At 36.4% G+C, this 144,179-nt stretch overlaps 10 protein-coding genes, 1 long non-coding RNA gene and 2 pseudogenes across 15 annotated transcripts in view; 9 read left to right on the top strand and 4 right to left on the bottom strand.

Moving 5' to 3' along the window:
• The window catches only part of LOC133873482 (protein fluG), a 29,948-nt gene extending 6,434 nt beyond the window's left edge, over positions 1 to 23,514 (top strand). Inside the window, exons 1-18 of one of the 2 annotated variants that reach the window (XM_062311182.1) lie at positions 10,263 to 10,441; positions 11,609 to 11,860; positions 12,797 to 12,865; positions 12,965 to 13,079; positions 13,151 to 13,256; positions 13,730 to 13,886; positions 13,984 to 14,079; positions 14,433 to 14,481; positions 14,669 to 14,931; positions 16,887 to 17,059; positions 18,428 to 18,548; positions 18,618 to 18,670; positions 18,749 to 18,878; positions 19,631 to 19,776; positions 20,058 to 20,246; positions 21,307 to 21,539; positions 21,632 to 21,774; positions 23,202 to 23,514. In XM_062311182.1, coding sequence (XP_062167166.1) covers positions 10,280 to 10,441; positions 11,609 to 11,860; positions 12,797 to 12,865; positions 12,965 to 13,079; positions 13,151 to 13,256; positions 13,730 to 13,886; positions 13,984 to 14,079; positions 14,433 to 14,481; positions 14,669 to 14,931; positions 16,887 to 17,059; positions 18,428 to 18,548; positions 18,618 to 18,670; positions 18,749 to 18,878; positions 19,631 to 19,776; positions 20,058 to 20,246; positions 21,307 to 21,539; positions 21,632 to 21,774; positions 23,202 to 23,264 — 2,520 coding nt within the window. In that variant the 5' untranslated portion in view covers positions 10,263 to 10,279 and the 3' untranslated portion in view covers positions 23,265 to 23,514. Of the gene's footprint in view, positions 1 to 10,262; positions 10,442 to 11,608; positions 11,861 to 12,796; positions 12,866 to 12,964; positions 13,080 to 13,150; positions 13,257 to 13,729; positions 13,887 to 13,983; positions 14,080 to 14,432; positions 14,482 to 14,668; positions 14,932 to 16,886; positions 17,060 to 18,427; positions 18,549 to 18,617; positions 18,671 to 18,748; positions 18,879 to 19,630; positions 19,777 to 20,057; positions 20,247 to 21,306; positions 21,540 to 21,631; positions 21,775 to 23,201 lie in introns of those variants that run through there. The other variant, XM_062311183.1, reaches the window with a different exon arrangement.
• LOC133874124 (aluminum-activated malate transporter 8-like) lies at positions 2,393 to 4,145 on the bottom strand. The gene is made up of 3 exons (XM_062311958.1): positions 3,701 to 4,145; positions 3,455 to 3,601; positions 2,393 to 3,357 (listed from the first exon to the last, which is right to left on the bottom strand). Exons 1-3 carry the CDS (start codon positions 3,993 to 3,995, stop codon positions 2,393 to 2,395), a joined length of 1,407 nt encoding a protein of 468 aa, XP_062167942.1. The 5' UTR covers positions 3,996 to 4,145.
• On the bottom strand, positions 5,535 to 7,643 carry LOC133873484 (thaumatin-like protein 1; annotated as a pseudogene).
• Positions 23,515 to 23,797: 283 nt separating the features above from the next.
• On the top strand, positions 23,798 to 27,114 carry LOC133873488 (expansin-A9-like). The gene is made up of 3 exons (XM_062311189.1): positions 23,798 to 24,551; positions 25,296 to 25,614; positions 26,597 to 27,114. The coding sequence occupies exons 1-3, from the start codon at positions 24,317 to 24,319 to the stop codon at positions 26,904 to 26,906; spliced, it is 864 nt and encodes a 287-aa protein (XP_062167173.1). The 5' UTR covers positions 23,798 to 24,316; the 3' UTR covers positions 26,907 to 27,114.
• Positions 27,115 to 35,235: 8,121 nt separating this feature from the next.
• Positions 35,236 to 45,730, bottom strand: LOC133873166 (uncharacterized). Of its 2 annotated transcripts, none has more exons than XM_062310900.1 (12): positions 45,391 to 45,730; positions 44,428 to 44,643; positions 43,161 to 44,282; positions 42,402 to 42,524; positions 40,861 to 41,042; positions 40,534 to 40,765; positions 40,189 to 40,398; positions 39,323 to 39,451; positions 38,239 to 38,307; positions 37,059 to 37,181; positions 35,769 to 35,819; positions 35,236 to 35,641 (listed from the first exon to the last, which is right to left on the bottom strand). In XM_062310900.1, exons 1-12 carry the CDS (start codon positions 45,625 to 45,627, stop codon positions 35,507 to 35,509), a joined length of 2,829 nt encoding a protein of 942 aa, XP_062166884.1. In that variant the 5' UTR covers positions 45,628 to 45,730; the 3' UTR covers positions 35,236 to 35,506. The 2 variants fall into 2 exon arrangements, with proteins under 2 accessions (XP_062166884.1, XP_062166883.1); XM_062310899.1 differs by having other exon boundaries at positions 35,236 to 35,650; positions 45,391 to 45,729.
• A 10,315-nt stretch (positions 45,731 to 56,045) lies between these two features.
• Positions 56,046 to 58,253, top strand: LOC133873893 (uncharacterized). 2 transcript variants are annotated; one of them, XR_009901182.1, is made up of 3 exons: positions 56,046 to 57,170; positions 57,347 to 57,553; positions 57,681 to 58,253. XR_009901182.1 is itself a non-coding variant. In XM_062311687.1 (2 exons), the coding sequence occupies exons 1-2, from the start codon at positions 56,198 to 56,200 to the stop codon at positions 57,756 to 57,758; spliced, it is 1,434 nt and encodes a 477-aa protein (XP_062167671.1). In that variant the 5' UTR covers positions 56,046 to 56,197; the 3' UTR covers positions 57,759 to 58,253. The 2 variants fall into 2 exon arrangements, 1 of the variants encoding a protein (XP_062167671.1); XM_062311687.1 differs by having other exon boundaries at positions 56,046 to 57,553.
• A 9,051-nt stretch (positions 58,254 to 67,304) lies between these two features.
• LOC133872572 (uncharacterized) lies at positions 67,305 to 69,403 on the top strand. The gene has a single exon (XM_062310132.1). The coding sequence runs from the start codon at positions 67,305 to 67,307 to the stop codon at positions 69,150 to 69,152; it is 1,848 nt and encodes a 615-aa protein (XP_062166116.1). The 3' UTR covers positions 69,153 to 69,403.
• Positions 69,404 to 69,479: 76 nt separating this feature from the next.
• Positions 69,480 to 82,851, bottom strand: LOC133872377 (uncharacterized; annotated as a pseudogene).
• Positions 82,852 to 83,991: 1,140 nt separating this feature from the next.
• LOC133872808 (uncharacterized) lies at positions 83,992 to 85,241 on the top strand. Its single transcript, XR_009901076.1, has 3 exons — positions 83,992 to 84,037; positions 84,844 to 84,959; positions 85,074 to 85,241. It is a non-coding gene; the product is annotated as an uncharacterized LOC133872808 (long non-coding RNA).
• A 167-nt stretch (positions 85,242 to 85,408) lies between these two features.
• LOC133872571 (protein FAR1-RELATED SEQUENCE 4-like) lies at positions 85,409 to 86,332 on the top strand. Its single transcript, XM_062310131.1, has 2 exons — positions 85,409 to 85,765; positions 85,988 to 86,332. Exons 1-2 carry the CDS (start codon positions 85,409 to 85,411, stop codon positions 86,330 to 86,332), a joined length of 702 nt encoding a protein of 233 aa, XP_062166115.1.
• A 12-nt stretch (positions 86,333 to 86,344) lies between these two features.
• LOC133872570 (protein FAR1-RELATED SEQUENCE 9-like) lies at positions 86,345 to 87,654 on the top strand. The gene is made up of 3 exons (XM_062310130.1): positions 86,345 to 87,265; positions 87,375 to 87,488; positions 87,595 to 87,654. The coding sequence occupies exons 1-3, from the start codon at positions 86,345 to 86,347 to the stop codon at positions 87,652 to 87,654; spliced, it is 1,095 nt and encodes a 364-aa protein (XP_062166114.1).
• Positions 87,655 to 101,826: 14,172 nt separating this feature from the next.
• On the top strand, positions 101,827 to 103,704 carry LOC133872569 (uncharacterized). The gene has a single exon (XM_062310129.1). The coding sequence runs from the start codon at positions 101,827 to 101,829 to the stop codon at positions 103,702 to 103,704; it is 1,878 nt and encodes a 625-aa protein (XP_062166113.1).
• Positions 103,705 to 143,495: 39,791 nt separating this feature from the next.
• Positions 143,496 to 144,179, top strand: part of LOC133873941 (uncharacterized) — a 1,708-nt gene continuing 1,024 nt past the window's right edge. For both annotated transcript variants that reach the window (XM_062311747.1, XM_062311746.1), the window contains exon 1: positions 143,496 to 144,179. This exon is cut by the window's right edge. In XM_062311747.1, coding sequence (XP_062167731.1) covers positions 143,648 to 144,179 — 532 coding nt within the window. In that variant the 5' untranslated portion in view covers positions 143,496 to 143,647.

Raw genomic sequence — 144,179 nt, 5'->3', positions numbered from 1 at the left:
CGGCCCAAGGCTTTTTAAACCTTTTGAGGCAGTTTTCATGATCAACAATACGTTATTGGACACGTGTCTTTATTTCACATGGCACTCGGTGCATATATATGTACTTAAGAGGAATGCTATAATTCTTTCTAGTGTTCTTATGGTGTCCATTCGGAAGGACATAAATGTAATAAAAAAAATTATATTTATGTCCTTAGCTTCTGGATGACATTAATTGATGCAATTTTTTAATTTTTTTTATTACATTTATATCATTTCAGATGGACACCAAAAGAATACTAGAAGGAGTTCTAACATTCCTCGTGTACTTAATTATGTAGGATTTTCCTTAGCAAGTTAAGGAAAGAAAAATGATAATTAACAAAAAAAGGAAAACAATAATGACGAGGCTATGCCTATAACTAAAAGATTATACGAGTAATCTTATACACACTCCCACCTCTTCATATCCATTTTTCCACATCCTAAGTGACTTTTAAAATCACCATTGACTTTGATATGAATTTTTATTGGATTTTAATCTAATGGAGGTTTTAAAATTTACCTAAGGGTGTGGAAAAATGAGTGTAGAGAAGTAGGAGTGTGCGTAACATTACTCAAAGATTATTATTTTGAATCTGCTAAGCCAATGCATATTACAGAATAAACAAGAAGTGAAACAAATTAAAGGTACTGACCCAAAAAAACAAAAACAAAAAAAATTAAAAAAAATGGGTGGCATTAATTTTTAGAAGAATTACTTCTCTATTGTTTATTGGAATCTAGTGATTAGTTTCTCTAGAAAACATCATCTACCAATTACGTACTCTATGGAACATGAAGCTCCAACTTTTAATTTACATTGATCAATCGATTTATGCAAAGTAAACGCTCGTTGGATTAATTTGAGTATATCATATTTCTGTTTTTGGTTATGCATGGGTTCCTTCTCAACTTCATTGTTTACTTGATCTTTTGGAGCAGAGTTTTGCCCATCAGCTGCATGGCCAATCCAAGCCAAACCATGGAACGAATTGGGCGAAATTTAGAAACAACTATTGTGTGGCATTGAGGCAGTGAAAGAGGATAAAGAATCACCGCTCATCATGTCTCTCAAAACAGCTTGGGTCCACTGTAAGTCACCGTCAACCAACGATTCACAAAGATCGATCCACAGGTTCGTGACGTTGCCCATAAACCAATTAAGATGTTCACAACCCACAACCGTCGTCCTTTCAATCACATTCCACAGACCAAACCAGCCATGGCCCCCTGGCCCATGTAGGTCTGCCCCTGCTAGCAATCTCTCTATATCTACTACAGTACTACGTATAAAGGATGGGCTACCTGGACCCAAAATGTTTTCTTTTGGAAGAACAACGTGTGAATGTTGTAAAATACATAAAAGGCCAAGTTAATTATTCTCAATCAATTAGAAAATAAATAAATAACTTATGCAAAGTTAAGCAAGCTAAAAAAAAAAAAAAAAAAAAAGAGGCCAAAAGCGAAATATATTCTTGGTTTCCCGCGCCAAAAGATTTGAACTCTAGCGCCTCCCCCTCCCTCCAAATCCCATCAATTCCCAAATCTAACCTCTCTCTCTCTCTCTCAACAATTTCTCACTCTCTGTAATCTCTTGACGGAAAATCTCCAGCGCTGCATTTTGGACAGCACCGAAGCCGGTGGACAACGGCGAGTTGGAGGCGGAGATACGGGCACGTGCAAGGAAAATCTCTCTCTGCTCTCTGTCTCAACAATTTTTCAGGTTTGTTTGGAGATTTAGTAACCGGATTAGATCTGTATTTACCGGTTCTTACAGTATTTTAGCGATTACAGTGACTCTCAAATTCTATATCAGTTTGATTTGGATGGCTTCGACGATGCTTTTTGTAGCTTCAGCCTTTTTCTCGGCGTCAGTCTCGGCGCATGAGAATCTCAAGGTACGGCTAGTTTTTGTTTATGTGATTTCACTTTCAATTACGTTTTGTGTTCTTTAAAATCACGGTTTCTGTTTGTCTGCCGAGAAAATGCAGGAAAATATAATGAATAGGAGTTTTTATTTCCAATTCTTCTTTCATTTTTTAGGATCCGGAATGGCCGGTTGTGGTGGGTGGTGAATCTAGTGCCTGAGAATGAGATGAAAATATTTGAGAATCTGCTTTGGAGCATGTTTCATTCTTATTTTATAGCCAAACAAAGAATTACAAAGAATGTAGAGAGGTGTCAAAGTAAAAAGAGAGAACTAAAAATGGAAATCATCTATTTTACACGGCTGTCCCATGAAACAAGGACTGGAATGGCCGTGATTTCTGCCATTGTTGTTTTCGCTGTCAGAGGAAATCTGGAGAGCAGCCAGGAGGCTAGGCCAGCTGGGCTTGATTTCAGCAGATATGACTTTGAATCCCCGTTTGTTTCATACATGCACTGTGACTGCAACATGGTCAGTACTGTCACCGTCCGAAACAGGTACTATGCTTCCAGAATGAAGTAGTTGTGGTCTCTCTGGTGATATAGTGGGTTCAACACTGTTGAAATGTGCTAGGCGAGAAAGCTCGTGGACCGATTCAGATATTTTCTCCACACATTTAGTGATTTCTTTTAGTTTTGTAGCAAGCGAAACAATCGGAATAATTGCTAGGACGTCTTCACGATTCTCTGTCGTGGCAGCTTGAAGTGCTAATATTTCTAGGTCATTAATGGCGGTTTTAGAATTCTCCACATGGGGATTGGCAGCTGAAGGGTCTGTCATTGTTTCTATTGCCAATGCTAGCTCTTTTAATGCCTTGCTGGATTCTGAGCTCATCTTCGTGCTTGATTCTCGAATTATATTTCGGAATTCCAATGGTGCCTGAATATCATCAGAGTTGATATAGTCATCAAGAGCTTTAATATGGTAAGCACATTGCCGAGCAAGGTCTCCAATCTTCGGGTACTGTTTCCATGGATGACGGAAGTGAAAACCGCCATGCGCTGGTTCCCATCTTGCGAAATTCGCCCAGGAATCTTCATCGCTTTTGGAATCAAGAACACTTTCATAACCTTGAACGAGTGCGGCCATATCACCGGTCGTCACATTCCCTTCATTGAAATATTGACCTCCTAAACCTTGTAGATAGTTTGCAAGCTTTTCTAGATTGGAAACGGTTAGTTTGTGAAGATCTTGGCCAGCCCATACCGGAAAAACAAATATGGATATAACTAGGCACGTTGCTACACCTATTAGTATTGTGAAGAGTCTTTTATCGGCCAGCTGTAAGATGTCGTCGGTCCGATACCCGGAGACTGCTACCAAGGTAAATGTCGATATAAAAATCAACACCCCATAGTCATAGCTTTTCACGATCCGTGGATTGAATCGAATGAATGATGATACTGCACCTGCACCACAACAAAACAATTTGCGTAAGTAATTATACTAGTCCGTTTCTAGAGTCTTTGGAAGAAAGGAAATATGTAAAGAATTGAAGGAATATACCTAGAAAGAAAAGAAGGATCAATATTATTTCGACAATGGGTGGTCCTTTATCGCCAAAGAGATATGCTAAGCTGTTAGCACCAATCCCGAGAGCGCAACCACATAATGTCCCAAAACTTGTGTTAAAACATTTGAGTAAGGTTGCACCTGGAAGGGAAAAGGTATAAATACGTGCATTAGTTCGACGTTTACATACATGCGACAAGTAGTTTGAAATTTGATGGGCGGTTGATTGAAAAAGCTTACCAACAGTGAATTCGAAGACTACTACGACTGTTAACAAAGCCCACATTCCGAAAACCCCAAAATAATTGAACGGAGGGCTCAAATAGTATATTGAGGACGCCAATGTGAGAGCCAGTCCAGCTTTTAGGGAGTGGGTGACTCGTCTTGGGTCGTCTTGTCCGAGCTTCTTTGCGCTCTTTGCAACCTCCACAGCCTTGTTCTTCAACTTCTCAGGCAAGCCCTTAAGCCAGCCCCAAGCACCGGCGAAAACCCCGGCCCTCTCTTCAGTTGCTGCCGCCGCCGCCACAATATCCATTGCTAAATTAGAGTGGGGAAAAAACTACTACTTTCAATTTTTACTGATGCAAAGTTAGAAGAGGCCCCAAGGCTTTTATAAACCTTAAATTTTGAGGCGGTTTTCCTCTTCTTCCCGGTGATCATTAATTAGCGAGGATGTATTTGAGACCCAACTCTTCCCATCAGAATTCGGAAATCCTTCTCCTTCCCCTGCCCGGAATTGTTAAAAGACGCGCGTTAATAAACCTTTTCAGGCCGTTTTCATCAACAAAACATTATTTGACACGTGTCTTTATCTTACAATTATTCGACCTTGTTTATTTAGCAATTCCAATCAATTTCTTTATTTATTTATTTTTTCAAACAAGGATCATCCAAAAATGTGGTTGAAACTACCCTTTTTAGTATTGTGAGATAGTTGTGAGACACAAAAGTGATTTTTAGCGTACATTATTCAAAAATAAAAAATAAAAAAATACTGATACTAAAACAGGCGTTTTTATTTCACAACTATTAATTTCTTAATGCTGACGTGATGGTCCGAACTAACCATTGAATCGGTTCTTCTTAAAAAAAAAAAATTAAAGGTTGGTTGGGTCTGTCATGTACGTAAATGATTTCCGTTTGACAAAAAATACTTAGTAAATTTCGAAAAATGACTTACACTTTAAAAGCCTAAATCATTTTTCCAAGACGGCAAAAGCAGTTGACCATCTTTTAAACGACGCAGTCGACCTTCACGCTCAAGCAGTCGACCATCACTGGATTCCGACAAGCTAGATTCTGACGCTAGTTGGAATTAGCAGGTGCCGGAATCTGAAAATTCCTGCCGGATTCCGACGATAATTTGCTAGATTCTGGCCAAAATGGTCGGATCTTCGCTATCTAGCCAAATCCTTGCCAAAACTGGCAGGGATTTGGCCGGGATCCCGTAAGGAGGCCGGAATCCAGCACAAATGGCCAGATTTTGGCTACTTTAAAAATAATTTTTTAAAATAATCCCAAAATATAATTATTGTTAGTCAATGTGTATATCTTAGTTAAACATAAATTTTTAGTTTTTTTTTAATATTATTTTACATTAATATTTTCTTGTTGTGAATAAAAATTGATTTTTTTAAGTTAATTAATATGATTGAATGAAAATATAACTAATATTTGTAATTTTCCCTATGTGTCAAACACTGAAAAATGACTTCTTAGAATATATTTTACGACGAAAATTATTTTACGCCGAAATAAACGGAGCATAAGATTTTTCAAGTAGGGGGACCAAAATATGCAGGGAAGATCAAATTTAATTTGAGTAGGCCGAGCCTAATTTTTACCGCATGACACATGTTGTTTAGAGCTAGTTATCCAAAGCCTTCATTCATCATGAGCATATGTGTGAATTTTATTTTATTTCTAATGTAATAAATATTTAATATGTGAGGATCCCGTATTGTTACATCATTGATTTGTTTTTTAATATTATGTCAGTTCAATTCTTTCAACGATTTGCCATTGTACAAATTTTGAGAAATGTTAAGAAATTAAAAAAAGAAAATCAAACAGATTTAACTTTAAAACTAAGTATAATTTTATTGTGAATGGGAGGAAGTAGCTTTTCCTATATACAAATAGAAGAAAACTACTTCCAGATCTTATGGACAGAATGTGACAAGATAATTGGCACCAGTGGGGCACGTAAATGTGCTAGTTTTATCGTCGTAGGCATAGCTGTAAGCCTGAGGGCACTGATCCTTGAAAACCTTGGAATACTGTGTAGGCGGACATCTATCTGGGGTACTAAAATCTCCGGTGCAACAGTATTGCGGCTGATTGAAAGCCTCACATGCGCTCTTGCAAGCGATTACGCTGCCATCAGACCCTTTCACAGCCAACTCCGGAGGGCAAACCTAGTTCACATTCCCTGGACAACTTGTGCTTTGACAACTAGCCGACCCGCCTTGTGGGCTTATCGACAAGGGCAAGTTAAAGCCATCGACAAGGCTGACATCGTAGAAATCTTGTCCACCGCTGCCATTTAGAGTGAACTCGACGAGTGAGGCTGGTGGGATTGCACCCGCACCGTTGCATGTGACCTGTCCAGAGCCACAGTCGGCTGTGCCACAGCTGAACTTGCCGTTGGCATCGGAGCATTGGGTTCGTGCCCACATGCGGCCTGACCAGTTAGCAGAAACGTCAAGGGCTGACGAAGCTCCGGAGGCTAGCTCTAACCCAGTTGATGTTAATTGAGGGAGGCCACCGCCAGTCAGTGTTCCTGGCCATATTGTGTAGGGGCAGTTGTTTTTTATTGTGAATGTTACTGAGTGAGCCCCTGCATGCACACAATATCAAGTAGAGTATTACATTCAACCTCTTTCCGGTTAATCTCCCAAAAGGCCAAATTTATTATTATTATTTTTTTTTTTTGAGGCCTCTCCCTAATCCCTATTGCACTCCAATAGGGCAGTCGTGTGAGAGTATGTCCGAGTTCTACCTGTTCGGACGAGTAGGCCGACTACGTACCTGTTCGGACAGTCAAGGCAATTGTCCGAGAAGGTAGGATCCGGGCTCTCATACAAGCTGCCTATTGCATATATAGAATCCGGTCCCAAAAACGACAAGAAAGAAAAAAAAGAATAAGAAAAAAAGAAGGCCTGCATGGCCTCTTAATCATTTATTTATGGTGATGAGTAAGAATGAAATACTATAATGGAACACAAAAATAAGTCACACAGCTAGAAAGAAAAAAGTGAACCCATGCATGTGTTATGTCAAATGAGAACGCTTATAAGATGGAGAGAAAAGAAAGCCGGCCAAAAGCGGAGGAAGGGGAGAGGTGCTTACCAGAGAAGAAGAGAAAAGCCAAGGTAAGGCAGAGGAGTGCTTGGGTTTCCATTTGCTTTGACGATGATTTTTGTCTTTGATGGAAGGTAAAAGATTGAAACAGGGGAAAGTTTATGTAGGCTCCCTGATCACGTACAGGAACAATAATAAATATGGTGAATTGGTGATATGAATCTTTTAGATTTCCTTCTCATTTAATTTTGGTTGAAAACACCCTAATAAATCAATAGATAAGATCAAACATGGGTGGGTAAGCAATTATGGCCATAGATGCGTAAAATATGAAACAAATTTTTGACTTTCTATATACACGAAATCTGGAGATTTCATTAACTAATGCAAATCCTGGTTATTTCTATGAAGAAAAATAAACAGATTATAGCCAATCATAATGGCTGATACACGCATATAGTTAGCGCAATATTAATTGCTCAAACTATTATGACATGTTGAACTTATTTGATTATTATTTATTTATTTTTTATTTTTTTAAATTAAATATTCAACTATTTGTCTTTTCAAAATTTTGCCCCTTATACCACTTGAGTGCCTAATATATAAATTCATGCATATCCCGGCAATTAAAGCAACGGAAATAATATATGCAACAAATAAAAATTATCCTGTTAATTATCAATTAATATGGCTGGGAGGATTTCTATAAAGGACGGTCTAGCTGTTGTGTTTGGAAAGAGAGAAACAATAAATGTATTATATATGGAAAGTTATTTAAAAGTCCAACTTGTATTTTCTAGATTAGGATGAGAGTTAATCCTTTACATAACTTTGATCCTCCTTCCCGGCCCTGAAAGTAGGTTGCTTAAGAGCATGTGGAGCTTTTGTGATGATAAATTCAATGCATTATAAAAATTAGCAAATTATTTTTAAAAAATATTATACATTTGCTATCTAAATTCTTTATCTATTTTATTAAAATAATCTTTTTATTCATTTTGGTTAAAAACGCCTTTCCACCAAAAACACCAAATAGTATCCTTATCCTGAGTATTAGGATCATCTCCGGTTAGTTATAGTATATGGGTATTTTTGAAAAAAAAAATGTCCTTTTTCCCATGTATTAGGATCTTCTCCGGTTCAAATAAATCTTAGAATATCCCATTAGTTATAGGGCAGGGGTATTTTTGTAAAAAATGACAAAAATCCCGGCCTACAACTTTCTTGCCAAAATGCAAACATCTGAAAGAAGGAGCCGGATGCAAGGATGGAGTCTTCTTAGAGAGAAAACATATATATGAACAATTATCCAAGAAAGAAGCAAATTTATCTAATATATATAGGTGGAGATTGAGAGAGTGTGTTCTTTACTAGTGTTAACGAAAAATCTGGTTTTAGCTTTGGTTGAGAGTATTGGCCTGGCAAGTCTATAGAACGCTCACCGGAACTAACACTAAATTAACTAAAAATTTGCAATGTATTGTAAATGAGAAAAATACCCTTAATATAAATAAAAATAAAAATTAGAAAACTCTGCCGTGGATCACTAGATCCATGGCATTTTGTGATGTTCAATACTGCTAGAGAAACATCTCATTTGCATTTGCTGCATAAACGCTGTGTTTGATGGTCATTAAAGCTGTTCCATATCAAGAGATTTCAACATATTCTATCATATTCAGGTCTCATATAACAGAGCACTTTGCGACTAATCCTTACAGTTTGCCCCTCCTACTGGCATAAGCATAACAGAGGGTACGTTGGAGACAGAAAGCCATCGAAACAGATGTTTAAATACCTACGGTAACATTTTCCACTTATCCATTGTCACATTGTAGCCCATATGACATTTTTCATGTTTGTTACTAACTAATTAAATTGATAATTAAGTCACGATGACTTCCATTTTGAGACCTCGCCACCTTGAACCACCCACACCCATAGTACAACCATCAAAACCCACCACCGCGCAGTCATGCCACCATATATCCGTTGCGCCACCTCCAAAGACTTTTGGGTTGATTCGGCCACCCTCTTTTGTTAATTATGGCGGGGTGGCCAAATTACTCCCAAGACTATTAGTGGTAGCTTGGTCATATGATCCAGTCGATTATGAGATGGCCGGATCACTCTTAATTATAGACTGATTCAATCATTCCAATAATTAATTACTATAAAAGTGGTCGAACCACCTTAAAATACACCGTCATATTAGTTTATAAGTTTCCTGGAACGTCAAATTGTAAAAAACAAAATTTCCTAGGAATTAAAGACAACGTCACTGCTTATCTTAATTGCCTTTTAGTATATTTTGCTGGGCGTGAAAGTCGAATTGATCAAAAGCCGTCGCATTCTTTATTTGATTTGGAGTTGATCAAAAGCCATCCCATTATTTATTTATTTACTTTTTAGTATTTTATAATTTCTCTGTGGACTCATCATGAGGTCCGTCCGACGGTTCATTCACATGCAAAGAATTGACCACACAACTGTTGAAGTTCTAGAAATGATAGAAATCCTTCGAAGATGGGATTAGATTCCGAATGGTGCTTTTGAGTAAGATATAATATTGTGTATTTTTCTTTTCTTTTCTTTTCACTACATTACAGTAAAAAAAAAAAAATGCAATTTATTTCTGTATAATTTATGAAAAATGTTATACTTTTATCTATTTTGTAACTTCTAACATATGTCGATGCAGTGTATGATTAGAAGATGTTAAAAATATGATTAACTTCACTTAAGGGTATTAAACTATCGATAACTTTACTTTAAAACGTCTCAAATTAAAGTATCAAATTTTTCAAAGTCTTAATTACAGGTACTCTGTTAAGATTTATTGTTAAATTCTCCCAAAATTCTTAAAATACTCCTATTTTTTTTAGGAAAAAAAAATTGTTAAGATTTATTTATTGGTTAGAATTTAACGGAATTTGCAAAAATATTTATGCCTTAATTTTTGAAATTTTTTATAAATTTCTTTTAAAAAATAAACACATGGGTATTTTGAGAATTTTGGCAGGATTTAACGGCAAATTCTAATGGAGTACCTGTAATTGAGACGTTTTAAAAATTAGATTTATAATTTGAAACGTTCTGAAATTCAATATCCTTAAATCAAATAGGCCGATAATTCGGTACTTTTAAGTGAAATTATCCCGTAAATATATTTTTTAGATATTGTTCGATTTGTCCAACCACATGCTAATACATATTAAAAATTGTAAAAAAAAAGTTATAAAATAATTGTACGTGAGCACTACTTATAATTTATAGGCTTAATGATGTTCTGTTGGATCAAAATTTATTTAAGAAATGTTAGATCTACACTCTTTTTAAAAAATAATTTTTATACGATTTACTAATAAATTAGCATATTTAGTATTTATTTATTATAAATATAAAAAATGCTACACACTTTCGCGAGTAACTTTTAAAATTATTAAAATTCGATGTTCGGACACACCTATAAAATAGCCGTGGCCACAACGGACAACACCCAGCGAGAGAGAGATGGATTTCACAGAACTGAGAGAAGCAATAGAGGAGATGGAGGTAGTGGACGCCCACGCCCACAACATCGTCGCTCTTGACTCCACCGTCCCTTTCATCAGTGGCTTCTCCGAAGCCAACGGCGACGCGTTGACCTTCGCGCCCCATTCCCTCTCCTTCAAGGTACTCACTCTACGACGACTATTTTCTTCAGGCTTTTTACAAAGTGAGAACTGGGTTTGGTTGACTTTTGCGACCCAATTGTTTATAAACCAGTCAAACTCAATTTGTATGGAATTCATTTCAGTCTTGCAAATCAATCCCATGTGTCATATTTGTGTGGAATTCATTTTTACACACTTTAATATGTCTTTGTTTCAAGGGATTGTTTTAAGCTAACATGAAAATTGCCACATATCGATCAACAAGTTTAACAGAAAGAAAGGAAGAAAGAAAACATGTAAATGATGTGGTCCGTAGAGGACAGCGTCATAATGACTTCTCTGGCAACTAAATTTAATAACTTGTACTGGGTCAATGCAACAATTTCGATGGTTTAATAATGCTGCTGCACGTTGGTAATCTAGCGGCCACTGCAGGGACGCTAAATGGCCCTTACGGGGCTGTCGGACGGCCTTGGCGACCACCGCTTGACTCTTAGACGGTTGGATAGCCTTGGCAACCACCCCGGACGGCTAAGGAACGTCCACACATGAAAATATAAGCATGAAAAATGGGCTTGTATATATTTAACTATTTTTGAGAAATGTCTTGTGTTTTATTTATCGAATAGTGATTTGTGAGAAGTGTTTTGGGTTTTTAGAAGAATTTTGTGTTTAGTGGTAGGGGCTACATCTAAAATTCCGTTTGGATAACTAACATTTGAGAAGCGTTTCCAAGATTTGAGAAGAGAAAACTGTTTACGAGAATTTTGTCAAACAAACCCAGGGTATAATTGTAAACCTTATGAGATGCATTCATTCATTTCATTCATATATCAGGTATCACCGTACATCTAAACCCTCAGAGATTTGCAGCCAAAAACTCATAACAAGTGCTTTGAATGTCCCTGGGCCCTTCCAGAAAAACAAAATAAAAATTTTTTAGGGGTAAATAACAGTTCTCTATTTTCTCAACTTGTCGGTTTTATGTGACATGTTCTAGGCCTCGTTCGTTAGGTTCAGAGACACTTTTAATGTCTGTGGTGCCATGCTCAGTATGCTGCATTATCTTTCTTTGCCACTATGCAATAACACGTGTTGCTATGACTTGTAACTTCATGGTACTTGAGGACTTAAAAGAAATCAGTTCCGGGTTTCCATTCTGACTGCATTGCTTTGTATGTGGCAGAGAAATCTAAGGCATGTTGCTGAATTGTATGGATCTCAGTTATCCTTGCATGAGGTTGAAGAATACCGTAAGCTCTCTGGATTACAGTCCATTAGCTCAACATGCTTCGAAGCTGCAAGAATCTCTACCATACTCATTGATGATGGGATAGAGATTGACAAAAAGCATGACATAGAGTGGCATAAAAGTTTTGCTCAGGTCGTTGGTAGAATATTGAGAATTGAACGTCTGGCTGAGAAGATTCTTGATGAAGTAATATACTTTTTGATTTTCACTTATCTGACTTGCATTAAAGTAATCAATTTGAAGCATTTCATATTGTTGTAAATGCATGTACATGATGTTCTTTATATTGTCCTATTTATTTCTTTGGTCTTGGTATTTCTCTCATAGTTCAGCTAGTCATGCTTTTTATCTTGATGTCCAACTCCATCCCAAAAGGAAGGAGAGAGTATTATGCTTACTATTTTTTTGACATTTAAGGACAGTTTGTTGTTAAGTTGATCTGTTTTGGTGAAGATCTGAAATAATGTATTTGCATGCAAGGAGGCCAAGACAGTATCTAATTGTCATTGTTATTAGTAACTTTCATACCAACTATAGTCTTGATGCTCCTATAGTTTTGAGGAGATATTGTTATATGCTTTCTGTCCTGTATGTGTACTTGTTCCATATGTATGGTTGCTGGAACGAGAGATCTTGCTGTTTGTTATTTCTGCAACTTCTTCTCTAGGATTGATTTAAAATGATGAGCTACAATTCTACTTTTTCGTTATAGTCATTGTGTCGCAATAATTTTATTGTACCTGTTCCTTGGGGTACTCTTTTCTGTTTCTTGTGCATCGTAGATTAAATCTCCATGCCTACATTGATGAGATATTGATGACCTGCATTAGTTTTTTTTATTTTTTTTGACATGATTTTTTATTTTTTATTTTATCTTGGTACAGTATCCAATTATGACCAAGCATTTTTTTTTTTGGATCTATGTAAAGTTGAGTTTTATTTACTTTTATGTGTCTTTCTATCATCATCTGTTACTCTTTTGTTGATTTAGCATCCCTTACTCTCTGTTATTAGGCTCAATGTTTTCCGAGCAGGAGGCTCAAGAAATTTTTTAATTTTTTTTTTTGCTTATAGTTTTCAGTTTGTTTTTTGCTTTTTATTATTGTGTTGTGTTCCTTTTAGGAGTTGCCAGAAGGATCTACTTGGACATTGGATACGTTCACTGAAACTTATCAGGGAAAGTTGAAGTCATATCCTTTCAGCTTGTTATGGATTTCTTTCTGTTACTTTGTCCTTACTGGTATTAAATAAGAAGCCTATTTTAGTTGACTTCCTTAAGATTCTATCACAGTTGCTAACCAGATATATGGGTTGAAAAGCATAGCTGCATACCGCAGTGGGTTAGAGATCAATACAAATGTCACTCAAAAAGATGCTGAGGAAGGTCTTTCTAAAATTTTAAGTGGTAAGTATAGCATGTTTATTGGGGTTTCTCAGTATACATTGAAGGTTATACTAACCAATGTATCTTTCCAGCTGGAAAGCCTACCCGCATTACAAATAAAAGCTTTATTGACTATGTCTTTACACGTAGTTTGGAGGTTGCTCTATGCTTTGACTTGCCGATGCAGATACATACAGGGTAACAAAAAGTTTTGAAACTGATAAATGATTTCACATTATGCTCTTGATGATGGCTGAGAAGATATAGAGAATGAAATGAAAACGTGGAATCTGTGTGATTCTATGATGGGGCTGCTTGGGAATTCTACATTATGCAATCAGGTTAGAGCTGAGGATAAGCTGATTGCTTTTATATTTTCTAGAGATTGGGAAGGACTTTCCCATTTAAGGACATTGAAGTCAAATAGAAAACACACCTAAACACACTGAACTCATTTTTATCTTAATCTTTTTTTTTTTAATCAAATCAATTAATGTGAGGGAGATGGACCCAGTCTGGTCCACTTCTAGAATAACCAAGCAGCTTCTAAGATTCTAGGTTGTTATTGCTCATCCTTTTCTCAGCTATCAAAAGGAGCCTAAGCTAGTCTGTATGTTCTTAGAGTGTTACTGACACACATATAAAATGTTGTTCCTTTTTACTACAACTAGTTTCGGAGACAAAGATTTGGATATGCGGCTGTCCAATCCTCTTCATCTCCGGACCCTTCTTGAGGACAAGAGATTTTCAAAATGTCGTATAGTACTTTTACATGCATCCTACCCATTTTCAAAGGAAGCATCATATCTGGCCTCTGTTTATCCCCAGGTCAAATTTCGTCCCCAGTCATAAAATTTTTCGACATGTACTTTTGATGATAAACTTGGAAGTTCTTTTGCAAATAAGGCAATGCTTTCACTTTCAGGTGTACCTCGACTTTGGGTTGGCAGTTCCCAAGCTTAGTGTCCATGGAATGATATCGTCAGTCAAAGAACTTTTGGAGCTAGCTCCAATAAAGAAGGTGAGACTATAAGCAATCTAAAAAATACTAATACAGAAGTTTAGTATAGAAATACCAAGGTTATGTCTGCATTTTCTTGCCAAGTAATCTCCACATGTACTCTGTGTGAACAGCTTCTTTATTCTTCTCCCTTTCCCATTCACCCCTTCCTCCCCTTCCTTTCCCCCTCCCTCTCTAACCAAAATGTTCATCTACTCTCTGACTGTGAATCCATCTTTTAATATTGTTTATGCATTTAATACTTATGTTTCCAGAAGAAGGATCTTTATGCATAGGAAGATGACATTGCTTTTCCTCCTTTTGTTTGGTTTGTGCTGAATAACATTTGGTGCTAAACATAAATGAATTTGCAGGTAATGTTCAGCACTGATGGCTATGCGTTTCCTGAAACTTTCTACTTAGGTATGTTAAAGTGAAAATTTATTACCATTTTACCCAGTCTTGATCAGAATGTTAGTGTTTTTATGGCAGTAGTTCATGACAGTTAAGGCTCTCTCTCTCTCTCTCTCTCTCTCTCTCTCTCTGACTTGTAAAAAGCATATCAGCTTTGGAAGAGGTCACTTACAACAACCAATTTTCTTCTTTACAGGTGCAAAGAAAGCACGCGAAGTTGTCTTTTCTGTTCTACGTGATGCGTGTATTGATGGTGATCTCTCAATTTCTGAAGCTGTTGAGGCTGCTAAAGACATCTTTGCACATAATGCAATTCAGTTTTACAAGATCAATTTATCTCTTGGTTTAAAGAATACATCAACTCCTTACCCTGTGAAGATGAAAACAAGTGCATTGGATAATGATGTCTCCCTTGTTCGCATTATATGGGTTGATGGTTCGGGACAGCACAGATGTCGTGTGAGTACTTTTTTTCCTCTTTAATGTGCTTTGGGCCTGTTATTCATTATTCTTTAAGACAAGTGGAGTAATATATTTAGAAGTTGGAACAGAAGTACAGAACAGGTCTGAACTAGGAGAGAATGTCTGAGGTTACTTTTTTTGTTTTTAATTTTTTTTTTCACATTAAAGACAGGAAAAGGGGAATCGTTCTAGGTTCTTGCAACTAATTAGGGTTGAGGGTGAGGATGCTCATACAAATAATAATATGAAACTCTGTCTTTTCCAAAAATGCAGGAGAGTTGCCTACTCTATATTGTTGGGACAGAACAAAATAAAAACAAAATTTCTTTCTAATAAGGTCAGCTGCATGTGTCATGATATGTGTTTGTTTTTGTAATGAAACATACTAGCAACACAACTGTGCACATACACCTCAACCATACTCATATAGGATTGAGTTTATTTTCCATAATAGAAGCCTTTGGGAACTACTTATCCCACCTAGGTTTGCTGCAGTGATTTCTTGAGAATTGGAGAGCTATTTGTGTTCCATCAAAATCTCACATCTCACATTCTTTTTTCTTTTACAAAGATCTTATGGAAAAATTGTCAGATTCCTATTTATGATTTGGGAAACAAGTTGTTCACTTGCTACAGGTATCTAACATTTGAAAGTAGCCCAATGTGTCATCCTATTGTTTCTCTAAGATCTTTTTGTAGTTGACCGCATTAAAATGCATCACTGCCATACTTGTAAACAATTTAAGGAATAATGGCTTGGTAGACTAGGGATCTGAGTCATCACTCCTTCCTGTCCATTCAGAAATCTGATTGAGAAACTTTTAAAGAAAGCTTTTAAACAGTTCTTGTCTCATACCAGCAATTGATTACCATAAATGGCCTTATCCACTCTTTTGTCAAGTGTACTAACCTTCGGTATGTGACACACATTCAAACATTTGTCTTGAGTGCAAGGTGACTCATAAAGGCTTTCCCCAACAATGTCCTCATGTGGGTCATATTTTCTTACTTGAGATTTATCAGACTGAACTTTCAGAGAATCTGATGATGAGAACGGATAAGTGCTGTTTCTATGACGTAAGAAGTTCATTAAGGAGTTCGCAATATAGGATATGATATAAGATGCTCAGAAGTACAGGTGATAAGGACCTGAACCAATTTAAGAAGTAGCTCGTTGCATGTCTCTGTAACCCTTACTGCAGATGAGTGTAAGCCTGTACAACCATTCGATTCCCTAGGGTTTTACATGGTAATAAGGAATGCCTGCACTTGGCAGAGATTCGTTTTGCCATCTTTCTTGCATTAATATAAGTGTTATAAATATTGAAATTAGAGCTAAGATTATTTTGTCTTACTTATAAAAAAAAAATTAATAATAAAAAAAAAATTAAAAAAAAAATAAAAAAAGAAGAAGAAGAAGAAGAAGATTATTTTGTATAAGATGATTGCCCTGTGTTATCTAATTTCTTGTTAATCAGAATTTTAATATGGAGGTGATTCTATAGAATAACTGTTAGGAATAAATGGAGCTAATTTTTTTACCTTGCAGAAGAAAACTATATGGAGTTTTCTCTTCTATGCTTGTGCCTTGTCTTAATTACCAAGTTCAATTGCGGTGGTCAGATGTAGGAAAACCAGGCATGGATAACTTCACTTTCCATAGACCATTATCTGGGATTAGTCTGAATATCCTACACTTTATTTTAAACCAGAATCTTGGGCTACACCATTCAATTTATTTAGCTTCAGATTATGTTAACGTAAGCAGTTCAGAAGTATAGCACACTTCATGTTTTTTATAGTCAATGAAAATCGGCAATGTATGTTATAACCTTCCATTTGTTTTAGAAGCCTGTGTATAACTGTTTGGATTTGGATATGTCGTTAAAGAATATCTAGTTGGTTTTCAATTCCTTCTTTTTCCCTATATTTTTTATGTATCATTGTCTCAGGTTGTTCCTAGGAAGCGATTTGACAATGTTGTTAGGAAGAATGGTGTTGGTTTGACATTTGCGTGCATGGGAATGACTTCTGGTGCTGATGGTCCAGCCGATGAGACCAATCTGACAGGAGTTGGTGAGATCAGACTTATTCCTGATTTGTCAACCAAGTGCAGGATACCATGGTACTAAATATCTTTGAGAGGCATTCTGATGGTTTATTTCACTTTAGTATATTCCTCTGTCCACTTCGAAATTTCCATTTATAGCAGTATATTGATTAGATTTTCCAATTCGTCCTTTCCATCATATATTCCTTTGTGTGTGTGTGTGTGTGTGTGTGTGTGGTAATGAGGAACCCCAACCACCCAACCTCATCGACTGCAAGGTCGTTAGGTGAATCACAGATGCACAAACATATCGACAAGACTCGTTTATAAGTCCGGGCATTTGGTCTCAGTGGGATTCAAACCTAAGTGTGGGTCTACGCTCATGCAGGTGTCCCTACCACTATTCCAATCCGGGCAGGTTAACCTACATGGTTTGTTCTAAAAGCGATTAGCGTGCACAATAATCTGCATTGCATGATGAACACTTGATGAGTTGTGCGTTAGCAGTATGGACCAGCAAATCGCCATGTTGCTACTGCTTTTGTCCCTCTATTGAAACTTTATAAGCAGTCCCAGAATCCTGGGTAGACATCTTTTCCCAAACTCATGAGGGTTAAACTGATTATCATTTAAAAGCCACAATTTCTGTAGTAAATTAGGGGAACACAGTTATCAATCTCACAACCATTTATAAGTTACTTTCAGTTTATGTTCAGCTTGTTATGCTAGCCTTTGACAGAATCTTCCTATTAATTAGGCTTCAGTCCAATTTTTCTAAATACATGGGAAAATGAGGTAACAAACTAGAAACCGTTGTCAATTATGCTATGTTTTATGCATGGGTTGAGTTTTGGAGTAAACTTGTGTAACTTTCACTCTTTATGGAATTGTGGTTGACTATGTGATTGAAAGGGTGGGGAATGGAGAGAAACTACACAACAGAAACATTAGTTGAAGACCTTTACTCGAGAAAGAAATCCTTGATAACTTAACATATTTGATTCTTTTTTCTTTCTCAATACAGATTCTGGAAAGCATATGTTTCTTTGTTGACCGCTATCTAACATCTGCTTCTCTATTTTTTATTTTATTTTTCTCTTTTGTTTTCTTTGTTTTTTTCTTCAACCATAGTGTCACTGATTTAGTGCGTAAATGTTAATTTGTTTCAGTTTCATTAGTACTTCATGGCCTTCTTTTTTGATTTCTCTATAATTTTGTGTTGCTGTATTTAAAGTCAGGAATTGGGCTATGTGATAGACCTACGACTGCGTGCACAAATTATTACACCATACAATTCTCAAATGGGTTATTTAGGTTCTCAGAACATTGTTTATAGTTTATTTTGTCTAGAGATCATCTCTAAGGCAGGTAACATTATTTACTTGTAACTCTGTGTTTATTTACATCATAACTGACGAAGCAATCCACTCTTTTCTTCAACAGGAAAGAACAAGAGGAAATGGTTTTGGCTGACATGCATCTTAAACCTGGTGAATCATGGGAATATTGCCCTAGAGAGGCCTTGCGAAGAGTTTCAAAAATTCTGAAAGACGAATTTAATTTGGTATGTAGGATAATTCATGTGTTGCTCACAAAATAGTTTGATGTCTAATTCCAAATATTTTGTGTCCAGGAGATGAATGCAGGATTTGAGAATGAATTTTTTCTCTTGAAGAGTGTACTAAGGTGTACTATGATTTTCAGTTTTTGCTCTTTGAAAATCCTGTTAGAACTATTTTAAATGTAATTTACGAACTTATGCAGGGAGGGGAAAGAAGAATGGGTGCCAATAGACTCAACAAATTACTGCTCTACATCGGCATTTGATGCTGTTTCCCCCTTATTTCATGAAGTTATTGCTGCTCTCGAATCCTTGAATATTACAGTCGAACAGGTACAAAAGAAAACCCTCTCTCTCCAACGAGTGAATCTGGAAAGAATTTCCAAAATCCAGTGCGCGAACTTTCATTTCTTATGTCAATTTTATCCATCCTTGGCCCATTTGAAGAATCCCCTTCACATAGCTAAGTTGTTGTGATGATTAGTGAACTAAGATTACTGGATGGACAGTGGATCTGTAAAATCTTTGTCAAGATCTTTTTATTTTCTGTCTGTTGCTGGTCTAGGAATAGCCTAGCCTTCTTCTGTTGAATTTTTGGTTCTATTATACCTGCCTTAATGATGTATTTGATAGATCGAAATTGAAATATAAGTATAAAGAGTATGTTGAATCTTGCAAAATACTGAAAATAGTATAGAAATCCCAACCTAATCCTCCTACTTAAACTAAGAAAACCCAATGAATATTGAAGTTAACATGGAGGTAAAGCTTGAGTAGGCTTGAGTAAGCTGTTCAGCTGCTAGCCTTTAGGCATGCATAGCCCACAGCATGCTTATTTTCTTTTGTTTGATTTATTAGTGAAGTCATGTATGTGTTCCCCTGTAAATCCTGCTTATTTGTTAGCAGAGATGGCCATGATAGTTTTACTGTCTGTTCCTGTGTGTTTTATTGTTTAGTTGTTTTAAGCTCTCTCTCTCTCTCTCTCTCTCTCTCTCTCTCTCTCTCTCTCTCTCTCTCTTGTTGAGGGGTGCTATGATTCAGTACTACGTGATTGCCTTTGTTAACTCTTTTGGCATTTTTTGTAGTTACATGCAGAAGCTGGGAAAGGTCAATTTGAGATGGCTCTGGGGCACACCACTTGTACTCATGCTGCTGACAACTTGGTTTTCACCCGTGAGGTTATTAGGGCTGTTGCAAGGAAACGTGGATTACTGGCAACCTTCATGCCGAAGTAGGTGCCACATGATACTTATTTTCCTTCTTACAAAAGAGAGAGAATTTAAAAATGTTCTTATATTATTAAAAATTTGAGGGAAGCTAGTCAACGATGACTCCATGTGCAACCAAGGGCGTTCTTTTGGGGTACATTATTTAGCCTGCAGCAACGTTTAATCCTCAAAACAAGTGAAGAATCTGTTTTAAGACTTTATGTTCTTAGAATTTTCTTCTTAATGCTCTGTAATATGACATACTTTGCTTGATGCGTAACATAGTTGACTCTTCTTTTGCCAGGTATGCTTTAGATGACATTGGTTCAGGATCCCATGTGCATCTCAGTTTGTATCAGAATGGAGAAAATGTGTTTATGGCAACTGGTGGAACCTCTCAGTATGGAATGTCCACTGTTGGGCAGGAGTTCATGGCAGGGGTTTTATATCATCTTCCTGCAATTTTGGCGTTTACAGCGCCTCTTCCAAATAGGTACCTTCTTGTTCATATGATGTTGTATGGTTTGATGTAGTTCTTATTATTGTTTGTAACATCCTGTTTATGGATATGTATTACTATAGTCTGTACCATGAATATATACCTACCAAACTAAACATTTTCATAAACGCTTCAAAATATCTTGTTTTTTGTAAACTCCAAACATGCAGTTGCAGAATATAAATTTGATGTGAATATTCTCTCCGTCAAAATGCCTTCTCTTTGGTACTTCAAAATTAAACCTTCCATATTTGCTATGACGAGGAGCAAGAATCTTATTATTAGTCTAGTTGATGGCAGGTTACTCGTGTATGATATGAGTTATTCCCAAGAAAAGATTCATCAGAAATCCGGTGGAAGTTTTGATAACTTCGTATCCAGTGTAAAAAGAATAGCGGTTATGAAGTTAGTTTTTACTCTCTGAATCCTCTATATTATTTGTTCCAACGAATGACTTCCACCATTGCAAATACAGCCTGTCAAATTTCCATGTTATTTGTGTCAAATTCATAAGTTTGATTTACACGTGGTTCTTACTTAAGAACCCTTTTTATAGATTACATTTGACTAAAATTCAATGATGAATAGAATACTTCAAAGTGTCGTTAGATTGACAAATTTTGGTTAATAAGTTATGGAAATAATGTTTGAATCTCTCTCTCTCTCTCTCTCTCTCTCTTGTATGCACATGTGCGTGCAAGGGCGCTTGCGTACACTCATGAGGGGTGGGGATGCACCTGTAAGACCACGTGTGTCTGTATGCTTAATTGCATTGCAATTGCCTTTCTTTTACATACCAATGCTTATATTTTCCCTTCCCTTTTACCTTCTTGATTTAATTTCCCAAAGCCTCCTTTAATGTTTAGCAATTTGGGTGGTCAATGTCTTAGCAAGAACTAAATTTTCAAATTTTCTCTTTGTAAAATTTTGCATTACAGTGGAACAAATGTGTAGGAAGATAGCATGTAGGGACTAGTTTCTTTTTATAGTGGATGTATAGTTTAAAAATTGCATTCAATGGACTATTTTCTCCTGTTTAACGGTTATGTGTCAGTTATGATCGATTAGTACCAAATACGTGGAGTGGAGCATACCATTGCTGGGGAAAAGAAAACAGAGAAGCTCCATTGAGAACTGCTTGCCCTCCTGGAATTCCAGATGGTTTGGTCAGCAACTTTGAAATTAAATCATTTGATGGGTGTGCAAATCCACATTTAGGATTGGCTGCTATAGTTACTGCTGGCATTGATGGCCTTCGGAGGCATCTTTCTCTCCCTGAACCTATTGGTAATGTTGTTTAATGTTTGATAATATGATATGGCAAGTTAAACACCTGTCATAATTACTAAATTTCATGATGAAATTTCTTTATGAAACAGATACAAACCCTGATAGCATCAGTGATAAACTTCATAGATTGCCAAAATCACTTTCTGAATCTTTAGAAGCTCTCCAGAAAGATAGTGTCTTCAAGGATCTAATTGGTGAAAAGCTTTTGGTTGCCATAAAAGGAATTCGCAAGGTATGTTTCAAATAAGCTTTCTGATGCAGATACGAGTTTTTTAAGCAAAAATTTATTTTCCTTTTTATGGTTTTTGAGCAAGATTGGTTCGGTTCAATCATCTATTTAGCACGGAAACTTCTATGGATGAGCCATTTCTGTGTTGGACACTTGTTGGACACCGGCGCTTGTCTCATAGTAACTGGACATTTGTCCAACAGTTGCCATGTCTGTCCATATATTACACTTTTTTATCAAGTCACTTGACTCTCAGCTGATGCGGGACAAACAATAATCACAACTGCACACTCTGAAATTAGGGCAAATAGAGGAGAAAGAAGCTAAAAAGAGAGAAGAAGCTAGAAAGAGAGAAGCTGGGAGAGAGAAACAGAAAGAAGAGGGGGAAGAGAAGGAGAGGGAGAATCAATTTCTTATAAGTTTATTCCATCAAAACTTGCCTCGGTTGGAGTACAAATCATGCTTAAATAAACTCACAACTAATCCCTAACCCTAATCTAGGACAAAACCCATTTATTGAATTACCAAAAATAACACATTGACTCTTGACAATTAAGTAAAGTATAAAATTAAATACTAAAAACTCCATTAATTAATACGATTTAAATCAAATTAAATGGACCAATATTTCATGCTTCACCCCTTCATCAGTGGACACCCCTTCAGACAAGGTGGATTTGTTGTTTCCTTCATTATACTATTTTTTTTTTTTTTTTTGGGGGGGGGGGGGGGGGGGGGGGGGGGGGGGGTTAGGGGATGACATGAAACCCTTCATGTACTCATGTCAGGTAAACTTTAGACCCGTACAAAGCGCCTCCTCCACATGGATCGGGTAATACTCCAGCTTCGCCAACAAACTGGCTTTAAAAAATTGTTGGCACCCCAGAAGATTCAAATATTATACTATTTGGCTGTATAATGTTGTATTAGATGAGATGATAAAAATCCAATATTTATCATTTGCTATTGTAGTTATATATGTCTAATTTATAGGCCTCTATCATAATGTCTGCCATGTCATATAATTTCTGGAATTTGTCAGATCAGCCTGTCTTTTTTCGCCTGACCATGTTTCAAGCCCAACATAAAAGATCTCAAAAGCCCACTCAAGCATTGTATCTGGCTAAGACTTGCATGAATTCTGAATTCGTTGACTATTGCTTCCTGTCTTTATTACTGCTTGAACTCCTATATTCCTTCGGTTAAGAGAAGAAAAACCACCTAAGAATAAAAGTAGATTTGTTTTTGTGAAATGGTTTCTACTTTCTACGTACACTGTACGTTCTTGGCTGGAAAATAGCAACAAAAAAAAATTGAACCTGACAAATTGTAGAATGAGTTATAAAGATGGTGCTATAGAATCAATTTTAAAGAATTTTTCCCACTTTCGAATGCAAATTATAATGCTGTGCATGATCTCTTGTTTGCAGGCGGAGATTGATTATTACTCAAAGCATAAGGACGCATACAAGCAACTTATCTACCGATATTAAGCTGATTATTTTCTGATTCTTGTGATCAGGTTGGTCATTAGTTGTAAGGATCTTGGTGATTCCTTCTTGTTGTGGACTCTAATATTCCAACCGCTATAATTACGTTGATACTTCAATATATGTTTTTTATGAGAGGAAACAAATAGAGTTTGTGACCAACAACCTTTGCTTTAGTTGCCCCCTTATCTCGTTGTTGGCGCAGGTTGAAGTATTGATTAAATTATTAAATTCTCATTTCTTATTAGTTTAAGCTTTTGGGGTAAATGATGATTTAAAATAGTATCAGAGCAAATGTCTTAAAGTTCTAATATTGTTTTCATCATTTATTTTTCATTTCAATTAAATGTAATATTTTAATAAAGCAAAAGTAATGCAAGCAAAATGTTAAGTTCACTCATATTACTCTAGTGAATTTGTGGTTTTAATGAATTTGCTAAAAAAAAAAAAAAAAAAAAATTTAGCATTTCATTTTTTTGAAAAATTTCTAGCATTATTTTAGAGTGAAAAGAGTTTTTCTCCCACTCAATCTATAAAATTGGCTTATTTCTTTAACATGGAAGAAGCACGTGCTTTTTAAGAATTATGTCTTTCATGGCATTAAAAGAATTAGAGGAAATTCAATTGAAAAGGTACATGATTTTTACGTGTTATTAAAAAAATATGTGCTTCTTACGAATTAAGGAAAGCATAATACTGTTATAAACTATCAGCTTAGAGGAAAACAATGTCCGGGCCATTGCAGCGGGAGAGAGAAAGATCGAGAGGTATTACAAAAATAGCTAGTTTTTCATTCTGGTTTGGAAGAGTGGCAAAGGGCAAACAACACCAGCTTCTAAATTCTAACTGCCCAATTAAATAGCATCCTTTCAAATTTCTGGTTGACCAAATGGGGAACAACGAACAAGCATAACATAAATCTACCATGCATATATACCTGCCACCTTGTGAGGATCGAAGGTAAAACAGAAAAGAAAAATATAAAAATAATAATAAGAGCAAAAAAAGGAACCAAAGGCCACGGCCAGGCATCCTCTTCTTTGCGTCCGGTCCCCATGGCATTGCCACTGCACGCCCTCTTTGTTTCATTGCTGCTGCTAATTGCATTGTCTGCTGATCATGCCCATGCGGCTGTTGTACGACATGGGCGTCATCGTTGGCACAAGCGCCATGCAGTGCGAGTAACAGGGAAACGCTTTCCTTTGATCAAGCACCATAGGCCCAAGTTCAAGCCTGGCCCCTGGAAGCAGGCTCATGCAACCTTCTACGAAGGCGGCTCAGGATCATTTGGTATATATGAACGTTAATGATTGTTTAATGTTTAATTAGAATTATAATGGGTATGCTAATTTGTTAGTTTTGGGGAGTTTTTTAAAAAAAGAAAAGAAAAAAAAAACGTGTTTTGACGTGACATAAATGTGAAAAATAATTTTTAAAAGCTTTGAGGAGCATTTTGTCTTTTAAGTTGTTTATTAATTTATTTGTCTGGAAAATAGAAAACAAAAAACTGAAAATAAAAGCATTAATTAACAAATATGACCTAAGTTTCCATTTTTCTTGTTGGGTTTACCCAAGAAAGTTTAGCTTTTTTTTTTTTTTTTTTTTTTCTGCCTCGTATCCATCAAATTTATTTTGGCCTCTTTCTATTCTCTCTCCATTTCTTTTTGTAAAATAAAATATAAAAACAATATAGTCTCTGTTCTTTTCTTTCTTTCACTTTATTTCTCTGAAATTTTTTCAAAATTGAGTTGGAAAATTTCATTTAATCAAGTCTATCAAATTTACATGCGTCTTAAATCCATATGATTTTCACATGCATTTTTATTAAAACATGTTATTTTTATATTTGATTAGAACATGTGAATTTTAAATTGACATAATGACATATGTCTTAAAAGCATATAATCTTCTACCAAATCCCAAACATACACTATACTTATATAGGACCAAATATATATGTTGACATGCCCAGCCAATTAAGACGCCAAGTGCCAACGATGTTAGCTTGATTTCACACGTTTTGAGCTCGCACAGGGGGAGCTTGTGGCTACGAAGACGTGGTCAACCAAGGGTACGGCCTCGACACAGCAGCACTAAGCACAGCGTTGTACAACAACGGGCAGAGCTGCGGTGCATGCTACGAAATCAAATGTGCGAATGACCCTCAATGGTGCAAGCCAGGGCAGCCATCTCTGTTTGTTACGGCAACCAACCACTGCCCTCCAAACTACAATCTAGCTGGCGACAATGGGGGATGGTGCAACCCACCCAACGAGCATTTCGATATTGCCCAGCCTGTGTTCATCAAGATTGCCGAATACAAGGCTGGCATTGTTCCAGTCCAATACCGCAGGTTCATATCGATCTTCTGCTTGCAATTCGATCTGTCTTACAAACTGAAATATAAACCCAAAACCATCCTTATGATTTACAAACATATGAATGTCAACTTTTAGCGGCATATATGCATGTGTATTTCATTATGGCAAAGAAATAACAAAATGAAGAGATGTTAAACATGAAATAGATTTGGAATGGATGGTACGTGTAAAGACTCAGAGAAAACGCAAAGTACGTACATATGAGCTATCACTCTAACCTAAAATCACTTATAAATTTAATATAATTTAACACTCATGAGTTCCTTTATAAACTACCTACGATCATCTTTCCAGTGTGAGATTGGGTGTTTTATATATTTAAACTCTCCCACTCTCTTACATCATTGACGTCTTTGTCATGGCTACATCATGTGGTGCATGCTCTAGTACGTACCATATGATATTAATAGGTTACTCTGATACAGTTAGATTATAAATTAAATGATTAAATTCAAATATTTCAATTTGCTTAAGCTTTTAGGATGAGTGATAATTTAACATGATATTAGTCATCAGAGCAAATATTGTCTTAACTTCGAATTTTGTCTCCGTCATTTACCTCGTATTTCAATTAAATATTATACATGTTGGGCCCCACTTATTAAAGTGGAGTTTAAACCCACAAGTTAAGAGGAGTGACAGAATATAAATTAAATGATTATGTACGTGTATTCCAGCTAGCCACATCGGTGTTCAAAATAACTATTCAAAATTGTAATTGTAACTCTCTTGAATCACTTATAAAGTCAAGTCTCTCTTAATTAGTACAGAGCTGATAGGTACCTATGAGCCCTTTTATAATCTACGTATCCACTCTCTGCAGACTATATATATTCATATTTTCCATGTGAGACCGGTGGTGTGTTATAGAGATGGCATCATGGCAAAGAAAGGAACAAATTTCCTAATTTTGAAGATTAATTTCCTGTATATATATATATACATATACTGCAGGGTTCCATGCAACAGGAAAGGAGGAATTCGATTTACCATAACAGGGAATCCGTACTTCAACCTAGTCTCAGTATGGAATGTTGGGGGAGCTGGAGATGTGATAGGGTTGCAAGTGAAGGGTCATCGGAAGCTGAAATGGACAGCAATGAAGCGCAATTGGGGTCAGAAGTGGGAAACCAATGCAATGATGGTAGGGGAGTCACTGACCTTCCGAGTTAGGGCAAGCGATGGGAGATACTCAACCTCATGGCACGTTGCCCCCATTAATTGGCAGTTCGGTCAGACTTTCCAAGGCAAGAACTTCAAGTAGATCAATACCTAAAACCATAATTAATTTCACTTCGATCTCTTTCTTTCTTCTTCAAGTTTGGTGTGTCCACTACTCTTAATATTTTCTGGCCATATAAAAAGGTTGTGCCTAGCTCATAGTATATATACGTACAAGGTGTTGTGCCGAGTTGATTCTAATATATATAATATATTAAATGATTAATTAAACGATTATATTTATTCTTTTCTGTCGTATTTTAAGTAGCTTTTCTTTTTCTTTTTTTCTTTTTTAAAAAATTAGTTGAAATAAAAAGTCACTTAAAACACGTTACACTTAAACCAATCAATGTAAAATAGATGTAAATAATAGCATTACTCTATTTCAAACTAAGGTTCCGATTGGAAATGAGTAAAAAAAAAAATTTGGAAAACGTTTTTCATATTTTTCGGTGTTTGGTACGACCAAAAAAGCTTCTTTAGTTTTGGAAAATAATTTTAATTTTTAAATTTCGTAAATCATTTTCCAAGTTTGAGTTTCTCCTTTTCAAACCGTCGGACCACCATCAAACCAGCACCAAGCCACCGTCGGACCACCACTGATCCACTTCGGACCACCACCGAGCCACCCCGGACCATCGCCAAGCCACCACCAAGCCATCGACGGACCATCACTGAGCCCCCTAGGCCACCCCTAGGAAACACTGGACCACCACTAAGCCACTCCTAAACCACCACCAGGCCAACAGCGAACCATCACCGGACCACTGCGGGCCTCCACCAGACCATTGCCATAACTCAAATTATTAGTTTATTTTTTTAATTATTTTATATTAATATTTTTAATATTGTGAATAAAAATTTATTTTTATAGGTTAATATGATTGAATGAAAATATAAAAAATATTTGTGATTTTTCGTAACCGCCAAATGCATGAAAATATTTTCAGAGAAATATATTTTTCTAAACAATAATTTTCTTAAAACTATTTTACAACACAAAATTTTTTACATCGAAACAAACAGAACTTATGCTCCGTTATAAGTTTCGTTTGTTTCAACGTAAAATAGTTTCAGGGAAGTCATTTTTCAAGAAAATATTTTTTGCCAATAGCATTTTTCAGTGTTTGGCACGTACGGAAAATCGCAAATATTTTTAATATTTTCATTCAATCATATTAATTAACTTATAAAAATCAACTTTTATTCACAATATATAAATATTTATGTAAAATAATATAAAAATCACCGGTGACGAGATTCAGTTCCTGACCGGCAGGATTCCGGCACTTTCACCAGATTTTGGCTACTATTGTTGGAATCCAAGATAAAGGCTAAAATCTGGACAATTTTGTCGCCGGATTCCGGCCAAATTCGCCGGAATCTGGCCTAATATGGCCGGATTTCAACTGTACAGGCAGAATCCGGCCAGATCTGACCGGAATTTTGCCTAATTCAGCTAAACTCCGGCTATACTGGCCGGATCCCAACTAGATCCGGCTAGAATCTGGCTTAATACGTCGAACTCCGACTATATGGCCAGACTCTGGCTGTACTGGCCGGATCTCGGCTAAATCCGGCAGGAATCTAGCCTAATACGGTCGTACTAGATCCGGCCGGTTTGGCCAAATTCCGGCTGAACTCCGGCCAAAACTGACCGGAATTTGGTCCGCCGAAATCTAGCGGCAGCGACCGGACATCGCCGGATTCTGACAGAAATTTCCAGACTCCGACGCTGACCGATACCGGAATCTAGCTTGTCGAAATCCGGCAATGGTTGTCGGATTCCGGCAATGATCGACTGGAGTGTGAAGGTCGACTGCGTCGTTTAAAAGAGGGTTGACTGCGTCTGCCATTTGGGAAAAATAATTTACGCTTTTAAAAAGTGTAAATTATTTTCCGAAATTAACTAAGCATTTTTAGTCAAACAGAAATCATTTTCTGGTTGATTATTATTTTTGCCTCTACCAAACACTTGAAAATGTCAAAAACATTTTTTAAAAATTATTTTACACCAAAACAAATAGAGCGTTAAGGTGGATGGTGAAGCTTAAAAACATTGACATACTAGTATCCAGTTCAGGCGCCCCGAATCATGGTTTGGCCAACTATGTTTTCTGGTAATAAAAGGGCTTAAGATTTCGTTTGTTAATGATACAGGAATCAAGCTTGTAAACTTTTATAAAACTATTTCCATTTCTCAAAATGCTGGAAACTCTTCTTAAAATTGGTTAAATAAATTAACACATTTCTCAAAACAAACTCCAAAAATCTTCTTAAACCCAAAACATTTCTAGCTCAAAAATCAAAAGCCAAAAAACATTTTACAAAAAAAAAACTGGTGTTGTGTGGTGGCCACGGTGTCGTGACCCTGTGGAAGTTGTAGACAGATCTACGTGGTTGTCAATCAATTATGCGGCGATGAAGAGGTTGCCACTCAATTCAAGCAGCCTTGTGGTTGTTACTAGTCAAATCGGATGGCTTAGCGGCCGGCCACCTCCAAGGCTGTTGGATCACCATCACGTTGGCGGCACTATCACTGTGGTGCAACACTTTTTCAATTATTTATTTATTTTTATAAATTAATTACTCAATTTTTAAATTTTTACAAAACACTTCCAAAACCAAATTTTTTTTCTCAAATGTGCCCTCACAAATCAATTCTCAACTTTTATTGTTTTCATTTTTGTTCAAATGGAGAAAGTATATATATTTTATATTGTGAATTTCAACCAAAATTCGAATGTGCTGAGTTGCTTTAATTTAGAAATCGCAAGCCCTCCTCAAAAACAATTTCAAAGTTTGACTTCACAATTCAAATTCTGTCTACCTTTTATTTTATGTACGTATTTAGAGTGAATGAAAGTTTTGTGACAAGCATCGAGTAAATAGTTATCTTCAAACAGGATTAAGACATTATCCTACCATTTGATCATCCAATACACATCGTGACTAAATCCACATACTAAAGATGATACTTACACAAAAGTTAGATATCTGAAAAAGATGCCATCCCCAAGTTGAGATGCATGATCAAATGTGAGTAGTGCCACTGAACATATATAGTTCATATGTATATGGCTTCCATTTTCTTTTTTTTTGTATTCATTCAAATACAAGCACTACTTCAATCTTCTTCTTCTTTTCTTTTCTTTTTTTATTTTTATTTTTTATTTTCTGGGATAATTGCACAACTAGTCCCTGGAATATGCCATAATTACAAGTCACTCCTTATGGTTTAAAAAGTTCATAAGAAGTCTTTGTGGTAAACTATAATTACAAATTGATCCCTAGAGTCAAATTCCATTAAAATTTTTGACAGATTATGTTAAATGTCACGTCAGCTCCACATCAAACCAATAAGATGGCGACTCGTCTCCATCTTAATAAAAAAAAATTATTAAAAATAAATAAATAAACTTATTTTTTTAAAAAAAAAAAAAAAAAAACAAAAACAAAAACAAGAAGAAAAACAAACAAAAAAAAAACAAAAACAAAAACAAAAACAAAACAAAAAAGAGGGGTGGCCCTGGACCTTCTAGGGGTGGACCGATGGCCACCCCTGGCCACCTCTGGGGGTGGCCACGGCCTCCCCTAGAAGGTCTTCCGGCCACCCCCAAGCCACTAGGGGTGGCAGCGCGCCACCCTCGGCGGCCACTGGAGGTGGCCCAACCAACCCTTCCCTTTTTTATTATTTTTTTTAAAAAAAAAAAAAAATTAAAAAAAAATACTTTATTTATTTATTTTTCAATAATTTTTTTTTATTCAGATGGACACATGTCGCCTTCTTATTGGTTTGATATGGCGCTAACGTGGCATTTAACAGAATTGGTCAAATTTTTTAACAGAATTTGACTTCAGGGATCAATTTGTAATTATAGTTTCTCACAATGACCTCCCATGAACTTTTTAAACCATAAGGAGTAATTTGTAATTATGGCATACCCTAGGGACCAGAGGTGCAATTATTCATTTTTTATACCAAGGACTGTACAAGACCTGCCTCTTAATCAAATTAAGGGTGCGTTATTTGGGATTGCGATTTTGTCGACAAAAAATACGATTTTAAACCAAATTGCAAAAAATGATTCGTTTGGGAATTGCGTTTTTAAAAAGTTGAGATTTGAAAACGTAGAAAACTGATTTTTCAAATCGCAGACAATGTGGTATTTTTTTTAAAGCGCGGAATTTTAAAGGCTAACATGTGCTTTTGCGAAACGCTTAATTGTGTTTTTAAAAATCATTTTGTCAAATCGTACATTTTTCAATCGCTATTTTTTAAATTGCATTTTTAAAATCACAAATTCAAACAAACCCTAATTCTGAACCTCGAGACAAGGCCACTTAGGTGAAGGCCTAGAACAGGATGTAGCGGTTGCAGATATAATATCAAAGTCAATTCAACAAACCCACAAAAGGAATGAATACCGTTTCATACATCCCAGGCCATCCGACAAGAAGCTAAATTAATGTCACAACAGAAAAAGAAAAACAATCCATTGATATCTAGACAAAAGAAAGACACTAAATTTAACTTCTTTTTGTCGTTGGATATACATCAAGTGTAAAGCATGGACTATTAATCTGTTAATCCGATATGAAAAGTGATCATCTATGTATGGAAGTCAAAAGGGCTGAATGAGTTTAATTTGTAAACTAAACTAGTCCACTCACATATATATATATATATATATATATATATATATCAACGAGTATCGATCAAAGATGGAAGACAATGGAAAATATATTTGAATTCGAGAAATTTGGCAACAGTAGAATAATGAAAGATAATATAATGCAATTGACAAATAAATATAAAAAAAGATACAAAATTACAGAAACGGGTACTCTTTATTTCAATTAAATAGAGATATTGAAATGGAGAGGAGCCGATTATAGGAAAGTATGAGGGGCAAAATTGTCTCAAATTTAATATAACCGTTTAGTGTCGTTTGAATAGAAACAACTCTAATTAGTGTCGTTTAACGTGAGGGCTAGAATTCTGCAAATGCAAATCTTTTACTTTTTTCCTCATTGAAGTTGCTTGGCACAAAGGGGTGGAATTAATGGGCAAATGCAAATCTTTTACTTTTTACCCCATGAAATTTCTTGGCACAAAGGGGTGGAATTAATCCGCAAATGAAAATCTTTTGCTTTCTTCCCCGTGAAGTTGCTTGGCACAAAGGGGTGGAATTAATGGGCAAATGCAAATCTTTTGCTTTTTTACTCAATTAAGTTGCTTGGCACAAAGGGGTGGAAATGTGGGATTAATCTGCAAATGCAAATCTTTTGCATTTTTTTCCCATGAAGTTTCTTTGCACAATGGGGTGGAATTAATCCACAAATGAAAATCTTTTGCTTGTTTCCCATGAAGTTGCTTGGCACAAATGGTGAAATTCCACAAATGCAAATCTTTTGTTTTTCTTTTTCATGAAGTTGCTTGGCACAAATGGTGAAATTCCACAAATGCAAATCTTTTGTTTTTCTTTTTCATGAAGTTGCTCGGCACAAAGGAAATTCCAAGGAAAGGAATTCCACAAATGCAAATCTTTTGCTTGCAAACATCTTCAGAGCCCATCACACAACCCTCTTATATGTATATTTGATAATTGGTAAGAAATAGAACTAATTAATTCGAGAGTTGTCAATATGGCTCACAAACTTTACAGGTATAATATTTTCCAAATAATAAGTTAACAAACGCCAGCCACAATATCATGTAAAATTAATAAAAATTATAAAATATAAAAAATAATAATAATAAAAAGAAAAAAAAACGGAGAATGAAAGATACAAGTTGAAAAGAAAATTTTGGATCTGGAAAAAGAAAAAAGCAATCAAAATCACAATATACTTGCACCTTCTCACAAGGTAGTGGAATTCTGAAAATGCGAATCTTTTGCTTTTTTTCTCCTTAAATTAAATTGCTTAGCCAGGCACAAAGCAATTGAATTGGAGACAATGCAAAATATATTTGGCGTTTTTCCCTGCTATCACAACTCTCAAAAAGCTGCCAAAAATTTTACCACCTAATTTGACCTCCCTCCTCCACACGACCAAACAGCTGCCACCCACCCACTTACCTCTCCCTTGTTTGCAAGTGTAAAAGCGAGAGATGGAGATGGAACTTTTTCTAAGAGACATCTTGAGACAGCACACGTTCAGACACAGGGTTCAGCATCAATTGAAGATCTTAGAAGAGCTGAAAAATGACGGCAAAGAGGAAGTTGTTTGTGTGTATTGCAACAAACCGGTCGTAATGTATTTAGCATTATCCCGCTTTCAAATGCATGGTCTGCCCATTCCTCTGTCATGTATCATGCTTCGGAGAAACTGAGCGCTACGGGTCAACATTTTTTCTTCATTTCGGTGGTAGGCATGATGAGTTGATGTTCACAGAAGAGCAGAAAAATGATGGCAAGGAGGGAGTTGTTTGTGTGGTGTGCAACGAGAAAGTAGAGGCGGGTCCCAGATATAAATGCTCCGCCTCTAAATGCAACTTCCAGCTTCACAAATCATGCGCTCAGCTGCCCCGGGAGATGCACCACCCCTCGCACACAAACCACATCCTTACTCTTCAGCTGCCAAGGCTATATTTCAGTGACAGTGCTAATTGTAATGCTTGCGGTAAAAGGTACGATAACGGCCTCTTTTACAAGTGCGAGGAGTGCGATTTTATAATTGACATCATATGTGCTACCCGCACGCAAGTTAAGAATATTGATGACTGCCAACACGCATTCATCCCCATCTTTAAGAAGATCCACTTCACTTGTGAAGCCTGTGGTCGGGAAGGCATGGACTTCGCCTCCTCATGTAACATATGTGGACTCTTGATTCACTCCACATGTGCTGGATTTCCACGCACTATGATAATTTCAAACACGATCATGCCCTCTCTCTTATTTATTCCCTTCATCATCAAGTCAAGGACTTTAACAACGTATTTTGTAAATTATGTGGTCGAAAGGTGAAGACACAGTATGCAACCTTCTCTTGTCAGGAATGTGATTTTGTGGCACATTTGTACTGTGCAAAAGAATGTAGGTGTGAGTCGCTGCCTAAGAAATTTGAAGATGTTGCAGAGAAGATCAACCCAAGTGAGATAAAACATTTTGGCCATCCACATAATTTAATTCTTAGCCATGATCAAGAAGTCCTGCATGATAAGTTGTGTGATGGTTGTATGCATGTTATAATCTCAGCCCCGTTCTACAACTGTGCGCAATGCAACTTCTTTCTTCACAATACATGTGCTCAACTACCAAAAGAGATGAAACACATACTTCATCAACACACGCTCGCCCTCCTCCGAGCACCTTATCTTAGTGGAGCATTCTCTTGCGATGCTTGTGGCCAGTTTCGTCATGGCTTCACCTATAATTGTGGCAAGTGCGAATTTGATATGGACGTTCAATGTTGTTCAATTCCGAAAACCCTGGAACATGAAGGTCACCAACACTCACTCTTCCTTTCCGTAAGTTTTGATAAAAAAAAATGCAATGCTTGTGATCACGAATACCATATTCCCAACGTTAGGGGGATATTTGTATGCATTACTTGTGATTTTGCCTTGGATTTTACTTGTGCAACACTTCCACTCGTAGCTAGGCACTGATATGATGAACACCTCCTTGCACTCACCTATGCTGTTAAAGACATTTTCGAAGAATATTATTGTCTGATTTGCGAAAAAAAAAAATGAATCCAAATCACTGGTTTTATTATTGTGCAACATGTGACTTTCCTGCTCATCCCCAATGTATTCTAGGAAAATATCCATACATCAAGTTTGAAAGTACTTTCAAAGTTGAAATTCACCAACACCCTTTTGCCTTCGTTCGAAAGACTGAGTGCTCGCCTCCATGTGATGCCTGTGGCAAGACTTTCGATGGTATGGCCCTAGAATGCTCTCAATGCAAGTTGAAGATTCACCACTTGAAACCTTGTTTGGAAAAATTAATTGATTAAGTGCTACGTCATTAACATTGCTTGGTCGTATGAGTAATTTTGGTTGTAGAGCTGTCTAGTCCATTAAGTTGCGGTTTATTGGGTCCAATAAAGCTAAGCAATTGTGATTGCTTCAGCTATCGTACATTTTGTTTATCCCTTTTAAGTTTGGAGTTCATTTGGGTTGGGAGTTTATCTTGAAGTCTAATTAGAACTATTATGAGTATTTATTGTGTTGAATTAGTCTTTTATTTCTATCGTTATTGTAATCTTTATTTGAAGAGTTAATAAAATCATCAGCCATTATTTTCTACACATATATAGGAATCAATCTATATCACTAATTTTAGGAAGAAGTAATAATTACTAATGGTATAAAAAAAATACACAAAAAAGAAAAAAACTATTTATGCGGATCAATCTAGCTTAAAGCAAATAAATAACTAAATACTATACTTTGGATCAAAATTTAATTGCCCCACCAATACATACGTACTATCCAATGCATGCAGAAATGTGCTGTAAGGCAGCTTATGACCGTTGTACATTTCATTGAGAAACTCAAATTCCTCCAAGAGACAGGAATGAAACTTTGTAGTAAACAGAACCTCCTGCCGATTGTCCACTTCAACTCAGGATACGCTTGATATAGTTTTTCTTGCCCCAAAATCATGTCCAAGCATGCATATCACTTCATTTCTTCTGTTTCTTCTTTTTACCTTTTTCTTCCCTTGTCTCTAACCTTTCATCTAAACGTTTTGAATGTTGTGCACGAATCTCTAGTAACTTCGACTTTGCATCTCGAAAAAGTGCATCAGACCTTGAAGCCTTCAGTTGCTAAAATGTCAAATTGAAAATCAACCCGTCATTTATTTGTTTTTCTTTCATTTATATATTCGGCCAAGCAGCTCATTTTGAATACAATAGGCAAGAGACAATGAACAAATACACGAACCTTTAGATGTTCCATAGCTGCAAGGTTGAAACCAAGTCTATCTTTGCATTCCTGACAGAAATTCCACCATCATCTTGTCAATGATATATCTCAAGTTTCTCTGTTTTTCTTATCATATCATAGATAATAATACCGAATCAACATATATAAACTTAAACAATAACAAGGCATGATCAATATATATATATATATATACACACTTAAACAATAAGAAGGTATGATCCAAGGGCTAGCATCATATATGCGGGACCAATTCAAAATCAACTTGTTTCATCCATACGCCGTTTGATATGCAACGACGAGTCTTGAGGGAGATTAGACACAGATTTGATGAGATCAAGTTTAACACAGATCAGCACAAACATTGCCATGATGCACATAGCACAGGAGTTTATTTCTTTAGTGATGGTAAACCATTCATATATTCACTCTTCTCTTCTGTAATAATATTGGAGTTTTTTTCTTTAGTTGATCCGCAGATTCCATGCTAGTGCTTTCCTCAAAGATGCATTATACAATTTCATGTGCAAGAAATCGTCAGTTCAACAAATGTTGCCATCCTATTCCACCAGACAAATTAACGACATAAAATGCTAGAACTGGCAAAACGCTAGACGGCACAATAGCTTGAAAATGTAACAGTGGCAGTTCTAATGTAGCTAATTTTGCAATTTCAAACATCATCCAATCTCCACACTTATTGCATGTTAGTCATGGAAGTTATAATGTACACCAGTTTTAGTGTTCTCGTAAATGGCTATATAATGTTTTTTTTCCTTGTTTTGGCCAGATGACCAGTTACATATCAAGGCAGGAGTAAGTTTAGTCGGTTAATACAAAGTGATGAGAGGCTTTAATATTTATTGCACAAATGAAAGAAATCAGTCTGGACATTCAGATTTGTAAACTAATGGTGTTAGTAGCGATGCTGGACTAGGGCATGACAAGAAGAAACACTTGTTTACGGTGGATTTCCTGTTTGGCTCAGTCTATGCATCAGACAAAACACACATTTCTGGTTTCATTTTTACTTCCTTGCGCTACTATAGTAATACCCTACAGACTAACGACTACAAATTGGAACTTAATAAATACATATTTTACATTAACACAGATTGGCCAAGACTGTAACATGATTAGCAACCCCAGAGACATGTTTGCTCAAGTCCTTCACCTCACGTGTAATAAAATGCAGATTAAAAATATAATTTCTAATTGTATAAATACTTTACTAAAAACAGCATTCACCTTGTAAAACTCTTTAGTACAAAACCCTATGCCTACGCTTACCTTGACTCTTGCATACAGAATGTCCTTAAGAACTGTCAACACGGGTCTAGCAGCTGGTGTAGTTACCAACTGATTATAATGTGTCTGTAGTAGCACTGTAGAAACCCTGCAAACAAGATCAATCTGCAAAAGACAATGCAATTAATTGGATTACATCAACTAATAAAAGCCTATTCTCTTCTAGCATTCTAGGTCAAGAGACAAAATACAGAAACAGATCTAATCTCTTCCACGAGCTAACATTTAAAAGGACATAGTACAGGCAGATACCATCTCCTACCCAGATGTATCAAGTAATGAACAAATGAATTTGCATTCTCTCGGATGAGTTTTCTCAAGTTTCCAAGTGCCTTCCAATCTTTAAAATTAATTTTTTGTTTCTTATGATTTGTTTATGACTGGGGACTCCCCTTCCCCCAAGGGGCCAATTACTTTTCTTTTAAAAAAAAAATTAAAAAAAAAAAAAAAAGAAAAAAAAAAGTACTTTTTAGGAGAAACTTCACTTACTCCCTGATTTACCACAACTTTTTCATTGTCCTCCTTAAACTTCAAATTTTTGAGATGTGGGGTACTGATTTATCAACCCCTTTCTCTCACCACATCCGTTAGGATTTTTCGTAAAATTCTAACAAAAGACACAAATGACCAAAATACCCCATCAAAAGAAAAAATCAAACAGTAGGAGTGAATGAAAAGGGTTAATAGATCATAACCCAACATTGCAAATTTTTTAAGTTCAGGGGGGACAATGAAAAATGTGTAGTACTGAAGTTTCCTCTACTTACTATTTTTTTTTTTTTTTTGATAAGTAATTTCAAATTCATCAATAAAGCGCAGAGGGGCGCAACCCTAATACACGGAAAGCATATAAGAGCACCCCTAAAAGGGAAGAATAAGTAATAAATTTAGAAAGTCTACAAAAGTAAAACCTCTACTTTCTATTTTACATAACACGGAAGAGAATAGTGGTTACAATGACAAAGAATGATGCTAAAATTGAAAATAGAGGCGCACTAACGCAAACAAACAATGAAAAAATCGATAAGAAGGAGAAAGAGAAAATATATTATAGTTGATAGTCTATTAAAATGCTAATCATATAACAATTACAAGCATATGCAATCTATGTACATCCAAGCATGCCTATGTTTCTGCAACTTGATAACAAAGATAAGCCTACCTTTTCGAGATTTGAAGTCCAATCCTTCAAGTAAGACATAAGCTTCAAAGCATCAGAGAACGGTAAAGCCTGCACAGGAAGACACTTGCAGTTAAACTTCTCATGTTAATGATCTAGATAGAAAAGGGGAATCCTAACCAAACCAAGCATAATTGCACAATAACATCTAGTGGCACAAGGAAAATAAAGATTCAGTTTTCTGTCCACTTAATAGAGTCATCTAACTTTCAAGGGCAAGATCCAAAGTTCTTATTTTTTCAACTTTTACTTTGTTGGATCAGCAAAGAAGGTTTCAAAAACCAATTGATCTTTAACCAACAAAAGGTGCACAGGAATTCTTTTTCGACATCAGTTTAGGAGAAAACTATTGTTCTTTAAAAAAAAATAATAATAATAACATACAAGCTTTCACAAGCCCCAAAAAACAAAACTTATGAGAAAAATACAATATCAGATGGTGGAAGTATCACATGCATTCCGGTGGCAAGGTTTCAATGAGCAATGCCTAATACAATTGAATTCGTCAAGATAAGGTAGAAGAATTACAGCTGATTTTTCCCAACAGGGAGAGACCTTAAATTGGATGTCAAGAATCATGGTTGGACCATTATGTGTCACGTGCTTCATTGTATTAAGATAAGGACAAAAATTTCTTACAAACTAATTTGTAGGAAACTCTTACAAACCAGCCTCTAAAAACGATATATCCTTTAAGCTATTGAAAAAGCATGTGAGAAGCACATACTATTAAAAAAGTATGCCAATGTTTCTCACACACTAAAAGACACGTCACAATTTTTGTGTCCTTAAGATAAAATGACAAAACTCCCGGATGGACCATGATTTAAATATAGGGAATACTGGCTAAAGGGATTAAGTTATCAAATTTTAAGGTTGAAATGAGTGATTTCCACTCGTTTATTTGTTGAGTGCTCATCCAGGGCAATTTCTTTAAAATTGATGTATGATAAACCCATTCCACACAAAATGAGAGATGCTTTAGTACAACTGCTTTACATTGATTACTACTTAGTTCCTGACTTCACTATATAAGAACAACAGGATATTAGTGCTGCTAACTTACCAGCAGCGCAGGCTCCAAATCACTAGTGCGAACATTAGAAAATGCGCGGAGAACATAATCAGATGGTGAGAGCCCGAGCATAATAATATTTGGTTGGAATTCCGCAAGTTTTCCCCTGGCTTTCTCCTCCTGAATGTTAAAAAGGCCAATCAAATCAATGCGAATATTAATGAATCTGAGATCAAGGGGTTGTTTGGCAAAGAACATAACATTACAGGGTAGTGGGTTGTTAGTTTTGAAATTAGTAAAAAGTAATGATGTGATATAAAATAAAAAGAATTTATATAAAAAAGTGAAAAAATTTTGTATTGTAGTGAATTTTTTTATTTGAATAGTAATAAAAAATTATTGATGTGATATAAAAAGTGAAAAAAGTAGGAATGTTTTGATGTGAATTGTTGTTGGAAAAAGTAAAAAAGTGAAAAAAAAAAAAAAAAAAAAGTACAGTGAATAGCACCAAGCACTATCCTGTCCCATGCTTATCAAACAAGGCCCAAATTACAGATATCCCATGAGATTAAGTCACCAAAAAGATATATACATTTCAAATAAATTGTTGGGTGGGAGGGGTTGGGTAGGGGGTTATATGTGCGTTTGTGTGTCTATGTATCCAGTAAAGACGCCACTCATAAAAAAATAAAAATAAATAAATAATAAAATATGCCAAAAAACTGGGTAAAATTTGCAGAAGGTGATTTTTGTAAAATAAATGGATCCAAACATCATTTTTCTCTGTCACCAAATGCTCATTATGGGTAGGCCCCCGCCAAAAAAATCGCTTCACACCCTCCAAGAAATGGAAACAAACAGATATAATGACACATCAGTGAGACCAAATTGGTAACAATAATGGAAACTAAATTTACCTCATGTTCAGCAATACGCTTCATTTCTACCTCCGCTATGTCTAGTGCATCAATAATTATGTCAGTTGCTGTAAGGGTTTCCTGAGTCTTCTTTCCTGCTAAGGCCACAGCCCCCTCCTCAGGGACTTCTTCCTTGGGCACATACCTGTTTTCAAATGCATTGTCAAGGTCAGACTCGAACATCTCTTCCAACCTTTTTTCTTTCTCTTCCTGCAGATTCAAATTGCACATTTTGTTTGGTTAAACATTATTCAAGAAAATCGATTTATCAGAATTAAGGGTTCTATTATTCCTTTTAATTAATGAAACAATTTTAGAATCAAAGTAAAAACAAGAAGTAAATACCTCAATGAAAAATGGTTCTTCAGTACGATCCCAACGACGTATGGATCGGTCATGAGATCCAGTGACAATGAAATCGCCCCGATTGCTGATAGCAAGACACTGAACATTCGCATGATGTCCCTCAAGAGTTAAAAGCAACTCAAATTTATCAGCATCCCAGTATTTGACCAGGCGATCTTTCCCCACACTGAACATGTAATGGGTATTTCGTACAAATTGTACTGCCATAACACTGTCATGTAAATAGCTCATCAGAATTGTTTTATAATACTTATGCAAATTCTAAAGAAACATCTTTTTACATTTAATTTTATCAATGTGCAGCACCTATCAGCATGAGCAAAAATGGACTTATGGCAATCACCAAAATCCAAACCCCAAATCTTCAAATTTTTGTCCATAGAGCCAGTCACCATCAGATCACCATCAGATGAAATATCCATACATAGTACAGGTAGCTTGTGACCATATAAGGAAAGAAAAAATTTGAGTGAATCCATAAAGAAAACCTGCAAAGGGCATAGATAACTCCATCAAAATGATGTAACTGACACCAAAGCAAATAAAGAAGCTCCACATACAAAAACAAGATATTACGTTCCAATAGGAAAAAAAAAATCAAATTATTAGAAGTTTTCATCAAAAGCATATACAAGGAGAATCGACAGTAGTCCATCAACCATTTAGTCCAATATCCCTCCTTATTGTCTTTGTTTAGAAATGGCAATGCTTCACCAATGATTGAACTCTCCAAAGCTACGTCTTCAATTAGAGAACAAGAACCACATATCCCTTTTATAAATTTTGTAATTTACTTGTTTGGACTTACTCGTTCAAGCACCTTGAACATGTACAAGCTTGTATCTTCACACTAACACATTTGCTTCCATTTCTACAAGTTATGATTGGCAAGTGGTACGTACATGTGATACATTTGGTCCAAGTTGTTCGCTTATAAATTTCAAGTAGCAAGTCATGATACACAACTGGCTTCATTTTGTAAGCTTTCAACAATTTTATCTAGTCTTCATGGGTATCCCAGAAATCCAACACAACCATAGAGATTGGAAGGTTTAAAAGCATATTTCACAGAACTAGAAAGACTCTATAGGTCCCTTCTAATGGTTTCCGGTTCAGTTTATCATAAAACTGAGAAGTAGATAACTCTCTTCCTTAGGCTTCTTGGAGACAAATGAGAAGAGACGAAACTAACTAAATTAGCAATTTAACACCATCTGATTCAGAAGAAAACTGATAATGATGCTACCCTAGTGATCTCTCATTTCCTACATGGCATGGATAGAGGTACAACTGTTTGTGTGTCAAGTCCTTTGACAAATCCCCAAACTTTGGGATACAGTGCTTACTTGTACGTTTGAAGCCTCTAACTTTGCAGATATTCGTGCCCTTTTTCCCCCTCTCTCTCTCTCTCTCTCTCTCTCTCACAAAATGGATCATCAGCACCATGATCCCCCTTGGTCAGATAAAAAAACCAGAGATCGAAGTAATCATCTGCCCCGCTGAAAGATCGCGTTTTCTCTTATATACTTCATGTGTACTTTGTTGCACCCCTTGCACTTTGTATAAATTTGCTTTACTTGCCAAACAAAAAAAAAAAAGTGATGACTCCTAAAGGTGTCCAAAAGTTGGTTTTAATACACGTGAAAATGTAGAATTAGAGGACTGATGATTTAAACAAAATGGCATCGGACGAAGAACACAATTCAAAATGTCAAAAATGTTTAGGAATTCAAATTTCAAAACTACAATGATCCCTCAATTACCAACTAGCAAGAATCTTAAACATGGAACCTATCACACCAAACAATGAAACTAAACCAAAATCTATAAGGTTGTGTTGGTCAGACCTTTACTGTACAATCCAAGAGTGCAACAGCAATATATTTAGCATCAGGGCTTACTGCAACCACAAAAACATCATCGTTCATCTTCATAGACTTCACATTTGAAACTGTTAGGCGCTTAGTATCCTGCAAAACAAACAGAGACAGGTTAACCCTTTTTTATAAGTAAATCAACTTCATTAGAAAGCGCATAAGGGCGGAAGCCAATACACGAAAAGTATACAAGAAAGACCCCAATTAGGGAGAAAAAGAAAAACACAAGTCCATAAAACCCGCAAAGCTAGAAAAGCGAGGGCTTTCATCAAATAAATCATCCATCATAAAAATCCAGACGTTAAATCATGAGATCTAAACCTTACAACAACAAAAAATGCAACAGAATGACACTTCCAAGTGTGGCACTATGATTACATCTGATGCTAGAGAAATTTTCCTTACTTTGTTGAAATGACACGACCATTTACAAGCAACCAGAGCAGATCACTCGAGTTCATGTGTTATCAGAGATATCCATGAATTTCAGAAAAATGGAAAAGGCATCAAGGGTTTACTTTTTCAAATGAACAGCACCTTAAGAGAAAGTGGAAGGTCCATCGTCATTATCATTTAATAATATTATGCTGGAAGTAATAGGACCTTTTTTATAAGTACAATGTTGTTCATAAAAAAGAGTTTCAACTTGGACAAATATCCTAAATAACAGATAATGAGGTACAATACAAAACTTAGAAATGTTAAGAGTTGAACGTAAGAAGAACATACTTGACCAGATTTTTGTTTAATCTGGTATTCCCAGAACTTAACATCATGATCCGCACTTCCTGTGACAAAACCATTTTCATTTGGAATCGCCGCAATTGACCTAATAGAACCACCATGAGCTTCTACTGCTTCAAAGCACGTTCCACTCCCGACGTCAATAATTTCTATAGTTCCTTTATCAGTTCCAACAAGTGCATACTTGTTCTGAGGAATAATTAAACCACATAGTCCATGCCCAGACTCAATAGTTCGGAGGCAAGCACCATTACTTGGATTCCAGATCTTTACTGCCTTGTGACTAGTTGACATCAAAAAAGAGTTGTCTGAACTAAGTGTTACACTTTTGACATCAGAACGGTGTCCTTGGAGCTTCACAGCAAGTGCTTTTGACCAGCCACTGCCTTCAATGGAATAAAATTCCAATAGATTGTCGTTCAAAGACACTGCTAAAGTAGCCAGTAAATTCTTTGGAGTAACTGGACAGAAAGAAATGGAGCAAATTTTTTTGCTAGCTCGAACAGTATGAAGAAGCTTAAAAACATCAGCGGCAGTAATCAAGGGAGCATTTCCTTCCTCTCCAGTGCCATGATTTGTATCACCACTTTCCATAACCCCAACTGCCCCTTTTGCAGATTCTTTTACTTTCTTCCGATGAAGCCTACGTTTCGCTTTACGCTTTGCTTTAGCCTCATCCAGTATGTTGAATATCTCTACTGTCTTTCCTGCAACTTGGCAAGCAAGCAAATTTCCTGATTTGTTGAATCTCACAGTAGAGACCCTATCTTTGTTTTGTCGCTGAATTTCTCCAAATGGCTTCAAAATATCCCATTTATTTTGAGTAGATGAATCTCCATTGTTCACAACTTCAGTTCCCTTTGTAGTAGCTAAAGATTGTCCATCCACCAAGTCATGCTTAATTGTGTAAAATCGAAGTTCCACATCTGCAGACCCACTGGCCAGAAATCTTTCCTCTGGGTCAACGTCTATGGACCATATTTCACTGTGATGACCACTTACTATTTGCATACAGTGCTGTATTTCAAGATCCCACACTCTCAAGAACTTGTCTTTGGAGGAACTAACAAGTTTTTTACCAGAATCTAAGAAAACAAGATCAGTTACCTACAATAAGTGAAAGCAAATAAACAATAATCACAATTTATACAGAGTGCAAGATAGATAAATGAAGAAAACAATAGGGATAAGCAAGCTAAGCCCTGCAACCAAATGAATATACAGGTTTAATTGAAAAGCTGTAATGATAAACCTGGTCACGATGCCCGCGAAGCCGATACAGGCCAGTCTCACCAACCACATCCCATAATATTATATCGTTATCCTTGCTTCCAGATGCAAGCAACGATCCAAGCTTATTGTATCGAAGCACAGTGACAGCCCCCTTATGTCCATTCAATGTGGTCTCACAAGTTCCTTTGTCGCTATCCCAAATTCTTATGCTGCCATCTGCATATCCACTTGCAATCTGCAATCAAAAGCTCTTCCTCTTACATCAACAGAGCACAAAAATTCATCAATTCACAATTAGAGAATTGGTGAATAACACCGTATTTAAAAAAAATAAAAAACTAAAATAAAAAATATATATATATAGCAAACAATAAGCTACAAGTACTGAATTCATAGGTTCCAAACTCAATATTCTCAAGTTACCTTCCACCTTTCCATAGCCCATTCGTTATCAACCAAAAAAGAAAACCTTTATCTTTTTTTCTTTTTTCTTTTTTCTTTTTGCTTTTTTCTTTTTTGCAGGAAATGAAATTGAACTTTAGAATATTAAATCCTAAATTCTCAATATTGGAACCCAGTAGAGCTAGAACCAAAACCTCCACATGGAATTGTGAGTGATAAATGTACGTTAGATGTTAAAATCTCAGAATGATTATCTGATTATCAAATAAATATTGGGGAAGAAATCATTCATAATACCAAAAAAACTGCAAGGTTTGTCACTAAAAATACTGGGAAACCTGAAATTCAAACGCGTGGTGAATTTCTTTCTTATTATACAGGAACCAATACACGTAGTGTAAGTATATCATTATTAGAACTTAAACATTAGTATCTCATTTTTCAGACTTCAAAACATTCAAAACTAAGAAAAATATTTAAAGAAATCTCTTTTATTTCTCTTGGGTTTTCGTCGCCTCGCTTTCTCGGCAACCAAACCATACCAAGGGAAAACAAAAAAGAATAAGAAAAAAGCTTCTACCAGAGAAGAAGAAGGCGAAGAGGCAATGGAGGTGACGGCGAGAGAAGGACCACGAGAGGCGGGCGAAGGGGCTAGGGTTTTGGTGCAGAGGCCCTGCCGCACGTGCCACACGCCCACCTTCTCCAGCGCCGGAGCCAGCAGGTGCTTCCCGGAGCTGTCGTACACTATGTTGGCCTCGCCGGATACGATGACTCCGAAGGCCGCCGCCGGCTCGTACCGAAAGTACGCCTTCACCATCGCTGCTAAGCTGCTATGGCGGGTTTTGGTTTTCGCTGCCTCTTTGTGAGGTTTAAGGGTTTAACCGTTTAAGGTCGATCGAACGCGGGCCTTAGGTCAAGTGAGAGACTACAAAGCTAGCCCAAATTAAGTTTGTCGAATGTCAAGGCTTTGGTAGTAAAATGATACTAGTTACAAAGCCTACTGTTTTCCTTATTCTTCTTTCTTTTATTTTTTCTTTTTTGGAGAGAAGTTACGTAGCCTTCTTTTGATAAACGCCATGTCCACCTAAAAAGAAGAGAATGATTTAAACTAGTGATATTCGCTTTATATGGCGTAATTTTCAGCCGATTGAGCTACTCTTTAGAGACAATATAAATACCAGCTATTTATTCAATTCTTGTCCAATTTTCATTCAACCCTTTTTCCAAACTAATTATTGAATCTATCTTCTTACATGTAAGTCCTACGTATCTAATAAATAATTTACAAAATAAATAAATTATTCGAGTTGGACAAGAGTTAGAAAAATAACATTTCTCAAATATGTATATATATATTTATAGAGAGAGAGAGAAAAATGATTGTTGTACAACTCCAACATTTTTTTTTTTCAAACTAACAATTAGAGCATTTTTCTTACATGTAGATCATACACATCTAATAGTTGATTTTAAAAAAAAGTTATTAGAATTGTACAAGAATTATACAATTATTATAAACGTATCATATCTCATATATATTCCTCAAATCCAAAAATCCTTATCATTCTTATTGAAATGACGATTTGGTTGCGAGAGTGAGAGAATACCGAAGATATTGCTCAATTGTTGATCCTATGTAAAATATAAATATAAAAATTAAAAACAGAACGAAACAAAAATTAAACTTAAAATAGAATGGCCAAGCCACCCCCTATTTGGTCAGGCCAGCCACTAATTCTTCTTGTTATTTTTAGTGTTGTTTCTTTCTTTTTAAAGTTTTCTAATTTTATTTTTTATTTTTTTATTTTTGTCACAACACGATTATTTCCGGTAAAAATTTGGAGAGAAGTTGGGTGCATGGATTTATTTGTATTTTTGGCTTACTACATAAAGTTTCCAACTACTTTTTATACCACAGTGAGCTAATTACAATTGAGGGTGTTAGGTCATCTCCAGCAGAATTGCTACTTTAGCTGAAATGGTTAAATTTAACTTTTTTAGCTCTTTTCTCCTCTCCAGCAGAATAGCCAAAGTAAACTTTTTTATCTAACATTGAACAGTGAATAGGCAGAGTTGCCTATTAACTGTTCACACAAGCCAAAAATTTTTATCAATATTTTCTCTCTCCCCCCTCTCCCTCTTCATCCCTCTGTCCCTCTCCATCGATCTCTCTCCGTCATCCCCATCTCCCGGCGATCGGAGATCCAGATGCTAGACTTCTTGCCGAGGTAGGAGCTTCTTGCGGAAGCGGCGCAAAACGGCAGTGTCGAGGACGTCGATGTTGTCAGGGGGAGGTGAGAGACGCATCTGGGCGTTGACCAGGTGGAGCACCAGGTGCTCCCGCTGGTTCGGCACGTTGTCGTTTTGGAAGCCAAAGAAGAGGGCCAGCCAGTCCAGGATGTCCATGTGGGGCGCCCATTGCCCGTATGGCGTCTTTTTTAGGTCCCCCACCACTCGGAGGGCGCTTGTCACTGCGCGGACCTCAGGAAACCGCAGGGACGGGTGGTCCGCCAACAGGTTGTGGATGGGTGTGATGTTGTACGGCTCCGATTCCGCCGGTGCAGGCCGCGGCTAGGCCAGAGAAGGGTCTTGGGTGTGGGTGGGCAAGGGTGGTTTTACTGGTTTGGTTGTGGGTTTGATGGGGTTGGCCAATTGTTGAGGATGGGGACAGAAGAGAGAGAAGAGAAAATAAAACAATAAAAAAATATTGGAAAATAATATTTTAAGGAAATGAAGAGTAGAATAAAGAGTATTGTTGGAGTGTTTTTAACTGTTGGAGTAGCTAAAATAAATATTTGTAGTTTTTTAGTAGCTACTTTAACTTTACCTGCTGGAGATGGCCTTAGAAACACATCAATTACTTTTTGAGTAGCTACTTTAACTTTACCTGCTGGAGATGGCCTTAGAAACACACAAATTACACACTGGTTACCACCCTCCTCTCACATGGAGTGGGGCCACTACACGCCCCACCCCATGTGAGTATGAGAGTATGTAACTGGTGTTTTTTTAGCGTTATCCATTACAATTATGGACAATCGCATTGACTTATTTTATATTTATCCATTTTTTTTATATCGATATTCATCATAGTTGTCCATATATTTTCTAGCCTACCTCACACATCATATTTTACCTCTAAATAGACCATATAATATAACTGTATCATCTAGTCGATTAATAAAAATGTATTTATATCATGCTCTTTCTATCGATAGACATACGCTTCTAAAGTGAACCAACATAAATTCTTGTGTTCTCTTTATTTTTGTTTGCTTCCACTTCTCTCACATTTTTTATTTATTTTATTATTTTAAAATTAACTAAGTTATATTTATTAACCACTCATTTTTTATGATTTATATATGACGTTAGAACAGCACTTACTTGCATACGAATATTCTAATATCTTTTTGTACGTTATAAGCTGCATCTAAGCAAAATATAAAATATAAAATGACGAGGCATAAAAATAAACAAACAAAAAACACTAAACAACTGGTCACTTTGCCTCACATCCGATGGAGTGCCAAAGCCCATCACTCATCTCTCATAAGATTAGCCCATTTGGCATGCGAATAGAGCCACCTAAAACTCAATCAAATACATTTGGCCCGACGATTTTGTAGTCTAAACCTGTATTTTTATACAAAATCGTTCAAACTTGAAAGCGTCATATTTGGCAGAAACAGAGTTAAAACCTCTAATGGGCAAGAGTCAGTAGCCAAAAAAAAATATATATATTGTTAATAGGAATTAGTAGGTAAAATTTTTATTTTTTACTATATAATTTTTATTTTTTTACCTAATTTTTCTTTTTTCTTTTTTGAACTTGAGCGGGGGCATGACCTATATTGGTCACCCCTAAATCCATCCATGATGTTTGGTAGTTTAAAATAGGCAAGAAAGTATATTTAAGTGCGATTTTTAAAAGTGTGTTTACCAATGCAATTTTAAAAAATGTGTTTTGAAGTTGTTATTTTTTTTAACCATAAGTTTTAAAACCATTAAACCAGACACTTAAAAATTAACAAGCTTATCTTTTATTTTTATTTTAGAAATTAAGAGGCTTATCTTGGCTATTAATTATAATTTTAGCGAACTAGGTAGTTTAATTTAATAGCTTGCATGCACATAATTAGTTCCTCCACTTTATGGAGAACCCTGCCTAGAGGCCTATCTCGTTGAGAAATAAACTAGTTGTTATTAGGTCAAATTTGGATCAAATCAATTTCATTCCACTGGTTCAATCCATAGATATTTTTTTTTAATTAATTAATATGATAAAAAACAAGTCAACTTCTCTACCACTTTGCCTAGCTAGTTGAAGTTCCAAAATATTGATACTATATTGCATTGGATTATTGGATTATTATATATTTAATTTTCACCCAGGAAAAGAGTGATATCGAGTGATATGATGTATATAGACAATGGAAACTGACAGAAATAATCTTTTCAGAAGTCAAAATCTAGGTACCCATTAAATTTATACCCCTTAATTTACATAGGATAATACTACATTAATTTGGTGCTATTTTCACAAGCCCTTTCACATTGTTTGTAATGGACGTTCTTTTCGCAAGAAAGAGAAGTAGTCAGCTAATTAATTAATCAACCTATTTAATTACTATCATCACATAATTTAGTTTTCACTTTTAAGTTAAATATTTAATATGAAGATTTAAATATTAGAGTTATCCCCAACCGTTAGTCTCTATTATATTGATTCGGTCATTTCTCTTTTCTTTTCTAGGTGCTTGATCAAATTGATCTGTGTTCAACAAGAATAACTATTTTAACAGAATCTCTTGTTCATATTTTAGCCACCTAATGAAAACTTATGTTCCGTCCATGTTCATGACATATTTTTTCTTTGTAGAATTTTCATAATACATGTGATCACTGTTCTCTGGTCTGAAATGATGAATGTATACGTAACTTTTTTATGACTTGCTATGACGTCCATCATACGTCACTTTTGCTCAAGCATTTTACCTCTCATTTCAAGTTGTACGTGTATGTATGTGAGTAGACAAATTAATGGTTTAAAAACATGTGGGTTCGTGTGGACTTGAAGCCAGACAGATCACATGGCACATGCTTCCTGCAATATGGGCAGATCGAAATTATATCAACCTTGAAGTTAAATTTGCTGGTTTTGGTCTGCGAGTAGTCATGATATATAGTTGGCATTAAGTCCAGTTGCATGGGGCACTTGTTACAATTTATGGTTGCTGACAACTGTAAAGACTTCGTGTATATATGATCTTTATTGATTGTCTCATACATGATAGAACCATGGCTATATTAATATGGGATTGTGATTTTTTCTAGAATTAATAAATACTGTATCAGTGATTTTTCAAAGTACTAATTATCAATTTAATTAATGTAATTGCTGATGATTAAGGTAATGGATAAGAAAACAAAGGCCATCCCTAATATATATATACACATGGGAGGAATTAATAAAGCTAGCCCCCGGAATAATTGAATTAGATGAGTCATTTGATGATTAATATATATTTTATTTTATTATACTTAACCGTGTACATAATGTCGTGCGGTGAATATATTATCACATAATTTAGAAAATTTAAATATCAGAACATGAACCGTCAAATGCCAATAAAATAAAATTTTGAACCTAAAATGGCTCTTCTCCATTTTGTAAAATGAGAGGATCTTTGTCCCCTCCCCCCTACCACCTTGTATAAATTGCTTTGAAGTGTTCTATACATGTTTAAAGTCTTTTCCCAATGATGATGCTATTAATAGATGATAAGAGAGAGATCCTTTAAGAGCACTCCCAATAGACTCTTTATATTAGCTCTCTTCCATAAATATAGGGAAAATTTCACAAAAATTCACAAAAACCACCCCACAACAGGTACCCCAAATTTACATTTTCTTGTTGGGAAGCTACTGTATTGGGTAGCACTGTAGCTTCCCAATGAATTCTTTTTAATGAAAAAAATCCGGCTCTCTCTCTCTCTCTCTCTCCCCCCTTCACGACCAGCTTCCTGCATCACTTCATCTATTTCACTTTGTCTCCTTCACGGCCATGTCTGAACCATGCTCTCTGATCGGTATTTTTGCTGGGAGGAAGAATATGCAATAATATATATATGTAGAACTCGTTGAGGAGAGGGAATGGATTTTCATCACCAAATCTAATGGAAGGAGATGACGAAAAAGTTCATCGGAAAACGCAAGGAGTGTTTCTCGCCACCGTTGTTGCCGAATTAGCCAGTGTCGTTGTCGTTGAAACCCTCTAGAGCCAGAGCTTCTTGTTGGAGAAGTTGGGGACGATCACATCGGGAACCTCGAAGTGCTTCTTGGGTGGGCCCAGAGAAGGATCCTCGTCGATCCTGAGCTGTAGGATTCCGTCGAAGAGGTCGACGAAGACGTGCTGAGGTGAGGTCGCCGTCAGAGATAATGGAGACGTGCTGGTGAGGATTGGGCTGTGGGAAAACAGTAGCCGACCGAGTCTTCTGAAATCAAGATAACAAAAAAAAAATGAATAAAACAATAAAAGTAAGAAAGAGAAAAAAAAAAAAAAAATAAGGTAAAAAAATATTATTTAATTGATATAGAAAAAATTAAAGGAATCTATTGTGAAGTGTTTTTATAGAGAAGTAAAAAGTATTTTTGTTCCTTAAATATAAAAAAAATAATTGAAAAACTGATGGGATTCTCTGAGGCATCCTTCAATGACAACCGACAAGGAAGTAATCATAAAGAAAGAAAACCATCATATATATTAATATTTTTGGACAGAAAAATGTTACAAGATGAGCTCCATCTGTCAGTAACCCAGAGAGAGAGAGAGAGAGAGAGACGGCATGATTAAACTTAGTTGCCCAAAGTGCATGTGCCAATGAGAAAGAAACAAAAGCATTTCCGAGAACTTGTATATATACATGGGATGATGGGTCAATATATGACAGATGGAGCTGTCTTTGAGAATGGTAAAAAAATAGGGATTTGATTCTTGCACAACACCAATACAACAACTGCACAACAACCCCTCACATGAGGGTGGGTCCAGTGTGTGGGATCCACCCTTATGTGAAGGGTTGTTGTACAATTGTTGTATTGGTGTTGTAAATCTAATATTTTCAAAAAAATAATTAACCATCCTCTTCATTTTATATAATTGTAATTATTTTCTCTACTTAGCTGACTATGCATATCACTATCTATACAGAGAGAGAGAGAGAGAGATGATTTTGGAAACAAAACAAAAATAATAAAATGAAGAAGAAAACTGAATCAGCCGGTGGTGGGAATGGTCGATGGTCGGTGGCAATTAGGTGATCAACTTTGAAATATTGGAAATTGGAAAATTCGAAAGTGACAAGATGGTCGCCAACTTAATTAATTAAGGAAAGAAATTTCTTACATACATCCCACATATAAGAGTGACATATGTCCTTTAAATATGTGAGGAACACATGTTTTTCTATTAATACTATTAAAATAGCATGTGAGAAGTACATTCTATTAAAATAATATATGTTTTTCACATGCCAAGGAACACATGTCAATTTTATATGCAGATTGTATAAAATTTTCTACAAACCGATTTGTAAGAAATTTCTATCCATTACTTAATTAGTAATTAACCGACCTCTCTTGCATTATCTTTTGATATTATAGATTTTATTATTATTTTTTTAAAAAAAAATTATGTAGTAGTTTATAATTGGTGGACTAATTAATCAAATGACATAAATTCCCTACAAACCGGTTTGTAGGAAGTTTCGTACAACCCACATAAAAAATTGGCATGTGTTTTTTAAACATGTGAGAAGCACATGTTTTTCTATTAATGCTATTAAAATAGCATGTAAGAAGCATATTCTATTAAAACAATATGTGTTTCTCACATGCCAAGAGACACATGTCAATCTTATATGTGGGTTGTAAAAATTAATTACATACTTAAAAATACTAGTAAAAATTAATTACATACTAAAAAATAGACATCTATTTAATAGAATGAATTTGATAAATTTTTTTTAAACCCAATTTAATTAAGACATGATTACAATTGCTCGTGATAAGCAAATGAGACATGTTATATATCTTCTAATTGGTTCTTCTCTTATCCTCCCACAGTTAGGGTTTATGTGTGAGATTCAAATAGGCTTTAGAAATTTAATGGTAATTTAAAAAAGTGAGATAAGGAAAGAATGACCATAGAAGAAATGAATGGTTTTTATAAGCAAATAGATAAATAGGTAATAAAGTAAAGAGAGCATTTTGACGATGAGAAGGAGAATATATAGTTGTGGCCGACGGAGACATACACTCGCCACCACAAAAAGAAGAGTAAAAAGCTTCAATCATCTTTTGCAGAGTGTGATGGATGGGTGGGCAAAAGCTTCACGGGTGGTCGGCCACGTACTTAAAGGTTTGATAAGCTAAAAATCAATTAATCCTTTCCCTTTACTTTGCTTTTGGAAAGTGTGAATGTTTGGAATTGTAGGCACCTGAAAATTATTTAGAATTGCAAGAAACCTCAATCCGCCTTCTACCATGGACACCTATCGCCTTGGCAAACAACAAATAGAGGTGTTTAAATAGGAGGGGTAAAATAGTTAAACCATTGCTTTGTTAATTATGAACATCTAGTATTGGATTCCACGTGTAAATCACAAAAAGAACACAATTTCTTGCCTTACTTCTACTTCAAATCATTTTTGTTCTTCGGAGTGGACTTCAATAGCCATCCCTTAATGGTGTAGTACCCTTAAAAAGGAGTGGGTGATCCAACCCATGTGTTATAAATACAGCGATATATATATAAAGAAAAGGAGATCATCGATCGGGAAGCATTAAGGGCGAATGAGAAGAGCAAGATCCTGATATTTGATTTTGGGGGAACTGGGTCCAAACATTTTAATGCATTTTTTAAAAATGTGTTTTTTAAAGTTGTTATGATGCTTACTATAATTCCATTAAAATGGATGAAATATGTAGTCCTGCGAAAAAGTATTTTCCTTTAAATTTTTTTGAGCAGTAAAAAATTAATTTGAGATTTTAGTTAAAGCATTTTAAAATTGATGTTCTTAATCATCCAAAATTATAAAATTTGTCTTCTATTACGAAATGATGTTGGAGATTGATAAAGACAAAAAGAATCAAATGTATATCATCTTATTGAATGATTGATTCATCTTGTTTTGACTTTTCCGGTGTCTATAGCAACTATTAAATGAGCATTTTGAAAAACAAAACTTTGTAACAAGACAGAGAATATGTTTCTTGCAAATAATTTAGCCGTCTATTTTGAAAAAGAAATTGCCGAAAACTTCAATTCAGATTTCACACTCTATTTTTGTATTTTTATTTCTTTTTGTTTTCATGCCTAAATGTTACTTTACTAATATATCAATTTTGACACATTTATGTAGATATATATACTTATGCGTACATTCTTGTATTTAGTATAACCCACAACCATCTGAGTTCTAGTTTGAAACGGACAATATTCGTTTGTAAAGGTGATCTATATAGAAGAATTAAGGCTGGAGATTCTGGAACCACAGTGGTGAGAGATGAACCACTGGATTGGACCCATTACAACGCAAAGTCCAACAGTTTTGTTACAAATTTAGGTAATTAAGTGGGATGTTTTTAGAGACCCTATATGTAACCAAATCTTGGTGCTTATTATGAATATGAGAAGGTTTTTTTCTTCTTAGAAAGGCAATTCTAGAAAATGCATTTTCACATGTACCCTGAAGATGAATCACATTTCCAAGATCCTGATGCTACAATTCATTCATTTATAACGTGCTGTGGATGGCAGGACTTTTTAGTTATGTTTTGGGTCGTTCCATATCTGGGATTTATTACATCAATAATGAATATATGTAATGTATAGTCCAAGACATGCCAAAGAACTATATATATATATATAGGGATAATTGCACCGGAGGTCCCTGTGGTATACCATAATTATTTTTCACTCCCTATGGTTTAAAAAGTTCACTGGAGGTCCTCGTGATATGCAATAATTACAAATCGATCCCTGGCGTCAAATTCTGTTAAAATTTTTAACAGATTCCGTCAAATGCCACGTCAGCGCCACGTGTCGTCATCTTATTGGTGACACGTGGCGCTGACATGTCTAATTTTAATAAAATAATATAAATTTATTAAAAAATAAATAAAAAATACTTATTTTTTTTAAAAAAAAAACAAAAAACAAAAAAAAAAAAAGAAAAAAACAAAAATGGGAAAGGGGTGGCCTGGCCACCCCCAAAAGGGGTGGCCAGGCCACCAACAGCCCATGGGGGTGGCCGCGCGCCACCCCCAGAGGCCGCCGGCGGTGGCGCGCGGCCACCCCTAGATCTTCTAAGGGTGGCCCGATGGCCACCCCCGGCCACTGGGGGTGGCCGCGCACCACCCCCAGAGGCCACCTGGGGTGGCGCGCGGCCACCCCCAGTGGCCGGGGGTGGCCATCGGGCCACCCTTAGTAGATCTAGGGGTGGCCCGAAGGCCACCCCCTGGGCCTTGGGGGTGGCCGCGCGCCACCCCCGGCCACTGGGGGTGGCCGCGCGCCACCCCCTGCAGCCACTGGGGGTGGCGCGCGGCCACCCCCAGTGGCTGGGGGCGGCCAGGCCACCCCCAAAGGGGTGGCTGGGCCACCCCTTCAGCTTTTTTTTTTTTGTTTTTTTTTTTGAATTTTTTTTATAAAAAAATAAGTATTTTTATTTATTTTTTAATAAATTTATATTTTTTATTACGATAGACACGTGTCGCCATCTTATTGGCGACACGTGGCGCTGACGTGGCATTTGACGGAATCTGTTAAAAATTTTAACAGAATTTGACGCCAGGGATCGATTTGTAATTATTGCATATCACGAGGACCTCCAGTGAACTTTTTAAACCATAGAGAGTGAAAAATAATTATGGTATACCACAGGGACCTCCGGTGCAATTATCCCATATATATATATATATATATATATATATATATATATATATATATATATATATATATATATATATATATATATCAAGCAATTATTTGGATCTCTCTCTCTCTCTCTCTTAGACATTTTTTTCTTTTGACCGACATGTTTCCTGTTCAGAAGTCCACAACATAGAAAAAAGCAAAAGATTCGCATTTTTAGGTAGTCTTTTGCTTTTCTTTTTTTTTCTCCTTAAATTAAGTAGCTTGGCCTGGCACAAATTAAAGCAGTGAAATTGGAGCAAAGCAAAATATATTTGGCGTTTTTCCTGCTATCACAACTCTCAAAAAGCTGCCATAAATTAAATCCTACCACATAATTTGAACTCCCTCCTCCACCCACCCACTTACCTGATACCTCTCCCTTGCATGTTTGCACGTGTAAAAGTGAGAGATGGAGATGGAACTTTTTCTAAGTGAAATCTTGAGAACAAGAACGTTCTGCCACATGCCTCAGCATCGATTGAAGATCGTAGAAGAGCTGAAAAATGACGGCAAGGAGAAAGTTGTTTGTGTGGAGTGCAACAAACCGGTCATACTGGTTCTCGCTTTCAAATGCACGGCCTGCCCATTCTTCTGTCATGTGTCATGCTTCGGAGAAACTGAGCGATTCAAGTCAACATTTCTTTTTCATTTCGGTAGTAGGCATGATGAGTTGATGTTGACAGAAGAGCAGAAAATTGATGGCGAGGAGGGAGTTGTTTGTGTGGTGTGCAAGGAGAAAGTAGAGGCGGGTCCCAGATACAAATGCTCCGCCTCTGAATGCAACTTCCAGCTTCACAAATTATGCGCCCAGCTGCCCCGGGAGATGCACCACCGCTCGCACCCAAATCACATCCTTATTCTTCAGTGGCCAATGCGAGATTCCAGTAATAGTAATTGTGACGCTTGCGGTAACAGGTGCGGTGAACGCCTCTTTTACAAGTGCGAGGAGTGCGATTTTATAATTGACATCACATGTGCTACCGACACGCACCTCAATAATATTGACGACTACCAACACATATTCGTTCCCATCTTTAAGAAGATCCACTTCACTTGTCAAGCTTGTGGTCAGGAAGGCATGGACTTCGCCTCCTCATGCACCATCTGTGAACTCTTGATTCACTCCAGATGTGTTGGATTTCCACGCACTATGATAATTTCAAGACACGATCACGCCCTCTCTCTTATTTATTCCCTTCATCATCAAGTCAAGGACTTTAACAACGTATTTTGTAAATTATGTGGTCAAAAGGTGAATACACAGTATGCAGCCTTTTCTTGTCAGGAATGTGATTTTGTAGCACATTTGTACTGTGCAAAAGCATGTAGAAGCGAGTCGCTGCCTGAAAATTCTGTAGATGTTGTGGAGAAGATCAACCCAGGTGAGATACAACAGTATTTTATCCATCCACATAATTTAATTCTTAGCCATGATCAAGAACTCCTGCATGATAAGCTGTGTGATGGTTGTATGCATTTTATAATCTCGGTCCCATTCTACAACTGTACGCAATGTAACTTTTTTCTTCACACTACATGCGCTCAACTACCAAAACAGAAGAAACACATACTTCATCAACACACGCTCGCCCTCCTCTCATGTGCACCTTATGCTGGTGGATTATTCTCTTGCAATGCTTGCGGCCGTCTTCGTCATGGCTTCACCTATAGATGTGACATGTGCCATTTTGATATGGATGTTCAATGTTGTTCAGTTCCAAAAACCTTGGGACATGAAGGTCACCAACACTCACTCTTCCTTCCCGTAAGTTCTTATAAAAATTGCAGTGTATGTGATCACGAATACCAGTTTTCCAACATTAGGGGGATATTTGTATGCACTGCTTGTGATTTCGCCTTGGATTTTAAATGTGCAACACTTCCGCTTGTAGCTAGGCACAGATACGACGAACACCTTCTTGTACTCACCTACGCTGCTAAAGACAATTCCGAAGAACATTATTGTCTGATTTGTGAAGAAGAAAGGGATCCAAAGCACTGGTTTTATTATTGTGCAACATGTGACTTTCCTGCTCATCCCCAATGCGTTTTAGAAAAATATTCACACATCAAGTTTGGAAGTACTTTCACATATAAAGGTCATCAACACCCTATCACCTTTGTTCGAAAGACTCGGTGCTCGCCTCCATGTGATGCCTGTGGCAAGACTTTCGATGGTATGGCCCTACAATGCTCCCAATGCAAGTTGAACGTCCACTACTTGAAATCCTGTTTTGATAAATTAATTGATTAAGTGCTACATACGTCCGTAACATTGCTTGGTCGTATGAGTAAGTTTGGTTGTAGAGTTGTCGAGTCCATTAAGTTGCGGTTTATTGGGTCCAATAAAGCTAAGCAATTGTGATTGCATCAGCTATCGTACGTTTTGTTTATAGTTTGGAGTTCATTTCGGTCGGGAGTTTATATTGAAGTCTAATTAGAACTATTATGAGTATTTATTGTGTTGAATTAGTCTTTTATTTCTATTGTTATTGTAATGTCGTTTATTTCAAGAGTTAATAAAATCATCGGCCATTATTTTCCACACATATATAGGAATCAACCTATATCACTAAATTTTAGGAAGAAGTAATAATTACTAATGGGATAAAAAAAAATACACAAAAAAGAAAAAAACTATTTATACGGATCAATCTTAAAGCAAATAAAGAACTAAATACTATACTTTGGATCAAAATTTAATTGCCCCACCAATACATATATACTATCCAATGCATGCAGAAATGTGCTGCATGTAAGGCAGCTGATGGCCGTTGAACATTTCGTTGAGAAACTCAAATTCCTCCAAGAGATATGAATGAAACTTGTAGTAATCAGAACCTCCTGCTGATAATTGTCTGCTTCAAAACAGGATACACTTGATACAGTTTTTCTTGCCCCAAAATCATGTGCAAGCATGCATATCATTTGATTTCTTCTGTTTCTTCTTTTTCCCTGTTTCTAACCTTTCATCTAAACGTTTTGAATGTTGTGCACGAATCTCTAGTAACTTCGATTTTGCATCTCGAAAAAGTGCATCAGACCTTGAAGCCTTCAGTTGCTAAAACATCAAATTGGAAATCAGCCCGTCATTTATTTGTTTTTCTTTCACTTATATTTTCGGCCAAGCAGCTCATTTTGAATTCAATAGGCAAGAGACAATGAACAAATACACGAACCTTTAGATGTTCCATAGCTGCAAGATTGAAACCAAGTCTATCTTTTTCCCGACAGAAATTCAACCATCAGCTTGTCAATGATACATCTCAAGTTGCTCTGTTTTTCTTGTCATATCATAGATAATAATACCAAATCAATATATATATATATACACTTAAACACTAACAAGGCAAGATCCAAGGGCTAGCATCATATATGCGAGACCAATTCAAAATCAACTTGTCTCATCCATATGCCGTTTGATATGCAACAACGAGTCTTGATCGAGGGAGATTCGACACAGATTTGATGAGATCAAATTTAACACAGATCAGCACAAACATTGCATTGTACAGGAGTTTGTTTCTTTAGTGATGGTAAACCATTCATATATTCACTCTTCTCTTCTGTAATAATATTAATTGGAGGAGTTTTCTTTTCTTTAGTTGATCCGCAGATTCCATGCTAGTGCTTTCCTCAAAGATGCATTATACAATTTCATGGGCAAGAAATCATCAGTTCAACAAATGCTGCCGTCCTATTCCACCAGACAGATTAACGACATAAAATGCTAGAACTGGCAAAACGCTAGACGGCACAATAGCTTGAAAATGTAACAGTGGCAGTTCTAATGTAGCTAATTAATTATGCAATTTCAAACATCATCCAATCTCCACACTTATTGCATGTTAGTCATGAAGTTATAATGTACACGAGTTTTAGTGTTCTCATTGCATATATCTTAAATGGCTATATAATTAATTTTTTTTTTATTTTTTCCTTGTTTTGGCCAGGTGACCAGTAACATATATATCAAGGTAGGAGTAAGTTTAGTCGGTAAATACAAAGTGACGAGAGGCTTTAATATTTATTGCACAAATGAAAGAAATCTGTCTGGACATTTAGATTAGGGAAAATGTTAGATTTACAATACCAATACAACAACTGTACAACAATCCCTCACATGAGGGTGGGTCCCACATACTGGGGTCCACCCTCATGTGAGGGGTTGTTGTACCGTTGTTGTATTGGTGTTGTACAAGAATCAAATCCCTTCAGATTAGTAAAGTAATGGTTTTGGTTTTAGTAGCCATGCTGGACTAGGGCATGATAAGAAGAAACACTACTTGTTTACGCGCGGTGGATTTCCTAGGAAATTCACTTCTGGTTTCATTTTTACTTCCTTCCGCTACTATAGTAATGCCCTACGGACTAACGACTACTAATTCGAACTTAATGAATACATTTATTTTAAAAAAAGTTTTTACTATTTTTAATTAGGCAAGGGACATGTCAATTTTTTAAGGCTGGTAACGGGAACTTCCGTCAATTTTTGAATGGAAATATCATCTTCATCTTTAGTCATAAACGATATACCATCTATGATAAGAAATGAAACATAAGGGGAAAAAAAAAATAAAGTTTTAAACCGCATTTAGTCAAAGGTATTTAACCCTATTTTTTATTTTTTATTTAAGCTTCTTTTTTTAAAAAAAAAAAACGAAAAAAAAAAGAAAAAAAAAAAAAAAGAAGAAGCTATTTTCTTTTGTTTTTATACTTTACCGGTCAAAAAAAGTAACTGTCATACACGTACCTGACTTGATTTCCGTTCAAAGTGACAGACAACAAGGACAAATGGTATTTTTTGCCAATATGAAATAGATTGGTGGGGTCTATCGCCGATTTTTGACCAGCAAAATGCAAACGGGTTTATACATTAGAGGATAAAATATAATTTCTCCATTTTTTTTTTTTTAATTTTTACAAAACACTTCCAAAATTTTCACAAACCAATTTTAATTTCTTTTTAAATGTGACTTCCGCCAAATTATTTATCAACTTTCACCTTTTTCAAAACCCATAACACCTCTCAAAATCTTACCAGGGCTTTTCTTTTTCTTTTTTTCTTTTTAATGAAAACTTTTATAAACCAACAACCAAGCATTACACTCCAGATCATCATCGAACCACTACTGAGCTACCCTAGATCAATGTCGAGCCACTCTCGAACCACTGTCGCGCCACCACCAAGCCATCTACAGACCACCATTGATAGGGGCAGAGCTAGCATTTGCGATTTTGGGGGGGAGGGAGCAAAATTCAAAAAAAAAATAATAATAAAATAAAATAAAATTTGGGGGGCAAAACCAAAAAACAAAAAAATTTATGGGTAAAATTTTAATTTTTTTTTTAGGAAAATCATAGGGGCTTTGGGGGGTGGGGGGGGGGGGTGCAAGCCCTTATGTACCTCCGCCGCTGACCACTAAGCCACCCCGAACCACCACCAGGTTACCGTCGAACCATCACCAGACCACCAATGGGCTTCCGCTAGACCAATTCTTAAACTCAAATTATTAACAGACTATTCAAAACAAACTCCAAAAATCTTCTTAAACCCATAACACTTCTCAAAAATAGAAAGCGCAAAAACATTTTAAAAAAATATTCAGAGATTGACAATTCAAATTCTATCTACCTTTTATTTTATGTACGTATTTAGAGTGAATGAAAGTTTGTGACTTAAGCATCGAGTAAATAGTTATCTTGAAACAGGATTAATTAAGAAATTATCCTATCATTTGATCATCCAATACATGTACATGGTGACTAAATACATATATTATAGATGATATATACTTACACAAAAGATGCCATCCCCAAGTTGAGATGCATGATTAAATATGAATAGTGCCAGTGAACATATATATATAGTTCATATATATATGGCTTCCATTTTCTTCAAATACAACCACTACTTCAATCTCCTTTTTTTTTTTTTTTTTTTAATATACCAAGGACTGTACAATACTTACCTCTTAATCAAATTAAGGGTGCGTTTAGGATAATTGTGATTTTGTAGATAAAAAGTACGATTTTAAAGCAAATCGCAGAAAATGATTCGTTTGAAAATTGCGTTTTTAAAAAGCTGCGATTTGAAAATGCAAAAAACTAATTTTTCAAATTGCAAACAAGGGGGTCGATGCTTTTTTGAAAACACGAAATTTTGAAGTCTAATCTACAATTTTGTCAGACACTTAACTGTGTTTTTAAAAATCACTTTTTCAAATCGTACAATTTAAAATCACACTTTTTAAATTCACAAATGCAAATGGACTCCAAGACAAGGCCTCTTAGGAGAATGCCTAGGACAGGATGTAGCGGTTGCAAATATAATATCGAAGTGATCAATTCAACAAACCCACAAAAGGAATGAACACCGTCTCATATATCCCAGGCCATCCGACAAGAAGCTATTAATGTCACAACAGAAAAACAAAAACAATCCATTGATTTCTACACAAAAGAAAGAAACTAAATTGAACTTCTTTTTATCGTTGGATATACATCGAGTATGAAGCATGGACTATTAATCTGTTAATCTGATATGAAAGTGATCATCTATATATATATATATATATATATATGGAAGTCAAAAAGGCTGAATCAGTTTGTAAACTAAACTAGTCCAGTCACATATACATCAACGAGTATCGATCTAAGATGGAAGACAATGGAAAATATATTTGAGTTCGAGAAATTTGGCAACGTACAACAGAATAATGAAAGATAATATAATGCAATTGACAAATAAATATAAAGCGGAATATAAATAAAGATATAGAATTATAGAAACGGATCTTCTTCGTTTCATTTGACACGAAGAGGAGCCGGTTATAGGTAAATACAAGGGGCAAAATTGTCTCAAATTTAATATAATTGTTTAGTGTCGTTTGAATAGAAGCAACTGTAATTAGTGTCATTTAGCGTGTTAAACGGTGCCTCTAATCTAGAGTCTCAAGACTCTCAACCTTATATTTAGTAACGCTTCAAAAGCGACACTATTCAAGAGTTACTAAACAATTTTTTTTTTTTTTTGGGTAGTGGAAGTTGCTTGGCACAAAGGGGTGGAATTCCGCAAATGTAATCTTTTGTTTTTTCCGCAATGAAGTTGCTTGGTACAAATGGGTGGAATTCAGCAAATGCAACTCTTTTGCTTTTTTTCCAATGAAGTTGCTTGGCACAAAGGGGTGGAATTCAACAAATACAACTCTTTTTCTTTTTTCCCAATGAAATTGCTTGGCCCGAATTTCGCAAATGCGAATCTTTTGCTTTTTCCCCAATGAAGCTGCTTGGCACAAAGGGGTGGAATTCGGCAAGTGCAAGTCTTTTGCTTTTTTCACAATGATGTTGCTTGGCACAAAGGGGTGGAATTTCACAAATGCAAATCTTTTGTTTTTTTCCCAATGAAGTTGCTTGCCACAAAGGGTTGGAATTCGGCAAATGCAACTCTTTTTCTTTGTTCCCAATGAAGTCGCTTGGCACAAAGGGGTGGAATTTCGCAAATGCAAATCTTTTGTTTTTTTCCCAATGAAGTTGCTTGGCACAAAGGGGTGGAATTTCATAAATGCAAATCTTTTGCTTTTTTCCCAATGAAGTTGCTTAGCACAAATGGGTGGAATTTCGCAAATGCAAATCTTTTGCTATTTTTCCCAATGAAGTTGCTTGGCACAAAGGGGTGGAATTTCATAAATGCAAATCTTTTTCTTTTTTCCCAATGAAGTTGCTTGGCACAAAGGGGTGGAATTTCGCAAATGCAAATCTTTTGCTATTTTTCCCAATGAAGTTGCTTGGCACAAAGGGGTGGAATTTCATAAATGCAAATCTTTTGCTTTTTTCCCAATGAAGTTGCTTGGCACAAAGGGGTGGAATTTCGCAAATGAAAATCTTTTTTCTTTTTTCTTTTTTCTTTTTTTTTTTATGAAGAAAACTTTTATAAACCAACAACCAAGCATTACACTCCAAACCATCATCGGACTACTACCGAACCACCCCTGAACCATTGTCGTGCCACCACCAAGCCATCCACAGACCACAATTGATAGGGGCGGAGCTAGCATTTGCGATTTGGGTGGGCAAATTGAAAAAATAAATAAATAAACAAAACAAAACAAAACAAAAATTTAGGGGCAAAACCAAAAAAAAAAAAAAAAAAAAAAATTATAGGTAAAATTTTTATTTTTATTTTTTATTTTTTTTAGGAAAAACATGGGGCTTGGAGGAGGGGGAGAGGGGAAGCCCTTATGTACCTCCATCGCTGACCACTGAGCCACCCCTAGGCAACACCGGACCACCACTGAGTCATCCTTGAACAACCACCAAGCTACCGTCGAACCACCAATGGGCCTCCGCCAGATCAATGCCGGAACTCAAATTATCAGCGGAAAACATTTTTCTGAAAAATAATTTCTTTGAAAATATTTTTTAACGAAAATCATTTTACGTCGAAACAAACAAGTTTTAAGGTGGATTGTGAAGCTTAAAAACATTGACGACTAGTATCCACTTCAGGCCCAAATCATGGTTTCGCCAATTGTTTTGCTGGTATAATCAAAGGGCTTAAGATTTCATTTTTTTCATGATACAGGAATCAAGCTAGTAAACTTTTATAAAACTATTTTCATTTCATTTCTTTTCTTTTGTAAGTAACTAATTTCATTTCTCAAATTCTGGAAACTCTTCTTAAAATTAGTTAAATAAATTAACAGACTATTCAAAACAAACTCCAAAAATCTTCTTAAACCCATAACATTTCTCAAAAATAGAAAGCGCAAAAACATTTAAAAAAAAAAAATTCAAAGATTGACTTCACAATTCAAATTCAATCTACCTTTTATTTTATGTACTACGTATTTAGAGTGAATGAAAGTTTGTGACTTAAGCATCGAGTAAATAGTTATCTTGAAACAGGATTAATTAAGAAATTATCCTATCATTTGATCATCCAATACATGTACTTGGTGACTAAATACATATATTATAGATGATATATACTTACACAAAAGATGCCATCCCCAAGTTGAGATGCATGATTAAATATGAATAGTGCCAGTTAACATATATAGTTCATATATATATGGCTTCCATTTTCTTCAAATACAACCGCTACTTCAATCTCCTTTTTTTTTTTTTTTTTTTTTTTTAATATACCAAGGACTGTACAATACTTACCTCTTAATCAAATTAAGGGTGCGTTTGAGATAATTGCGATTTTGTAAACGAAAAATACGATTTTAAAGCAAATTGCAGAAAAAGTCACTGATTTTTCAAATCGCAAACAATGGGATGCTTTTTTGAAAACGTAGAATTTTAAAGGGTAACCTGCAATTTTGTCAAATACTTAACTACGTTTTTAAAAATCACTATTTTTAAATCGTACTTTTTGAAATCTCAAACGTAAACGACCCCAAGACAAGGCCGCTTAGGAGAAGGCCTGGAACAGGCTGTAGCGGTTGCAGATATAATATCAGAGTGAGTAATTCAACAAACCCACAAAAGGGATGAACACCGTCACATATATGCCAGGCCATCCGATAAGAAGCTATTAATGTCACAACAGAAAAAGAAAAACAATCCATTGATGTCTAAACAAAAGAAAGACACTAAATTGAACATCTTTTTATCTTTGGATATACATCGAGTATGAAGCATGGACTATTAATCTGTTAATCTGATATGAAAGTGATCATCTATATATATATATATATATGGAAGTCAAAAAGGCTGAATGAGTTTGTAAACTAAACTAGTCCAATCACATATATATCAACGAGTATCGATCTAAGATGGAAGACAATGGAAAATATATTTGAGTTCGAGAAATTTGGCAACAGCAGAATAATGAAAGATAATACAATATAATTGACAAATAAATATAAAGCGGAATATAAATAAAGATACAGAATTATAGAAATGGATCTTGTCTATTTCATTTGAAACGGAGAGAAGCCAGTTATAGGCAAATATGAAGGGCAAAATTGTCTCAAATTTAATATAACTGTCTAGTGTCGTTTGAATAGAAGCAACTCTAATTCGTGTCGTTTAGCGTGTTAAACGGTGTCTCTAATCTAGAATCTCAACCCTATGTTTAGTAACGCTTCAAAAACGACACTATTCAAGCAATACTAAACATCCGCAAATGCAAATCTTTTGTTTTCTTCCTTATTGAAGTTGCTTGGCACAAAGGGGTGGAATTAATCGCAAATGCAAATATTTTGTTTTTTTCCCCATGAATTTGCTTGGCACAAAGAGGTGGAATTAATTCACAAATGAAAATCTTTTGCTTTCTTCCCCATGAAGTTGCTTGGCACAAAGGGGTGGAATTCCGCAAATGCAAATCTTTTACTTTTTTTCCCATGAAGTTGCTTGGCACAAAGGGAATTCCAATGGGAGGAATTCCGCAAATGCAAATTTTTTGCTCACAAACATCCTCAGAGCCCATCTCACAACCTAGAGCATTCCTAGTAGTCTCACCAAAATAGTTTTTTTAGCTATTTTGGTGAGCTAATTTGATGAAAATCCTGAAAAACCACTCCCAGCAGCCTCACCATTTTAACCAAAAAAATTTGATGACTAAAATTACTAACCAAATTAGATGAGGCATTTTCACTCAACAATCCACTCACCAAATTTTGTTTCACATTTCTCTCTCACATGATTAGCACACTTTTTTCCTTTTTTCTCTCATTTTCTTCTCCCATCTCTCACACGATAATGTCCTTATTTCATGGATATGAATGATTTTTTGTAAAAAGATTATATAGAGAAAAAATAAATAAATATGAAAAAATTATTATTTAAATGGAATAGTGAATATTGACTAGTTAAAATGGTGAGGCTGCTGCGGGAATTTTAATAAAGTGGCTCACCATAATAAAAAAAGGTGATTTTTAGTTATTTTGGTGAGTAAAATTTGGCGAGGCTAATGCTCTTATATATACAAAAATATTTTTGATAATTGGTAAGAAATAGAACTATCAATTCGAGAGTTGTCAATATGGCTCACAAGCCACAAACTTTACGGGTATAATATTTTCCTCATAATAAATTAACAAACGCCCGCCACAATATCATGTAAAATTAGAAAGAAAGAAAAAAACGGAGAATGAAAGATACAAGTTGAAAAGAAAATTTTGGATTTGGAAAAAGAAAAAAAGCAGTGAAAATCAGAATATACTTGCACCTCCTCACAAGATATGTCTATATATTAATGTAGCTTACAAGTTTAGAATTTATTTCTTTTTTCTCCTTGAAGTTGCTTGAGGCACAAGGTAGTGGAATTCTGAAAATGCCAATCTTTTGCTTTGTTTCTCCTTAAATTTAAGTTACTTGACCGGGCACAAAGCAGTGGAATTGGAGCAAATGCACAATTAATATATTTGGCATTTTCCCCTGCTATCACAACTCTCAAAAACCTGCCAAAAATCTTACCTCCTAATTTGACCTCCCTCCTCCACACGACCAAACACCTGCCACCCACCCACTTACCTCTCCCTTGTTTGCACGTGTAAAAACAAGAGATGGAGATGGAACTTTTTCTAAGAGAGATCTTGAGACGGGCTTTGTTCCTCGACGAGGATGACCATCCATTGAAGATCTTAGAAGAGCTGAAAAATGACGGCAAAGAGGAAGTTGTTTGTGTGTACTGCAACGAACCGGTCGTACTGGGTCTCGCTTTCAAATGCAAGATCTGCCCATTCCTCTGTCATGTATCATGCTTCAAAGAAACTAAGTACTTGGGGTCAACATTTTATTTTCATTTCGGTGGTAGGCATGATCAGTTGATGTTGACAGAAGAGCTGAAAAATGATGGCAAGGAGGGAGTTGATTGTGTGGTGTGCAAGGAGAAAGTAGAGGCGGGTCCCAGATACAAATGCTCCGCTTCTGAATGTAACTTCCAGCTTCACAAATCATGTGCCCAGCTGCCCCGGGAGATGCACCACCCAGAGCACCCAGACCACATCCTTATTCTTCAATTCCCAACAGAATATGCCAGTAAAAGAAATTGTAATGCTTGCCGTAAAAGTTGCGGTAAACGCCTCTTTTACAAGTGCGAGGAGTGCGATTTTATAATTGACATCACATGTGCTACCCGCACACAAGTTAATAATACCGGCGATTGCCAACACACATTCGTCCCGTTCTTTAGGAAGATCCACTTCACTTGTGAAGCCTGTGGTCAGGAAGGCATGGACTTCGTCTCCTCATGTACAATCTGTAGACTATTCATTCACTCGCGATGTGCTGGATTTCCACGCACCATGATAATTTCAAGACACGATCACGCCCTCTCTCTTATTTATTCCCTTCATCATCAAGTCCAGGTTTTTAACAATGTATTTTGTAAATTATGTGGTCAAAAGGTGAAGACGCAGTATGCAGCCTTCTCTTGTCAGGAATGTGATTTTGTAGCACATTTGTACTGTGCAAAAGCATGTATATGCGAGTCGCTGCCTGAGAAATCTGTAGATGTTATGGAGAAGATCAACCCAGGTGAGATACACCATTTTAGCCATCCACATAATTTAATTCTTAGCCATGATCAAGAAGTCCTGTATGATAAGCTGTGTGATGGTTGTATGCATTTTATAATCTCGGCCCCGTTCTACAACTGTACGCGATGCGACTTCTTTCTTCACACTACATGTGCTCAACTACCAAAAGAGAAGAAACACATACTTCATCAACACACACTCGCCCTCCTCCCAAATGCACCTTATCCTTATGGATCATTCCGTTGCAATGCTTGTGGCTATATTCGTCATGGCTTCACCTATAGTTGTGTCACGTGCTCTTTTGATATGGACGTTCAATGTTGTTCAATTCTAAAAACCCTGGAACATGAAGGTCACCAACACTCACTCTTCCTTCGCGTAAGTTCTGATAAAAAATGCAGTGCTTGTGGTAACGAATACCAGTATTGCAACGATAGGGGGATATTTGTATGCACTGCTTGTGATTTCGCTTTGGATTTTAAATGTGCAACACTTCCACTCGTAGCTAGGCACAGATATGACAAACACCCCCTTGCACTCACCTACGCTACTAAAGACAATTTTGAAGAACATTATTGTCTGATTTGCGAAAAAGAAATGAATCAAAAGCACTGGTTTTATTATTGTGCAACATGTGACTTTCCTGCTCATTCCCAATGCGTTCTAGGAAATTATCCATACATCAAGTTTGAAAGTACTTTCAAAAATGAAGAACTTCACCAACACCCTCTCACCTATGTTCGAAAGACAGAGTACTCGACTCCGTGTGATGCCTGTGGCAAGACTTTTGATGGTATGGCCCTACAATGCTCTCAATGCAAGTTGAACGTCCACTGGTGGTATTCTTGTTTGAAAGAATTATTTGATATTTGATTAAGTGCTACGTCTGTAACATTGCATGGTCGTATGAGCAAGTTTGGTTGTAGAGTTGGTAATTGAGTCCATTAAGTTGCGGTTTATTGGGTACAATAAAGCTATGCAATTGTGATTGCTTCAGCAATCGTTTAGTTTATCCCTTTCTAAGTTTGGAGTTCATTTGGGTCGGAAATTTATCTTGAAGTCTGATTAGAACAATTATGAGTATTTATTGTGTTGAATTAGTCTTTTATTTCTATTGTTAATGTAATCTTTATTTCAAGAGTTGATAAAATCATCAGCCATTATTTTCCACACATATAGGAATCAATCTATATCACTAAATTTTAGGAAGAAATAATAATTACTAATGGTATAAAAAAAAATACACAAAAAAGAAAAAACTATTTATACGGATCAATCTTGAAGCAAATAAAGAACTAAATACTACACTTTGGATCAAAATTTAATTGCCCCACCAATACATACGTACTATCCAAGCATGCAGAAATGTGCTGTAAGGCAACTGATGACCGTTGTACATTTCGTTGAGACAAGAATGAAACTTTGTAGTAAACAGAACCTCCTACCGATTGTCTGCTTCAACTCAGGATACGCTTGATATAGTTTTTCTTGCCCCCAAATCATGTCCAAGCATGCCTATCACTTCATTTCGTCTGTCTCTTCTTTTTCCCTTTTTCTTCTCTTGTCTCTAACCTTTCATCTAAAGGTTTTGAATGTTGTGCACGAATCTCTAGTAACTTTGATTTTGCATCTCGACAAAGTGCATCAGACCTTGAAGCCTTCAGTTGCTAAAATATCAAATTGAAAATCAGCCTATGTCATTTATATGTTTTTCTTTCATTTATATTTTCGGCCAAGCATCTCATTTTGAATTCAATAGGCAAGAGACAATGAACAAATACACGAACCTTTAGATGTTCCATAGCTGCAAGGTTGAAACCAAGTCTATCTTTGCATTCCTGACAGAAATTCAACCATCATCTTGTCAATGATATATCTCAAGTCGCTCTGTTTTCTTATCGTATCATATATATATATATATACACACTTGAACAATAACAAGGCAAGATCCAAGGGCTAGCATCATATACACGGGACCAATTCAAAATCAACTTGTCTCATCCATACGCCGTTTGATATGCAATGACGAGTCTTGAGGGAGATTAGAAACAGATTTGATGAGATCAAATTTAACACAGATCAGCACATATATTACAAACACAGATCAAATTTTTCTTTAGTTGATCCACAGATTCCATGCTAGTGCTTTCCTCAAAGATGCATTATACAATTTCATGTGCAAGAAATCATCAGTTTAACAAATGTTGCCATCCTATTCCACCAGACAGATTAAAGACATAAAATGCTAGAACTGACAAAACGCTAGACGGCACAATAGCTTGAAAATGTAACAGTGGCAGTTCTAATGTAGCTAATTTTGCAATTTCAAACATCATCCAATCTCCACACTTATTGCATGTTAGTCATGGAAGTTATAATGTACACCAGTTTTAGTGTTCTCGTTGCATATATCTTAAATGGCTATACAATGTTTTTTTTCCTTGTTTTGGCCAGATGACCAGTTACATATCAAGGTAGGAGTAAGTTTAGTCGGTTAATACAAAGTGATGAGAGGCTTTAATATTTATTGCACAAATGAAAGAAATCAGTCTGGACATTCAGATTAGTAAACTAATGGTGTTAGTAGCCATGCTGGACTAGGGCATCATAAGAAGAAACACTTGTTTACGGTGGATTTCCTGTTTGGCTCAGTCTATGCATCAGACAAAACACACATTTCTGGTTTCATTTTTACTTCCTTGCGCTACTATAGTAATACCGTACAGACTAACGACTACAAATTGGAACTTAATAAATACATATTTTACATTAACACAGATTGGCCAAGACTGTAACATGGAGATTAGCAACCCCAGAGACATGTTTGCTCAAGTCCTTCACCTCACGTGTAATAAAATGCAGATTAAAAATATAATTTCTAATCGTATAAATACTTTACTAAAAAGAGCATTCACCTTGTAAAACTCTTTAGTACAAAACTCTATGCCTATGCTTACCTTGACTCTTGCATACAGAATGTCCTTAAGAACTGTCAACACGGGTCTAGCAGCTGGTGTTGTTACCAACTGATTATAATGTGTCTGTAGTAGCACTGTAGAAACCCTGCAAACAAGATCAATCTGCAAAAGACAATGCAATTAATTGGATTACATCAACTAATAAAAGCCTATTCTCTTCTAGCATTCTAGGTCAAGAGACAAAATACAGAAACAGATCTAATCTCTTCCACGAGCTAACATTTAAAAGGACATAGTACAGGCAGATGCCATCTCCTACCCAGATGTATCAAGTAATGAACAAATGAATTTGCATTCTCTCGGATGAGTTTTCTCAAGTTTCCAAGTGCCTTCCAATTTTTAAAATTAATTTTTTGTTTCTTATGATTTGTTTATGACTGGGGACTCCCCTTCCCCCAAGGGGCCAATTACTTTTCTTTTTTCTTTTTTCTAAAAAAAAAAAAAACAAAAAAAAAAAGTACTTTTTAGGAGAAACTTCACTAACTCCCTGATTTACCACAACTTTTTCAATGTCCTCCCCAGACTTCAAATTTTTGAGATGTGGGGTACTGATTTATCAACCCCTTTCCATCACCACATCCATTAGGATTTTTCGTAAAATTCTAACAAAAGAAACACAGTGACCAAAATACCCCATCAAAATTTTTTTTTAAAAGTAAAAGATGACTCACGGCCATGCCGTGGGTTGTTTTCCTTTTTCATTTATTTTATTTTATTTTATCTTTTCATTTTTTATTTTTTTTTTACTTTTTTTAATTTAAATTTTAGTTTTTTATTTTTTTAAGCTAAGGGCATAGTTGTATCTTTCAAAATTTTACATTTACATGCTAGCCGTTGAAGTTAACAAAAAATCATACAGTAGGAGAGAATGAAAAGGGTTGATAAATCATAACCCAACATTGCAAATTTTTTAAGACAATGAAAAAAGCGTAGTAGTGAAGTTTCCTCTACTTTCTATTTGACATAACACGGAAGAGAATAATGGTTACAGTGACAAAGAATGATTCTAAAATTGAAAATAGGGGCACACTAACGCAAACAAACAATGAAAAAGTCGATAACAAAGAGAGAGAGAGAGAGAGAGAGAGAGAGAGAGAAAATATTCTAGTTGATAGTCTATTAAAATGTTAATCATATGACATTTACAAGCATGTGCAATCTATGTATATCCAAGCATGCCTATGTTTCTGCAACTTGATAAGGAAGATAAGCCTACCTTTTCGAGATTTGAAGTCCAATCCTTCAAGTAAGACATAAGCTTCAAAGCATCAGAGAACGGTAAAGCCTGCACAGGAAGACACTTGCAGTTAAACTTCTCATGTTAATGATCTAGATAGAAAAGGGGAATCCTAACCAAACCAAGCATAATTGCACAATAACATCTAGTGGCACAAGGAAAATAAAGATTCAGTTTTCTGTCCACTTAATAGAGTCATCTAACTTTCAGGGGCAAGATCCAAAGTTCTTATTTTTTCAACTTTTACTTTGTTGGATCAGCAAAGAAGGTTTCAAAAACCAATTGATCTTTAACCAACAAAAGGTGCACAGGAATTCTTTTTCGACATCAGTTTAGGAGAAAACTATAACATACAAGCTTTCACAAGCCCCAAAAAAAACAACTTATGAGAAAAATACAATATCAGATGGTGGAAGTATCACATGTGAAAAGTCTGGTGAGGGTAGTAGGCCTGCTATGAGAGAGTTCTCTGAGCTGGGTCTCATGGATTTTCCTCTCGCTGAGGGTTCTTTTACTTGGTCACGTACTTTTGATCCCCCTGTTTGGTCTAGGATTGATCGCTTTTTAGTCTCCCCTGATTGGGAAGCTCGGTTTCCTGTGTCGTCTCAAAAGAGGCTTCCTCGCCTTTATTTAGACCAATTTCCGATTCTTCTTGATTGTGGTGACTTCTCTAGGGGGAACAGATCCTTCAAATTTGAGAACATGTGGCTTAAAGCAGAAGGATTTGTGGGGAAGGTGAAAGAATGGTGGGATTCTTACTCGTTCCAAGGTACCTCTAGTTTTGCCTTTGCTTGTAAACTAAAGGCCCTGAAAAAGAATTTGAAGATTTGGAATGAAGAGGTTTTTGGTAAGGTAGAAAGGAACAAGAGGAAGTTGTTTGAAGAACTTCAAGCTTTTGATACTATTGAAGGAAGTAGGGCTTTAGTTGAGGAGGAGCTTCACAAGAAGACAGAGATAGTCAGAGAGATAGAGAGGTGTACTCTTTTGGAGGAGGTGAGCTGGCGGCAGAAATCAAGAGTCTTGTGGTTAAAAGAAGGGGACAAGAGTACTAAACTCTTCCACTCCATAGCAAATTCAAACAGAAGGTACAACTCTATTGACTCTTTATTGATTGGAGATACTCTTTCTTCTAATAAGACAGAAATTGGCGATCACGTGGTTGAGTTCTACCAAAAGCTCTTTCATGAGCCGAGTAGGTGGAGGCCTAGGGTGGATGGTATTTCCTTTGATTCTACTTCAGATTCTGATGCTAGCTGGTTAGAGAGAGCGTTCGAAGAGGAGGTCAAGAAGGTAGTGTCAGCTATGAATGGTGATAAGGCACCGAGTCCTGATGGCTTTTCTATGGCCTTCTTCCAAGCGTGCTAGGATGTCGTGAGAGTGGACATTATGAAGGTTTTTGATGCGTTTCATGCCAATGGTCTGTTTGAGAAGAGCCTGAATGCTTCGTTTATTTCTCTTATTCCAAAAGTTCCAGGGGCCAACTCCATCAAAGATTTCCAGCCTATTAGTTTGGTGGGAGGCATCTACAAGATTATGGCTAAAGTTCTAGCAAACAAATTGAAGTCAGTCTTGGAGAAGGTCATTTCCAAATCTCAGAGCGCTTTTATCAAAGGGAGGCAGATTCTTGATCCGATTCTTATTGCTAATGAATGCATTGATAGTAGGCTTAGATCGGGGGTGCCAGGCATCATTTGCAAAATGGACTTGGAGAAAGCATACGATCATGTTAACTGGGATTTTCTTTTGTATATGTTGAGGTGTGGCTTTGGGGAAAAGTGGTGTAGGTGGATAGCTCATTGTATCTCAACTGTGCGGTTTTCGGTGTTAATCAATGGCTCCCCTTTTGGTTTTTTCAGTAGCTCTCGAGGACTGAGACAAGGGGATCCTTTGTCACTCTTTTGTTTGTTTTTGTGATGGAAGCCTTGAGCCGAGTGATCTCAACTGCAGTTAGGGGGGGATTGTCGGAAGGTTTTAAAATAGGTGACGCAGATTTTTCGTATCTTCTGTTTGCAGATGATACTCTGATTTTTTGTAGTGCTCATTCTTCTCAGTTACGTAATCTACGGAGTCTCTTCCTCCTGTTTGAAGCAGCTTCGGGTCTGAAGGTTAATTTGACAAAGTCAAATTTAATTCCAGTGGGGCATGTTGATCAAGCGAAAAGGCTAGCCGACATTTTAGGGTGTGGGTTTGCTACTTTGTCGGTTAAGTATCTTGGTCTTCCTTTGGGGGCTTCCTATAAGTCCACTCATATTTGGGACGGGGTTGTTGAGAAGATTGAACATCGTTTGGCTAGTTGGAAAAGGATGTACCTTTCTAAGGGTTGCAAAGTAACCCTTATTAAGAGTACCATTGCCAATGTGCCTACTTACTTTTTGTCTCTGTTTCATCTCCTAAGGAGTGTTGCTGCTCGCTTAGAGAATCTACAACGGGATTTTCTTTGGGGTGGATTGGGTGAAGAATCTAAATTTCACTTGGTGAGGTGGTCGAAAGTCTGTTCCCCAATTTCAGATGGAGGGTTGGGTATTCGGAATTTGTTATTGTTCAACCATGTTTTGTTAGGTAAATGGTTGTGGCGGTATGGAATAGAGAGAGAAGCTTGGTGGAGAGTTGCGGTGGATCCCAAGTCTGGTAGTTTGTGGGGTGGGTGGTGTTCCCGCGAGCCTGTAGGTGCTCATGGGGTAGGGCTGTGGAAGAATATCAGGAAAAGGTGGGGGATTTTCTCTGGTCTCTCTAGATTGGAGGTGGGGGATGGGGCTAGGACAAAATTTTGGCATGATCTATGGTGCAGGGATAGGGTGTTGAAGGAAGCTTTTCCTGTTCTTTTTGGTATTGCGCGGATGAAAGATGCTTCCATTGCGGATAATATGGAGGTGTTGGGCGGCTCTATCCAGTGGAATGTAAGCTTTGTTAGAGAGGCGCATGACTGGGAAGTGGGTGTCTTTGCATCCTTCTTTCATGTGTTGCATTTAGCCATGGTGAGTAGAGATCGTGCTGAAAGGCTTAGGTGGGTCCCTTCCAAGAAAGGGGTGTTCAAGGTTAAGTCCTATTTTAGCTCCTTGGCCGGCTGTGAGGGTAGTCATTTTCCTTGGAAGAGTGTGTGGAGGACTCAGGCTCCTTCGAGGGCGGCATTCTTCGCGTGGTCGGCAGCCATTGGAAAGATTCTTACAGCGGATAATCTCAGGAATCAAAAGATCAAGATGCTACTTGTGCAAAAAAGACAAGGAAACTGTAGACCAACTTCTTCATTGTGATGTGGCTTCTACTTTGTGGAATCATATCTTTTCTCGGTTTGGTATGTCTTGGGTTATGCCTAGGAGAGTTGTCGATTTATTTGCATGTAGGTGGAAGGCGGGTAGGTCAAGGAGTGCTGCAATTTGGAAGATGGTGCCTATTTGCATTCTTTGGTGTGCTTGGAAGGAGAGAAATATTAGGTATTTTGAAGACTTGGAGAATTCCATGGAGAATATTGTTGCATTGTTTTTTCACATGTTGTATCTTTGGACGGAGGCTTTTTTGTCACCCGTGTCTATTAGCTTTTTTGATTTTCTTGTTCGTTTTTCTTTGCCTTCTTAGGAGTTTATTTGTGTATACTTCCAGTGTACTTAGAGGGGCGCCTTACGCTTTTTATAAAATTTCATTTACTTATAAAAAAATTAAAAAATTAAAAAAAAAAGTATCACGTGTGTTCCAGTGGCAAGGTTTCAATGAGCAATGCCTAATACAATTGAATTCGTCAAGATAAGGTAGAAGAATTACAGCTAATTTTTCCAAACGGGGAGAGATCTTAAGTTGGATGTCAAGAATCATGGTTGGACCATTATGTGTCATGTGCTTCATTGTATTAAGATAAGGACAGAATTTCTTACAAACTAGTTTGTAGGAAACTCTTACAAACCAGCCTCTAAAAACGATATGTATCCTTTAAGCTATTAAAAAAGCATGTGAGAAACACATGCTATTAAAAAAGTAAGCCAATGTTTCTCACACACTAAAAGACATCACAATTTTTGTTTCCTTAAGATAAAATGACAAAACACCCGGATGGACCATGATTTAAATTTAGGGAATACTGGCTAAAGGGATTAAACTTATCAAATTTTAAGGTTGAAATCAGTGATTTCCACTCGTTTATTTGTTGAGTGCCCATCCAGGGCAATTTCTTTAAAATTGATAAACCCGTTCCACATAAAATGATAGATGCTTTAGTTCAACTGCTTTACATTGATTACTACTTAGTTCCTGACTTCACTATATAAGAACAACAGGATATTAGTGCTGCTAACTTACCAGCAACGCAGGCTCCAAATCACTAGTGTGAACATTAGAAAATGCGCGGAGAACATAATCAGATGGTGAGAGCCCGAGTATAATAATATTTGGTTGGAATTCCGTAATTTTCCACTGGAATTCTCCTCCTGAATGTTAAAAGGCCAATCAAATCAATGCGAATATTAATGAATCTGAGATCACGTAACAGATATTCCATGAGGTTAAGTCACCAAAATGATATATACATTTCAAATAAATTGTTGGGTGGGAGGGGTTGGGTAGGGGGTTATATGTGCATTTGTGTGTCTATGTATCCAGTAAAGACGCCACTCATAAAAAAAAAATAATAAATAAATAAATAATAAAATATGAAAAAAAACTGGGTAAAATTTGCAGAAGGTGATTTTTGTAAAATAAATGGATCCAAACATCATTTTTCTCTATGTCACCAAATGCTCATTATGGGTAGGCCCCCACCAAAAAAATCGCTTCATGCCCTCCAAGAAATGGAAACAAACAGATACATGGACTTCAGTGAGACCAAATTGGTAACAATAATGGAAACTAAATTTACCTCATGTTCAGCAATACGCTTCATTTCTACCTCCGCTATGTCTAGTGCATCAATAATTATGTCAGTTGCTGTAAGGGTTTCCTGAGTCTTCTTTCCTGCTAAGGCCACAGCCCCCTCCTCAGGGACTTCTTCCTTGGGCACATACCTGTTTTCAAATGCATTGTCAAGGTCAGACTCGAACATCTCTTCCAACCTTTTTTCTTTCTCTTCCTGCAGATTCAATGCACATTTTGTTTGGTTAAACATTAGTCACGAAAATCGCTTTATCAGAATTAAGGGTTCTATTATTCCTTTTAATTAATGAAACAATTTTAGAATCAAAGTAAAAACAAGGAGTAAATACCTCAATGAAAAATGGTTCTTCAGTACGATCCCAACGACGTATGGATCAGTCATGAGATCCAGTGACAATGAAATCGCCCCGATTGCTGATAGCAAGACACTGAACATTCGCATGATGTCCCTCAAGAGTTAAAAGCAACTCAAATTTATCAGCATCCCAGTATTTGACTAGGCGATCTTTCCCCACACTGAACATGTAATGGGTATTTCGTACAAATTGTACTGCCATAACACTGTCATGTAAATAGCTCATCAGAATTGTTTTATAAGACTAATGCAAATTCTAAAGAAACATCTTTTTACATTTAATTTTATCATTGTGCAGCACCTATCAGCATGAGCAAAAATGGACTTATGGCAATCACCAAAATCCAAACCCCAAATCTTCAAATTTTTGTCCATAGAGCCAGTCACCATCAGATCACCATTAGATGAAATATCCATACATAGTACAGGTAGCTTGTGACCATATAAGGAAAGAAAAAATTTGAGTGAATGCATAAAGAAAACCTGCAAAGGGCATAGATAACTCCATCAGAAAGATGTAACTGACACCAAAGCAAATAAAGAAGCTCCACATACAAAAACAAGATATTACGTTCCAATAGGAAAAACAAAATAATAATAATAATAAAAATCAAATTATTAGAAGTTTTCATCAAAAGCATATACAAGGAGAATCGACAGTAGTCCATCAACCATTTAGTCCAATATCCCTCCTTGTTGTCTTTGTTTAGAAATGGCAATGCTTCACCAATGATTGAACACTCCAAAGCTACGTCTTCAATTAGAGAACAAGAACCACATATCCCTTTTACAGATTTTGTAATTTACTTGTTTGGACTTACTCGTTCAAGCACCTTGAACATGTACAAGCTTGTATCTTCACACTAACACATTTGCTTCCATTTCTACAAGTTATGATTGGCAAGTGGTACGCACATGTGATACATTTGGTCCAAGTTGTTCACTTATAAATTTCAAGTAGCAAGTCATGATACACAACTGGCTTCATTTTGTAAGCTTTCAACAATTTTATCTAATCTTCATGGGTATCCCAGAAATCCAACACAACCATAGAGATGGGAAAGTTTAAAAGCATATTTCACAGAACTAGAAAGACTCTATAGGTCCCTTCTAATGGTTTTTGGTCCAGTTTACCATAACCCTCAGTCAACTTGAGAGGTAGATAACTCTCTTCCTTAGGCTTCTTGGAGACAAATGAGAAGAGATGAAACTAACTAAATTAGCAATTTAACACCATCTGATTCAGAAGAAAACTGATAATGATGCTACCCTAGCGATTTCTCATTTCCTACGTGGCATGGATAGAGGTACAACTGTTTGTGCGTCAAGTCCTTTGACAAATCCCCAAACTTTGGGATACAGTGCTGACTTGTACGATTGTTTCCTTAAATCTCTCTTCGAATGAATCTATGTTAACGCTCTTTTTGAAGCCTCTAACTTTGCAGATATGCGTGCCCATTTTCCTTGTTCCTCTCTCTCTCTCTCTCAAAATGGATCATCAACATCATGATCCCCCTTGGTCAGATAAAAAAACCAGAGATCGAAGTAATCATCTGCGCCGCTGAAAGATCGTGTTTTCTCTTATATACTTCATCTATACTTTGTTGCACCCCTTACGCTTTTTATAAATTTGCTTTACTTGTCAAAAAAAAAAAAAGGTGATGACCCATAAAGGGGTCCAAAAGGTGGTTATTAATAAATGTGTGAAAATGTAGGATTAGAGGACTAATGATTCAAAACAAAATGGCATTGGACGAAGAACACAATTCAAAATGTCAAAAATGTTTAGCAATTCAAATTTCAAAACTACAAGGATCTCTCAATTACCAACTAGCAAGAATCTTATACATGGAACCTATCAAACCAAACAATGAAACTAAACCAAAATCTGTAAGGTTGAGTTGGTCAGACCTTCACTGTACAATCCAAGAGTGCAACAGCAATATATTTAGCATCAGGGCTTACTGCAACCACAAAAACATCATCGTTCATCTTCATAGACTTCACATTTGAAACTGTTAGGTGCTTAGTATCCTGCAAAACAAACAGAGACAGTATAACCCTTTTTTATAAGTAAATCAACTTTATTAGAAAGTGTAGAAGGGCGCAAGCCAATACACAAAAAGAATACAAGAATGACCCCAATTAGGGAGAAAAAGAAGAACAAAAGACCATAAAACCCGCAAAGCTAGAAAAGCGAAGGCTTTCATCAAATAAATCATCCATCATAAAAATCCAGATAAATCATGAGATTTAAACCTTACCAAAAAAAAAAAAGCAACAGAATGACACTTCCAAGTGTGGCACTATGATTACATCTGATGCTAGAGATATTTTCCTTACTTTGTTGAAATGACACGACCATTTACAAGCAACCAGAGCAGATCACCTGAGTTCATGTGTTATCAGAGATATCCATGAATTTCAGAAAAATGGAAAAGGCATCAAAGGGTTTACCTTTTCAAATGAACAGCACCTTAAGAGAAAGTGGAAGGTCCATCGTCATTATCATTTAATAATATAATGCTGGAAGTAATAGGACCTTTTTTATAAGTACAATGTTGTTCATAAAAAAGAGTTTCAACTTGGACAAATATCCTAAATAACAGATAATGACGTACAATACAAAACTTAGAAATGTTAAGAGTTGAACGTAAGAAGAACATACTTGACCAGATTTTTGTTTAATCTGGTATTCCCAGAACTTAACATCACGATCCGCACTTCCTGTGACAAAACCATTTTCATTTGGAATCGCCGCAATTGACCTAATAGAACCACCATGAGCTTCTACTGCTTCAAAGCATGTTCCACTCCTGACGTCAATAATTTCTATAGTTCCTTTATCAGTTCCAACAAGTGCATACTTGTTCTGAGGAATAATTAAACCACATAGTCCGTTGCCAGACTCAATAGTTCGGAGGCAAGCACCATTACTTGGATTCCAGATCTTTACTGCCTTGTGACTAGTTGACATCAAAAAAGAGTTGTCTGAACTAAGTGTTACACTTTTGACATCAGAACGGTGTCCTTGGAGCTTCACAGCAAGTGCTTTTGACCAGCCACTTCCTTCAATGGAATAAAATTCCAATAGATTGTCGTTCAAAGACACCGCTAAAGTAGCCACCAAATTCTTTGGAGTAACTGGACAGAAAGAAATGGAGCATATTTTTTTGCTAGCTCGAACAGTATGAAGAAGCTTAAAAACATCAGCAGCAGTAACCAACGGGGCATTTCCTTCCTCTCCAGTGCCAAGATTTGTATTACCATTTTCCATAACCCCAACTGCCCCTTTTGCAGATTCTTTTACTTTCTTCCGATGAAGCCTACGTTTCGCTTTACGCTTTGCTTTAGCCTCATCCAGTATGTCGAATATCACTACTGTCTTTCCTGCAACTTGGCAAGCAAGCAAATTTCCTGATTTGTTGAATCACAGTAGAGACCCTATCTTTGTTTTGTCGCTGAATTTCTCCAAATGGCTTCAAAATATCCCATTTATTTTGAGTCGATGAATCTCCATTGTTCACAACTTCAGTTCCCTTTGTAGTAGCTAAAGATTGTCCATCCACCAAGTCATGCTTAATTGTGTAAAATCGAAGTTCCACATCTGCAGACCCACTGGCCAGAAATCTTTCCTCTGGGTCAACGTCTATGGACCATATTTCACTGTGATGACCACTTACTATTTGCATACAGTGCTGTATTTCAAGATCCCACACTCTCAAGAACTTGTCTTTGGAGGAACTAACAAGTGTTTTACCAGAATCTAAGAAAACAAGATCAGTTACCTACAATAAGTGAAAGCAAATAAACAATAATCACAATTTATACAGAGTGCAAGATAGATAAATTAAGAAAACAATAGGGATGAGCAAGCTAAGCCCAGCAGCCATCTGAGTATACAGGTTTAATTGAAAAGCTGTAATGATAAACCTGGTCACGAACTCACGATGCCCGTGAAGCCGATACAGGCCAGTCTCGCCAACCACATCCCATAATATTATATCGTTATCCTTGCTTCCAGATGCAAGCAACGATCCAAGCTTATTGTATCGAAGCACAGTCACAGCCCCCTTATGTCCATTCAATGTGGTCTCACAAGTTCCTTTGTCGCTATCCCAAATTCTTATGCTGCCATCTGCATATCCACTTGCAATCTGCAATCAAAAACTCTTCCTCTTACATCAACAGAGCACAAAAATTCATCAATTCACAATTAGAGAATTGGTAAATAACACCGTATTTAAAAAATAAAATATATATATATATATATAGCAAACAATAAGCAACAAGTACTGAATTCATAGGTTCCAAACTCAATATTCTCAAGTTACCTTTCACCTTTCCATAGCTCATTTGTTATCAACCAAAAAAGAAAACCTTTCTCTTTTTTTCTTTTTTCTTTTTTCTTTTTTGCAGGAAATGAAATTGAACTTTTAGAATATTAAATCCTAAATTCTCAATATTGGAACCCAGTAGAGCTAGAACCAAAACCTCCACATGGAATTGTGAGTGATAAATGAACGTTAGATGTTAAAATCTCAGAATGATTATCAAATAAATATTGGGGAAGAAATCATTCATAATACCAAAAAAACTGCAAGGTTTGTCACTAAAAATACTGGAAAACTTGAAATTCAAACTCGTGGTGAATTTCTTTCTTATTATACAGGAACCAATACACGTAGTGTAAGTATATCATTATTAGACTTAAACCTTAGTATCTCATTTTTCAGACTTCAAAACATTCAAAACTAAGAAAAAATTTTAAAGAAATCTCTTTTATTTCTCTTGCGTTTTCGTCGCCTCGCTTTCTCGGCAACCAAACCAATACCAAGGGAAAACAAAAAAGAATAAGAAAAAAGCTTCTACCAGAGAAGAAGAAAGCGAAGAAGCAATGGAGGTGACGGCGAGAGAAGGACCGCGAGAGGCGGGCGAAGGGGCTAGGGTTTTGGTGCAGAGGCCCTGCCGCACGTGCCACACGCCCACCTTCTCCAGCGCCGGAGCCAGGAGGTGCTTCCCGGAGCTGTCGTACACTATGTTGGCCTCACCGGATACGATGACTCCGAAGGCCGCCGCCGGCTCGTACCGAAAGTACGCCTTCACCATCGCTGCTAAGCTGCTATGGCGGGTTTTGGTTTTCCCTGCCTCTTTGTGAGGTTTAAGGGTTTAACCGTTTAAGGTCGATCGAACGCGGGCCTTAGGTCAAGTGATAGACTACAAAGCTAGCCCGAATTAAGTTTGTCGAATGTCAAGGCTTTGGTAGCAAAATGATACAAATTACAAAGCCTTCTATTTTTCTTCTCCTTCTTCCTTTTACCCTCCTTTTTTTTTTTTTTTTTTTTTTTTTTTTAGAGAAGTTACAAAGCCAACTTCTGATGAGAAATGCTATACAGTAGACCTTTGTCCGTCTTTCATCAGTCCCTTTCCAGCGTGGCCCTGACAAAATTTAATGAAGGAGAAAAGTTGATAATTTGGGTACGAAGACTCGAGCTACTGACTGAATCAGCATTTCAGTTTCCCCCCAAATTTTCTCCCCCCAAATTTTCTCCCCTTTCTCCTTCCCCATTTTCCGGCGATCTCCGTGGTTCCGGGTGCCCCCATTTTCCAGGCGTGCCACCTAGCTTTTCCGGTGAGCTCTAGCTTTTCCGGCAGAGGCGTGCCCACGACCAGTGCCCACGACCGGCGCCCACGACCAGCGCCCACGGCCGGTCAGCTGCAGAGGCGTGCCCACGACCGGCGTCCACGACCGAGCGTCCACGACCGAGCTCCTCTCTCTGACCCAGCAGGCCCACAACCGGCGTCCACGACCGAGCTCCCGGTACCCACGACCAGTGCCCACGGCCGGTCAGCTGCAGAGGCGTGCCCACACGACCGGCGTCCACCGAGCTCCCGGTACCCACGACCAGTGCCCACGGCCGGTCAGCTGCAGAGGACCGGCGTCCACGAACGAGCTCCTATCTCTGACCCAGCAGGCCCACGACCGGCGTCCACGACCGAGCTCCCGGTACCCACGACCAGTGCCCACGGCCGGTCAGCTGCAGAGGCGTGCCCACGACCGGCGCCCACGGCCGGTCAGCTGCAGAGGCGTGCCCACGACCGGCGTCCACGAACGAGCTCCTCTCTCTGACCCAGCAGGCCCACGACCGAGCTCCTCTCTCTGACCCAGCGCCCACGGCCGGTCAGCTGCAGAGGCGTGCCCCCATTTTCCGGCCAATCTCCTCCATTTCCAGCAGAGGCGTGCCCCCATTTTTCCGGCCGATCTCCTCCATTTTCCGGCGGCGACCGAGCTCCCCGCCCCCGTCTCCACCACTGACCAAGCTCTTCAGAGGTAAAACAACCTCTCCTCTCTGTTACTATTTCCTCCTCAATTTTTTTTCTTGAGCTTTGAGCTTGTATTTTGACATTCTAACCTCTAGTGAAATGTCCAAACAAATCAACAAGGTTTATTGTAAACACAAAAAATTAGGAATATGATCCTCTCCTTGCCGGAGTAACTTGTTAAGCAATTACCAGAAAAGAGGCATGTAAAGATATATCCAACTATCATTTTGTGTTGGACGCATATCCCACACCCATGATCATGTTATGTTATGTCGAACACGGACATTCCGCTTTTAGAATGTCCATGAGATATCATACCACAACAAAGAACATATATCTTTGGATAAAATATGGCCAATCCAGGAATGATTTTGGAAAGTTTACACCGCAAACTATTATTGAGGCCCTCTTTGTGCTTGATAGGATAAAACATCTGATTTTTGTATTCCTCTCTAAAACATTATTTGTAAATATTCCAGTTTATGAGAAATTCAATCATTTGACACTAGAACATAAACCACAGATGAGGCACTGCACAATGTAGATATTGCAAATCACATGTGCACATCTTCTATATGCGTACGCATGAATGTGGACACACACACACACAGCTAATTACATGGATAGATATAATAGAAAATAAATGATATAATTGGAAAGAGCTTAAAACCTATCAGCAAGCTCCAATAGATACATGGACATATAGATAGGCATAACATGCAGTCATATAGATAGGCATAACATGCAGTCATGATTCCCCCATTTTTTTTTTTTAAGCTTTAATTCATATGGTTTTTTTTTTATTCCCTACAGAAACTTTTAGATGGACTTATCACAACTGCCCTTGATTTCACATTGCGAAAATGAATGTTCGTTGACACATGAACAAGTTGAAGATATTGTTCCCATTGAAATAGACCCTCAAAATGGTATGTTGGTTGTTTCATGCTTACCTTTAATTTTTATAACATATCTCTAATTTATAATTGATTTTTTTACACTTTGTTTCATTTGTTTTGATACGGATGGAAATGAAACTGTAGCTAATGAACAGTTGAAAGATGATAGTTTGGTCAATTGTCGTTCGAAGCACAAGCTTATAGATGAAGAAAAAAATGTTAAGGAACCTAAGGAGGGTATGTTATTTGGCTCCACAGAGGAACTTCTTGAATATTATAGAAATTATGCGAAGCAAGAGGGTTTTGGTGTGGTGCAGAAGAAGAAGAAAAAGTATGAAAATGGAGATGTACATTACATCACTTTGGCATGTGCTCGTCAAGGCAACGCATCATCCAGCTCAAGCAATAGCCTTTCCAAGCCAATGAAAACAAGCAAAACGGGGTGTAGGGCTACTGTGAGTGCAACATTAGTGGATACAATGTGGTATGTGACTAATGTAAATCTAGGGCATAATCACGATTTAAGCCCGGGCAAAGCGAGATATATTAGATGTCACAAGAAGTTGGATCTTGCTACAAAGAGAAAGCTTGATATAGATGATAGAGCTGGAATTCGAACAAATAAGATCTATAACTCGCTAGCCGTTGAAGCTGGGGGATACGAGAATCTCACATTTGGAGAGAAAGAATGTCGCAATTATATTGCGAACTCAAGACGTCTTCGCCTTGGCACAGGAGGTGCTACAGCACTTCGTGACTACTTCGATAGAATGCAAAAAGTGGATAGTGATTTCTACTTTGAAATGGATGTGGATGATGAGTTTAGGCTAAAAAATGTGTTTTGGGCTGATGCACGAAGTAGGGCATCGTATGAAGATTTTGGTGATGTAGTTACATTTGACACCACATACTTGACCAACAAGTACGAAATGCCATTTGCCCCTTTTGTGGGAGTGAATCATCACGGGCAATCAATTCTTTTTGGAGCAGCGTTAATTTCAAGTGAAGATACAGCGACATTTGTTTGGTTGTTTGAGGCATGGTTGAAATGTATGAAGGGCCGTGCGCCAAGGGCAATTATAACAGATCAAGACAGAGCTATGAAAAATGCAATTAAAAAGGTTTTTCCATATGCCCGACATAGGTTTTGTTTATGGCACATACTAAAAAAACTTCCAGAAAAGTTTGGATCAAATTCACAGTACAAAGCCATTAAGAGTGCCATACGAAGTTGTGTGTATAATTCTCAAACATGTGATGAGTTTGATGCTAAATGGCAGAGTGTACTTGAGTGTTATAATCTGGAGGAGAATGCATGGCTGCAAGATTTATACAGTGAACGGAGTTTCTGGGTACCAGCATATTTGAATAGTATATTTTGGGCTGGCATGACTACCACGTAGCGTAGTGAGAGTATGAATGCATTTTTTGATGGTTATGTGAAATCGTCTACCTCATTGAAAGAATTTGTGGATCAATATGATAACGCTTTGCGTAGGAAGGTTGAGGTTGAGAATGTCGCTGATTTCGATTCTTTTCATACCACGATTTCATGTGTAAGCAGGTATCCCTTTGAGAAGCAATTTCAAAAAATGTACACACATGCAAAGTTCAAAGAAGTTCAAAAGGAGATTTCAGAGATTATGTATTGTGGTTGCTCTTGTTTAGAAAGTGAAGGTGGAATTAATACCTACCAGGTGATTGAAAAGGTAGAAATTAGTGATTCCTACATTAAGAAAGTATGCTTCACTGTTTACTATAATGGAGTTTCATGTGACGTGAATTGTAGTTGTCATTTGTTTGAAGCAAGAGGAATTTTGTGCAGACATGCCATGTCTGTACTGACTATATGTGAAGATGTGAAATTGTTGCCCGATAAATACTTTCTAAACCGATGGAGGAAGGATTTGGAGCGGCCATATAAATTAATCAAAAGTAGTTATGATCCTTTGAGTGGCAACCCTACTGCAGATCGATATGCTGAACTGAGCAAAAATATGTTGAAGTTAGCCGCAATCGTAGCACCAAACGTGGACCATTGCACGGAAGTGCAAAATTATGTTGATATGTTAACTAATAAATTTAGTGGTCCAAGATGTGAACAAAGTCCATCTTCCCAATCACTTCCAAGTGCAAAATTGCTCCCAAGTGCGTCTATGACTATGACTGGTGATGGAGTAGAGGTGTGTAGTCCTCTCGTGGCTCATACTAAAGGGAGAAAACCATCGAACAGAAAGGTGTCCGCAGTTGAAAAAGCGGTCAAAAAGTCTGCTGCATCAAACAAGAGTGCCACAAATCCCAATCAGCAGAGGAAACAACAGAGGAAAAAAAAACAGGTATGCAAATATTTGAAAGCCGATGGTTACCAATTATGTCCACATATTTGATTTGTAATTTTAATATTATATGTAACATGTTATTCATATGGTTTTTTATTTATTGAAGCCATGCCAAAGATCACTAGTAGATGAACTAGACACAAGTGAAGATCCGTTCACTTTTGTAACTGATGTTCCGCATGACCAAGTAATTGGAACTCATAGTAGTGTTGTTACACAGGTATGGAAAGAGAAAAATATATATATGTTTGTAGATATGTTGATTCGTATATGTTGACGAATAATTTTATTTCATATATATTAATCGTACGAAGATTTTGTTTCAGACTTTTGGGAATACACAGCCATCATGTCCTGTTGAAGGAGATTTTATATACTTGTCGTAGGTATTTGTAGATATGTCTAAATGTGTGGTATGCCCTCGCCTTACATGAAATTATAATTTTTATTTCCCTTTCCTTCCACAGTTTCTTTCCAATGATACATTTTTGTGTTGCGCTGTCTACAGATCAAGGATCTCAAGGGAATTTTGTTTGATCTTCTTGTTCCAGGCATGATGGTCAATGCTCGTGTACAATCAATTCTTGAAAAATGACGTTATGTTATCATTCCTTACATATTTGCAGTAAAGATTTTGATTTGGTTCAATTTGGATCCAATTTTGTGTATATTACTGAATTTGGACACAAAAGATAGATGATAACATTGTGCTTTGAGGTTGGAATCTTGCAATTTACTGTGATTTGAATCTAAATTAAGAACATTGTGATTTACAGATAGGAATTCAAATCTTGCAATTTCTTTTTTTTTTGATCGGGGTATCCCAGGGTGTCCATTGTGCTTTGAGGTTGGAATCTTGCAAATCTAATGCCTGCTTCTCTTCTTAGTATTTATTGAAAACAAAAAGGAGAACTTTCTTCTCCCTAATGTATAGCACGCACGCACGCACAATCCTTCATGACTAGTTATTATTGTAATTTGCATTCCTACAATGCTGGAAGTGGACAACACGGATACCTGCTCTACACTAGGCCCTTGCCCATTTGCTTTAGCAAAGCTTTTCACATTAATGAAAAGAAAGGATAAAAAGAAAATGTAAATAAGCTCCATAAACAACCTGAGGGGAAAAAACATGAGCAAAACAAGGGAGACAAAACTCTTGCGGCTGGATGATAATGGGGGGGAAAAAAAAAATGAAGGTTATCCTGTCAAAATGTGAGGAAAAAAATAATGGGGGGGTAAAAAACTATTTTGTTCATATTCCCATGAACATTCAAGCAATCACCATATTACATTCAACCAATCACCATCTACCAAAGCAAAATGACATGATTTATGCAAAATCCACCATCCAACCAAAAGTTTAATGAAATAAGCTGTCATATTACATTCAACCAATCACAAAATAACATTCCTCTTCTACAATAAAAACCAAGTGACCACATTACAATCCAACATACAACAGTACATCCCAACTTGGTACATACTTCTCATTTTCTTTTAATTTAACATCAAGTAAGTACCTCGAGATCCACCATAGCCACTAAGGCAAAAAACTAAAAGCAAAATGACCACTACTACTATAACCCGAAACATCCAAAACATCGTCCCATTAGTGCGACGCACCTCCAGCTCCCGTCGAAGTCTAACATATTCATCATTATATTTTTTTTCAATCAGCTTCTCAAGTTTAACATATTCATCTTTATATTTTTTTTCAATTAACTTCTCAAGTTTAACATACTGATCATTACATTTTTTTTCAATTAGCTTCTCAAGAGCTTCATATTGATCATTATCTTTTATTTCAATTAGCTTCTCAAGTCTATCACTATCTGTCTTTCTTCTATCGTCTAGGACTTTCAGGCGTTCCATTATCTTCGTCTCATACGTAGTCATTTCATTATTAGCCCATGCAAAAAAATCACAATCACCCGTTCTCTGCATAACAAAGAAAGTAAATTAATGTCATCACAATGCCATCACCTACTACCAATTAAACAAAGCATAACACAATATTAATTTCAAAAATTACCTTATAATTTTCACAGCCATACCATTTTCTGGCGGTATTGGTATCAGTCCAAGAATACCTGACACGTGCAGGCACTCCACAATAACATAACGGACGTGCACTTGACGCACTTGACGCACTTGACGCACCACTATTTACCGACATTTTGTTATACCTATGCAAAAGACCCAAATAAAACCTTAGAAAATATCATTCAACCAACCAACCAATCTAAGCATGCGAGCATGTCAAACAATCACCAGTCAAAAGAATATCAAAATAAAAAATAAACAAACCCCAAATGAATAACAGAATATCACTAAATATCATAATAAAGAAGAAAAGTAAATAGTAGCATCTTTACATTTTTTTTTTCTTTAAAATGTACCCTGTAAGCATTATAACAATCTATTGCCAAATGTACAAGCAATAATGCATGAAGTGCATGGCTCACAAAGACACACATAGATTTGATAACGACACAGCTGTTTGCTAATTCACAACATTAGAGGGCTGAATTTCTACAAATATAATCCAAAAATAAGAATATGTTATTACAAATATAATAAACCTTAATTTGATCATTCAACAACAATAAACCTTAATGCTGTGCTTGGTTACCAATAAAAGGTTTTTTCAAAGACAGACTATCGTCAACAAAAAAGAGAAGAAAACTCACTCCACAAAATGATCTAAGTGATGAGGAAGGTCTAAGTCTTCAAAGGAAACATGATATCCCTCATGCAAGAGCCAAATTTGCATGAAATCATAAATAGAGAAAAATGTTTTAGTCCCCTGTCACCATTAACAAGAACAAAGCAAAAGAACACAGAATCAGAGCCTGTGAGGGCTCAGTTATAAGTCTAAGAAGGCTAAGGATCTACCAAATTCACCAGATCAAACATGCAAGGAAGGGAGAACAGGCAAAACAAGCAGAAGGCTAAGATCAAACAACAAGTGGAACCCAAATCAAAGAAAATGACCAGAAAGGCAATTTTCACTAGAACCCAAAACGGTTATAAAATATTTCATCAATTAAGCTCAAATTCGCATAGGAAAGCATCTAAGCGGCCACAGAAGGAACAGAGAAAACAAACAGAACCAGAACTAGCGAACTAAAACAAGAACAGCCAAATTCCTTACTGGGTTTTGCAATTGATCAAGAACCCACATGGAGCCCCTTGAGAATTCCAAAGATTGCTTCTCCAACCCCTCTCTCTCTCTCTCTCTGCACACAGGAGGGCCGTTGTTGCGGGTTTCTTCCTGGGTTTCCTCTGTTTCTATCCCACAGAGAAATTCACAATTTCCCTTGATTAAAGTTCCTCTCTTTGTAAGGACTTGTACCATAACAACAAGGCCAGGAAAAAAAAACATAGAGAACAAGAATTTCAACTAATCAAGCACAAAACCCTAAGAGAAAGCAATACTTGACAGTAAACGCATACAAAAACCCAAAGCCAGATTCAGACCCAACCAGTCCAGAGATTGAGAAGTGCCACCTGAGATTTTGTCGGAGAGAGAGAGGGAGACTGACTGGAGATCGGCGGTGCTCGTGGTCCGCTCTGGCGCTCCTCGTCGGACCAGGTCGGAGATCGAGATCCGCGGTGCTCGTGGGCGATGCTCTGTGCTGGGTTCGAGAGAGAGAGCTGGGACGGGACGGCCGGTCTGCTGGGTTCGAGAGAGAGAGCTGGGACGGGACGGCCGGTCCGCTGGGTTCGAGAGAGAGAGCTGGGACGGGACGGCCGGTCTGTGCTGGGTTCGAGAGTGAGAGCTGGGACGGCCGGTCTGGGAAACGTCGGAGATCCGGTGGCGGTCAGTGGGAGAGCTGGGAGTCGATCTGGGCGCCGATCGGTGGGCCGGGGAGCTGGAACGGGCGGTCTATTCTAGGTTCGAGAGTGCGAGCTGGGACGGCCGGTCTGGGCAACCTCGGAGATCCGGTGCCGGTCTGTGAGAGGTCGAAAGGGCGTCGGATTTCTAGTCGAAATGGGGGGGAAGGCGTCGGCGTTGGCAAGGCCGTGATTTTGGTGGGAAAGAAAATGGGGGGGGAAATAGTTTTTGTTCTCGACGACCAGTGATATTGGTTTTCAAATTTTGTGATTTTGGTTTCAAATTTTTTTTAATAAAATAGGACTGCCACGCTGGAAAGGGGCTGATGAAAGACGGACAAAAGTCTACTGTATAGCATTTCTCACTTCTGATAGATGAGATGCCTACACAAGAGGAGAAGGAGGATTCGAACAAATGATATTTGCTTCATGAGGCGTAATTTTCAGCTGATTAAGCTACTCTTTGAAGACTATATAAATACTAGTTATTTATTCAATTCTTGTCCAATTTTCATTTAACCTTTTTTTTCAAACCAATTATTGAATTTATTTTCCTACATGAAAGCCCTACATATCTAATGAATAATTTAAAATAAAGAAATAAATAAAATGTTCTAGTTGGATAAGAGTTAGAAAAACAGCATTTCTCAAATATATATATATATATATATATATAATTTTCCTCAAATCCAGAAATCCCTATCATTCTTATTGAAAGGACGTTTTAGTTGTGAGAGTGAGAGTGAGAGAATATGATGCCAAAGATATTGCTCAAATGTTGATCCCATATAAAATATAAATACAAAAATTAAACTTAAAATAAGATGGCCAAGCCACCCCCTATTTGGTCACCACCCACTAATTCTTCTTGTTATTTTTAGTGTTGTTTCTTTCTTTTTTAATTTTTCTAATTATAATTTTTATTTTTTATTATATGGGATAGTTGTGACTTGTCACAACACGATTAGTGTTGGCATAGACGATTTCCATTAAAAATTTGGACAAAAGTTGGGTGCATGGACTTATTTGTATTTTTGGCTTACTACATAAAGTTTTTAACCCCTTTTTATACCACAATGAGCTAATTATACGTCTCACTCCATGTGAGAAGGGGAGTATATAACAAGTGTGTAACTAGTGTTTTTTTAGCATTTGAGCTACCCCTTGAAGACTATATAAATACTAGTTATTTATTCAATTCTTGTCCAATTTTCATTTAACCTTTTTTCCAAACCAATTATTGAATTTGTTTTCCTACATGGAAACCCTACATATCTAATGAATAATTTAAAACAAATAAAATGTTCGAGTTGAATAAGAGTTGGACAAGAGTTAGAAAAATAGCATTTCTCAAATATATATATATATATATATATATACACACACACACACACATATATCTTCTTCAAATCCAGAATTCCTTATCATTCTTATTGAAAGGACGATTTAGTTGTGAGAGTGCGAGTGAGAGTGAGAGAATATGATGCCCGAAGATATTGCTCAATTGTTGATTCTATATAAAATATAAATAAAAAAAGAACGAAACAAAAATTTAACTTAAAATATGATGGCCAAGCCACCCCCTATTTGGTCGGCCACCCACTAATTCTTCTTGTTATTTTTAGTGTTGTTTCTTTCTTTTTTAAGTTTTCTAATTATAATTTTTATTTTTTATTTTTTATTAAATGGGATAACTGTGACCTATCACAACACGATTAGTGTTGGCATAGACGATTTCCATTAAAAATTTGGACAAAAGTTGGGTGCATGGACTTATTTGTATTTTTGGCTTACTACATAAGGTTTTTAACCTTTTTTTATACCACAATGAGCTAATTACAATTGAGGGTGTTAGAAACACACTAGTTACACACCCCCTCTCACATGGGATGGGGCTCACCACACGCCCCACCCCATGTGAGAAGGGGAGTATGTAACCAATGTGTAACTAGTGTTTTTTTAGCATTATCCATTACAATTATGGTAAATCGCATTGACTTATTTTGCATTTATCCATTTTTTTTTTATATCGATATTCATCATAGTTGTCCGTATATTTTCTAGCCTACCTCACACATCATATTTTTCCTCTAAATAGACCATATAATATAACTGTATCATCTAGTCGTTTAATAAAAAGGTATTTATATCATCCTCTTTCTGGTGATAGACATACGCTTCTAAAGTGAACCAACCTAAATTCTTGTGTTATCTTTATTTTTGTTTGCTTCCCCTTCTCTCACATATCTTATTTATTTTATTATTTTAAAATTAACTAAGTTATATTTATTAACCACTCATTTTTTATGATTTATATATGATGTTAGAACAGCACTTACTTGCATACGAATATTTTAATATCTTTTTGTACGTTATAAGCTGCATTTAAGCAAAATATAAAATGATGAGGCACAAAAAAAAAAAAAAAAAAAACACTAAACAACTGGTCACTTTGCCTAACATCCGGTGGAGTGCCAAAGCCCATCACTCATCTCTCATAAGATTAGCCCATTTGGCATGTGAATAGAGCCACCTAAAACTCAATCAAGTACATTTGGCCCGACGATTTTGTAGTCTAAACCTGTATTTTTATACAAAATCGTTCAAACTTGAAAGCGTCATGTTTGGTAGAGACAGAGTTAAAACCTCTAATGGGCAAGAGTCGGTAACCAAAAAAAAATTGTTAATAGGAATTAGTAGGTTAAATTTTTATTTTTTATTTTATAATTTTTATTTTTTACCTAATTTTTCTTTTTTGGACTTGAGGGGGGGGGGGGGGGGGGGGGGGGGCATGACGTATATTGGTCACCCCTAAATCCGTCCATGATGTTTGGTAGTTTAAAATAGGCAAGAAAGTAGATTTAAGTGCGATTTTTAGAAGTGTGTTTACCAATGCATTTTTAAAAAATGTGTTTTGAAGTTATTTTTTTTAACCATAAGTTTTAAAACCATTAAACCAAACGGACACTTAAAAATTAACAAGCTTAACTTTTATTTTTATTTTAGAAATTCAGAGGCTTATCTTGGTTATTAATTATAATTTTAGTGCACTAGGTAGCTTAATTTATTAGGTCGCATGCACATTAGTTCCTCCACTTATGGAGAGCCCTGCCTAGAGGCCTATCTGAGGGACGGAGGGAGGGAGGGGGGGGGGCTGGCAGGGGCCATGGCCCCCCCCCCAAATTTCCTAAAAAAAAATATTTAAAGGTGAGAAAAAAAATAATCTAAAAAATTAAAAAATTTAAGGTAAAAAAGAAAATTTAGCTTACTTGGCCCTACCCAAAAAAAAATTTCGGCCCTTGGCCCCTGCCCATAAGAACTTCTGGCTCCGTCCCTGCCTATCTCGTTGAGAAATAAACTGGTTGTTATTAGGTCAAATTTGGATCAAATCAATTTCATTCCACTGATTCAATCCATAGATATTTTTTTAATTAATTAATATGATCAAAAACAAGTGAACTTCTCTACCACTTTGCCTAGCTAGTTGAAGCTCCAAAATGTTGATACTATATTGCATTGGATTATTGGATTATTATATCTTTTCAACCAGGAAAAGAGTGATCGAGTGATGTATATAGACAATGGAAACCGACAGAAATAATCATTTCAGTAGTCAACAACTAGGTACCCATTGAATTTATACCCCTTAATTTACGGAATCGGGCCGTCTTCATTTTATTTATTTCAAATGAAATGGGGAGCAGCCGGTTCACGACTAGGATCTATTTAAACAAAATCTAAGGTTATAAAATGGCCACGTCATTTAAAAGGCAATCCGAGAAGTTAACGGCGACTCAAACTTAACACCCACGTTGATCGTCAAAATCCTTCTCCCATCCAAACCAAAATCCCATTCTTCCATCCTTACCCCTGCAAGGCTGCAAGCTTGCTCGCCGGCTGCACTCTCAGCTTTATCCATCTCCATTCCATACCCCTGCAACTCAAATCCCTTCTCCCATCCAAACCCAAATCTCTTCTCCCATACAAACTCAAAAACGGATTGCTTCATGTTTGGGTACCGGGAAAACGCCGGATTTCCGACTCCCAATGCCTTCGCCGGCGCCGTCGTCCTCCCCAACGGTGGTTAGCCCACCGCCTGTCTTCCTCAGGTTCTCTCATCTCTCTCTGTCTCTCTCTGGGCCTCTCCCTCTGATCTCCTTCTCTCGTTTGCTCAGATGAAGAGGAAAGGAAGAGAACGAAAAAGAAGGAAAAGGCAAGGGAGAAAGAAGAAAAAGTAGGTCTGTGCCACGGTGGTTGGTACAGGCTCGGTCAATTGCTGGAGAGGTAACGATCCATTTCAACTGCCATCTGGGTCCGATGGGTTTGTGTCAATCTCATCTGGGTTTGGATTCTCTTGTGGTATTTTGGCGAACAGTGGGCAGGTTCGGTGTTGGGGATTAAGAAACGACAGAGAAGTCACAAAACTACCTCTTGCTAACAACTATACAAATCTCAAAGCAACACAGCAGTAGACATCTAACCTACATCAAACCAAAAAAAAAGTAGGAAAAATTGACTACATCAAACCAGGAAGAAGTAGTAGCAGATGACTATCAAAATAACAGCAAAAACGGCAATCAAGCAAGCCCCAGAAAGCTCCACATTCGAGCAGCAAACTAGACCCGAAGACAACCCAAATACCAACAGAAAACCAACCCCAACCTTCTCAAAAAACTACATCCAACAAACCAGAGCTAAAGAAACAACTCTGCATTAGCATTAGAACAGCACCAGCAACTCTATAGACCCAGAGCTAAAGAAACAACTCTACAAAGTGCAAATACCTGCTTCCACTTGTTCATCCAGTTTAACATGTTTGTTCTACCCAGTTCTAAAAATTCCAGAAATCATACAGTTTAGCACGTTTGGGAATCCTCGGTAGTGATTTCAAGAATGACAAGTCTGAGATCTTCATCGAGGAGAGGGGGACTTTTTTTTCTTTTTTCTTTTTTCCTTTCTGAGCTCGTAATGTGAAGTTAGTCTAACGTTAAGAACTTAACTGGCGTTAACTTTTTCATCTTTCAGTCTGATAACGTGGCACCTTTCTGGCCTTGGATTTATTTAACTGGCCGTGAACCGGCCCTTCTCCAGTAAAATAATACTACTTTAATTGGGTCCAGTTTAATAACCCCCTCTCACTCTCCCTTTCCTTATTTTCACATCTCTAAAAAAAAAATATGAACTTCAAAATATTCTTAACATTTTATACTTTTTGTATTACATCAATTTTTTTTATTATTTAAATAAAAAAAACTCACTATAATATAAAATTTTTACACTTTTCCATATAAGTTTTTTTACTTTATATCACATCAGCCACTTTTTACTTTCATCCAACAAAAAAAATTTCCCCACAAAGAAAGGGAAGGGAAGGGAATTTACTAAACAGGCCGGTTCTTTTCACAAGAAATAGAAGTAGTCAACTAATTAATCAACCTATTTAATTACTATCATTGTTGAATTTAGTTTTTGCTTTTAAGTTAAATATTTAATATGATGGTTTAAATATCAGAGTTATCTCCGACCGTCAGTCTCTATTATAGATATTAATTCGGTCATTTCCCTTTTATTTTCTAAGTGTTCAAATTGATCTGTGTTCGACAACATAAACTGTTTTAATAGAATCTCTCATTCATATTTTAGACACCCAATGAGAACTTCTGTTTCGGGCCATGTTCATGACATATTTTTTCTTGGTAGAATTTTTCATAATGCATATGATCGTTGTTTTCTGGTCTGAAATGATGAATGTATACAAAACTTTTTTATGACTTGCTATGACGTCCATCATACATCACTTTTGCTCAGGTATTTTACCTCATTTCAAGTTGTACGTGTATGTATGTGAGTAGACAAATGGCTTAAAAACATGTGGGTTCGTGTGGATTTGAGGCCAGATCACTTGGCACATGCTTCCTGCAATATGGGCAGAAATTATATATATCAACCTTGAAGTTAAATTTGCTAGTTTTGGTCTGCGAGTAGTCATGATATATAGTTGGCATTAATTCCAGTTGCATGGGGTACCTGTTATAATTTATGGTTGCTGACAACTGTAAAGACGTACTTCAAGCACAATATTTTTTTGGGTGAATAACTTCAAGCACAATATTGGCAAGCGTCATTATAATTCAAGTATATATGATGGTTTTCTTTCTTTATGATCACTTCCTTGTGTGTGTGTGTTTTAAGGTTTAATTATAGTTAACACTCTTTAATTAAGCTCCTTAATTATAGTAATAAGTAATTAAAAAGTTATTAATATCATTTAATTCTTCAACATTCAATTTTTGAAATAAGTCTTAAAAAAATTGATAGTATTAAATAAGAGAGTCAAATAATGTTAAAGACATTCTTAAATAAAACTCATTTCCTAACTTTAAACATTATATTCTTGGAAATAATAAAAAGAATGAAAATACTAATAATATTCAATTAAGTTGTTGGGGGAGATTTTTTTGGTCTTTTTTTTTTTTGACATGAGATTTTTTGGATCTTATGATGAGCATTGAGCTACCAAAATTTCAACCAGAACTTAAAGGGACAACAATAAATTTTGATCTCAAGTGCCAATTAGATCATTTGTAATTTGAGTAATAATTCAATGCCACCCAAAGATACAATTTTTTACCACCTTGCCTATGTGGCAAGGTGGTCCCCCACTACTTTTTGATTTTTTTTATTTTTTAAAAATAAATTAAGGTGAGGGACCACCTTGCCACATAGGCAAGGTGGTGAAAAGTTGTATATTTAGGTGGTAGTGAATTATTACTCTTGTAATTTTGTATTCCAAAAAGTGAGAAAAATAATTTTTAAATTAAAAAAAATACTATTTAATTAAAATTATAATTTTTTTTTTAAAAAAAGCCTCACTTTGACTTATCGCCTTAGGCCTCAAAATGTATTGGGTCGGCCTGCTTCCTAGCCAAATAATGACCTGTGGCTCAGGTTGTTACAAACTTACAATCATCTCTCTATAAAGATAAATGGTAGAGTCCATTCTAGCGTCCTTCTGATATCTTTCTGAAGGACATGGATTTAATGAAATATATATATATAGGTAACTTACAAAATGCAATTTTTTAAGCAAAAAAAAATTAAATTCACGTTATTCAAAAGAACACTAGAAGAGTTCTAGCATTTATCTTCTATAAATAAAGGACTATTATAGCAAGTACGTTTCTAAGTTTTTTTTTTTTGTTTTTGTTTTTTTTTTTTTTGGTCTCATTCACACCTTTATTTGCTTCTTCTTCTCTAAGACTTTTATAATGGTCTGTTTGCCAACAGAGTTGAATTAGGATTCTTTCCTATTCTCCTCTACTTTTTTTAAAAATAAATTATATTTTATTTTATTTAATTTTTTCAAATTTTATCTCACAAAGTCAAACTTCGAAATTCGCGTAATGAATTAGAATTCAATTTTAATTTTAAAAAATTCAATTTTCAGACGCACTATTACATTTAGGCATTAGAGTATAACGTACGTGTTAAGTAGCGAAGCAAGTCACCCTTGGGTGTTTTTTATCTTACCGCAAGTCCTTTCAATTGGTTCATCCGTGTGCAGTCAATTGTACTAATTAACAGTTTGACGTCATCTATAAAGATGATTGGACGATCATTTGCAGTCTCATTATGGTCCTTTGCTCAATGAAGAGTCGATATCGTGGGACTCCTTCCAACTTGAAAAAGGCCAAGTGACCAATTCGGGCATGCACTCCTCAAATTAAAGTCCAAAACATTAAATATAAGGGGTGGGGTGGGGTGGGGTGGGGTGGGGTGAAGTATCTCCTAAATGCTTTGAAATTGTTCTTGGGTTTGCAGACTCGTACAAAAGGAAAAAAAGTTTATAAGAATATTTATATATAAATTGGGTAAAAGAAAATTTCTTCAATTCAAGTTATTAAACTTTTGTGTATATATATATATATATATATATATGTTTTTAGAACATATGATTATTACATGAATTTTAAAAATTAATTACATACTTCAAAATTGACCTCAATTTAATAGAATGAATTTGATTAATTTTTTTAAACCCAATTTAATTAAGACATGATTACAATTGTTTGTGATAAGCAAATGAGATGTATTATATAACTTCTAATCGGCTTTTCTCTCATCCTTCCACTTTTAAGGTTTATGTGTGAGATTCAAATAAGCCCTATAAATTTAATAGTAATTTAAAAAAGTGAGATAAGAAAAGAATTAAAACCAGAGAAGAAATGAATGATTTTTATAAGCAAATAGATAAATAGGTAATAAAGTAAAGAGTGCTTTTTGACGATGAGAAGGAGAATATATAGTTGTGGCCGACAGAGACATACAGTTCCTTTTAAAAATCGAAAATTCGTCCTTTCGGGAAAATCTTCTTCATTTCTCCCATATTCTTCCTTTTTCCCTTTGTCCAAATGCATGCGTGCTTCTGAATTGAGATCGCACTTGTAATTGCTTTTTGAATTTTAGAAAGTATCAGAAAAGAGATTCTGAATTGAGATCACACTTGTAATTACTTTTTGAATTTTAGAAAGGATTAGAAAAGAGATTCTGAATTGAGATTACAGAAGGCATTATAATACACGAGTGTAGTCAAATTAATACATGAGTGGGGCATGGCCTATACTGATCACCCCTAAATCCATCCCTAATGTTTGATAGTTTAAAATAGACAAAGAAATAGAATTAAGTGATTTTTTTTTTAAAAAAGTGTTTACTAAATATTTAAATGCATTTTAAAAAAATGTGTTTTAAAGTTTTTTTTTTTTTTTTTTAAAAAAATATACATTTTAAAACCACTAAATCAAACGACCTCTTAGAAATTAACAAGCTTATCTTTTATTTTATTTTAGAAATTAAGAGATTCGGCTTATCTTGGTTATTATAATTTTAGCGCATCATGACTTGTCGTTTTATAAAACAACAAAATAGGACGATTGAATTATAGAATTCTACGACATAATCACGTGGGTGCTTCAATCATCTTTTGCAGAGCGTGATGGGTGGCCAAAAGCTTCACAGGTGGTCCGCCACGTACTTAAAGGTTTGATAAGCTAACAATCAATCCTTTCCCTTTACTTTCCTTTTGGAAAGTGTGAATGTTTGGAATTTGGAAAAGGCTAGAATTACAACAGGTATATTTGTAGTACACGTATCACAGCCAATAAATTGTAGGCATCTGCAAATTATTTGTAGTACACGTATCACAGCCAATAAGAATTGCAAGAAACCTCAATCCACCTTCTACCATCAACCATGTACACCCATCGCCTTGGCAAACAACAAATAGAGGTGTTTAAATAGGAGGGGTAAAATAGTAAAAAATAAAAATAAAGTGATGATTTTATCCCTCTTAGGCGCACTCATTGTTAAGGTAAAAGACTACTCTGGTCTTGGTCGTCGTCTCTTGTCCTTTTACTTGGAAAAAATTTGCATTCCCATTGCTTTGTTAATTATGAACATCTAGTATTGGATTCCACGTGTAAATCACAAAAAGAAGACAATCACGTGCCTACTTCTACTTCAAATCATTTTTGTTCTTTGGAGTGGACTTCAATAGCCATTCCTAATGGTGTAATACCCTTAAAAAGGAGTGGGTGATCCAATCCATGTATTATAGGGCTTGTTTGATAATTTATGGAACAGAACACTGTTACGGTTCACATAATTTTTTTATCACTTTTTTATATTTTTTTATCACCAATCAACATCAAAATATTCCACTTTTTTCACTTTTTTTATCACATCAATAATTTTTTACTACTATTCAAATAAAAAAATTCACTACAATACAAAATTTTTTTTCACTTTTTTATACAAATTCTTTTTATTTTATATCATATCATTAATTTTTACTAATTTCAAAACTAACAACTCACTAGTCTGTTCTGTTTTGTACATGTCTTTACCAGACAAGCCCATAAATACAGCGATATGTATAAAGAAAAGGAGATCATCGATTGGGAAGCATTAATGGCGAATGAGAAGAGCAAGATCCTAATATTTGATTTTGGGAGAACTGAGTCCAAACATTTTAATGTTTTTTTTTTTAAAATGTGTTTTAAAGTTGTTATTTTTTTAACCATAAGTTTTGAAATCACTCGGCCAAACGGACACTTAAAAATTAACAAGCTTATCTTTTATTTTTATTTTAGAAATTAAGAGGCTTATCTTGGTTATTAATTATAATTTTAGCACAATAGCTAGCTAGTTTAATTTAATAGCTTGCATGTACATTAGTTCCCCCACTTATGGAGAGCCCTGCATGCATATAGGCCTATTTCGTTGAGAAATAAAGTAGTTGTTATTAGGTCAAATTTGGATCAAATCAATTTCATTCCACAGATTCAATTCATAGAAATTTTTTTAATTAATTAATATGATCAAACTAACTAGTGAACTTCTCAACCACTTAATTTTGAGGAAAAAAAAAAAAGACAGAGAGAAGAAAAAGCAAAAGATTCGCATTTTTAGGTAGTGGAATTTTGAAAAATCGAATCTTTTGTTTTTTCTTTTTTCTCCCTAAATTAAGTTGATTGGCCAGGCACAAAGAAATGGAATTAGAGCAATACAATATATATTAGGTGTTTTCCCTTGCTACCGCAACTCTCAAAAAGCTGCCATAAATCTTACCAACTAATTTGACCCCCCTCCTCCACACAACCAAACAGCTGCCACCCACTCACTTACCTCTCCCTTGTTTGCACGTGTAAAAGCGAGTGATGGAGATGGAACTTTTTCTAAGAGAGACCTTGAGAAAGGAAACGTTCTACCACACTATCGGCGGGGATTTGGCAGATTTGCATCCATTGAAGTTCGTAGAGAAGCTGGAAAATGACGACAAAGAGGAAGTTGTTTGTGTGGACTGCAACAAACCGGTCGTACTGGGTCTCGCTTTCAAATGCAAGGCCTGCCCATATCTCTGTCATGTATCATGCTTGGGAAAAACTATGCTCTTCGAGTCAACATTTTATTTTCATTTCGGTGGTGGGCATGATCAGTTGATGTTGACTGAAGAGCTAAAAAATGATGGCAAGGAGGGAGTTGTTTGTGTGGTGTGCAAGGAGAAAGTAGAGGAGGGTCCTAGATACAAATGCTCCGCCTCTGAATGTCACTTCCAGCTTCACAAATCATGCGCCCAGCTGCCCCGAAAAATGCACCACCCCTCGCACCCAAACCACATCCTTATTCTTCAACTGCCAAGACTATATTCCAGTGAGAGTAATTGTAATGCTTGCGATAAAAGGTGCGATAAATGCCTCTTTTACAAGTGTGAGGAGTGCGATTTTATAATTGACATCACATGTGCTACCCGCACGCAAGTTAATAATACCGACGGCTGCCGACACGGATTCGTCCCGTTCTTTAAGAAGATCCACTTCACTTGTGAAGCCTGTGGTCGGGAAGGCACGGACTTCGCCTCCTTATGTACCATCTGTCGACTCTTTATCCACTCCAGATGTGCTGAATTTCCACGCAATATGATAATTTCAAGACACGACCACAGCCTCGCTCTTATCTATAATTCCCTTCATCATCAAGTCAAGGATTTTAACAATGTATTCTGTAAATTATGTGGTGAAGAGGTGAAGACACAATATGCAACTTTCTCTTGTCAGGAATGTGATTTTGTGACACATTTGTACTGTGCAAAAGCATGTAGACGCGAGTCGCTGCCAGAGAAATCTATAGATGTTATGAAAAAGATCAACGTAGGTGAGATACAACATTTTAGCCATTCACATAATTTAATTCTTAGCCATGAGGAAATCCTGCATTATAAGTTGTGTGATGGTTGTATGCATTTTATAATCTCGGCCCCGTTCTACAACTGTACGCAATGTGACTTCTTTCTTCACACTACATGTGCTCAACTACCAAAAGAGAAGAAACACATACTTCATCAACACACGCTCGCCCTCCTCCCAGATGCACCTTATGCTGGTGGATTATTCTTTTGTGATGCTTGTGGCCGTTTTCGTCATGGCTTCACCTACAGATGTGAAACGTGCGATTTTAATATGGACGTTCAATGTTGTTCAATTCCAAAATCCCTGGAACATGAAGGTCACCAACACTCACTCTTACTTCCTGTAATTTCTCATAAAAATTGCAGTGCTTGTGATCACGAATACCAGATTGGCAACATTAGGGGGATATTTGTATGCACTACTTGTGATTTCGCCTTGGATTTTAAATGTGCAACACTTTCACTCGTAGCTAAGCATAGCTATGACAAACATCCCCTTGAACTCACCTACGCTGCTAAAGACAATTCCAAAGAACATTATTGTCTGATTTGTGAAGAAGAAATGAATCCAAAGCACTGGTTTTATTATTGTGCAACATGTGACTTTCCTGCTCATCCCCAATGCGTTCTAGGGAAATATCCATACATCAAGTTTGGAAAAACTTTCAAAGATAAACATCACCAACACCCTATCACCATTGTTCGAAAGACTGAGTGCTCGCCTCCGTGTGATGCCTGTGGCGAGACTTTCAATGGCATGGCCCTAGAATGCTGTCGATGCAAGTTGAACGTCCACTACTGGAATCCTGAGTGTTGGGAAAAATTAAATGATCAAGTGCTATGTCCGTAACATTGCATGGTCGTATGAGTAAGTTTGGTTGTAGAGTTGTTGAGTCCATTAATTATTGTGATTGCTTCAGCTATCGTCTAGTTTATCCCTTCTAAGTTTGGATCGAGTTCATTTGGGTTGGGAGTTAATCTTGAAGTCTAATTAGAACTATTATGAGTATTTATTGTGTTGAATTAGTCTTTTATTTCTATTGTCATTGTAATCTTTATTTCAAGAGTTAATAAAATCATCTGCATTATTTTCCACACATATATAGGTATCAATCTATATCACTAAATTTTAGAAAAGAAGTAATAATTACTAATGGTATAAAAAAAAATACATAAAAAAAAAAAATGAAAAAAAAATATTTATACGGATCAATCTTAAAGCAAATAAAGAACTAAATACTATACTTGGGATCAAAATTTAAATGCCCCAACAATACATACTATCCAATGCATGCAAAAATGACCGTTGTACATTTCGTTGAGAAGCTCAAATTCCTCCGAGAGACAAGAATGAAACTTTGTAGTAAACAAAACCTCCTGCCGATTATCTGCTTCAACTCAGGATACACTTGATACAGTTTTTCTTGCCCCAAAATCATGTACAAGCATGCATATCACTTGATTTCTTCTGACATGATTTTGATAGCAAACGTCCGCCCATGAGGGTTCCCAAATTTCTGTTCTACTTTCTTCTTTTTCCCTGTTTCTTCTCGACCTTTTCTCTAACCTTTCATCTAAACGTTTTGAATGTTGTGCACGAATCTCTAGTAACTTCGATTTTGCATCTCGAAAAAGTGCATCAGACCATGAAGCCTTCGGTTGCTAAAATATCAAATTGAAAATCAGCTCATTTTGAATACAATAGGCAAGAGACAATGAACAAATACACGAACCTTTAGATGTTCCATAGCTGCAAGGTTGAAACTAAGTCTATCTTTGCATTCCTGACAGAAAGTCAACCATCATCTTGTCAATGATACATCTCAAGTTGCTCTGTTTTTCTTATCATATCATAGATAATAATACCAAATCAATATATATATATATATACACTTGAACAATATCAAGGCAAGATCCAAGGGCTAGCATCATATATGAGGGACCAATTCAAAATCAACTTGTCTCATCCATACGCCGTTTGATATGCAACGACGAGTCTTGAGGGAGATTAGACACAGATTTGATGAGATCAAATTTAACACAGATCACCACAAACATTGCATAGTACAGGAGTTTGTTTCTTTAGTGACGGTAAACCATTCATATATTCACTCTTCTCTTCTGTAATAATATTGGAGGAGTTTTTCTTCTTTAGTTGATCTGCAGATTCCATGCTAGTGCTTTCCTCAAAGATGCATTATATAATTTCATGTGCAAGAAATCATCAGTTCAACAAATGTTGCCATTCTATTTAATTTCACCAAACAGATTAACCACATAAAATGCTAGAACTGACAAAACGCTAGACGGCACAATAGCTTGAAAATGCAACAGTTGCAGTTCTAATGTACCTAATTTTGCAATTTCAAACATCATCCAATCTCCACACTAATTGCATGTTAGTCATGGAAGTTACAATGTGCGCCAGTTTTAGTGTTCTCGTTGCATATATCTTTTTTTTTTTCTCAGATACGATTGAAAATACAGCAGAAGCTAAAGCTGAAAAAGCTGAAGCTCAAATAACACAACATAAAAAAATAAAAAAATAAAAAAATAAAAAAATAAAAAAATAAAAAATAAAAAATAAAAAATCAACTGTAAGTCTAAACTAAAACAAAGCTAAAGCTAAAGTTGAAGCTTAATTAGGAGAGAGCTAAAGCTAGGTCTAAACAAGTCTACGGTGGATCTTTGCCACTAACTATTTAATTTGGATAGAGGGGATAGTGAAGGATAGATGGGAATGCTGTTAGAGTTTGTTGAACTTGGCTGTAGCATAATGTGTCACAGTGTGAGCACAGAAGTTTACACTTTTATTGACTTTTCGGGCAAATCACAATGAATAGATAGTTAGAATAATATTATAAATAGTATTAGATATACACCAATCCTTGGATATATTAGACTGTTGAAGAGCTAATATAACCGCTTGAGAGTCTCATTCTAGTATAAACAGCTTGAGATGGAGAGAGGATGCCAACGAAGTAGCCAAGTGAGCGGCTAAGGCTTCACCCATGTTTAGAGAACATTGGGAATGAATTTGAGAAATCATTCTAATAATATGTCCTTCATGATTTTGACCGACAGTCGCTTGAGCCAAGAATGACTCTACTGACTGTATCAAAGTTAATCTTGTACCAATTAGATGGAGATCTCAGCCATTTCTTTTTTTTTTTTTTTGGGGGGGGGGGGGGGGGGGGGGGTGGGGTAGATAGATGAATCCAAGCTATAGAATGATGAAGTGAAATTTTTTGTATGTTTCTTGAGACTTGGAGAGCGTCATAGGAGATGCCATCATGAAAGCTCTATTACAATAGAGCCAAAGAAGATCACAAGTAACTGCTGGAAAAATTTGGAAATGATAATGATCAATTTTTGGAACATGTAAGGTAGAGCCCGGAGAAATAATAATCTTGATCCAGCCTAGCATATTTGAAAAATTGAGAGTTGTGGAGTCAAGCGGCCATGAAGAGTTACGTTTCGCCATACCACTCTAGCAAAAACACAATTGAAGAATAAATGTTGCAATGAGTCTTGTCCCGCTTTACAAAGAGGGCAAGTGGCCGGTATCAGACTCCAGGGAAGGGAGGATGGACTGTAGTCGAGCTTTTGCGGGAAGCATATTCCCGGAGATATATCTTAAATGGCTTTATAATGTTTTTTTTTCTTGTTTTGGCCAGGTGACCAATTACATATCAAGGTAGGAGTAAGTTTAGTCGGTAAACACGAAGTGATGATCAGAGGCTTTAATATTTATTGCACAAATGAAAGAAATCGATCTGTATGGACATTCAGATTAGTAAATTAAAGTAATGGTGTTCGTTCTTACAAAAAAATAAAAATAAAGTAATGCTGTTAGTATTTTAATATTTAAGAAACATTTGTTTACGGTGGATTTCCTGTTTGGCTCAGTCTATGCATCAGACAAAACACACATTTCTGCTTTCATTTTTACTTCCTTACGCTACTATAGTAATACCCTACACACCAACGACTACATATTGGAACTTAATGAATACATTTTTTTTTTTTTTTTTAAGTTTTTATTACTTTTATGCTCCATCTGTTTCGACTTAAAATGGTTTTCGTCGTAAAATGATTTCAGAGAAGTCATTTTTCTGAAAAATATTTTTCACCGAAAGTATTTTTCGGTGTTTGGCGCGTACAAAAAATCACAAATATTTTTAATATTTTTATTCAATCATATTAACCTATAAAAATCAATTTTTATTCAAAACATATAAATATTAATGTAAAATAATATAAAAATTACCGAAGACGAGATTTCGTCACTGACTGACAGAATTCCGAACACTTTTATCGAATTCCGCCATTCCGGCTACTATAGCTAGAATCCAAGATAAAGGTTGGAATCCGAACAGTTTCGTTGAAATTTGGGTTGGCCGGAATCCGGCAAAAAAATTGCCGGATTCTGGCCAAAACTGCCGGACTCCGGCATACTGGCTGGAATTTTCTGGCCAGATCCCGGCCAGTCGGCGTGGATCCGGCGAAGATGGCCAAATTCCGTTGCCGGATTCCGGCAACATTGACCAGATACTGTCAGATTTCGGTTCCGGCAAGATTTCGGTGATGGTCGACTACTTGAAGTGAAGGTCGATTGTATCGTTTAATAGCGGTCGAATGCGTCTAGCGTCTTCGGAAAATGATTTACGCTTTTAAAAAGCGTAAATCATTTTCCGAAATTTACTAAGCATTTTTTGTCAAATATAAATCATTTTCCGGTTGACTATTATTTTCACCCCTACCAAACATCGAAAAATGCCGAAATCATTTTACGCCGAAACAAACAGAGTATTAGTTTTATAATTTTTTAATTTTTAAGTAGGCAAGGGACACAAATCAATTTTTTTTTTAGGCAAATAACATGAACTTCCGTCAAATCGGACAAAATACGCATTCCTGTTTGCCTAATATTAGGCTTTATATAATCCATGTCTCTATGAACCGGAGGTCAAACAAACCCAACGGCCTCCAATACGCGCCAAGCATCGTCGTACAGCCGACCCGGAAACAACATCTTTATCGCTTTCTTAATTCTTACTAACATAATTGAAAAATTAGAATGATTCCACATGTCGGTGCCTAATACAAATGAAAAGGTAACATCCAACGCACAAAAAAATGAGTCAATGGTTGAGGAGGTTATGATAATCCAGTGAATATTAATCACTTTACCATATAACGCAAGTTACAAATCACATTTTGAGTTTTGGCACTAATCCTCTTGCTAACTACGGGCAGTTCACTTAACCAATACACAATAAAGAATGAAACCTCTACCATTAGCTAGACTAATTAACTCTTGAATTTCAAAACCTTGTTCTAACAAGACTTAAAAGGTTAAAATTGTTTTTGTGTTTTGAGTTATTTGTTAATGTATTTGTGTTAAAAACATAAAACAAAAACATAATTGTATTGAAAGAAATTCCTTTATATGCGTGTGAAAATAAAAAAACACAATCATATATTCAAATGACATATGTCAATTTAAGATACTGAATTAGAAGAATTTTTTTTCAACCCGGTTTGAAGGGTGTTTGACAACACCTTTTAAGGCAGTGTTTTGTTTAATTTTTAGCAAAAAAGCAAAAACATTAACAAACAACTCAAAACAAAATATTTACAACCAAAAACGTTACCAAACGAACTGGATAATTATACAATGTATATGAAATGGGAAGATTACACATATTAGGGTTTTAATTGGGATGAAATTTTGGATAGCTCATAATAAAAAATGGGAAAAAACTGCAAAATCCTTCTAGGGCTGAAAAGCCGGTTACGGTTGCCGGTTTTTGGACAAAACCGGCAACCGTAACCGGCTGGGCGGTTAGCAAAAATTGCTAACCGCCTCCGCCAACCGCCTAGGCGGTTGGCGATTTTCAAATAACCGCCGGTTGGCCGTTATAACCGCCAACCAGTAACCGGGAACCGGTTTTTCAATTTTTTTTTTTTATTTTTTTTTTTGGGTTCTTTTGTTTTCTTTTTTAGCTATTGGACCTGTTTTGTTTTGAACCTTTTTTTTTTTTACTAGTTTTCTATTATGCAATTTGTTAAATTAGGCTATTGTTTAAAATACAAAATTACAAATTTGCAAGCAATTATGCGTTTACATAAAATCAATTTGCAAGCAATTATGCGTTTACATAAAATCAAAAATTCAAAACACAAGTGGACACACCATATTCAAAACACAAGTCAACTATCAACACACCTCTTAGACCCCTACATTCACAATATCAAAAAATCAAACCATATTCAAATAGTTCATAGTCCACACACCCACACTCACAATATGAATTGATTCACAACATCAAAAAATCAAACCACATTCAAATAATCCATAGTCCATAGTCTACAAGTCCACTCACCCACACTCACAATATGGTTTGATTCACAACATCAAAAAATCAAACCATATTCAAATAATCCATAGTCCATAGTCTACAAGTCCACTCACCCACACTCACAATATGGTTTGATTCACAACATCAAAAAATCAAACCATATTCAAATAATCCATAGTCCATAGTCCATAGTCTACAAGTCCACTCACCCACACTCACAACATTGTTTGATTCACAACATAAAAAAAAAAAAAAAAACCATATCCAAATAGTCCAAAAGTCCACACACCCACACCCATCAATTATCAAACCATATCCATAGTCCATAAGTCCACACTCAAGAACAAAACCATCTTGTGGAAATAACAACACGACTCCTATTCGGTCTTCTAGCAAAATCCTGTGGAGATAACAACAATAAATATTATAAACTTAAAAAATTGACAAACTAAGCAATTGCATTGTAATATAAATATAATGACAAGTCAAAAAATGATAACCTTCCTCTAGGAATAAGGTGTGTCAGTCGTCATTGAATGAGAATGTTGATTCTTAGGCCCATCTACAATAGAAAAAGTTTGAGTTAAATAAATAAATAATGAAAAGTAAATGAAATGAATTTATAAATAACTAATTCATAAAAATTTACCAGGTTCATCATAGCTTTCCATAAAGTCTTGAAACACTTCCTCATAGATCATTGGGCGATTCTTCAACCAGTCTTGTGTGCAAATCAAGACCTCAACGGTAAGCGGAGACAATGAACTCCTAAAGGTATCCAATACACGTCCTCCGTTGCTAAAGGCAGACTCAGAGGCAATGGTGGAAATAGGGATGGCCAATACATCACGAGCTATGGCTGCGAGAGTAGGATATTTTGGTGTATTAACCTTCCACCAATTTAAGATGTCAAAATCTATAATATTTGCTTCACACCCATCCAACAAATATTGATCCACATCCGACTTACATTCCAAGTCATTCTCTGCGATAAGGTGTTGGGAAAACATATTCCTATATTGTGTCTCTTTATCTCCATCACCACAAATAGGATTGACATCTACTCTTCTTGTATCTTCAACAATGTTAGATGACTCCCCTACTCCCCTCCCATGAAACTTATTGTATTGCTCAATTAAACGATTCAGGAGGTCTCTCACTTTTGCCTCTATTTGATCCGCCCACATAGGCCCATTACATTTTTTCAACCAAAACACCAATGCCTTCATCTTGTTGCGTGGATCAAGAACAAAACCAACATACAACATTAAATTGATCATATCCATAGTCCCCCAATACTTTTCATACTTTTGTTTCATACTAAAACTCACAGAACTCAAGACCTGATCTTCACTGAGACAACCATCATTCAAAGTATTTTGAATAATACAAAGTTGCAAAAAATATGAATTGGAAGTGACATGAGTTGAACCAGAGAACTTCAATGTAGCTTCATAAAAAGTTTGCAAAAATGTCGCAAATGCCCTAGCATTTTCCCAATCAATAGGTTGAGGAACAACAAAATGATTATGCTCATCCTCCCCCAATAGGTCAAAAGCTCTTTGGTACTTCTCAGCAGTGGTCAACATCAAATATGTAGAGTTCCATCTAGTTGGAACATCTAAACACACCATGTTTTTACATTTAATTTTTTCCCGCTCTATACACTCTTTAAACTTTGACATCCTCTCCGGTGAAGACCTCACATATCTCACTGCGTTCCTTATATTAGTAACACAGTCACCTAAGTCTTTCAAGCCTTCATGCACAACAAGGTTTAAAATATGAGCGGCACAACGCATGTGAAGAAATCTCATCCTAAAACAGTATGACTCTTGTTCTTCATCCTCTTTCTCATATACTCAATCCCCACATCATTGGCTGAGGCATTATCGACTGTAATAGTGAACACACTATCAATCCCCACTGAGTCAATGCACTCTCTATCATTCTTCCAATAGTTTCACCCCTATGATTGGGAATTTGGTTAAACTTGAGAATTTTTTTATGAATCGTCCAATCAGAGTCTATGAAGCTAGCGGTAACACACATGTAGTTTATATTTTGCAGGGATGTCCATGTATCGGTAGTGATGCATACCCTTTTACCGCTCAAAAAAATCCTCAACCTAAGCTTTTCTTCTTCATACAATTTCAAACAATCTTTTTGTAAAGTGATACGACATGGCACTTTGAACCTAGGTTCAATTCCATTTATCAATTCCCTAAACCCATCACTCTCCACATGCCTAAAAGGCAGCTCACTTTTGATGAAATACCGAACAATCAAATTTCTTATATTGTTTGAATCATACTTCATGAATCCAATTTGGTTACCACTACCACCTTCTACCGGTTTCTTGAATGACATTTGCAACATTGTTTGGTTTTTGGGTAGTCTTGAATCTTTTGATTTCTTAAGTGGAGAGTCTGGGCAATTATAGGTAAGGTGGTGCATCATGGCTGAAGTGCCATTCCTCTTATAATGACACCCTATTAACCTATTGCAATAGTTGCACATAGCTTTAGGGTTTTCCTTATCGATCGGTTCCACTTTTTTAAATTGACTCCACACAATGGATTGATTCACAGGTGGTTTTTTACATTGTGACTGTTGGGAACTGGAAGGTATGGGGCTTTCAATATTTGCAGTGGAAGGTGTTTCAGAATTGCCATCTACCATAATAGGGGTGGTTGCATCACTCAAAGTGTCTGACATCTGTTATTAGATAAACAATAAAATTTATTTAACCAAAAGGAATAAGAATCACACCTCAAAACAAAAGAAATATCATCTCAAATAAAGCAATCGAAATTTAGATCATAAAGCAATCGAAGCCCGAGTTTATCATCAATGAACCAATAATCAATAACCAATAACCAGTAATTAGTTTAACTAGAATAAAACATCATTCAATAAAGAAAATCCACACACACAAAAAGCAAGCAGTAAACAGTAAGGACTGAAATCAGTATTGATCATATGTTGCACAAACATTGAAGGAATATATGATTGCTTCTCTTCCAAATATATAATTGCTTTTCCAAATCTACAGAACAAAATTTCAAACAGAACCATCAATATGAACACACTAGATCAAAATAAATCAATACCTTTATTTGCTCAAGATAAGCCTGGTCAGAAATTAAGTATTCAACCATAAATGCCAGTGTTGCTCCCGGCCAGAAGACTATATATTAATTAGATTAAGCAGATGAAAAGAAAAAAAAAAGATTAAGAACAACAAGGGCATGCATTGCAACAAACCCCATGATTCATGAAAGAATAGGACAATTCTATCAAATTGGCAATCATGGAGAAGCTCGCTTTACAGCTTTAGGGCTGAACCAAGATATCGTAACAGGAAACATCATTTCAAAAGGGGGCCTTCATACGTTTTTTCTAATATGGATGATAGACTTGGGTAAGGGTTTGCTACTTCTTATTACATGTTTTAGGTGGCATCACACATGGGGATATCCGGATATGCATGATAGCACAGTAGGTTACACCTTCCATGACCTCATCAAGCTGTTGCTTGTCACACTTTCGGCCAAAAATGTGCTTCAAAACAAAGGGATCTGTCTGGCTGACACTCTTGTGGATTTCAAGCAGACAAAAGACTGTCCGCAGTGTGAGATATTGGAAAAGTTTCCACCCCCCAGGAATCCACCAAGACCCACAGAAAGATTTCTCTGGCCTCTAAGAAGATGAATTCTTTTTTAAGCTAATAATTGTTTTTGTTTCTTAATTAATTAATTGTTTGAACTCTCAAATCAATTTCTCATTCTCGATCAATATTCTTATACAAAGGAAGAATTCCAAACCAGCTTTCAAAATTGACAATTGTATAACAGTATTCTAATTAAAAAAATATATATCAGATCAAGATTATATATACTGTAATCCCTAGACTGTTGTTCCCGATGAAGGTTCTAGGGATTACAATGTGAGTTCACGGGTTTCCCTATATCTTACAGGTTTCCCTATATATAGTCCCAATATGAACACACTAGATCAAAATAAATCAAAACAGAAACTAAAACAAAAACAAACCAAGACAGAAACTAAAACAAATCAAACAAATCAAAACAATAATAATTCAAACAACGGAAAAAGAAACCCTAGAAGTCAACCCTATATATTTGGAAAATTGAACACCACAAAAGAGACAATATCGATTATTGAAGATCTGAGATAGTTAAGAACAAAAAAAAAAAAAAAATAACAAATTATCAAATTCAAAGACCCAGGAGAATTAATAAGCGAAAGAAATAAACTATAAAAATTAAACATAAAATTCTGAAATCAACGAAAGGTACCTCGGAGGCTCGGAGAGTCAGTGGAGACTAAGAGATTAAGGGCTGAGGACTGAGGAGTGACCGTCTGACCAAGTGAGTCGAGTGAGACGAGTGAGACCACTGAGAGTCTGAGACAGTGAGACGGCGCGAGACGAGAGTCGGGAGAAAGGAGAGAGACTTCACTGCGTAGTACGCACTGCAGTGTAGGGTTAAATTTGCTTAGGCTGAATGAAACGGCGCCATTTTGGTGTTTAACACCAAAACGGCGTCGTTTTATATATAATTTTTTTAAAATATATATATATATATATATATATATATATATATATATATATATATATATATATAAATAAAATAGGAAAGCCGGTTACCGGTTATAACCGGTAACCGGCTTTCTTAAAACCGCTAACCGCCTTTTTAAGGCGGTTACCGGTTTTTAGACGGTTTCAACGGTTATCCGGTTAACGGTTATGGACGGTTAGCGGGCGGTTATTGCGGGCGGTTATTTTCACCCCTAAATCATTCCATGTGGTTTGCCTGATTTACAAGTAGTTTATTGTGGTATCAAAATGAATTTAGAGTCCCTTTGGTATGCCAAAAAAACAAATCACTCCCTATAATCAAATTCCTTCAAACATTTAACGGATTCTGTTAGTGTACCACGTAAGCACTAATAAAATAACGACAAGTGTCACTCTTAATAGAAAAATATAAAATAAAATATATAAAACTAACAAATTAAAGAAATAAAAAACTAATACATTGAATTACTAACTCCACGCATATTTTTCAAAAAATAATTCAAATATTTTGATTCAAGATGTATTATTTCTGAAAGAAAAGTAATTTTTTTTAATTATTATATATCAGCAAGTTATATATTAAAATGATAAACACAATTATTAAATTATACAAATTTTACTGCGAAATTATTTTGAGAAATCTATAGAAATAATCCTCCTGTATTTATGGCGCGGTATATGATAATATAAACAAGGGAAAAGTACACATAACCCCCTCAAACTACCACATCATTGTCAATGTACCCCCCAAACTACCAATTGTGTAAATCTCTCCCCTTAAACTACAAGAAAATGTCAATGTCCCCCTAATGACAAAAATGCCCTTCATAAAATTATTAAAATAAAATAAAAACTAAAAAAACTTATCAAAAAAATATAAAATAACAAAAATTTATTCCAAAAAAAAAAAAACTTTTTTTTTAAAAAAATAATAATAATATTTTTCAGTTTTTTTTTCTTTTAAAAAAAATTGTTCTTTTTCGTTTTTTTTAATTTAATAAAAACAGGTTTTTTTTAAAAAAACATTTGTTTTATTGTTAAAAAATAAATAAATAAATTTCAGTTATTTTTTGTTTTTTCGTTTTTTTTTTTCTTTCAAAAAAAATTGTTCTTTTTTGTTTTTTAATTTAATAAAAAGTGGTTTTTTTTAAAAAAATAAATAAATAAATTTCAGTTATTTTTTGTTTAAAAAAATTTTTTTTTTTCGTTTTTTAATTTAATAAAAACTGGTTTTTCTTTTTTCTTTTTTTTTCATTTGTTTTATTTTTAAAAAAAATTAAATAAATCTCAGTTATTTTTTAGTTTGCTTTTTTTTTTTTTAAATAAAAAAAATTTGTTCTTTTTTTTTTAAAAAAAAAAAAATTTCGTTTTTATTTTATTTTTTAAAAAATATTTAATTTTTAGTTTTTTATTTATTTTTTTTTAAGTTTTTTTTGTTTTAGTTTTAATTTTTTGAATTTATGAGTATATTTTTATCTTATTCAAAAAAAATTAGGGTTATTTTTGTCTTTTTGTTGGTCTTAGGGGGGACATTGACATTTTTTGGTAGTTTACGGGGGGACATTGACACAATTGGTAGTTTAGGGGGTACATTGACAATTAAGTAGTAGTTTGAGGGGGTTATGTGTACTTTTCCCTATAAACAATAAAGGCCGGTAAATTTTGAGATTTCGATTTATAAAAAGAAAGAGAACGTAGTTGTTACTTCTCACTCAGCTTGGGATTCGTAACCGTAAAAAATATTTGATTTATAATGTCATGTTTGCTACAATATCAATGTGAAAACCTTTATTTTAAAAAAAAAAAACTATGTATGTTCGGCAATCCAGTTTTTTAAAAAATAATTTTTTTTTTTGTTTTTATTTCTTTTAAAAACAAATTATATTTTATCTAATTTTTTTAAAAAAATTTTATCTCACCAAGTCAGATTTTAAATTCACACAATAAATTAAATAATTAAATTAATTTTTGAAAAATAATTGAACACCAAACGTTCATTTATTACTTTTTAAACATAAGCAAATGGTGAAATTTTAATTCGTAAAAACCCACACATAGCTCCGATTAAATGCTAATTAAGATATATATATATATATATATATATATATATATATCGAAAATGTCCTGACCACGCTTTCTTTTGTCTCCCAAAAAGCCAATCACTTCATGCGCAAGTGGGTTTTAATTAAGGGAAAATGTCACTTGCACTACAAGCCCACAACATGGCACAACAACTCCTCATATGAGGGTGGAGCTCAATGAGAGCATAATTTCATTAATTAATAGTATAACTTCTATCAGGTATTAGTAAAAACCTCTTGATTTTTGTCCTCCAATAAAATATTGACATATTAGCATCAAACAAGAAAAGTAAGTGATTTGCAAGTGTCAACAAAACACTGGATCTAACCCTTCTTTCACTCTTATAGTCTTAAAAATAATAATAATAATAATAAAAAACCAGCCACCGCCCACAGTGGTTCTTCTTTCTCAAGCAATTTTTGCCTTTTTCTCTAACTGTTCATTTCAGTTTCTGTGAAATATGAGCTTAAAGTACTATTTTTTCATGTAAACCACTTCCAGCAACCAGCAACAAGCAACGGAGCACTATGTGAAATATATCCCTTTTTTTGTTGGTTTCGTTGAAATTACCAAGTTTGTTTCTTGATTACTCTTTGTTTGGTTACTCAGAAAATTGTAGGAAAATAATATTAAAACTCAAATTCAGCTGGAAAAAGTTAACAACAGTTGCCGGGAACAACTAAAACCCCCAAAAATTTCTAGATTTCGCTGGATATATGCAGACGTTGCCGCAATCACCACAAAAGGCCGCCGGGAACTCAAAACTCGCAGGCAAACAACAACCACCCACGTTGCTAGAGACAAAAATAAAATAAAATTTAAACACCACAAATGTGCCAGAACTCGCCAAAAAACACCACAACAGCCGCCAGCAACCATTGAAATGGTTGTTGAACTAGAAATCAAAGATGATCTAAAGGTGGCCATCGATCTATAAATCGGCTGAAATCATAGAGCCACCCAAGAGAGAGAGAGAGAGAGAGAGAGAGGGGTTGAACTTATCAGTGACAGAGCGGTGGAACCGGCAGAGACGGCAGCCTCTGAAGTGGGCGGTGGCTGGGAGGGTTTTTTTCTCCCTGTTAATTTTTTTTTTCTTTTCAGACCAAAAGAGTGAGAAAAAAGGGGATTAAATCAGTGTTTTTTCAATACTTGTTTTTCTTATTTCAGGCTGATGTGTCACTCTTTTATTGGTGGACATAAAACTTCTGTTTTTTTGCCATAACCGGATAGAAGAGGCTCTCTTTAGCTAAACTAGGAAATCCACCGATCACGAACTTAAAAATATAATTAAGATTAGGACCCTTAGGCCCTAGCCACATTTTTTTGTCGACCTTTTAGCAACATTATTAATGGAACAATGGAGCATCTAGTGGCCAATAAAGTTGAAGTTATAAGATTATTATAATTATTATTTTTTATTATCGTTCGTTAGATTTTAATCTTGATTTGTACATTTGAGGACCACATTCAATTTATTAAAAAAAAATGTAAGTGTTCAGCACGTTGAATCAAGACCTAACATGAGATTATTTATTACTTTGGTACAGTCAACATTTTGTTATAATAATTTTGTGGTCCAAAAAGGTTTATGAAAGTTCATAATATGCCATAATATTAATGGGTAGAACATATAAATTTTGTTATGGCAGACAACCAATTTTTGGATTGTCACATTAATATTATGAAATAATTATAAAATAAAAATCTGATCACTATCATTTCTCTTTCATAATATTCTGTCTCAATTCGATCTCAAATTTCTCATGGGACAATAAAAAATTGTCAATAAGTTAGTCAATACGGGTGAGAAATTTCGCAAATGCAAATCTTTTGCTTAAAGCCATGTGTAGAGCCCATCACAATGTTTTCCTCATAATAAATGGATAGAAATTTGAAAATTTTCTACAATTCACATATAAAATTGACATGTATGTATTGGCATGTGAGAAGAACATGTTGTTTTAATACATGCTTTTTTAATAGCACTAATAAAATATGTGCTTCTCACATGCTTAAATGACATATGTCAATCTTATATGTGGATTGTAAAAAATTTATTACAAACCAGTTTGTAAAAAATTTCTGTCCTTAACAAACGCCCCTCCACAATATCATGTAAAATTTAAAATTATATTAATAATAATATGAGAGAGAGAGAGAGAGAGAGAGAGAGAGAGAGAGAGAGAGAGAGAGAGAGAGAATGAAAGATACAAGTTTAAAAGAACAAATTTGGATTTGGAAAAAGAAAAAGAAAAAAGCAGTGAAATCACAATATACTTGCACCTCCTCACCGAAAGAAAAGATAAACGAAGGAAAAATAAAAACAAAAGCGGAATAATAAAAAATAGAAACAAGAAAATTTTATGAGATTTAGTTTATGACCTACATTTATAGAGGAAAGCCTAAAGAACTATATTGTTGCTCTTATTTCTTAATATTTTTACAGTACATGAAATTCCTATTTATAGTAAGATTTTGATAAATAAATATAGTAATCAATCAAAATTTATAAAGAAAAGTATTGTAATATGAAATATACAATATCAATGTAATATATTTCCCATATTGTTGGTAAATATATTCTCTACCACTCACAAGAAATGTCTATATATTAATGCAGCTTACAAGTTTAGAATTTATTTCTTCCTGCATATGCCAAATATATTTTGCACTGCTCTAATTCCACTGCTTTGTACCCGGCCAAGCAACTTAATTTAAGGAGAAAAAAAGCAAAAGATTCGCATTTTTAGGTAGTGGAATTTTGAAAATGCGAATCTTTTGCTTTTTTTTTTTTTTTTTTTTTCCTCCTTAAATTGAGTTGATTGGCCAGGCACAAAGGAGTGGAATTGGAGCAATGCAAAATATATTTGGCGTTTTCCCTTGCTATCACAACTTTCAAAAAGCTCCCATAAATCTTACCCACCTAATTTGACCTTCCTTCACGCGACTAGTAATTCTATTAGGGACAGAAATTTCTTACAAATCAGTTTTAGAAAATTTTATATAACCTACATATAAGAGTGATATGTGTCATTTAAATATGTGAGAAGTACATATTTGTTTTATTAATGCTATTAAAAAAACATGTGAGCATTTTGTTTTTCTTCCCTCTACGTTTTTCTCTCTGAAAACACGAGAGAGGTGAAGCTTTTGTTCGCCAGTCCTCCTTATAGGGCTTGGTGCTTTATTCCTGATAGTTATCTCTTATAGTCGTGGAGTGTTTTGTTCTTACTCAAACAGTCTTGGAATGGCGGAAGAATTGTCAGAAAGGTGGGGAAAGTTCTCCCTCAATGAGGATGAGAATAATGGGGTGGCTTTGGATGTGGGAGAAATTGCACCAATGGTGCATCAGGGGAAAGTGTGTCTGATTGGGAAGATCTTGGCTGACAGGATTGTACCAAAAGACTACTTTAGAGCTCCCTTGATTAGAATATGGCGTCCAGTGGGAACAATAACGTTCCAAATTATTGGTGGCAATCTGTTTGTTGCAGAGTTTGAAGAGGTAGATGATAAAATAAGGATATTGAAGGGTCGGCCCTGGATATTTGATGGCAACCTCATTGCATTGGCTGATTTTGATGGTCTTACACCTCCGGCGGCAATGCAATTCGAGTATGCGTCTTTTTGGGTACGTATGTATAACCTTCCATTGGCATGTATGGGGAAGACTTCAGTGCAAAAAATCGGGGCCTCTGTTGGTGTCGTGGAGGATGATGATGATCCGGGATGGGGAGAGTATATCAGAGTTAAAATTAAAGTGGATCTCAAAAAGCCACTGGCTCGGGGAAGGATGCTACATCTTCCGGGCAAATCAGTTTGGATAGCTTTTAAATATGAGAAGCTACCCAGGTTCTGCTATAAGTGCGGAATTATTCTACATGGTTTACTGGGGTGCAGTGGGGAAGGCAGCTTTAGCAGTAACTCGTCCTCGGCGCATGATTCTTATGGTCCATGGCTGAGAGTCAATTTCCCCATTCGTAGGGGCCAGGGAGGAGATATGTGGCACCGCCGATCACAGGGGGAAGGGGATGAGGGTGATCAGTTCGGGAGGAACACAGCCCAGATTCCCCGGAGGTCCGTAACAGTCAGTTCAATGGAGAAAGGGATTGACGGCGAAGATGGCGATCTCCATGGACGGAAACCTAGCACCCAGACGGCGGAACCGTTTCTGGAAACAGAGCGCAATTTTCGGGGAGGAGTTAATGGGGGAGATCCTTACCATGTTGAATTGGGGGAGTCAGCTGTGGAGATGCAAGAGTTACGGGATCCTGGGAAACGGAAAGGTAGTGTAACAGAAGTTGAAGGAGATGGTTTTAATGTACCAATTTGTAACGGCAGCATGAAATCAGTTACAGAGGAAACGAATAGTGAAGTTCAGAGGCTAGGGGGTGAACGTGTGGGTGATTTTTTCCAATTTGGAAAATCTGAAAGCTCAAATTCAAATGGTGAGTCGACGGATATTGGCGGCAAATGGGCCCATAAGTACGTGGGCCAATGGGACTCGGGTCTGCAGAAAATGAGGTGGAATGGACTGAAGGAGGGGGAGGTGGTCAATTTGTTAAAAGATCCTGTCTCCAACACTTATTTCCCATGCGTTGGTAAAGCCGCTGCACCCAACAGCTGTCAAAATGTTGTGGCTCCTCAACATCAGAAGGGAGGCAAGCATAAGTCTGTGTGTCAGACAAGGAAAAATAATCAAAGAAAGTCTCCAGGCTCAGCGAGACAACAGGAAAATTCACAAACCCACTCGGTGAGGAAACAGGGAGGTCAACTCACATGGAAACAAAGAGCTAGGGGTTCTACTGGTCCTGGAAATTACGAAGGTTTACAGCTTGGAGGAGGAGGGAAACGAAAGCAAGTGGATGAAGATGAGGAGGATGAGGCAGCACAGTCGAAAAAGGGAAGGAAGGAAGGTGATGAAGCTAACTCTATCGACGGGGTTCAGGCGGAGGCTGGTAGCCAGCCCCGCCGATTGCAATGATTGTGCTCAGTTGGAACTGCTGGGGGCTTGGGAACCCCCGGGCAGTTCGATCCCTTTGCTATTTGGTGAAGGAAAAGCGCCCTGATTTGGTCTTCCTTATGGAAACCAAATTAAATAAGAAGCGAGCTGAGTCTATTCGTTGTAAACTTGGCTTTGATCAGTGTTTTGTTGTGGAGTGTATTGGTAAAAGTGGTGGCTTGATGCTTCTGTGGAGAAATCAAAATGGGGTAGAAATACAAAACTATTGCCAGAGTCATATCAATGCAGTGGTTCGTTGTAAGCATGATGATTCTCCATGGAAATTAACAGGATTTTATGGAAATCCAGACACAACCAGAAGGAACGAATCATGGGCCCTACTCCGGCACCTCTCAACTCTGCAACCAAACCCGTGGATGTGTGTAGGGGATTTTAATGAAATAACCTCAGCTTCGGAGAAGTCGAGTCGAACTCTCAGGCCTTCATCTCAAATGGCTGAATTTAGGAGAGCGTTGGAAGATAGCAAGCTGTCAGAATTGGGTTTTGTTGGTCCAAAATTCACATGGTGGAATGGAAGACAGGAACCGGACACAACGCGGGAACGCCTGGATAGGGTGGTTGCAAATCAAGGGTGGTGCTCTGTTTTCAATATGATACAAGTGGAGGTTTTGGCCCAATTTAACTCTGATCACCATCCAATCCAAGTAAACTTCTCTAATTCTGGGGAGAAGATTTGGAAAAAGAGGAAAAATTTCCATTACGAAGCTGGATGGGCAAAAATAAAGGAGCATGGGAGACTGATTAAGCAAGCTTGGAGGCCTAAAAAGGAGCGTGATTGCCCGTGGAAGATTGTCCAGTCTAATCTGTATGGTTGCAGGAAAACACTAAAGAAATGGATCCAAAAACAGAAAAGCTCTGTGGAACAAGTTATCCAGGAAAAGGAGAGAGATTTACAAAGTATCCAAATGGCTGAGCCTCAGAACCAAGTGGAAGCCGAATCCAAAGTTCAGGAGGAATTACACAGTCTTCTTGAACAAGAGGATTTAAAGTGGAGGCAAAGGGCTAAGGTAAATTGGTTGCAGTTTGGAGATCGTAATACAAAATTCTTCCATGCATGTGCCACCCAGAGGAAGCAACGGGCTACTATTCAGAAAATTCAAAATATGGAGGGATTGGAGTGTACAACTCAGGAACAAATTGAGTCAGCATTTGTTTCCTATTATTCTGATCTTTTCAGGGCAGGAAGAGAAGAGGATATGGAAGACTGTCTGAATGCTCTAGATAGGAGCGTGACTGAGGAGATGAATAAAAAACTATTGGCAGAGTTGTCCGTGGAGGAAATTTCTGTTGCGATGCACGACATGCCAGCCATGAAAGCCCCAGGTCCGGATGGCTTCTCAGCCTATTTGTACCATTCCAACTGGGCCATGATTCACAATGAGGTATGCTCTGCTGTAAATCATTTTTTCCAAACGGTTTTTTTGGACAGAGGAATCAATACAACTCATATTGCACTTATTCCTAAGGTGCATAGCCCGGTGCATGTCTCTGAATTTAGACCAATAAGTTTATGTAATGTCATTTACAAATTGGTATCAAAGGTTTTGGCCAATCGTCTTAAAGCAGTCTTGCCCCATATTATATCTTCTGCACAGAGTGCTTTTATACCTGGCAGGTTAATTTCTGATAATGTTATCGTGGCTTTTGAAACAATGCACACAATGCAGCAAAGAATGTGGAGCCGGGTGGGGTATATGGGGGTAAAGCTTGATATGAGTAAAGCTTATGATAGGGTTGAATGGAGATATCTGAGAGCTGCGATGCTAAGATTGGGATTTGATGTACGTTGGGTTGATTTAGTGATGCAGTGTGTAACATCTGTCCGGTATGCAGTTTTGGTAAATGGAAGCCTGGTTGGGAATATTTAGCCGTCAAGAGGACTCAGACAAGGGGACCCCATCTCCCCATATTTATTTCTTATATGTGCAGAAGGTCTTAGTGCATTACTTGGGAGAGCTGAGCAGAGAGGACATATTTCAGGGGTTCCAACCTCTCCGAAGGGACCGAGGATTAGTCATCTGTTTTTTGTTGATGACAGCATTCTTTTTTGTAAATCTAACGCTGTTGAATGGAGGAGGTTGATGCGAATTCTGGGCAGATATGAACAAGCCTCAGGTCAGAAACTGAATGTGCAGAAGACCTCAGTGTTTTTCAGTTGTAATACAAGTTAGGAAAGAAGGCAGAAGATATTACAATTGTCAGGGCTAACAGAAACACTCCGCATTGACGCATATCTTGGTCTTCCTACTTTTGTGGGTAAATCAAGGGCACAAGCTTTCCAATACATAAAGGAGCAGGTGATTAATAAATTGTCAAATTGGAAAGTGCAGTTCCTATCACAGGCAGGGAAAGAGGTGTTAGTTAAAGCCGTGGTTCAGGCTATTCCCACTTACTGCATGAGTGTCTTCCAATTACCTGTTTCTTTATGTAAGGAGCTCAATGCATTGATGCAAAATTTCTGGTGGAATCATATGTCGAAATCCTCAAAAATCCACTGGATGAGCTGGGAAAGAATGAGTAAATCAAAGGTGGCAGGAGGCCTTGGGTTTAGGGATTTGGTCCTTTTCAACAAGGCCATTTTAGCAAAGCAAGGATGGAGAATTTTACAAAATCCGAATTCACTTATTTCTCGGATCTTACAGGCCAAATACCATCCTTCCTCCACTTTTATGGAAGCTAAAATTGGGCCCCGAGCATCTTTTGTATGGAGGAGCATCTGCAATGCTAGGGAATTATTGGAGCAGGGATTGTTGTGGAGGGTGGGAGATGGTCGATCAATAAGCATATGGAAGTCTAGGTGGCTGCCAACTCCAACTTTCCACACTGTCCAATCCTTTCCTAGGTTTCTTGATTCGCATGCTTTAGTGGGGGAGATAATTGATCAAGATTGTGGTGTGTGGAAAGAAGATCTCATTAGGGAAGTGTTTATGCAGGAGGAGGCAGATGTCATATTGAATATTCCTCTAAGTCCTAATCTTCCCCAGGACAGACTGATATGGAAGGACACAAAAGATGGCAAGTTCACAGTTAGGAGTGCATACCACTTGGGATACAGTTTGCATGACATGGATAGAGGACAAAGATCTTCAGGGAAAAGCGACCAAGGGATGTGGAAGCTTCTATGGAGCCTCAGAGTTCCAAATCAGGTGAAAGTGTTTACATGGCGGGCTCTCCATGATATATTGCCAACTCGGGTAAACCTGGTGCGCAGAAAAGTGATTGAGGATGACCTGTGTCCAGTGTGTAAAATGGAGAGGGAAACTGTTATTCATGTTCTGTGGACTTGTCCAGCGGCGCAGGATGTCTGGGGAGGATCACTGTCAAATTTCCAGAAGTGTGGGACCAACTATAGCTCATTCCTAACTCTGTTTGAAGAGTTTCAGGTGCGTTTCAAAAAAGAAACTATGGAATTGATGGTGATAACGGCTAGAAGGTTGTGGTTGAGAAGAAACTCTTTTATTTTTGAAGGAGTCTTTTCTTCCCCATCTGACATACTTGCAGGAGCAAAAGTGACTCTGGAGGAATTTATGCGGTGCTCAAATCCAGATCAGTCTACATTTGAGTCAAATACTGAGCCTCCAGTGCGGTTTCAACAAGCTTGGAAGCCCCCTCCAAATGATCATATAAAAGTCAATTGGGATGCAGCCATCAGTAAAAAAAATTGCTCTATTGGGCTTGGTATGGTTGCAAGAGATAGCAAGGGGGATTTTATGGGGGCACGTTGCATGGTATTTTTCCAGAGAACGGAAGCATGTATGGCTGAAGCTTTGGCAGCAATTTGGGCAGTCAAGTTTTGCAAGGAGGTTGGTTTCTTTGAGGTGATATTGGAAGGAGATGCAGCACAGGTAGTGAATGACATAATTTCCCCTCTTCCTCATCTAGCTAAAACTGGTCATATCACAGAAAGCATAATACAAGAGCTTCAAGGTTTTAGATCTGTCACTTTTGTTCACGTGAAAAGGGAGTGTAACAATGTAGCTCATACTTTGGCTAGATTGTTAGTGGAGCAAAATCTCTCAGATGTTTGGTTAGAGGAACCTCCGAACTGTATTGCAGATCTTATTGTTAGGGAACGTTTGTGTCTCTAGATTTCCTTACTGTGGATCATTTTATGTTATCAGTTAATAAGAAGCAGATTTTCTCGTTCAAAAAAAAAAAAAAAACATGTGAGAAGCACATGCTATTAAAACAACATGTGTTTCTCACATGCCGAGGGACACATGTCAATCTTATATGTGGATTGTATAAAATTTCCTATAAACCGGTTTATAGGAAATTTTTGTCATTCTATTAATACATTAAGTATTTATCAAGTGTTCATAAAAAAATGAGGTGGATTTTAATATCATTATTGAACGTGTAATTGATCAAATTATAATTTTAAAAAATACTTCATTTTTTTTATCAACACTTAAAAAAACATTTTTTTTTATGAACACTTAAAAAGAACACTTAATAGAATTAATCTCACACGACCAAACAGCTACCATCCACCCACTTACCTCTCCCTTGTTTGCTTGTCATATCTTAAAGTCGTGGTCGTTGGTTGCATCGAAAGATCTAAAACATACCAGTTGTCTTTTGTCTTACCGAGGAAGATGTTCATATTTATAGCCGGATTTTTGCTGGTTAACCAGCTTTTATTATTAAAAAAAAAAAAAAAAATTTAAACGATAACAGCGTTTCTTTTCCCCCACCTTTCTCTCTCCCCCAAATTTTCATTTCTCCCCACCTTTCTCTCTCCCCCAAATTCTTTCCCTCCCCCTCTCCCACCGAGCAGCGCCGGCCACCACCAAGCAGTGTAGCCGCCGCCGCCCACCATCCGGCCGATCTCTCTGAACCTCACGCAGTTTGGTCGCCTCCGCCTACCCACCACGACACCTCCGGTCTATTTTTCTTTTGATTCTTTGTTTTTTTTTTTGGGTTCACTCATCTGGGTTTTGCTTGGGTTCCCCCACCACGATACCACCGGACGTTCTCCATCGACGTTCGCTCACAACCACCGCTAGCTGTCGAGTGGGATAGTTGCTGAGGAACAACAACCTCAACGGAAGAAAATACCTGGTCTCCTACCTCACCTATTTTTGCACGGGTATTAAGACCCCCGGTAAATGAGAGCTCTTTCCTTTTGATTTGTTTCTTTCTTTCTCCTTTTTCCCGTTTGACTGAATTCTGTACAATAATTGTTGGTTTGGATTTGTGGGTCTCTTTCTGGGAGATGTGTTCCAACTTCCACGTTGTGTAGCCGATATGTTTGATGTTTTTCCGCTGCGTTTTTTTGATTTAGGGCTGCTGGGTTTGAAATTGAATGGTGATGGCCAGGTTGCGTTTTTAGGAACCATGTGATTCAAATGACAAAATCGATGAACAAAAAAAAAGACTTTTTTTTTTGTGTCTAAAGTTATTTGTTTCAGGCACAAGGATTACAAAGAAAGCAAACGAAGAGTTCTCTAACATTAGTGAAGACATCTCTGTATGGACTTTGTGTATTGTTCTGTGTTTTTTTTTGTTTTTCTTAGCTTTGTACCCTTTCTTTTTTTGATAAATAAAATCTTTTCATTGATCAGCCTCAACGAGTCAACATATTACACCTCTCCAGTGAAAACTGGATTCAAATCCCTAACAGGGAAAAAACAATCTGCCTTCAAGCAGAAACAACACACCCTACTCAACAACTAACAGTTAAAACACCAACAACCAGAAACATCACCCCTTTATATCAGCTACCAGTTAATACACCAAAGGAGCCAAATTCCACTTCTGAGCAAGCTTAGCATTCTGACCCATCATCTTGAACAAATTCTGGTACGAACCTCCCACTTGATTTGCTTTACCACAGCCTCCTCCGTCCATGACAGAGGTCATTTCAGAGCTTCTTCAGATGATAAACTGAAGCAGCTAAACACAGTCTACATAAGTTCACAATCAAGGTACCTCCCTTGAAGCTAGACACACTCCAGCTCTTCACTTCTTCCCATTTAATCACTGGGCTGATCAAACAATCCTCCATGACCGCCCTCCAAACTGTCCTGCTAAAGCTACAATGGAAGAATAAGTGCTCAATGCTCTCCTGCTCACCAATAGCAAAATATGCAGAGAGTATCTCCACTATAACCCCAACCACACATCTTATCCTTAGTTATAAGAGCTCCTCTAAAAACCAACCACAACATAAAAGAATGTCGAGGGATCGCCATAGGGAACCAAACTACATCAAACCAGGAAACAAAAGGCATTTATCTTGTAAAAAATCCCATGTTTCAGCACACGAGTAAGTTCCTTTTTTGGCTCTCCAAATAGGCTGATCATCGTCACAAATAAGAACCTCGGAAAGCCTACTTTGAATCTAAACAATACTCTCTGATCTAGCAGCTGGCCAATACCACTCTCCATCTCTAATAATTGAAGAAACACGAGCCTCCATATTACTTCCAGCATCATACATTGCCCTATGTCTATATTTCTCCAATAAACACCCTTCTGGATGCCAATTATCACACCAAAGAAACACCTGGCTCTCCTTACCAATTTTGAAACTAATTAATTGTTTAGCTACTTCTCTAAGCTTCAGCAATTTCCTCCAGCTCCAAGAGCAGGAGCTAGGAATGGGGATATACCAGAAACTTCAGCTTTGTACCCTTTGCTTTACCTTTTCTTTGTTATCGTTGTGACATTGTCCTTGTTTCATGTGGTTTTGGAGGTAATTTTGGTCATTATGTGTGTAATGTGGTTTGATTGAACTGTACCCATTTGTTGATATTCTGCTAATCATGGCAATTATTTGGATGAAGAGTGCTCTTGATATGTTCAGAATGGCTTTGAATTACTAGGCATGAGCTCTACTCGGTTAAGACGATTAGCATGTTATATATAGCCTTGAATAAGTGATTGTGTTTGTGTAGTGATGATCGAAGAATCATGGGCATGTTTTGTTGTCTTTTGTGTCTAGATATTTCACGTCTATGTTGAATCAGTCGTTCAAAGGGGAAAGGAAGATTTATGAGTCAACCTACCTGTTGTGCACCCTTTTTCTTTTAGAATAGTAAAAAAACCACGTCTTTATGGTTGGATTTTATATTACTCACTAGCCTCACTTTATGTCATTTTTTTTTTTTTATCTCAATGATATGTCTTTAGACATGAATATTTCCATTAAAGAGTTATTTTTTTTGGGTATTTAAACCATGCCATCTTTCTTGTTTGATCAATAACTAAAGGATAAACTAATACTTGTTTATTAATTTCAAAATATTGGACTTGCAAGCATGTGTAGATCAACTGGATGTGTATGATGTCCTTGATGGATTGTTCTGCCTTGCATGGCAGTGAAAGTAGATACAATTTTTCTTTTGAAGCCTTTTATGATTCTTTTTGCAAAATGTACTCATGATCAGATCTAAATTGTTTCTTCTCCAGGGGCTGCCAGTTGGACGTGTCAATGCAATGCAGCCAGCATGCAGCGATGCAGCGTCTGCTGATTCTCTGATGAGTGCCAAAACTGAACCGGTACTTTGTTTTATGGCAAAGCAAATTGAAGTCTTTCATTTTCTGGTCTTACTGCATGGTGGGAGAGGGGGAGGGAAAGAATTTGGGGGAGAGAGAAAGGTCGGGGGGAAATGAAAATTTGGGGGAGAAAAACGCAGTCATCGTTTTGATTTTTTTTTTTTTTTTAAAGGTCGGGTTAACCAGCAAAAAATCGGGACAAAAGCTTTAAAATATGACCATGCTCCTAGATAAGACAAAAGACAACTGGTATGTTTTAGACCTTTAGATGCAACTAACGGCCATGATTTTGAAATTTGAGAAACTCAATTTTTTTTAAATCTGAGCAGTTCGGATTCATTATATTTGGCGTTTTCCCCCCAGCTTAATTTAAGGAGAAAAAAAGGCAAAAGATTTGTATTTATCAAAAAAAAAAAAAGATTTGTATTTACAGGTAGTGGAATTATGAAAATGCGAATCTTTTCCTCTTTTTTTTTTTTTAACTTACCTGCTATCACAACTCTCAAAAAGTTGCCATAAATCTTACCACCTAATTTGACCTCTCTCCACATGACCAAATAGCTGCCACCCACCCACTTACCTCTTCCTTGTTTGCATGTGTAAGCGAGAGATGGAGATGGAAATTTTTCTAAGAGAGACCTTGAGAAAGGAAACATTCACCCACCAAAGCGGCGGGGTTGAGCATCGATTGAAAATCTTAGAAGAGCTGAAAAATGACAGAAACGAGGAAGTTGTTTGTATGGATTGCAACAAACCGGTCGTACTAGGTCTCGCTTTCAAATGCAAGGCCTGCCCATTCCTCATTCATGTATCATGCTTCGGAGAAAGTGAGAACTATGAGTCAACATTTTATTTTCATTTCGGTGGTGGGCATGATCAGTTGATGTTGACTGAAGAGCTAAAAAATGATGGCAAGGAGGGAGCTGTTTGTGTGGTGTGCAAGGAGAAAGTAAAGGCGGGTCTCAGATACAAATGCTCCGCCTCTGAATGCCACTTCCAGCTTCACAAATCATGTGCCCAGTTGCCCCGGGAGATGCACCACCCCTCGCACCCAAACCACATCCTTATTCTTCAGCGGCCAAGGCGATATTCCAGTAATTGTTATGCTTGTGGTAAAAGTTGTGGTAGAAGCCTCTTTTACCATTGCGAGGAGTGCGATTTTATAATTGACATCACATGTGCTACCCGCACGCAAATTAATAATACTGACGACTGCCAACATGCATTCGTCCCGTTCTTTAAGAAGATTCACTTCACTTGTGAAGCCTGTGGTCAGGAAGGCACGGACTTCCCCTCGTTTTGTACCATCTGTCGACTCTTCATTCACTCTAAATGTGCTGGATTTCCACGCACCATGATAATTTCAAGACACGACCACGCCCTCGCTCTTATCTATAATTCCCTTCATCATCAAGTCAAGGATTTTAACAACGTATTCTGTAAATTATGTGGTGAAAAGGTGAACACACAGTATGCAGCCTTCTCTTGTCAGGAATGTGATTTTGTGGCACATTTGTACTGTGCAAAAGCATATAGATGCGAGTCACTGCCTGAGAAATCTATAAATGTTATGGAGAAGAACAATCCAGGTGAGATACAACATTTTAGCCATCTACATAATTTAATTCTTAGCCATAAGGAAGTCCCGCATGATAAGTTGTGCAATGGTTGTATGCATTTTATAATCTCGGCCCCGTTCTACAACTGTACGCAATGTAACTTCTTTCTTCACACTACATGTGCTCAACTACCAAAAGAGAAGAAACACATACTTCATCAACACACGCTCACCCTCTTCCCACATTCACCTTATCCATGTCGATTATTCTTTTGCGATGCTTGTGGCCGTTTTCGTCATGGCTTCACCTATAGATGTGACACATGCTCTTTTGATATCGACGTTCAATGTTGTTCAATTCCAAAAACCCTGGAACATGAAGGTCACCAACACTCACTCCTCCTTCCCGTAAGTTCTGATAAAAATTGCAGTGCTTGTGATCACGAATACCAGTTTGCCAACGTTAGGGGGATATTTGTATGCACTGCTTGTGATTTCGCCTTGGATTTTAAATGTGCAACACTTCCGCTTGTAGCTAGGCACAAATATGACGAGCATCCTCTTGCACTCACCTACGCTGTTAAAGACAATTCAGAAGAACATTATTGTCTAATATGCGAAGAAGAAATGAATCCAAAGCACTGGTTTTATTATTGTGCAACATGTGACTTTTCTGCACATTCTCAATGCATTCTAGGAAAATATCCATACATCAAGTTTGGAAGTACTTTCAAAGATGAAGGTCACCAACACCCTATCACCTTTGTTCGAAAGACTGAGTACTCGCCTCCGTGTGATGCTTGTGGCAAGACTTTCGATGGTCTGGCCCTAGAATGCTCTCAATGCAATTTGAACATCCATTCTAGAATTCAGTGTATAGAAAAATTAAATGATAAGAGCTACTTCTGTAACATTGCATGGTCTTATGAGTAAGTTTGGTTGTAGAGTTGTTGAGTCCATTAAGTTGCGGTTTATTGGGTCCAATAAAGCTAAGCAATTGTGATAGCTTCAGCTATTAGTTTATCCCTTTTTAAGTTTGGAATTCATTTGGGTGGGGAGTTTATCTTGAATTCTGAGCAGAACTATTATGAGTATTTATTGTGTTGAATTAGTCTTTTATTTCTATTGTTATTGTAATCTTTATTTCAATAGTTAATAAATTCATTTGCCATTATTTTCCACACATATATAGGAATCAATCTATATCACTAAATTTTAGGAAGAAGTAATAATTACCAATGGTATAAAAAAATACACAAAAAGAAAAAACCATTTAGACAGATCAATCTTAAAGCAAATAAATAACGAAAGAGTAGGGGTGAGCAAAAACCCGCAAACCCGCCCCAACCCGCACCCCCCGCCCCTAAAATTGCGGTTTTTTTATTTTTTATTTTATGGGTACGGGTTGGATTTTAACCAACCCGTGCGGGGCGGGGCGGGGCGTGGGTTCAATCTTTTTTTTTCCCCGGATCCCCGCCCCGCGCCCCCCCCTCATATATTTTCTTTTTCTCTTCTTCTTCACAGATTCACAACCCCCCTCTCATATATTTTTCTTTTTCTTCCAGATTTTTCTTCTTCTTCTTGCACCATTCTTCTTCTCTTCTTCCTTATTTTTCTCTTCTTCTTCACAGATTCACAGCCCCCCCCTCTCATATATTTTCTTTTTCTTCCAGATTTTTCTTCTTCTTCCTGCACCATTCTTCTTCTCTTCTTCCTTATTTTTCTCTTCTTCTTCACAAATTCACAGCCCCCCTCTCATATATTTTCTTTTTCTTTTTCTTCCAGATTTTTCTTCTTCTTCCTGCACCATTCTTCTTCTCTTCTTCTTCACAAATTCACCTCCCCTCTCATATATTTTCTTTTCTTTTTCTTCCTACACCATTTTTTTTTTTGTTTAGGTATTCTACACCCGTGGGGATCCTCGCCCCTCAACCCCGCCCCATCCCCATCCGCCCCGTGCGGGTGCATGGGGATTTTCGCGGGGTGCAGGGCCAAAAAAGGGGCATCCCCGCCCCCCCCCCCCCCCCCGCCCCATGCTCAGCCTTACGAAAGAGTAATGATTCACTACCACCCAAAGATACAACTTTTTATCACCTTGTCTATGTGGTAAGGTGGTCTCTCGCTACTTTTTAATTTTTTAATTTTTTAAAAATAAATTAAGGTGAGAGACCGCCTTGCCACATAGGAAATGTGGTGAAAAATTGTATGTTTGGGTGGTGTTGAATTATTACTCATAACTAAATACTATACTTTGGATCAAAATTTAATTGCCCCACCAATACATACTATCCAATGTATGCAGAAATGTGCTGTAAGGCGGCAGATGACCGTTGTACATTTCGTTGAGAAACTGAAATTCCTCCAAGAGACAGGAATGAAACTTTGTAGTAAACAGAACCTCTTGCCGATTGTCTGCTTCAACTTAAAAGGATGCACTTGATACAGTTTTTCTTGCCCCAAAATCATGTCCAAGCATGCATATCACTTGATTTCTTCTGTTTCTTCATTTTTCCTTTTTCTTCTCTTGTCTCTAACCTTTCATCTAAATGTTTTGAATGTTGTGCACGAATCTCTAGTAACTTCGATTTTGCATCTCGAAAAAGTGCATCAAACCTTGAAGCCTCCAGTTGCTAAAATATCAAATTGAAAATCAGACCGTCATTTAATTATTTGTTTTTCTTTCATTTATATTTTCGGCCAAGCAGCTCATTTTGAATTCAATAGGCAAGAGACAATGAACAAATGCACGAACCTTTAGATGTTCCATAGCTGCAAGGTTGAAACCAAGTCTATCTCTGCATTTCTGACAGAAATTCAACCATCATCTTGTCAATGATAAATCTCAAGTTGCTCTGTTTTTCTTATCATATCATAGATAATAATACCGAATATATATATATTCGGTATTATATATATACACACTTAAACAATAACAAGGCAAGATCCAAGGGCTAGCATCATATATGCGAGACCAATTCAAAATCAACTCGTCTCATCCATACGCCATTTGATATGCAACAACGAGTCTTGATCGAGGGAGATTAGACACAGATTGATGAGATCAAATTTAACACAGATCAGCACAAACATTGCCATGATGCACATAGTACAGGAGTTTGTTTCTTTAGTGATGGTAAACCATTCATATATTCACTCTTCTCTTCTGTAATAATATTGGAGGAGTTTTTTTCTCTAGTTGATTCGCATGCAGATTCCATGCTATTGCTTTCCTCAAAGATGCATTATACAATTTCATGTGCAAGAAATCATCAGTTCAACAAATGTTGCCATTCTATTCCACCAGACAGATTAACAACATAATATGCTAGAACTGCCAAAACGCTAGACGGTACAATAGCTTGAAAATGTAACAGTTGCAGTTCTAATGTACCTAATTTTGCAATTTCAAACATCATCCAATCTCCACACTTATTGCATGTTAGTCATGGAAGTTATTATGTACACCAGTTTTAGTGTTCTCGTTGCATATATCTTAAATGGCTATACAATGTTTTTTTTTCCTTGTTTCGGCCAGGTGACCAGTTACATATCAAGGTAGGAGTAAGAATAGTCGGTTAATACAAAGTGATGAGAGGCTTTAATATATATATATTTTTTTGATAAGTAGAGAATTTTATAAAAAGCGTAAAAGGCGCCCTTAAGCATATACAAACAAAGAGGAAACCAAAACAGGAGAGGGAAAAAGGGGAGGGAGGAAAAACACCCGAAAAACCAAAAAACATGAGAAACCCAAAGACCCCTACAAAACCAGCCCACAAAACCTAGAGACTAAAACATCACATCAAAGGCCCTCTTGCCTTGCCCTGGCTATAACCAAAACCCCTGGCATCATAATTAATTGTGCACTCTAGGTTCTTCATTTTACGACACCCTTTAAACTTAGGAGTGGAGACCGGAGCCTCTAGACGATGCTCCACATCAAATAGAGCCATGAAGTCTAAAAAGTCATTCTCATTCCCCTCGTGTGAGACCCCCGAAGTTTGAAAATAGAGGCTAAGATCAATTGCTGCCCTGGGAGGACCACCAAGCTCTTTAAGACCACCTCCCCCCTGAAGAAACATCAACAAAGGCTGCCCTGGAAGACACGCCCACTTCTGAAGGAGAAGGGGCCGTGCCCCTTGGGAGAAGAAAGCCACGCCGAAGAATAGGCTGACAACCCTCGTCTTGAGCAGGCATAGACACTATCCCGTCCTTTGATGGTTCTAACAAGGGCTTGGTAGCAACCCCAAATGACGGCAAGGAAGAAGCCTTGGGAACACTGAACGTCTCAAGAGCCTCTTCAAGCAGATGCTTATCCAATTTGCTGACCTTATTCTTACGGTAGTATTTAAGCACAGCCTTGGATTTCGACAGGTAAATAGGTGCTCTAGACTCCGACATCATAGTGAGAGAAAAACGCAGCCTTTCACCAAGTGCTGCCGCTTCTGATAAGCAAACGCCGGAGGCAGGACCAAACCCATCTAGAGTCGGAGAAGGAGCCAGCAAATTGCAGTAAGCCTCAGCCTTTAATATTTATTGCACAAATGAAAGAAATCTGTCTGGACATTCAGATTAGTAAAGGAATGGTTTTAGTAGCCATGCTGGACTAGGGCATGATAAGAAGAAACACTTGTTTATGTTAGATTTCCTGTTTGGCTCAGTCTATGCATCAGACAAAACACACATTTCTGCTTTCATTTTTACTTCCTTGCGCTACTAAGCCTACTATAGTAATACCCTACAGACTAACGACTACAAATTGGAACTTAATGAATACATATTTTACATTAACACAGATTGGCCAAGACTGAAACATGGAGAATAGCAACTCCAGAGACATGTTTGCTCAAGTCCTTCACCTCACGTGTAATAAAATGCAGATTAAACATATAATTTCTAATCGTATAAATACTAAAAACAGCATTCACCTTGTAAAACTCTTTGGTACAAAACTCTAAGCCTATGATTACCTTGACTCTTGCATACAGAATGTCCTTAAGAACTGTCAACACGGATCTAGCAGCTGGGGTAGTTACCAACTGATTATAATGTGTCTGTAGTAGCACTGTAGAAACCCTGCAAACAAGATCAATCTGCAATAGACAATGCAAATAATAGGATTACAGCAACTAATAAAAGCCTATTCTGTTCTAGCATTCTAGGTCAAGAGACAAAAGTCACAAAACACAGAAACAGATCTAATCTCTTCCACAAGCTAACATTTAAAAGGACATAGTAAAGGCAGATACCATCTCCTACCTAGATGTATCAAGTGATGAACAAATGAATTTGTATTCTCTGGGATGAGTTTTCTCAAGTTTTCAAGTGCCTTCCAATCTTTAAAATTAATTTTTTGTTTCTTATGATTTGTTTGACTCCTTGCTTTTTCTTTTTTTGATACGATAAGTAATTCTTAGAAGAAAACCTCAAGGGGTAGCTCAATCAACTGGAGACTCCCCTTCTCTCAAGTTGCCAATCACTTCTTTTTTTCTTTTTTTTTTTTCTTTTTTTTTTTAAAATGTATTTTTTAGGAGAAACTTCACTTCCTGATTTACCACGACTTTTTCAATGTCCTCCTTAAACTTCAAAATTTTGAGATGCGGGGTACTGATTTATCAGCCCCTTTCCATCACCACATCCATTAGGATTTTTTGTAAAATTCTAACAAAAGAAATACAAATGACCAAAATACCCCATAAGAATTTTTTTTTTAAAAAAAAGCTGACTCACGGCCACGCTGTAGGTTGTTTTCCTTTTTTATTTATTTATTTATTTTTATTTTATCCTTTTATTTTATTTTATTTTTACTTTTTTTTTATTTAAAATTTTAGTTTTTTATTTTTTTTAAGCTAAGGGCATAGTTGTATTTTTCAAAATTTGACATTTACATACTTGCCGTTTAAGTTAACGAAATATCAAACGGTAGAGGTGAATGAAAAGGGTTGATAAATCATAACCCAACATTGCAAATTTTTTAAGTTTATGGGGGACATTGAAAAAAGCGTAGTAATGAAGTTTCCTTTGCTTTTTATTCAAGTCTTGTCCAATTTTCATTCAATCTTTTTTTTTAAACTAATTATTGAATTTGTTTTATTAAATGTAAGTCCCATATATCTAATAAATAATTTAAAAAATAAATAAATAAAGAAATTGTTCGAGTTAGATAAGAATTGGACAGGAGATAGAAAAATAGCATTTTTCAAATATATATATATATATATATATTCCTCAAATCCAAAAATCCTTATCAATCTTATTGGAAGGACGATTTAGTTGTAAGAGTGAGAGTGAGAGAATATGATGCCCGAAGATAATGCTCAATTGTTGATCCTGTATAACATATAAATATAAAAATAAAAAACAAAACAAAACAAAAATTAAACTTAAAGAGGATGGCCATTCCATCCCATGACTCGGCCACAGCCTATTTGGTCAGGCCACCCACTTATTCTTCTTGTTATTTTTATTGTTGTTTCTTTCTTTTTTAAGTTTTCTAATTATAATTTTTATTTTTTATTATATGAGACACATGTCACAACACCATTAGTGTTGATGTTGCAATTTTTATTTTTATTTTTAATTTTTATTTTTTATGATTTCCGTTAAAAATTTAGACAGAAGTTGGGTGCATGGACTTATTTGTATTTTTGGCTTACTACATAAAGTTTTCAACTACTTTTTATACCACAATGAGCTAATTACAATTGGGGGTGTTAAAAACACACCTGTTATACACTGGTTACACACCCCCCTCTTACATGGAGTGGGGCTCACCACACGCTTCACCCCAGGTGAGAAAAAAGAGTGTAATTGGTGTTTTTTTAGCATTATCCATTACAGTTATAGACAATCACATTGACTTATTTTGTATTTATCCATTTTTTTTATATCGATATTCCTCATAGTTGTCCGTATATTTTCTAGCCTACCTCACACATCATATTTTACCTCTAAATAGACCATATAATATAACTGTATCATCTAGTCATTTAATAAAAAGGTATTTATATCATGCTCTTTCTAGTGATAGACATAAGCTTCTAAATTGAACCAACCTAAATTCTTTGTGTTCTCTTTATTTTTGTTTGCTTCGACTTCTCTCACATATCTTATTTATTTTATTATTTTAAAATTAACTAAGTTATATTTATTAACCACTCATTCTTTATGATTTATATATGATATTAGCCTCAACATCCGGTGGAGTGCCAAAGCCCATCACTCATCTCTCATAAGATTAGCCCATTTGGCATGCGAATAGAGCCACCTAAAACTCAATCAAGTACATTTGGCCCGACGATTTTTTTGTCTAAACATGTATTTTTATACAAAATCTTTCAAACTTGAAACCGTCATGTTTGGCAGAGACAGAGTTAAAACCTCTAATGGGCAAGAGTTGGTAGCCCAAAAAAAAATTGTTAATAGGGATTAGTAGGTTAAATTTTTATTTTTACTTTATAATTTTTATTTTTTACCTAATTTTTTTTTTTTCTTTTTTGGACTTGAGTGGGGGCCATGACCTATATTGGTCACCCCTAAATCCGTCCATAATGTTTGGTAGTTTAAAATAGGCAAGAAAGTAGATTTAAGTGCGATTTTTAAAAGTGTGTTTACCAATGCATTTTTAAAAAATGTGTTTAGAAGTTGTTATTTTTTTTAACCATAAGTTTTAAAACCATTAAACCAAACGGACACTTAAAAATTAATAAGCTTATCTTTTATTTTTATTTTAGAAATTAAGAGGCTTATCTTGGCTATTAATTATAATTTTAGCGCACTAGCTAGTTTAATTTAATAGCTTGCATGCACATTAGTTCCTCCACTTATGGAGAACCCTGCCTGGAGGCCTATCTCGTTGAGAAATAAACTAGTTGTTATTAGGTCAAATTTGGATCAAATCAATTTCATTCCACTGGTTCAATCCATAGATATTTTTTTTAATTAATTAATCTGATCAAACAAGTGAACTTCTCTACCACTTTGCCTATCTAGTTGAAGTTCCAAAATATTGATACTATATTGCATTGGATTATTGGATTATTATATATTTAATTTTCACCCAGGAAAAGAGTGATATCGAGTGATGTATATAGACAATGGAAACTGACAGAAATAATCTTTTTCAGAAGTCAAAATCTAGGTACCCATTAAATTTATACCCGTTAATTTACATAGGATAATACTACATTAATTTGGTGTTATTTTCACAAGCCCTTTCACATTGTTTGTAATATTGGACGTTCTTTTCACAAGAAAGAGAAGTAGTCAGCTAATTAATTAATCAACCTATTTAATTACTATCATCACATAATTTAGTTTTCGCTTTTAAGTTAAATATTTAATATGATGATTTAAATATCAGAGTTATCCCCAACCATCAATCTCTATTATTTTGATTTGGTCATTTTCTTTTTTTTTTCTAAGTGTTCAAATTGATTTGTGTTTGACAAGAGGAACTGTTTTTATACAATCTCTCGTTCATATTTTAGTCACCGAATGAGAACTTCGATCTATTTAGGCCATGTACGTTCATGACATATTTTTTCTTTGTAGAATTTTCATAATGCATGTGATCACTGTTTTCGATCTGGTCTGAAATGATGAATGTATACGTAACTTTTTTATGACTTGCTATGACGTCCATCATACGTCACTTTTGCTCAAGCATTTTACCTCTCATTTCAAGTTGTACGTGTATGTATGTGAGTAGACAAATTAATGGTTTAAAAACATGTGGGTTCGTGTGGACTTGAAGCCAGACAGATCACATGGCACATGCTTCCTGCAATATGGGCAGATCGAAATTATATCAACCTTGAAGTTAAATTTGCTGGTTTTGGTCTGCCAGTAGTCTTGATATATAGTTGGCATTAAGTCCAGTTGCATGGGGCACTTGTTACAATTTATGGTTGCTGACAACTGTAAAGACTTCGTGTATATATGATCTTTATTGATTGTCTCATACATGATAGCTAGAACCATGGCTATATCAATATGGGATTGTGATTTTTTCTAGAATTAATAAATACTGTATCAGTGATTTTTCTAAGTACTAATTATCAATTTAATTAATGTAATTGCTGATAATTAAGGTAATGGATAGGAAAACAAAGGCCATCCCTAATATATATATACACATGGGAGGAATTAATAAAGCTAACCCCTAGAATAATTGAATTAGATGAGTCATTTGATGATTAATATAAATTTTATTTTATTATACTTAACCGTGTACATAATGTCGTGCGGTGAATATATTATCACATAATTTAGAAAATTTAAATATCAGAACATGAACTGTCATATGCCAATAAAATAAAATTTTGAACCTAAAATGGCTCTTCTCCATTTTGTAAAATGAGAGGATCTTTGTCCCCTCCCCCCTACCACCTTGTATAAATTGCTTTGAAGTGTTCTATACATGTTTAAAGTCTTTTCCCAATGATGATGCTAATAATAGATGATAAGAGAGAGATCCTTTAAGAGCACTCCCAATAGACTCTTTATATTAATTCTCTTCTATAAATATAGGAAAAATTTCACAAAAATTCACAAAAACCACCCCACAACAGGTACCCCAAATTTACATTTTCTTGTTGGGAAGCTACAATGCTACCCAATGTATTGGGTAGCACTGTAGCTTCCCAATGAATTTTTTTTAATGAAAAAAATCCAACTCTCTCTCTCTCTCTCTCCCCCCTTCACGACCAGCTTCTTGCATCACTTCATCTCTTTCACTTCGTCTCCTTCACGGCCATGTCTGAACCATGCTCTCTGATCAGTATTTTTGCTGGGAGGAATAATATGGAATAATATATATATATAGAACTCGTTGAGGAGAGGGAATGGATTTTCATCACCAAATCCAATGGAAGGAGATGACGAAAAAGTTCATCGGAAAACGCAAGGAGTGTTTCTCGCCGCCGTTGTTGCCGAATTAGCCAGTGTCGTCGTCGTTGAAACCCTCTGGAGCCAGAGCTTCTTGTTGGAGAAGTTGGGGACGATCACATCGGGAACCTCGAAGTGCTTCTTGGGTGGGCCCAGAGAAGGATCCTCAATATTGATCCTGAGCCGTAGGATTCCGTCGGAGAGGTCGACGAAGACGTGCTGAGGTGAGGTCGCCGTCAGAAATAATGGAGACGTGCTGGTGAGGATTGAGTTGTGGGAAGACAGTAGCCGATCGAGTCTTCTGGAATCAAGATAACAAAAAAAAAAAATGAATAAAACAATAAAAGTAAGAAAGAGAAAAAAATAATAAAATAAGGTAAAAAAATAGTATTTAATTGATATAAAAAAAATTAAAGAAATTTATTATGGAATGTTTTTCTATAGAAAAATAAAAATTAATTTTGTTCATTAAATATAAGAAAAATGATTGAAAAACTGATGGGATTGCTGTAGGGCATCCTTCAATGACAACTGACAAGGAAGTAATCATAAAGAAAGAAAACCATCATATATATATTAATATTTTTGGACAGAAAAATGTTACAAGATGAGCTCCATCTGTCAGTATATCGCTAACCCAGGGGAGAGAGAGAGAGAGAGAGACGGCATGATTAAACTTAGTTGCCCAAAGTGCATGTGCCAATGAGAAAGAAACAAAAGCTTGCATTTCCGAGAACTTGTATGCATACATGGGATGATGGGTCAATGACAGATGGAGCTGTCTTAATTTGAGAATAGTAAAAAAATAATTAACCATCCTCTTCATTTTATATAATTGTAATTATTTTCTCCACTTAGCTGACTATGCATATCACTATCTATACAGAGAGAGAGAGACATGATTTTGGAAACAAAACAAAAATAATAAAATGAAGAAGAAAACTGAATCGGCCGGTGGTGGGAATGGTCGATGGTCGGTGGCAATTAGGTGATCAACTTTGAAATATTGGAAATTGGAAAATTCGAAAGTGACAAGATGGCCGCCAACTTGATTAATTAAGGAAAGAAATTTCTTACATACAACCCACATATAAGAATAACATATGTCCTTTAAATATGTGAGAAACACATATTTTTCTATTAATACTATTAAAATAGCATGTGAGAAGCACATTCTATTAAAATAATATATGTTCTTCACATGCCAAAGAACACATGTCAATTTTATATGCGGATTGTATAAAATTTTCTACAAACCGATTTGTAAGAAATTTCTATCCATTACTTAATTAGTAATTAACCAACCTCTCTTGGATTATCTTTTGATATTATAGATTTTATTATTATTATTTTTTAAAAAAATTATGTTGTAGTTTATAATTGGTGGACTAATTAATCAAATGACATAAATTTCCTACAAACCGGTTTGTAGGAAGTTTGGTACAACTCACATAGAAGATTGACATGTGTTTTTCTATTAATGCTATTTAAAATAGCATGTAAGAAGTACATTCTATTAAAACGATAAGTGTTTCTCACATGTCAATCTTATATGTTAACGCATTAAGCAAATGAGACATGTTATATATCTTCTAATTGGTTCTTCTCTTATCCTCCCACAGTTAGGGTTTATGTGTGAGATTCAAATAGGCTTTAGAAATTTAATGGTAATTTAAAAAAGTGAGATAAGGAAAGAATGACCATAAAAGAAATGAATGGTTTTTATAAGCAAATAGATAAATAGGTAATAAAGTAAAGAGAGCATTTTGACGATGAGAAGGAGAATATATAGTTGTGGCCGACGGAGACATGCACTCGCCACCACAAAAAGAAGAGTAAAAAGCTTCAATCATCTTTTGCAGAGTGTGATGGATGGGTGGGCAAAAGCTTCACGGGTGGTCGGCCACGTACTTAAAGGTTTGATAAGCTAATAATCATTTAATCCTTTCCCTTTACTTTGCTTTTGGGAAGTGTGAATGTTTGGAATTGTAGGCACCTGCAAATTATTTAGAATTGCAAGAAACCTCTCAATCCACCTTCTGCCATGAACACCTTTCGCCTTGGCAAACAACAAATAGAGGGGTTTAAATAGGGGGGGTAAAATAGTTAAACCATTGCTTTGTTAATTATGAACATCTAGTATTGGATTCCACGTGTAAATCACAAAAAGAACACAATCACTTGCCTTACTTCTACTTCAAATCATTTTTGTTCTTCGGAGTGGAATATAATAGCCATCCCTTAATGGTGTAGTACCCTTAAAAAGGAGTGGGTGATCCAATCCATGTGTTATAAATACAGCGATATATATATAAAGAAAAATATATAAAGAAAAGGAGATCATCGATCGGGAAGCATTAATGGCGAATGAGAAGAGCAAGATCCTGATATTTGATTTTGGGGGAACTGGGTCCAAACATTTTAATGCATTTTTTAAAAATGTGTTTTTTAAAGTTGTTATGATGCTTGCTATAAATCCTTTAAAATGGATGAAATATGTAGTCTTGCATAAAAGTATTTTCCTTTAAATTTTTTTGAGCAGTAAAAAATTAATTTGAGATTTTAGTTAAAGCATTTTGAACTTGATGTTCTTAATCATCCAAAATTATAAAATTTGTCTTCTATTACGAAATTATGTTGGAGATTGATAAAGACAAAAAGAATCAAATGTATATATATCATCTTATTGAGTGATTGATTCATCTTGTTTTGACTCTTCCGATGTCTATAGCAACTATCAAATGAGCATTTTGAAAAACAAAACTTTGTAACAAGACAGAGAATATGTTTCTTGCAAATAATTTAGCCATCTATTTTGAAAAAGAAATTGCCGAGAACTTCAATTCAGATTTCACACTCTATTTTTGTATTTTTATTTCTTTTTGTTTTCATGCCTAAATGTTACTTTACTAATATATCAATTTTGACACATTTACGTAGATATATATACTTATGCGTACATTCTTGTATTTAGTACAACTCATAACCATCTGAGTTCTAGTTTGAAACGGACAATGTTCGTTTGTAAAGGTGATCTATATAGAAGAATTAAGGCTGGAGATTCTGGAACCACAGTGGTGAGAGATGAACCACTGGATTGGACCCATTACAATGCAAAGTCCAACAGTTTTGTTACAAATTTGGGTAATTAAGTGGGATGTTTTTAGAGACCCTATATGTAACCAAATCTTGGTGCTTATTATGAATATGAGAAGGTTTTTTTTTCTTAGAAAGGCAATTCTAGAAAATGCATTTTCACATGTACCCTGAAGATGAATCACATTTCCAAGATCCTGATGCTACAATTCATTCATTTATAACGTGCTGTGGATGGCAGGACTTTTTAGTTATGTTTTGGGTTGTTCCATATCTGGGATTTATTACATCAATAATGAATATATGTAATGTATAGTCCAAGACATGCCAAAGAACTATATATATATATATATCAAGCAATTATTTGGATCTTTTTTTTCTTTTGACCGACATGTTTCCTGTTCAGAAGTCCACAACATAGAAAAAAGCAAAAGATTCGCATTTTTAGGTAGTCTTTTGCTTTTCTTTTTTTTCTCCTTAAATTAAGTTGCTTGGCCTGGCACAAATTAAAGCAGTGAAATTGGAGCAAAGCAAAATATATTTGGCGTTTTTCCTGCTATCACAACTCTCAAAAAGCTGCCATAAATTAAATCCTACCACATAATTTGAACTCCCTCCTCCACCCACCCACTTACCTGATACCTCTCCCTTGCATGTTTGCACGTGTAAAAGTGAGAGATGGAGATGGAACTTTTTCTAAGTGAAATCTTGAGAACAAGAACGTTCTGCCACATGCCTCAGCATCGATTGAAGATCGTAGAAGAGCTGAAAAATGACGGCAAGGAGAAAGTTGTTTGTGTGGAGTGCAACAAACCGGTCATACTGGTTCTCGCTTTCAAATGCACGGCCTGCCCATTCTTCTGTCATGTGTCATGCTTCGGAGAAACTGAGCGATTCAAGTCAACATTTCTTTTTCATTTCGGTAGTAGGCATGATGAGTTGATGTTGACAGAAGAGCAGAAAATTGATGGCGAGGAGGGAGTTGTTTGTGTGGTGTGCAAGGAGAAAGTAGAGGCGGGTCCCAGATACAAATGCTCCGCCTCTGAATGCAACTTCCAGCTTCACAAATTATGCGCCCAGCTGCCCCGGGAGATGCACCACCGCTCGCACCCAAATCACATCCTTATTCTTCAGTGGCCAATGCGAGATTCCAGTAATAGTAATTGTGACGCTTGCGGTAACAGGTGCGGTGAACGCCTCTTTTACAAGT

Source organism: Alnus glutinosa, chromosome 7 (genome assembly GCF_958979055.1).
Source record: "Alnus glutinosa chromosome 7, dhAlnGlut1.1, whole genome shotgun sequence".
Classification (NCBI taxonomy): Eukaryota; Viridiplantae; Streptophyta; class Magnoliopsida; order Fagales; family Betulaceae; genus Alnus; species Alnus glutinosa.
The sequence above is the reverse complement of the archived record's forward strand: the minus strand, read 5'-3'. Positions and strand labels throughout refer to the sequence as shown.

What these genes read in the sequence shown, in the direction of transcription:
- LOC133874124 (XM_062311958.1), bottom strand. Translation starts at nt 3,995, where the DNA reads ATGGATATTGTGGCGGCGGCGGCAGCAACTGAAGAGAGGGCCGGGGTT. An exon ending in AGTCTTCGAATTCACTGTTG is followed by an intron (nt 3,602 to 3,700) that starts GTAAGCTTTTTC and finishes TTTCCCTTCCAG; the next exon opens with GTGCAACCTTACTCAAATGT. An exon ending in GATCCTTCTTTTCTTTCTAG is followed by an intron (nt 3,358 to 3,454) that starts GTATATTCCTTC and finishes GTTGTGGTGCAG; the next exon opens with GTGCAGTATCATCATTCATT.
- LOC133872569 (XM_062310129.1), top strand. Translation starts at nt 101,827, where the DNA reads ATGGAGATGGAACTTTTTCTAAGAGAGACCTTGAGAAAGGAAACGTTC.
- LOC133872570 (XM_062310130.1), top strand. Translation starts at nt 86,345, where the DNA reads ATGAATGCATTTTTTGATGGTTATGTGAAATCGTCTACCTCATTGAAA. An exon ending in AACAGAGGAAAAAAAAACAG is followed by an intron (nt 87,266 to 87,374) that starts GTATGCAAATAT and finishes TATTTATTGAAG; the next exon opens with CCATGCCAAAGATCACTAGT. An exon ending in ATAGTAGTGTTGTTACACAG is followed by an intron (nt 87,489 to 87,594) that starts GTATGGAAAGAG and finishes ATTTTGTTTCAG; the next exon opens with ACTTTTGGGAATACACAGCC.
- LOC133873166 (XM_062310899.1), bottom strand. Translation starts at nt 45,627, where the DNA reads ATGGTGAAGGCGTACTTTCGGTACGAGCCGGCGGCGGCCTTCGGAGTC. An exon ending in ATTTTTGCTCATGCTGATAG is followed by an intron (nt 40,766 to 40,860) that starts GTGCTGCACATT and finishes TTTACATGACAG; the next exon opens with TGTTATGGCAGTACAATTTG. An exon ending in AAGAACCATTTTTCATTGAG is followed by an intron (nt 40,399 to 40,533) that starts GTATTTACTTCT and finishes TTGAATCTGCAG; the next exon opens with GAAGAGAAAGAAAAAAGGTT.
- LOC133872571 (XM_062310131.1), top strand. Translation starts at nt 85,409, where the DNA reads ATGTGGTATGTGACTAATGTAAATCTAGGGCATAATCACGATTTAAGC. An exon ending in ATGAGTTTAGGCTAAAAAAT is followed by an intron (nt 85,766 to 85,987) that starts GTGTTTTGGGCT and finishes AAATGTATGAAG; the next exon opens with GGCCGTGCGCCAAGGGCAAT.
- LOC133872572 (XM_062310132.1), top strand. Translation starts at nt 67,305, where the DNA reads ATGGAGATGGAACTTTTTCTAAGAGAGATCTTGAGACGGGCTTTGTTC.
- LOC133873893 (XM_062311687.1), top strand. Translation starts at nt 56,198, where the DNA reads ATGGAGATGGAACTTTTTCTAAGTGAAATCTTGAGAACAAGAACGTTC. An exon ending in AACACTCACTCTTCCTTCCC is followed by an intron (nt 57,554 to 57,680) that starts GTAAGTTCTTAT and finishes TTCCGCTTGTAG; the next exon opens with CTAGGCACAGATACGACGAA.
- LOC133873488 (XM_062311189.1), top strand. Translation starts at nt 24,317, where the DNA reads ATGGCATTGCCACTGCACGCCCTCTTTGTTTCATTGCTGCTGCTAATT. An exon ending in AGGCGGCTCAGGATCATTTG is followed by an intron (nt 24,552 to 25,295) that starts GTATATATGAAC and finishes GAGCTCGCACAG; the next exon opens with GGGGAGCTTGTGGCTACGAA. An exon ending in GTTCCAGTCCAATACCGCAG is followed by an intron (nt 25,615 to 26,596) that starts GTTCATATCGAT and finishes CATATACTGCAG; the next exon opens with GGTTCCATGCAACAGGAAAG.